The sequence below is a fragment of the Vombatus ursinus genome, unplaced genomic scaffold (genome assembly GCF_900497805.2).
Source record: "Vombatus ursinus unplaced genomic scaffold, bare-nosed wombat genome assembly UNPS02015358.1, whole genome shotgun sequence".
Lineage (NCBI taxonomy): Eukaryota > Metazoa > Chordata > Mammalia > Diprotodontia > Vombatidae > Vombatus > Vombatus ursinus.
The window spans coordinates 1,549,680-1,680,671 of NW_020955136.1; the positions used below are offsets into that span (position 1 = coordinate 1,549,680).

Consider the following 130,992-nt stretch of genomic DNA (forward strand, 5'->3'; position numbering starts at 1 on the left):
ACACACACACACACACACACACACACACACACACACACACACACACACACACACACACACACACACCCAGATATAGCATGACCAGAACCCCTGTTAATGATTACTGGATTACATGGTCAGTTCACACTAGATTCAATACGAGATGGAGCCCCTGAAGAAAATCTGAACTTGGGGAAGAGAAAGATGGGGGAAGGGGACAATGCTAACACAGTGATAAAGCATTTGCCGTCAGAAGAAGCAGATCCTTGGACTCTGTCATTTACTACCTCACCTCCCAGGGCCTCAGTTTCTCATCTGTCAAATGAAGAGGTCTCTAAGGTCTCCTCCAGCTCTGGATCTATGATCTTAAGATTTCAACTGTCTCAACGGGCTGATTTTCTTAAAAGACTAAACTAGGTAAGCAGAATCAGAAAAACAATATAAACAATGACTATAACAATTTATTTAGCAAGATAAAACTGAACACTAAGTAATTATAATAACCAAGCTTGGCCCCCGAAGGGATGAGTAAATGCAATTCTCCCATCCACTACAACAGTGGGAAACTATGGGCATGGAATATTGCATATACTGACAAGATTAATAATCAATCAACCAATAAACATTTATTAAGCACCTACTATGTGCCAGGCATTGTGCTAAGGACTGGATATGGCAGTTAGTTCGGGAAAAAAACTGTTTTTTTTTTTCCTTTTTAGACTTGGTTATAACTGATGGCTTACTGGGTAGGGAAAGGGAAGAGACATATTTGGAAATGATATGATGTAAAAACAAAAAGCAGAAATAAAAATAACATTTTTTCCCTAAAAGAAAGATCCTAGCCCTAACCTCACACACACCCAGCTGGCTGCAATGTCTTATTGATTCTAACTCCCCATTTCTTCATCTGACCTCTTCTGCCTACTCACACTGCCACCATCCCAGTGTAGGCCCTCATCAGCCCTCATCTGGACTACTGCAATGTTCTCCTAATCAGCCTCCCTGCCTCAAGTCTCTTCTCTCCAATCCATCTTCAACTCAGATGCCAAGGGAATATTCTTATAATGCAGGTCAAACCATATTGTTCACCTGCTCAACACATGTCACCATCTCCCTATGGCTTCTAGGACAAAATAGAAACTCCTCTGTTTGACATTTTATGCCCATCATAATCCGGGTTCCACCTATCTTTCCAAGCCGATTTCATCTTACTCATGCACTCTATATTCCAGACAAATGGCCTTATTTGCTATTCCCCATACACGACATTTCATTTCCCACCTCCATATCTTTGTAATACTAGCTGTACTCCCAGTGCCTAGAATGCCATCCCTCCTCACCTCCATCTCTTTGAATCTTTAGTTATTCTTAAAACTCAGCTCCTTCCTCCAGTCTTCCTGATTCTCCTCATTTGTACTTCCTCCAACCCCCCACCTTCATACCTCCTCCTAAAAAAAAATGTGGCTAGATAGATAGCTATAGCTATAGCTATAGATATGTATATAGATATAAAATTTCCTTATGTGTAATGCAGAATAAAAGTTCTCACAGGGAGAAGCTGCTTCATTTTTTTGGGGGGGGGGCTAGGTAATAGGGTTAAATGACTTGCCCAGGGTCACACAGCTAGTAAGTGTTATGTGTCTGAGGCTGGATTTGAACTCAGGTCTTCCTGAATCCAGGGCCAGTGCTCTATCTACTGCGCCACCTAGCTGCCCCATGCTTCATTTTTTTAATGTCTGTATCACCAGCACAGTGTCTCACACATACTAGACTTTTAATAAATGCTTGTTTCATTGAGAATTTTAAAAATGAATGGTGGTGAACTCATGACTGAGTGAATTTTCAAGTCACGTGCAAGAGCTGACTCATTTTGAAAGCACAGGGAAAGTAATGGGTTTTGTCGAGAAACAGACATGTAATTGCCATTTATAAAGCATTTTAAGGCTTGGAAAATTCTTGGCATTCATTATCTCCTTCATGATATTAACTGTGTGAGGCTGGTGCTATAGGTACTCCTTATTCCTCTTTTACAGATGAGGAAACTGAAGCATAGCAAGGTTCAGTGACTTGTCCAAGGTCATATGGTACCTTAGTGTCAGTCACAGGATTCAAACTCAGGTCTATCCTGATTCTTATGAGGAGCAACATGGTACACTGGAAAAAGAGCTAGATTTGGAGTTAAAGGCTCTGAGTTCAAAATACTCTGGTTTGAATTCCAGTTCTGTTACTTAGAAGCGGTATAGTGGATAGAGCACCAGGCCAGGAATCAGGAAGACCTGAGTTCAAATCTGGCCTCTGACACTTGGGCAAGTCACTTAAACTCTGTTTGCCTCAGTTTCCTCAACTATAAGCTGGAGATAATAACAGCACCTACCTCCCAGGGTTGTTGTGAGGATCAAATGAGTCAATATTTGTAAAAAGCGCTTAGCTCAGTACCTGGCACACAGTAAGTGTTTAAAATTGCTTATTCCCTACTACATGTGCGACCTTGAGTAAGTCACTCTATTTCTCTGGCCTTGGTGGATTCCTTCACAAACAGAGGCGGTTGGGTTAGATGACCTCAGAAGATTCCTTTCAATTCTAGATCCAGGATCCATTGTATCAATCTGTCTATCAACCAACAAGCATTTGTTGCCTATAATGTGCCACATACTGTGCTAGGTGCTGAGATAAGAATATAGATGCAAAAAATGAAATAGTTCCTGCCCTCAAGGAGCTTACATTCTATCAGAGGAGATAAGATGTACGTATACAAGTGTAAGTCCAGAATAAATAAGATAGTTAAATGCAAGACAGGGAGAGAGGAATAAGGAAAGGTCCATGTAGAAGACAGTGCTTGAGCTGTGTTGTAAAGGATTCTGTGAGGTGGAGGTTAAGCAAGGAAACCACTCCAGGCATAAAGGATGGCCAATGAAAAGGCATGAAGACAGAAGATGGAGTGCCATGAGCGAGGAATAGAGAGAAGGCTAATTTGGCTGGACTACAGAAAGCATGAAGGGGAGTAATATACAATGAGGCAGAGAGATAGGCAGGGGATTGGTTGTGAAGGGCTTCAAAAGCCAACCAGCTGATTTTATATTTGATCCTAAAGCCATTGAGGTTATTGAGTAGGGCATGACATGGTCAAATGTGTACTTAAGGAAAATCACTTTGTTTTTGGTGAGGCAATTGGGGTTAAGTGACTTGCCCAGGGTCACACAGCTAGTAAGTGTCAAGTGTCTGATTTGAACTCAGGTCCTCCTGGCTCTAAGGCTGGAGCTCTACTCACTGCGCCACCTAGCTGCCTCAAGGAAAATCACTTTGGCAACTGAATGGAAGGATTAGAGGGGGAGAGACTTGAGGCAGGGAGATCAATTAAAAGATTAGAGCAATAGTCTAAGCCAGGTGTGAGGCCATCACTAAGGTGTAAGTGAAGATAAGAAGTCAGATGGGAGACCTATAGCAGAGGTTGAAATGGTGTAACTTGGCAACTGACTGCCTATATGGGGGAGATAGAATGAAAAGTTGAGGATAATATCAAAGTTATAAACACTGGTTGTTGTCCTTCATATTCAAAGAGGACCAAAATGGCATCACTACATTGGGGTTAATGTACAGTGTGTCCATGGCTTATTAGACCAACAGGAGCTCAGAAGGTTCTAGCCCAGGCCAGGCACAAATAGTCTATGGGAACATTTGGAATGGACATGGCTCTAAATTTGCACATCTTGTGTTTCTTTTGAGCTCCTGCGATTCTGCTTTGCCCATAGGGCAAGCACCTTCTTTGATGTGGGCATACTATGCTGGGCAGTCCTGTGCCCAGTGTCTCACTTCTCACAATCGATTCCAAAGTTCTTCAGAGAGACATTGAGAGTGCCCTTGCATCACTTCTTCTAACCTCTGTGCGAGCGCTTGCCTTGTGTGAGTTCTCTGGAAAATAGTCTTTTAGGCAACCAGGTGTTTGAAACTCAAACAACATGGCCAGCCCATCAGAGTTGTACTCTCTGCAGGAGAGTTTGAAAGCTTGGAAGTCGCAGCTTGAGAAAGGACTTCAGTTTCTGGTACCTTATCTTGCCAGGTGATCTTCAAAATCTTCCAGCTCAAATGGAAGTTATTCAGTTTCCTGGCATAGCACTGGTAGACTGTCCAGGTTTTACAGACATACAATAATGAGGTCAACGCAATGGCTCTGTAGACCCTCAGTTTGGTAGGCAGTCTGATACATCTTCTCTTCCACAATTTCCTTCAGAGCCTCCTAAACACTGAGCATGGGAGACTAAAAGAATGGTGGGGGGCAACTAGGTGGCATAGTGGATAGAGAACCAGCCCTGGAGTCAGGAGGACCTGAATTCAAATCTGACCTCAGACACTTACTAGCTGTGTGACCCTGGGCAAGTCACTTAACCCCATTGCCTCCAAAACCAAAAAATAAAGAAGAAGAAGAAGAAATTTAGGGGCAGCTAGGTAGTACAGTGGATAGAGCACTGGCCTTGGAATCAGGAGGACCTGAGTTCAAATCTGACCTCAGACACTTGACACTTACTAGCAACGTGACCCTGGGCAAGTCACTTAACCCCATTGCCTAGGAAAAAAAAAAAAAAGGAATCGTGGTAGCCTCTATGCACTTCAAGAAGCAAGTCAGGTTTAGAATTTATCATCTCAAATCTTGATGAGGGGTCATAGTAAATCTTATCAAGGAAACAGTGCCAACATTAGCAGACATATAGAGATATACACACATCTAAATGCTTAAAGTTATACATCTTATAACAATATCAGCATGTGTTATGATGAACTGGTATTCTAAAACCAAGTTTTCTAAAGAACGCCAGGTTGGGTGGTGTTCTTCGAAGCCTAAGGGCTGATTCCATTGCCCACTCCCTCACCAGCCCCCTCTATGTGTTGCCTGTGACATACAGAATCTAAGTGGTTTCCCTACAGTGCCATCTTGTGGCTTTGCGTTAGAAGACATGTAAAGTATCTGAAATTCTATAATGGAAGAATGTGACAGACCCACAAATGAACCAGGAGGCTGCTGGTTCAAAAGAATGTGTTCAGTTTGAATCATCGCCAAAGGCCAGATAATGAACAAAAAAGAAAGAGTCTTGGAAAATGTAATGTGCATTTGTGTCATCTCCCACTGTGGGGAGAATTTTGAGTGCACTTTGCTTTTCTGTGGATTTAATGATCTCTATGCAAATATTCTCAGATCTATATTATCGAGTCCTAACTTCTCTCCTGAGCTAGTCTCCTATCATCACATGCCTCCTGGACATCTCAAATTCAAGGTCTAAAACAGAATTCTTCAAATATTTTCTTCAAACTTTTCTTTCTCCCCAACTGCCCTATTACTGTTAGGGGTACACACACCCAGATGTGCCATGTTGGTGTCATTCTTGACTTCTCATTCTCATTCATTCGATGCATGCAATCCATTGTCAAATCCTGTCATTTCGGGGGGTAGCTAGCTGGCACAGTGGATAGAGCACCAGCCCTAGAGTCAGGAGGACCTGAGTTCAAATCCGGCCTCAGACCAGACACTTGACACTTACTAGCTGTGTGACCCTGAGCAAGTCACTTAACCCCGATCACCTCACCAAAAAAAAAAAAAAAAAAAATCAAAAATCCTGTCATTTCTACCTTCACAACAACTCTCTTCCCTCACAGTCATGACCATACATCAGGCCCTCAACACCTGGTAGCCCTGCCTGAAGCCTCTCTCCCTTCCAATTTATCCTCCACATAGCTACAAAGATGATTTTTCTATTTTTTGAATGCTTATGTTAGACCTCCCAGCTCACTAAGTTCCAGCAGCTCCCAATTTCCCCAGGATCAAGTACAAACTCCTCTGGCATTGAGAACCTTCAGAAACCAGCCCTTTCCTACTTTTCCAGTCTTTCTTCCATCCATTTGATGATCCAACTCCATTGGCCTACTTGCTGCACTTCACCTAGTACCCTCCATCTCTCACCTCCATGCCTTTGCACTGGCTATCCTCCATGCCTAGAATGGTCTGTCTCATAACCTCTGGCTTCATTTAAGACTCAGCTCAAATTTTAGAGGCCTTTTCTGATCTTTCCCTCACCCTTCCCCACTACAGTCTTCCCTGCTGAGGTTACTTTTGTGAAAAATGATTTTTTCTAAATTATATGTATGTATATAGATAGATAGATAGATAGATAGATAGAGGGCACAGGGTGAGGTGAAGATGAAGGGGTCATATCTGGAGAATAAAATTAACGGATGAGAGAGGATTATACTGGGAGAAGGAGAAAGGGAGAGGTAGAATGGGGTAAATTATCTCACATAAAACAGATAAGAAAAGGCTTTTATAGTGGAGGAGAAGTGGGGGAAGGTGAGAGGGAATGAGTGAATCTTATTCTCATCAGATTTGGCTTAAGGAGAGAATACCACACTCAACTGGGTATGGAAATCTATCTTACCCTACAGGAAAATAAGGGTGGAAGGGGACAAGAAAGTAGGGGGATGATAGTGGGGAGGGCAGATGGGGGGAGGGGGTAATCAGAAGCAAACACTTCTGAGGAGGGACAGGGTCAAAAGAGAGAATAGAATAAATGGGGGGTGGGATAGGATGAAGGGAAATATACTTAGTTTTTCACAACATGACTACTATGGAAGTGTTTTGCATGACTACACATGTATAACCTGTATCAAGTTGCTTGCCTTTTCAATGAGGGTGGGTGGGGAGGGAGGAAGGGAGAAAATTTGGAACCCAAAGTTTTAAAAACACATGTTAAAAAAAATTGTTTTCACATGCAGCTGGGAAATAAGAAATACAGGAAATGGGGTATAGAAATCTATCCTGCCCTACAGGAAAATAGAAGGGAAAGGGGATGAGAGAAGGGGAGGAGAGATAGAAGGGAGGGTAGATTAGGGGATGGGGTATTCAGAATGCATGTCATTTGGGGTGGGGGGAGGGGCAAGATGGGGAGAAAATTTGGAACTCAAAATCTTGTGGAAGTGAATGTTGAAAAAGGAAAAGAAAAAGAAAAAAGGAAAAGAAAAATGATTTTTTAAAGTAATCATTATCTTGGAGTTTTTCCCATGTGAGAAATGAAAGAGTTAAGTTTCCACATAAGTATATAAGAAATCAGCACAGACAGGCTAACTTCTCCATGGTGGGGGGAGGAGTGATAACACAATTCTAGGCACATAATGTATGTTAAAGGTGGGGCATATAAGGAAGATTGTAACCCAGAAGGATTAGGACCAGTCCTGATCCAGAAGGGAGGAGTTTGGCAATTACTAACTATAAAGATTGCCCTGGCTTCTTTTACACACACAATTCTCCCCTTCCAAGGAGGTGCACCCTCTTCTCCTGAGAATCAAAAGGACGCACTTCAACCTCTTTAATAAAAAGTCTTTGAGAGACACCAGTCTTCGGAACTGAGTCTGAGGTCATCTTTCACAAAAATTGTTATACAATTTGGGTGCTCGGCCCGAGATCGAAGCGACCAACGAGAAAGGTGAGATCTAAGTGGGCTAGGAAGAGCGCGCCCGTCGATTTTAGGGGTCCCAGTACTTAGATTTCATTTTCCTTGGGGCTCGTGAAATCCTGAAGATGGCAGCTGTTGCTGCAGAGAGAGGCTGAACTGCAGCAAAAAAAAAAAAAAGGAAAACGGCTGAGGATCACTCAAGTCAATATATATTGAACAAAGGTAGGAAGAAATTAGCAGCAAAATTCTGCCTTTGTTGATGTGGGAATCCCTTATCTCTGGGAGTCATTTTGTCTGGGTTAACTAAGTATTAGTTAATAGACCTGACTTAGAGATGGGAGGGAAGAATTCAAAGGAAAAGGCGCCAGGGAAGGCACTCGGGGAACCCCTTCCAGAGATACTCCAAAGTAGTCTGCTGGGGACAACGCTAGCTAGCAAATTGAAGTAGTGGGACTATCCAGGAACAACTTTTCCTACTGAAGGAAAAGGAGAGGAAAAACCTCGGGACCCATTCAAAGGGGACCCTGGGACAAAATGAGTTTCTTTTGACCAGTCAGAGTTAGGATTCGAATTGTGCGCACGTGCTGTCTATCTGTCTGTCTGTGGCTGTTTTGTGTCTGTCAGAGAAATTTTTGAGTAACTTTTGAGATCTGAGATTGGAGAAGGAACAGTGGGAAAGAGCTCTCGTCTCAGGCTTTCATCGGGAGATTGAGGTTAGAATCAAAAAGGCAGGGAGAGAATCTCTCAGAAGTTAGTGGAAGGTGCAGCAAGCAGCCTTTACTGAGAACATCTTGGAGCATGCCGCCCAAGATGGCTAGGGCCAAAAGAGAAAAAAAGGGGGGGGGGGCGAGAAGTATTTGAATTCAGGTTTAATGGGGTCCCAAGACTAAGAATTTGAGTTGTTGTCTTTGTGTCCCTCCCACCAATATATTTGGTATCAGGGCAATGTGTTTAGAGTTGGAAAAAAAATAAGGGTTTTTCTGTCTTTTAATGTGATAAGATTTCAGTGAATTGTTTAGAATGCATAGTAAAGTTGTTGGGAAGAGAGAAGGGGGAGAGGGAGAGTACTATTCAATTCTTATCTCCCTTCAGATTTGCAAAGGAAAGCTGCCTAGTCTTGGTGAGTGTAATTTGGATGGGGGTCTTAAGTTCCCCACCCTTGGACGGTTGTTCTGTATACCTTTAGATGGTTTAAGTACGTTGAGGTGTGAGGAAGTGGTCTATTTTAAGTAGAAGGATTGAAAAATGAAAATTTTGTAGCTTGATTTGAAAGCCAATAAAGTTATAGAGGGTTACACCCTGTTCAAATTGCTGAAGCCTGAGATTTTCTGGAGGGTGGCTCTATCTGATAAGCTTCTAAGAATAAGAGGGGACTTTTTCTTTGTTCCCTTAAGGAAGTAGGAAAGACAGAGAGAGAGAATTATTTAGAGCAGGAATTGTCACCACGTGTCTTTTTAAGGGAATATATAAATTTGTGGAGAATATTTCCTTTTAAAGGGCCAAGAGTATAAGATTTAAAACAAAAATGTTTTTAAATGTTTATCATTAGCGATTATAAATTCGGATCTGATTGGATTTAAGTTTACTGTTCTATAAAGAAAAAAAATAATAATGGTTGTTATGGGACAAAAAAAGATCAATGGCATATGTTAGATGTGGCATTACTATTAGTTAATGCAATTGTTAAAAGTACTAAGAGTAATAAGAGCGATCATTTCTATATGTGATAATCTGAAAATGCAATTGATGTTATCTGAAGTTTATTGTTTAAGTTATTACTGTATTTCTAAATTGTATTGTATTTCTAAAACTCTTAGATTGTAAAATTTGAGGGACCATTGTGAGGTAGAAATGGTGTTAAAGTAACTCTTGACCTAGAATGGGTCTTTTAGTGATAAAAATGAGATAATTTGAAACTGTTAAATACCTAGTGAGGTATATTTGGTTATAAGCAATAATGATATTGATATTTAATATGATAGCAGATTTTCATTTGAAATCTTGACTATTATAAAAATACATGGTGGTTTAAAGTTACAGTTCCAACATATTGATCATGAGATGAATGATTCTCTGTGCAAAGTGATTTGGAAGTGCATTCATCTAAAGTGATAATGGGTTGTTTCAAAGTTTATTACAATTGTGGAAATAATTTTATAATGTATACCCTGTGGTACAAACTTATTTTATTGTGAAAAACTTATTGATATGTATTGATTTGGAATTAATGAAATATTCTCTCATATATCAGGGCCTCAATTAGAAATTTAAAAAAAAAATTTTTTTTTAACCCAGGCCTTCTTTAGGCTAAAGACTGGGTTTGTTGGGGGATGGGTCATATGGGCCTGGCTCTTAAGGCAAGGACTAGTGGTCCTGGGGAAATCTAGACCTCCATCCACCAAATTCCCTGATTGGGAGTGTCATTGAGATTGAATCTGGATGTGGCCCGAGGCTATCAGACCAGTAAAAAGACAATGATGGGCTAGCATAGATAATAGAAGAAGGAAAAAAAAGCCAGTCTATTGGGATGGGAGTGGCCCCAGGTGACTGTTGGACCTAGTGAAGGAGGCCAGAAAGAAAGATTTTTAATTGGTTCTATTTCAAGTTTTTAATATACTGCTTACATATTTCTGAATTTAAGTTTAAAATTGTTAACTAAGCTATTTGGAGTTATTGTTTAAGTCAAGCACTGGTAAAAATATTTTATATGTGTGTGTGTGTAAAGAAACTATGTAACTATGCAAAGAAAGAGATTTTGTAAAATATCATAATTCTTATCAATCCTGTGCAGGGGTTATGGAACTCTTACTGAATAAGTGCCTTATTACAGACATCTTTTGACTAAAGAATTTAGGTAACTAGGAATTTTATAGTAATTAAGAAATTGTAAGCTGTTTTTAAGAAAAAGAGATACTTTTATGAAGAAAATGTTTTCATGAAATCTTTGATATTCTTTTAGAGGGCCTACTAACTTTCTATTTGTAAGAAAATTACGTCCAAACCTACTATGAACTTAGAGTTTCACTACTGGGTTTGTTGTGTCCTTGGATTGGACTTAACTGGGTGCTCTTAGAGAACTAGTCTCAATGGAAGCAGCATCAGAGATCTAAGGCTAATGGTTAATACTAAAGCATATAAGCTGTAAGTAGAAAAGATTTTACTATTTTGATCTGAATTCATTCCATGGCCTAGCAAGAGTTAAAGTTACTGTTTGAACTTATCATACGCATAGGATTCAAGCTCTGAAAGTGTCTCATTCTTTCGGATTAAGAATGGTTAGAGAAGGATAAATAAGCTTGAGAAACAGAAAGGCAAATCTATTTAGAGCAGCAACTTATGATCTTAATGGAAGTTTAATTTTACTCAGGATGTTATTAGGAACCAGAACATGTGTAGGAAGTGATGCAAACTACTTAGAGCTCACTTCGGAGATGTTCCCTAATTAATGTGAAACTATAGTCACACCTGAAACCCTGATGAGGACAATTTGCTATCCAAGATCTTGGGGACTGTTAATGAACTGTTGTTCTGAGTCTAATTCCAGGTATGATTAATAAGGGACTGATTTAGCTACTGACCCATGACGTCAGCAATCTGCAAAGAGATTTGTGAGCTGCATCTATGAGCTGCAAGAGGGTGTTCTCATGGGAAGGTCGGGAGAATGACTTTTCTGCATGGCTGAGGTAGGATTCTCCTGACTCAATTTCCCCACTATGACACCTGGCAGACTTTAAGCCTGGCTCAACGCAGTTGGTCATTATATATATAACTTCTGCCTGGAATTGACATGAATCTAGGGAAGCATTGTTACCTTACTTTAGTTATGTCCCTGTTCTTTCATGGCAAATTCCTGTAAGTTTTGTAAGCATAAATATCAAATCTATTAAAATAATAGATTGATGCAGGAACATCTGAGGTTATTATAGTAAGATACAAGTATAAGATTGAGTTGTTTGGCTTAGAATTTCAGAATTAAGTATTTAGTCTTGACATCTGTTACTAGTATATTCCTGTACAAGTCAGGATCCTTTAATTTCTCATAATGGTTATGATGAGGTCTGGACATTTGGGGGTACTGGGACCCCAAGATCACAACACAAGGGCCTGGCTTGAAGAAGTTCAGCTCAGGTCTTTCAGCCAGGGGGAAGTTTGTTGGAGATAGACCATATAGGCCAGTTGAGTGAAGTATAAGGATTTTCTGGGGCCCATAGACAGATGGGAGCCAGATTCTTTCTGGGGCAAGGGGCAAAGGTCTAGGCTTGGGCCCATACCCCATCATTAGGGGATAATTAAGCCAGGAGATTGTGGAACTAGGATATTATTCTGTTACTTAGTTAATACTTAATATTAAAGTTGTTTCAGTTTGTTACAATTAATGTTAAAAGAAGAATAGCTTATGACTTATCTTGTAAATGCCTTGAAAGAAGCATCCATTTTAATTAAAGATTATTTATTTGGACATGACCAGAAGTTGGGATTGTTTTAGTATTTGATATGTACTGGCTTTAAATTAACTACTATGTATTGAAGTCTGTTATGAATTCCTTAGTGGAATCTCATCCTGATGGGGGAATATGAATAGGAATGAATTCTGAATTAATGCAAGGTATAAAACCAGAAGTAATTCAGAGTGTTAAGGCTAGGTTCTAATTTTTCTAATTTGAGTTTCTTAAAATAAGACAATAGGCCAAGGTTCCAATTTTCACCTTGTAATAGTGGAGACAAGGGGGTTGAGTTAACTTTCATCATTTGCCCTGGTTATTGGCAAGGTAATTTAAAATTTGTGCTAAGATCAATCTTGTAGGAGAGTGGACACAAGAAGGAGGATCTCTGCAGGAGGAGAGTCTGCTGGACACTGTTTAAACAGTACTGAGATCAGAGGACTTCACCAGATGATGTCCAGAGTGTCGGACAGCTGTATGAGAAGAGACTCCTGAAGTTTTAAATGGACAACTTATCGTTACTTTTGGGTCTCTGTAACTGTACTTAATAAGGGGACTGCCCCCTTTATAATTTGTCAGTGCGTCAGTCAATTCCTCCCTTCCCATATTGTTTTAAGTCCCCAAAATCCCTTGATGAAATGTTGCCCAGGAGTACAGCCCCAGATAGAACCATCACTAAGGCACTGCAAGGTTTAACCACTTTAGCTGAGGAGTTGGCAGAGAACTCTGGGATAGATAACTGATTAAAGGGATAGTTAGAATCCTGGTTTGGCAAATGGAAAAGAATGGCTGTATCCATTCAGGAGTATTAACTGCTGTAGGATGTGGTATAGTTCCATGCACTAGGGGAGTGGTACCCCAATTGATAAAGATTATCCCAGTAGGACCCACAGCGGGAGTTCAGAAGGCAGGCTCTGGCAATATAAGGATGATGATACCTTATGTATCAATGAGACTTTCCCCAGTGATGGAGAATGCAAAATCAAGTTAAGGAGATTAGAGGATAAAGAAATTGGGAAGGTGTGGAAACCAAATCTTTACTTTAAAAAAAAAAAAGGTAGGAACTGTGAGAAATGAAAGAGTTAAGTTTCCACATAAGTATATAAGAAATCAGCACAGACAGGCTAACTTCTCCATGGGGGGGGGGGGGGGTATAGGAGTGATAACACAATTCTAGGCACATAATGTATATTAAAGGTGGGGCATATAAGGAAGATTGTAACCCAGAAGGATTAGGACCAGTCCTGATCCAGAAGGGAGGAGTTAGGCACTTACTAACTATAAAGATTGCCCTGGCTTCTTTTCCGCTCACAATTCTCCCCTTCCAAGGAGGTGTACCCGCTTCTCGTGAGAATCAAAAGGACGCACTTCAACCTCTTTAATAAAAAGTCTTTGAGAGACACCAGTCTTCGGAACTGAGTCTGGGGTCATCTTTCTAACACCCATCCTCCTCCTTCCAAAGTTCCCTTTCTTCTTCAGAAGGACATTATTGATAATGAGGTTACATTGAGTCTCCTTATCCTGGTCAACTCCACAACCCAAGCTACTTCCTTACCCAGAAACCCACCCAGGCCCAACACTAATCTAATGGGTGGATTCCTGCTCATTGTGCTGCTCAGACAGGTCTGGGAAAATGTTGATTCTCCCTATTGTCAAGACAGGTGATATGGAAACTGATATCTCGCTCACCAAAATTTAGGCGACCTCATTTGTCTTTCTTAAACAAACTTGATGAGGTGGACACTTTCCATCTACTTTGAATATATTCTCTATGTACCTTTAGTGATGTATGTCTTGTTTTCTCCATTAAAAGTGTAAACTTCTTGAAGGAAGGAATTGTTTTTATTTTATTTTCATTTGGTTTGTTTTTTGCCACTCTCTGTATTTCTAATGCTTAGCACAGTGCCTGGCCCATAGTAAGAGTTTAATAAATGCTTGTTGACTGAATGACCAACTGAACAGTGAACAGAAATGATATCTGAAATGGTTTTATCTTTCAGGGCCCTATTCTAAGGCAGGGATTATTTTGCAACAAGAGCTTATGGCAGCTATGATATCCTAAAATAGGTACTTCATGTCCCATTTCAAAAGAAGAAGTATGAGTAACAAAGATAACACAGAGATAGCATTTACATTCAACTAGGCTGTGGAAAAATCCATCTACATAGATGGCTTAGGAGGCAAAGAGTGAGAAGAGAAAGACCCCCATGGCTCACAGGCTACTGAGCTGAAGACCTGTTGTCTGAGGGCCACTTTTGAACAACACTACTAGCAAAGCCCTGTCTTACATTCAGCATCTTGCTTCACATGGAGCTGGAGAATGTCATTGTCATGGCCCTACATCCCAAGGAGAAATGGAGGGGGGATACTTTCAGCTCAACAACATAGAATACCTATTTGTTTGCATTTATCACTGAGATCACAGACGGCTAAGAAACTGAAATCTGGGATGAATTTCTGGAGAATTTTTCTTTGCCCCAAAGAGAGCACATTTTTGTCATCTCTAAATGATGACTTCCTAACAGGCATGAGAAAAGGAGGCATCATGGTATGGCTCAGTAGTTAACCTGAAACTGCAATACTAAATTAGGAGAAAGAGTTGGACGGCTATGCACTAGCAGTCTAGCTTTGACAAACGAACTGTGTGCGAGATCATTTACTGGGTGGTAGTCCACAGAAAGGCTTTGGAGTAAAATAACAAGAGAGAATGTCAGCACTAGAAGCGAACTTAGACAAAGCATACTAGTGAATTGCATGCTGGACTTGTAGTATTAGAAAGACCTGGGTTCCAACTTTGCTTCTGCTGTGTGACCCTGCTGAAGTTACTTCAACTTCCTGAGCCTTAGTTTCCTTATCTGAAGAATGGAACTAATAACTGCAGCTAATTCACAAGGCTTTTGGGAGAATCAAATCATGAAAAGGGCGTGCCAGCCTTTAAGAGTTCCATACATAGGAGCTGTTATTAGGTGGTGTTGGGGCACAGTAGAAAGAACGTGGAGGGGCAGCTAGGTGGCGTAGTGAATAGAGCGCTGGCCCTGGAGTCAGGAGGATCTGAGTTCAAATCCAGCCTCAGACACTTGACACTTACTAGCTGTGTAACCCTGGGAAAGTCACTTAACCTCATTGCTCAGTCAAAAAAAAAAAAAAGACTTAGGACAAGTGCTGCCTTTGGAGGCAGCTAGGTGGCACAGTGGATAGAGTTCCTGCCTTGGAGTCAGGAGGATCTGAGTTCAAATCTGGCCTCAGACACTTGATACTTACTAGCTGTGTGACCCTGGGCAAGTCACTTAACCCCGACTGCCTCACCAAAAAGCAGAAAAAAACAAACACTGGATCTGTAGTCAAAGGCAGGGGCGGGGAGGTATTCAGGACCTGCCTCTACCACTGTAGTTCCTTAGGTGAGTCATATCTCCTCTCCAGGCCTAAGTTTCCTTCTCTGAAAAATGAGGGCATTGGTTTAGGTGACTGCTAAGGTCCTTTTCTTCTCAAGATCTGTATCTGTGAGAAATCCAGGCCTTACTCCTTTGTTTTAGAAATGTGGAACCTGAGGCCCAAAAAGATACAGGCATTTTCCCAAGGCCAAATAGCTAGTTAAAAGAAGAACTTATACAAGAAGCTCAATCAGTGGTTGATTTAATTTCCAGTTCAGTGTCTTTCCTACTACACCAAAAATTAGGACAAAAGTGATCTTCCAGTCAGGAAACTTGAGCCTGATGTCCTCTTGGGTCTCTTAACTTTGAGCAAGGCCCCTCCTAAGAGAAAGGAAGTTTAAAAACAAGTATTTAATCAGTTGGGCTCCAGGAGTCTTTATCTTTCACTAAGAAAGGGAATAGAGGGGAAGAAGGGGGAGAAAATACTGCTGATGAAATAAATCCATGTAGCTTTTGGAATGTGAAGCTCAAAGAGAAATGCCCACTAAAGAAGACAGGCAACAAAGGGGATTTGTCTCTAGGGGGCATTTTCCTTGAGGTATGTTATGAATAACTTCTTACTTTCTTTAGGGAAAGCTCCCACCACCTCCCATTCCCAGCAAGCCTCACTCTTCCCCTATTCACAGTCCTTTGTACAAAGATTACACAACAGGAGCTTCAAATGTAGTCATAACTCAGTCTATCTACATCTATTGTTCTATTACTTTCCAAAGAACTTCCCTTAACTAGAAAGGAGGCAGAGATCCTTGTTCCCCACAGGACTGACAGAAAGCTGTGACTCCAAATGACCTGAAGCCTGATCACGTGGGTAGTTCTGACTTAAGGGCTCAACTCAAAGCACAGCCTCATTTCTCACCCTTGTCCTTCTCTTGGAAATGCCATGGATATCTACAATTACTGTTGTCGCTTTGTTGTACAAATGTAGCAGTGGGTAACGGGCTAGCGCTTTCTTCCTAGATACATGCCTTCAGTTAGGTTGTGTCGCCACCAGGCAACAGAAGCGATGCCTCAGTGATGACTTTCGAGTCTGGACGGCCTGGCTTCAGCCGAAGGTGTGTGCAATGTCTGTTGAGTACTGGGCTCTCATCTCACTGCAGGTGACAGGCAGTGTATTGGAGAGGAAAGAAGGTAGATCTTGGAGTCAGAAAAAACCTGGGTTCAAGTTTTCCTTCTGACTGACCTCTCAGTATCCCAGGAAGTTCTCTAAGATTATTAGATTACTAAGCTCAATCCATTGGAAGGGTTCCCCACATGGATGAAATCACAGGTGCAGAACCGTGTGTGTACACACACATACATGTATGCATTTGTGTGTATATGTAAACACATACATATACAAGTTAACATCATAGATGCATGATATATGCATAATATATAAAACACATGTGTGATGTGTTTTCTGGAGCACCAACAATGGCTTTCTCTAAAGTCAGAGCTCTACCATTAATTAGCGTTTAGTTTGAGTGGTTTACGCCAGATACAGGCCTGGGTAAAAATGCAAATACTCCTGGGAGAGGTAATACATTAAGCCCTATTACTCATTTATACTGTAGTGTGAATGAATTCATCAGATGCTTTCCTAAGAGCAGGTTTGCCTTTAATCATTTTTGTGTATCATGGACCCCTTTGGCAGCATGGTGAAACTATCTATAGATCCTTCTCAGAATAACGTTTTTAAATGCATGAAATAAAATACATAAGAGAAGTAAGGAAGGAAGGAAGGAAGGGAGGGAGGGAGGAAGGAAGGAAGGAAAGAAGGAAGGAAGGAAGGAAAGAAGGAAGGAAGGAGAGAAGTGAGGGAAGGGAGGAAGGAAGCAAGGAAGGAAGTGAGAAAGGAATTTATAATTTTCATATTAATCGACATGATATGTGTAATAAATATACTAATAATTTCGTTTTCTCAAGAGCTCCCTTTCTGGCTCATGGGTCAGAACTCATAATGCAGCTTAAACTGATCAATCAAAACTCTCACAATGCTCACAATCACTGGACCTTAAGTGAAGTGAATCAAAGATTGTAGAACCTGTTTCCATCACAGAAACTGTGGTTCTTTACTTTAGGGGAGGTGGTCACAACCCCTAAAGATGACTCCAGAATTGTTGTATTGTGGGATTTGTGGGTTTCTACTGGGAAACCACTAAATGATTGTTTGTAATCCACCTTCCCCAGTTATGATTTAAATATATAACCTGTGCTTTTACTTCAGCTAAAAAGAACATTCCTCACTCTGAAACTGATTAATTAAACTACTTGATTACTGGCACTCCCACCCCTGGGCCTGCTTTGTGTGGCTCCAAGCATTCTCAGGTTGGAGACTGGCTCAGTAAAAATCCTGTTAACAAAAGCAAAGAAGGAGGAAGCATTTTTTAAATGCCTATTATGTACTCAGCACTGTGCTAAACACTTTACAAATCTTATCTCATTTAATCTTCACAATATCCCTGGGAGGTAAGTGCTACTATTATCCCCACTGTAACATGTAAGAAAAAGTAAGTAGAAGTTAAGTGACTTTCTCAAAAGATCACACAGCTGGTAAGTGTCTAAGGTTTGATTTGAACTTGTGTCCTCCTGACTACAGGCCCAACACTCTAACCATTGCACTACTTAGCTGCCAAAGGATTAGAAAAGAAACTAAAGTTATCAAAATATTAAAAACAAACAAAAAAAAAGAAAAAAAAATAGTTCAAAGAGCCCAGGTTAAGCAGCCTTGCTTTAGAAAGGGAAGAGACCTTGGGGGCACTGAGCATCGTATCCAAAGGAGGAGAGGAAAGAAAAAGGAGAGGCCATCCCTAAAGATGCATTTCTGAGAAATTACAAGCAAAAATTTTGCAAATTAGAGTAGGCGAATCCTATGGTGAATTGTTTTTCTTAATCTACCCTGCACAACCTCCTGCGTGATACAGGAGTCCCAACTGGTTCCTTCCAGCCTATGGGGATGGATCACAACATCAAAGATGTAGAGCTAGAAATGATCTTTTTTTTTTTAAGGCAATTGAGGTTAAGTGACTTGCCCAGGGTCACACAGCTAGTAAGTGTCAAGTGTTTGGTCTGAGGCCGGATTTGAACTCAGGTCCTCCTGACTTCAGGGCCAGTGCTTGATTCACTGCACCACCTAGCTGCCCCTAGAAATGATCTTAAAAGTCATCTGGTTCAAGTTTCTCATTTTACAGATAAACCAACCAAATCCCAGACAGGACATATAATTTGCCCAAGGTCACATAGATATTAAACAGCAAAGTCAGAATTTTAACTCAGGCCTTGTGGCTCCTGGTCCAGCTCTTTACGTTGCACTATGCTGCCATCTGTGTTCCAGGTGAACTCACTACTTCACAAGGCAATCCATTCCATTCCTAGACTACTAGGATTATTCAGATTTGCTCCTCATTTTTTGGTCTGAAACCTGAAACCCCATTCTCCTGTGAATGATCTCCTGTAAAGCCAAAGGTCATCTATGATAAGCATCTGAGACTTGCAAATTGAAGGCTAGTATTTTTCAACTGGCTTTGTGTATGTGGACACATAGCAGTATCTTCCATTTACTTTTCACCCTGTCTCCATAAAACAATGTACAAGATGATACCATATTTGAAACCATTAGTTCTCCCAGACAAGCAAGCTAATCTACAGAACTGTGAACACTAAGAAAACAGATTTATCATGCACAATGAAGGAACAATGAATCCAGTGAAACCCTTGTGTTTCTAGAAAGTACTGCCTGGCCCCTTTGGAGCCAAAGAACTAATTCATTCTGTAGCTTTTAATTCTCAAAAAGCAAATACATTTGACACACTGCTCTCCAAAATAAGCCAATCCAGTCTCAGTCTCCTTGAATGCTGACCAGTAAGGAGTCACAAACAAACACAGGATCATACAGTTAGAGCTCAAAGGGGCCTAAGAGGTCACTTTGTCCAGCTCCCTTCTTTAACAGATGAGGAAACTGAAGCCCACAGAACCCAAGTATCATAAGCAGGATGTGAACTCAAATCTTCCAGGACTCCAGGTCCAGGGCCCTATCCATCACACCATGCTGTTCTTAAACAAATGCTTGGGTCAAGCCACAATTCCTAGCAAAACACCTCTAAAAACGGTTTTCAGTTCGAAGGCAATGTTGCCCTGGATCCTGGATGGGCTGCCTGGTGATCTCAGGTCTTTCAGATCTCTCTGGTCTGTAGTTAAGGCCTGTGCTGCCCTCAAGGTCTTACCCTCCCATCAAAGACTGGTACACTACTTCTTGGCATTTCAATGAATATCAATGATAATATCTGATTGCCCAAGTCCCTGCCCATTGATTTGCAGACAGTGTGCCCAATGCTACACATAAAAGAGCTATGGAGAATACTGCTGAGACCAGGAAAAACTGTCTAGTAAGCTCCCTTCTCCCTTAGGGTAACGGTAGATTGTTTGCTCTAGAAAGCTCTCATCTCCCTGTTGCTCCTAGGGTTTATAAAGGCAATCTCCTAACCAACACAATCAGAGGAAGTTAAAAATGTCTTGTGGAACTGCACATATTTTTAAAAAGAAGCTACCAGAAAAGACAGAACCCCCTACACAGCTCTAGAGAAAGATAATAGACAATGAAATGTGGTTGCTAATTTGGGTTACTTTGATGGAGGGGAGAGCTACAGCAAGGCTCCTCCTTCCTCTAGCCCCACAGCAGAGGAAAGGGACGTATTCATAAAATAACCCAAACAGCAAAAGCGCACCCACTATTTGCCCGCCAAAATTCTGCACTATGTCATCTTCTTGTAAGGGATTCCTTAGTTGTGTTTTAGATTTATTCAGCTAGACAATTCAAGAGTCATAAATTATATATTTAAATGAAGCAAAAGCCCCTCATTTGTTTTTATTAAAGATGTGAGACTGCATAAGACAAAAAAAATGAAAAAAATTAACTTCTTCCTCTAAGATGTTCAACTGCATTTGGGTTGGCATGCTCCTCTTGCTTGTACAATTCAAGAATCTGAAGCCTCTTAATAATGTATGTATCTCCCTATAAAAAAAAGAAAGGTTGAATTCCAAATGTCAGTTTAGAAAGAGTACCACTATGTTCAAAGTAAATGAACAGGTGCTGTATCTCCCTTTTCGGTATTTTCAGCCTTATAGTGACAGTCCTCTGGCTAAGATCTCACTACCACAAATACCATTACAAAGAAGAGTTCCATATAACAAAAACTATCTCCATGCCTCAGGGTTTTGTTGCAGTTAGTTAAAAAAAAAACCTACTGCAAGGAAACTCAGAGCTTCTTTGTATGTTGTTTGCATGGGGGCGGTGGGAGGGACAAGAATCTTCAAATCTAAAAGCTATAAGGGCCCTGAGAGATCAGCTAGTCTGACCCTGTCACTTTACAGAAGACAGAACAGAGACCTGGTGAAGGAGGGGTAGTGATGTCCCTCAGGCACACAGAGAGTAAAGCTTCTCAGCTGGGCCTGGTCTTTGGAATCCCTGCCTAATGTCTTAAAGGAAAATCACTTGAACTCCTAAATTACTCATCAAAACACATGGGCAGGGGCAGCTAGGTGGTGCAGTGAATCGAGCACTGGCCCTGAAGTCAGGAGGACCTGAGTTCAAATTCGGCTTCAAAACAAACATTTGACACTAGCTGTGTGACCCTGGGCAAGTCACTTAACCCTGATTGCCTTAAAAAATAATTTTTTTTTAAAAAAAAAAAGGGCAGCTAGGTGGCTCAGTGGATAGAGCACCGGCCCTGGATTCAGGAGGACCTGAGTTCAAATCCGACCTCAGATACATAACACTTACTAGCTGGGTGACCCTGGGCAAATCACTTCACCCTATTGTCTAGCCAAAAAAAAAAAAACAAAACCAACAACACATGGGTGCTTGTTCCTCGTGTACTCGGGCACACACACACATATATACATACACACACACACACACACACACACACACACACATATCTCCTCACACCCTCTAACCCCTAAACTATGGGGACAGCATGAGAAAGTGGTAAAAGCCCTGGATATGGGGCCAGAAGCTGTGAGTTTGGATACTGGCTCTGCCACTCACTACTTGGGTGACCCTTGGGCAAGTTCGGGCTGGTTTCAGAATCTGGAAAGAAGGGGGATGCTGGACTAGATGACCTGTAGGGACCCTTCCAACTCTACATCTGCAACCCTATGGTCCTGTCTACCAACACACAGAATTAGAAGGGAAAACAAGTGGGGCAGTGCTTAGATTGTTTCTCCTATGGGGTTCAAAGAATTTTTTTTCCTCCTCCTACTCCTCTCCAAAGGAGAGTTGTTTCATCCCTTGATCCAGCAGACTGACAATGTGCTTTCTAACAATGTATTTACTTAACAAAATGCCATTCCTACAAAACAAAACAGAGTTTCCCTTGCCTGTGCCAAAACACAAACTATAAATGAACTTTAAAAAATACAACACACTATTTCCTACTCTTTGCAAATTAAACTTAATTTGATCTGAATGCACTGAGGTTTTTTGCATTTAAAAATTGACATTAAAGAACACAATATTACTCAGAGCCGGATACCTTTTTAGTTCTATCTAATTTCTTTCCATTTTACTGTATTGATTGTCAATGATTTCCCCCCACTTTAAGCAATCTACTCATCTAATATTTGCTAACCATAACCCAATTGTACATATGTTAACCTAATTGTGTACTGAGGCACATTTGTCCTTTAAGAGCATTCTCCTTCAGGTGAAATGATACTGGACCACTAAAACAAACACATAGATACTGCTATATATCCAAAAACCAAGGTACATCTAGGGGGAAAATCTCACTTCACAATTCAGAGAATCCTAAAGTATCAGAGCTGGAGAAAATCTCAGAGAAGGGAAAGTGTGGCCCACCCTACTTTAAAATAAGGCAAAGATTAAACTTCAAAGATATTAAAGTAAACCAAAAAGAATAAGGCTGTGGGCCCAGGGGGGATAAGGGACTTCATCACATTTAAGCTTCCTTGATTCCTAGCTCCTTACTCTTTCTACCATATCATGTTGCCTTCCTTAAAGTGTACAGTTTTCACCCCATACAACTATTTCCTTTCATTCTCTTATTGGTCATAAATATCCTCTAAGGAGAAGGGTAGGTTCAGATTCTTAAGATCTGGCCCACTTGCATTAGTGATACAAATGCTTAGATTCCTTAAGTCCAGCCAATATGGCAGATTCTTTAAATCTCACCCATTCCCATTCGATGTTCCTGATAAACCCTGTCTTTGGCTGAAAAAAAAAGAAAAGAAAAGAAAAGAGTAAGCTAGGAAAATCAGAGTAGGTCATTGGAGAGATCACGAAATCTCTGGATTTGAGTTGGAGGGGACCTCAGAGGTCATCTAGTGCCACTCCCTCATTCTAAAGATGAGCACCATGAGGCACAGATGGGGTCAGGTCCCTCACCAGAGTCACCTGGCTAACAGGTAATGGAGGTGTGATTTGAATCCACACATTACTGTGCTCATCCATTATCCTTTCCACTGGACTAAGAGAAGCCCCCCATTTTGCAGAATATGAAAATAAGTAACTTGTCCATAATCACACAAAGGTTGTGAGTAGCAGAGGCAGGATTCAAATCCAGGTTCTCTGCCTCTACCATATCATGCCAGTGATTGTCTGCTTGCTGCTCAGAGAAAGTGCTGAGTGAGCATAATTCAGCTTCCCTCCCACCTGCTTCCACAATGCCATACGACCCTGAGGTCAGAACTCAGAGGGGATCTTAGGGTCACTGTTCTCTAAGGGTCAGGGTCAGGCCAGGCCAGGGCAGAAATTGTCTTTTGTTGCCCCCTTGTGCTTGATTCCCTGGACAGCTGTACCACTAATACCTGGAGCAGGACTTGCTTCCAGGGAAAGTGAGCAAGGCTGCCTCTGCCCCTGCCTGCAATCCCATGAGCTCTTTTTTGCCTTTGCTAACATTCCCAGGTTGCCAATGGCCCCAGTGAGCAAGGCCAAGTGGCCACTTCCCTTCGAGTCTCTGCATTTCAGAAGGCAACAATCAGGGACTCCAGCCCATCATTTCTTTTTTAAGGTGATCAGTGATGAAATGATTACCCTTTCTATTCTTTTTCTTCTTCTTCGCCTTTCTCTTTTCATCTTCCTGGATTAAGCTCTCGGTCATTTCATCGATGTTTTCCAGGGTGTCACTGTGATTAAGCAGGATCTTGGTGACCTCCAAGTTGCCTCGTAATTTGTTAGTGAGCTTGCTGCAACAATAAAACCCCAGGTGAGACTCTTATCTCACAACAAACAGCACACTCCCAGCAGTTCTTCCTGCATCTCCTTTTCTACATGTCCACCTGATTCTTGTAAATCCTCTTTCAGATGCCATGGGGGATGTGATGAGTCATCTAGGCAAACCTGACTGAAGTGCCTAGCAGGGGAGCCAGGCATGGTGCTAGATGCCCTGGCCCTAAGGAGTTCTCATTCTACTACTCCACCACAATGGTTGTACTGAATGGAATGGAATTGTACCTACCGATTCATTTATTCAGTTGCTATTGAGTCATTCTGAGTGCCTAGCAGGTGGGGAACCTGCAGCCTCGAGACCACATGTGGTCCTCTAGGTCTTCAAGTGCAGCCCTTTGAATCCGAATTTCACAGAACAAATCCTTTTATTAAGGGGATTTGTTCCGTGAAGTTTGGATTTAGTCAAAGGGCTGCACTTGAGGACCTAGAGGGCCACTTGTGGCCTGAGGCTGCAGGTTTCCCACCCCTGGCATAAATAGGTCCTACAGAGTTTACAAAGGTGAACACAGTCCCTGACCTCAAGAAACTTACATTCTAAAGGGCCTTGGGGAGAGGTGGGGCACAGGGAAACAACACATTTAGAGATAAATCAATTCAAAATATATATAAATATAAAGCAGTTGGGAGGATTGGTGGGAAATCAGGAAATATAGGAGGGGCCACATGTAAGAGGTGCCACTTGAGATGGGCCCTGAAGGAAGCTAAGAGGCAGAAGTAAGGAAGGAGTGTATTCTAGACACTGTGGAGTGCTTGGACAAAAGTGCAGAGGCAGGAGATAATATGTTGTATACAGGAAAGGAATCCACAGGCTGGTATCTCTGAAACTAAGAATAGGAATTCAATGTAAAAAGACTGGGCAGGGCTTTAGATGCCAAACAAAAGACTTTGGATTTGATCCTAGAGGCAATGGGGAGTCACTGAAGCTTCTTGGATAGGGCTGTGACACACTCAGCCCTACAGTTTGTGAAGGATGAACTACAGAGGGGAGAAACTGAGGAAAGTAAAATCTCTCCTGAAACAAACTCATAATGATTACAACTGTCATCACCAGCCCTTATGGAAAAGCTAGGCTGCAATTCTGACGATTCTTCAAAGCCCAGCATCTCTAGGAAGCGTCCCTTCTCTGAGCACCTCAGCCAACTCATTTTCTAACACAACTGCATGACCTTTGTACAGGACTAGAAAGTCCCCCAAGTACTTCCATTTCTCGGCTTTAACTCATTTGGCACATAGCATATGCTACCTTTTAGCAGATGGTCTTGATTTACCCATAAAGAAGCATAGGATAGAGAATGAGGAAGGTGATGGACAGTCCTAATATCCCGTGCCTGGAATGACCACACCTAGAACACTGTGTTTGGACTGAAGCACCCCATTTTAGGAAGGACAGAGACAAACGGCAGGGAAGGGGTGAGTCAACAGAAGTGAAATCAGGATAATGAAGGATCTAGATAGGCTTGCTCTGGAGAAAAGAAGACAGAAGGTTCCAGAGAAGAGGGATTACATTTGTTCTGCCTGGCCCAGGAGAAATGGGTAAAAGTTACAGAGTGGCAGATTTTGGTTCAAGAGAAAGAAACATTTCCTAACAATGGGAACTACCCCAAAGTGAAGGGGCAGCCTCAGGAAGAATGGTTTTCCAGCAGAAAGTGCATGAGCACTTGTCAGAGATGCTAGATGGGCTAGCCCACAGATGAGATGGGCTGGCCCTGTGGGGCAGGCAGAGAGCATGTCTTCTTTCCCTCTCTCTCCACCCCTCTCAGTGGCCATGCCAATAGGTATCTGCTGACTGGCTACTTGGCAAACCAAAGACCTGGAAGTTTTAGGTGCAACAAGCATATGCACCCAAGAAAAAAAAATGGAAAAGTGGCCATGGCAGAGGTCAAGGAAAAACACAGAAAAGGAGAGAGGGAAAAAGAAAACCGTTTAACCTAGTGAAGGACAATGAGTGAAGGACTTACAGATCAGGTGAAAAAAAAATAACCCCGGCACTCAATGCCCAGCAACATGGAGAAGCCACTTTTCACAGGACAGACTCAGACTGCAGAAAGTGAAAGGCAGGCGCTCGTGTGCAAGCTCATGTGCTTGCACGTGTATGTGTGTGGGGGTATGGAGGGTATGTGGAGGGTGTGGGGAGGTGGGGGAGAGGACCTTCCCGGCCATCTCATTCAACCCCCTCTCTTTAGAGAGGAAGAAATTGAGGCTCAGAGAGATAACGTGCCTTACTGAAGGTCACACAGCACATAAGGCAGCCAGCCCTGATCCCCAATCCAGTGCTTTGGTTTTCCTCCAAATTCCTTCAGTGTAGAAGAGCCACCAGGATACCCTGGATAAAGAAAGAACCCTGAGAAACAGGATTCCTGGCAAATCATCATAGGAGCATCTCGAGATCTAAAAGAAGCCATGAGGGGATGGCCTGGCAAAACAAAATGCTTTTGCTCTCTGGCCTCTTTATGTTGCAGGGAAATTGAATGCACTTTAAAAGGACATGTACCAATGTCTTTTTTCAGCACTGAGACTTTCAGGCAGCATGCTGGTCACCACTAGCTTTCCTGTCCCAAGGAGCTGCAGTTGTCCTGCACACAGACGAAGAGCTTTCTGAATGCTAATGTTTGATGACAAAACTCTGAGATGACTGGCAGCATGTGATGGCAGAGACCACCAGAAATGGATTCCTTGTTAGCAGCATCACTAGCTGTCGTTTTTTCCAGCACCTCACAAAACACTTCATATTCATCTTTTCATTTGACACTCACAACAACTCGGCAAAGTACTTAGTGCAGGAATGAATATTCCCATTGGAAGCAACTGAGGCTCAGAGTAGGAAAGCAACTTCTCCAGAGTGATACAGCTAGTAAGTATCAGAATCAGGATTTGAACTCAGCTCTTCCTGACTCCAAGTCCCACCCTCTGTCCCCTATGCTATGCTGCCTCTTCTTTACGTGACTAGTTGCCACAAAATGACCTTGTTATTAATTCGGTTCCAAAGTTCACAGAAAATACTGCAGAGGATGTGGTATTTTTACACATTTTATACACAGGACATTAAACAGACACTTAGTAGAGGTAGTTTGCAATAAGGATAAGGATTCTAGTGAGCAATTGTAAAGCACTAAATTTACAAAGTGCATTGATAAAGGGTCAAGATGATCTCATTATTCGGGCCTGGTATCCAGTGAGAGAGAGAGAATTGAGGGAGAATTGGGACGCTTTACTCTTAGAGAACGGATGTCCCACCCAAACACCCTGCAGGGCTGGGTTAACGGTTCAGTCCAACTCTGCCAACAGGGGCATTCCAGCTGAGTCTCCTCCAAGAAGAGAATGGTGAATTACTTTCCAAGGAGGCACGATCCCCCTAGTCTCTGTCATTCAGAAACCCTAATCAATTGCCTTGTTTTAAGGGCTCTACAGTCAACTGAAACAGCAGTAGTCACTGGCCAAGGCTCAGAGGGAGCAAGGACCAGGTTTTCACTGGTCATTCATAAATACTGCAGATAGGCAAAAGCTGGGGGATGCTAGGCAGCTGAAAGAAGACATCTGATCAAGAAACAAGTAGTCCCACCAATACATGCCAGTGCGACCAAGCTGATACCAGCAGAGGGCAATGAGATCACTACCTGCAAAGACTCAGAAAGAGGCAGATGGCTGAAGTCACGGGAGCCGATGAGTCTGCTGAGGGAGAAAACGTAGAGGAAAGGGTGGGCTGAGGACAGAACCTGGAGGCACACCCACACTTTGGGAGCAGGTAGAAGAAGAAAACCCAGTAAAAGAAGTAGAAAAGGAGCAGCCAGACAGGCTCCACCACAAGGGTGCAGTATCATGGAAGCCAAGGAATTAGAGAAGATAAGGTGGTGAAAAGCCAAGAAAAATGATGACCAAGAAGAGACCATTAGATTCAGTAATTAGGGAGTCACTAGGTTAGCCAGAGAAAGAACACATTCAGTATGAATAGGGTGATAGAAACCAGAATAGGAGATGTTGGGGAGGATACAGAAGTAATACAAGTAATGATAACAACAACAACAATAATCACTACCATTTATACAGTGCTTTAAGGTTTGCAAAGCACTTTATAAATATTATATTATCAGAGCCTCACAACAACCCTTGGAAGATAGGTGCTATTATCATCCCCATTTTACAGTTGAGGAAACTGAGTCAGGCAGATATTAAATGATTTGTCCAGGGTCACACAGATAACGGGTATCTGAGGTAAGATTCAAACTCTGGTCTTCCTGACTCCAAGTCACTTTATGGCTACATTTTAGTGCTTTAATTATTTCTATCCTCAGAACAAAGTTGTAAAGTAGGTAGTATAAATATTATTTTTCTCTCTACAGATGAATAAACTGAGGCTCAGACAAGTGAATAACTCGCCCAAGGTCACACAGCTAACAAGTATTAAAAGTCAAGACTTGAAGCAAGATCCATTCCCTCCAAATCCAGTGCTAGAACCTGGATTTGGACCCAGGTCTTCTGACTCTGGTCTTAGCGCCCTCTCTAATAATAGACCTTCTACCATACTCGAATATCCTGCGCTGTTCTCAGGAGCCTCATGATGGAACCATCTCATATGGGAAACTGACCTTTACTTCAGTAATTGAGGCGAGAATTTCACACTATAACATGAACTGTTATCACCAGGCTCCAATGTACTCAGATTGTGATCAAAATGTTCCTTTACAATATTTCTCTAAAAGTAGCACTGTGTTGAGAATTGGGAGGATTTTCTTTTCTTTCCCTGAAAGCTAGACTTAGAAAAACAACTAGGCCTGGAAACTGGAAACCTTTCAGCAGGTGGCGAATGACCAGATCCAGGGTTTCCAAAGAACATCTCTGGTCATATTACAGAGTTCAGTGAAACACACAAACACGAAGAACTTTGTGTCCTATCCCCAAATGCAAAGGATAATGATTTTTAGGCCACTTTTATGACTCCTTTCTATCAATGTCTTTTAACCCTCTCTCTCTCTTTGCCTTCTCATACTCTAAGAAGATAGGCCCTCTGTGAGCAAGGCTATCTGAATACCAGAATCTACAAATTATAATACAGAAACTCACACCATATTATATATCTCAGAGGGGACATTTTTCATAGATCATCACTAGACAAGTGCCATTACTGTCCAGGTTTTGGGGGGTGGGGGTGGGCATTCATGCTAATTCTGCTAATTCTTTCCAAGTCCAACAGATCATGCACAATCTTAAAAACCAGTGCTCTGTACTGCTTGAAAGGAAAAGGACAGGTTTGTCATCTCCAGACTTAGTACTGATTTCTCCACTTAGTGCAAATTTAGTAATTCAGTCTCCTGGGAAGAAAACAGAATTCTGGAAATGCATTTCCTTAAGTATATCCAGTTCACAGTCGCACCATTTGCATTTAAAAAGCATCTCCTAAAGCCCCTCAGTCACAAGTAGTATCTTATCAGTGTATACAAACAGAGCCCATAGACTTGGTACCAAGAGTCGCACTTTATCTAAGAACAGATAAATGTTGAAAAGGAGTTGGCCCCCAAGACAATCAGTGGGGCGGCTCCCTCTTCCTTCCCATGACCAGCTGGCTTTCTCTGCTTTCTGCCTGCTAGGGGAATGGAGAGCTGGACCTCGATGGGCTAGCTAGCTTGCAAGTACTTCCTGACCCCAGTTAGTGGACAATGAAGAGAGACTCGGGATCAATTTGAGGATGCTTTTTTAGACCATAAGATTAAGACAATGGCATCTAATTTACACAGGCTCCATTTTTCTACATTTGCAAACAGTCCATATTGGCACAATTTCCCTGAGAAAAGAGCATCAAGTGTGAACACAAGGCAGAGGTAAAATAACAGACGACTTAGGCAGCAAAGCTCTGCCGGGATATGACAGTTAAAGGGATTGATTGCACTGAGGAAGCCCCCACACAGATATGCTTAAATATACACCTCACCTACTCTCATGGCAAGACTCTTCCCACTTCTTCCTCAACTGCTCTTAAAAATCCTCCCTAGGCCTCAGGGCTCAGTTCTAGTCTTACTTCTTCTAAGAAACTTCCTTAGGCCACCACAAGCCACCTGAATCCCTTCCTTCCATCCAAACTGGGAGGAGTAGCATTTTGCTGTCTCTACCTCACATTTGAGCACTCAATCATCTCCCATTACCCGGTGTATTACAACGTGCCTCAGACCTGTAATAAATCCTTTGGAAACAGAGTTAATATGCGTTCTACAAATGCAGATATCGTGTTGGGCTAGGAAAGACACTTAAAAGTGATGAAATAGAAGAGCTTTTTAAAAAGAGCATGCTTATTACACAAACATCATGGAAACACTACTTTCAGGGATATCAAAAAATGCCTACAGGTCACCTTCCCTTTTGAAAGAAAAGAACTGAGGCACACAAGTGCTTTGGAGCCCACAAGTGACTCTGCCTGACAGAAAGAGATCCTCTCATACCGGAAGACTAAGAAATTAAAGAATATACCTGCATGCTTGCGTACCTTTTTTGGCAAATGATGCAGCAACAGATTGGAATGCAGCCCAGTAAAATCAAGCAAACAATTCCAATGATGAAGAAGCGAAGGGTCAGCCGAATATCTGTTGGGCAAAGGACAGAGCCTGTTAACACCTTTGTGACCTGAGCGAGGCAACGATGGGCCATCTTTCATCAAATCTTTAGAGAAAACCATCAGCTAATCAAGCTGAAGGAGGAGACATCCTTGTTTCATGACAAAGGATAACATATGTGCCGGTGGAGTAGTGCAAAGTGGCTTGCTGGTATACAGCTCAAGGCTGCCCTGTAAACATGTGGCTCACCAAAACGGCAAGCTTTTTTTTTTAAAAATGAGGTTATTTTTTGTCAACAGATTGTGATCCATTGTAGGCATTCCCTCCTAGGGCTACACGTCTGCTTTCTTTTTGGACATATGCTATACATCCCAGGGCACTCAAGTAGCTAATTCATCTCTGAACAGTTAACTTGGTAAAGTAATGGCCTCTTAAATGTTGACTTCCAAACTATACCCCATTAAATTAATCGAGGAATCAAGTAGCTGCAGCTGACTACAAATATTCCGACTTTCATTCTTTTTGAAGCACGTTCTAAAAGAGCTGGGGAATTGTCACTCCCAGCACAACTTTTTTCTTTTTACAAAAAGCCTAATATCTTTTCCCATAAAATATAAAAAGCATACTGATAAATGAATAATAAATACCATGTGACAGTGTTAAACTTGCAATCCTATAGTTACGACAAAGGTACAGTTTCCATTATTAATGCTACATGGTCAACAAAGAATTGGGACGTGAAGAGTGACCGTGAACTTTTCAAAGAAATGATTTCTCATGGGACTTGTGGCATTAAATCCTCAAGTATTGGGAACTGGTCCCATGCCCTCACTATTCTGAGGAAATGTCCAAGAAGCTTGACCAAAACTAGCATGTTGCGGTGGAAAGAACAGTGGCCTTGGCACAAAGAGAGCCTGCGTTTGTGACCCTTGGCAAGTTGCTTCACCTCTCTGAGGTGAGCCTCCTCATCTATAAAATGGGTATAATGACATTTCACAGGGTGACTGTGGGATCAAATCAGAAATGTATTTTGCAAACCTTAAAACACCATATAAATGTTAGGTATCATTATTATTATTACTAAAAAATATGCAATTTTAAAATTGCTTTTTTAAGACTTCTTCCAGTTTTATGGGTGGGAGCACTCCCCTTCCCACTGGCAGAACGTGGCCTCTCTCTAATTTAGCAGATAGGTTTTGAGAGGTGCTGTGGCCGACAAATTCATCACCCAAAATGACTCTGGGGTTGAGCGTCTCTGCACTTGGTCAGCCCAATCCTTAGCCAGGAGACGCAGTTTGGTGACAGGCCCACGATAACAACAACAACAAGAAAAACCAATATTTAGCGAGTGCTTTCAGTTTGGCAAAGTGCACAATGGAAGGAGCACTGAATGTAGAGTTTGGGGACAAGGCTCTCTAGGTGACCTTGGGCAAGTCATTTCCCTTTCCTGGGCCTCAGTTTTCTCAACTGTAAAATCTATGATCTTACTTAATAATTCAAAAGCTACTTGAAGACAAAGACTGTTTCCTTTAGAGTTTTGTCTCCCAGCACTGTCACCCCAGTGCCTTGCACATAGGCGTTGAATAACTGTTGAATTAAATTAATAATAATAATAACTGACATTTCTGTAGCATTTTAAAGTTTACAAAGTGTTTTACATGCATTCTCTCATTTGAACCTCACAACAATTTTGTGAGATAGATACTATTATTATCTCCATTTTAAAAGTAAGGACGTTGAGGATCAGAGAGGTTAAGTGAGTAGCCCAGTATCACACAGCTACCAAGTGTCACAAGTAGGATTTGAATCCAGGTCTCTCCTGACTTCAAGTCCAGTACTACCCAGTATGCCATGTTTTCTCAGAACAGAATTTATAATATATAGGTTGGTAGGGCTTCCCAAAGCCTTGCTCCTCTGGCATATCACATGCAGTGAGGCATCAGAAGAGAACTTTAGTGGAAAAATTTTAAAACCGAAAAATACCTCCTTTCTCCCCCCCACCCCCCGCCAAAAAAAACCCAACAAAAACCAGTCTGTGTGGAAATATCTAAGTCAACCGTCCCATATAATGGTGATCGAGGCTTGACTCAAAGACATGGAACATGTGCAATGTAAATGCATGTAAAAATGGTAATTTCCTAGAAGGCAAAAATGATTCTATTCCCAAAAACCTAAAAAGCTTGAAGCTTGAGATAAAATTATGGGAAAATCCAAAGCAAGAGAAAGGGATTGCTACTACTTCTGGTCAGCCACAGACCCAAAGAAAAGTTGCACCAGTAATGGTGGCTGGGAAGCCAGCTCAGAAAAATCATCCCCTTACTCTCAAGTATGCGCTGAGGGCATTTCTGGGGACAAAAGATTTAGAACTGAAAGGAGCCTTGGAGATCATTGAGCCCAACCCTCCTCATTTTACAGGAGAACTGAGGCTCGAAGAAAGAAAGTGACTTGGCCAAAGTCACTTGGGCAGTAAGTGGAAGCACCAGGATTTGAATCCGGTCCTCAGAGTCCAAATCCGGCATTCTTTCCATTTCACCACCCAGCCTCCACCAGGTGTCTGGATACATCAGGCTTTGCCAAGGCTATGGAGCTACTCTCTTCCCTCCAAGTGTGGAATAGAGAGTCACTCAGTCATTCTTGGGCCCTCTCTGGAAAAAGCAGGATGGTTGAGGCTAACAGTTTAGCTACACGGGCCACAGCATGGTATCTATATCTAGAGATTTTTTTCAAGAGAGATAAATAACTTCCTCAGAAAAAAAAAGAACAGCTTCCAAATCTAATCAGTAAGTAAGTGCTTCACTTAATTAGGTTACTTTTTGATTGCTTTAACTCTGTGAGGTGGAAAAAAGAGGAACAAAAAAAGGAACAGAAATTGGTGCAAATCATTAGTTTCAACCCAATGTTTCCTGACTCATTTGAACATCATTCTTGACCTTTTGCCATATCCTGATTCAGGGGATCCAATGGAGAATAGACATCTAGTACAAGTAGAAATTGTCTCAAGCCTGGAGGTTGCATGCATTTCTACTGAAGATTCCCTCACAAGATAAAGTACCACCCCAAGTGCCATGCAGATGGGAGTGAGGGGAGGAAGAAAGATTGAGAGGGACAGCAAGAGAGACAGAGAAAGAGAGACGTGATTTCTTTCCAAATCAGAGGCCCTTGTTTTACGAACTCATTGCATTTGAAAAATCTCACACACTATTCTTATCGTTACCACTTAATCCACCCAAAATACTGAAGAGAATTCTACTTCACTTGCTTTTGGACCAGTTCCCAGTTTGTACATTAAGAAGAGATTAATAAAAATGGAATGTGCCTGAGACTTGAGGGGAGATTGTACAAAATTCTGACTGGGGGCCCAGAATTTAAACTTTGATCATGTAGATAATTTCTGCATTTTTCTCAGCTAGATCCATGCCAACCATCTAAAGATAAGCTTACCGTCTACGAAAGGAGCGTAGCATGTTATCTTATTGTTTTCTTCAAGGGAATAGCAGCAGCTGAATTTCAAACACATGGTTTGATTAAGATTCTTATTTCCATGACATGCCTTGATATTCTGTCCTTCCCTTGGCCGGCAAGCTTTTAGAGACAGAAATTCAAGAGAGATTTTTAGCCACAGTCATTAATACCTCATCCCATTCCTACACCCCATTTGAGTAACTATTATGATCCAAACGTCTCCCAGAGCCAACAACAAATAGAAAGGAAAGTAAGTTCATCTCGCCCGATGAAAGAAAATAGCAAAATGACTGTTGAAATAATAGTCAAACTAAAAATTAAAAGCAGGCCATCTGAGGTCAGATGTCTGCTACTAGATGAACTTACAGAAGATGCATGAGGTATCAACAGATCAAGGATGGAGTCACCTTCCAAAGACATGCCCTGAATGGTGCAGGCCATATTCACATGTCTTTAGGAATAACCCAGGTTAGAGATCCCTATTTGGATTCATCGGTGGGAAGAGTACCCAGACTCAGAGGAAGAAGGCAATCTGCAAACGTGGCATGCCAAAGAGGAGCTAAAGGTAGACCACAAAGACCACAGCCTTTCCAAACCTGGAGATTGACATCTGCCCAAAGGGAAGAAGAAGAGGGTTTTCTCAAAATTGCCTTTCAGGTCAAGGATGCTATACCTCAACTTGATCATTTTTTAACCCCCAAGAGACTGACAAAGAGACTATTAAAAGGGAGGCGGCAGCAGCTGGGGGAAGAGTGTTCATTGTTCATTCTAACCCAACACTTTGACACAGCTTTAAACTTTGTAAAATGCCTTTACGTATACTGTCAATTGTGGAGGGAGAGATTATAATACATTTATGTAAGCTTTAAAATATGAGGAGCTTGGTACACGTGTTATCTCATTTGATTCTTGGATACACTTGGTTGATCTAGGACAGCAAATGGCATTTTAAACCATCTGATCATCAAAATTTTCTTAAGATTTGACTCACACCAGATTCTATGCTTTCCTTGAGATGGAACAGCTGGATTTTATTATATGTCAGCGTTAGGCCAGAGAACCAAATTTGGGGTTCCAGTTTACAGTGGCTGTTTCTGCACACTTCAGAAACACCAATCTCTTGTGAAAATCCTGCGATCAAAGCTGTTTCTGATGCAGGCAGGGCAAAGCATGTACCTGCCAGAGGACAATTTACCTGACCGTGGGATAGCCATGGGCATGCAAAGTGGCTACCTCGCAGAGCCTGCAAGGCTAAATCATCACAAGACCCCAGTTATTACTATCTCTGGCACTGAGCTGCTCACTACAGGAAAAAACCAGTTTGATTTTGGCATATGCCACACACCACCCTCTAACTAGGTGATATCGTGGACATTTTGTAGACTAGGAAACAGGGACACAGATACATGAAATAGATCAGGCCAAGGTCACAGACTGGGGCAGTGTTTAAATCTGGAATAGAAACAAAGCAATTGATGGAATGCTCTGTTAACATACTAATGGCTTCCAATTATTTTAGGCATATCTTTGCATAATTTTAAATAACTGATTTATCTTTGTAATTCATGTGGCAGCATGTATGGTGCTTCTCCTTGAAGAGACACCAAATGTGTTCTAACAGAGGAAATGTCTCACTGTGGTTAATCATTCTCAGGGGGCAGTTGCAGGCCTGAGAAACACATTATGTACAGTATTACAGAGAAATGCTAGGAGATGAAATCTGACCTTTAAAAAAAAAAAGATCAGCAAGACAGATGGAAAAAACATCTGGTCTAGTCCATAACATCAGGGCTTCCCAACACCTGGCTAAATGCCACAGAAGGCTCATATTTCGCAAAACCTGGGACAACTGACTGAATCTCAGGCTCTGTTCCAAAGGTCAATCATTGGGGAATGGCTTAGAGTTGCTGCCAGACAGCTACAGAAGGGCAGATTTAATTCAATTCAACAATTCGATAAACATTTTTAACTGCTTGCTATGTGCTAGGCACAGGCAGGATAGCAGAGTCCAAGTGCTTTAGGACACTTACTCCTTGGGTAGAAGAACTGGGTTATATCGTCCTGCGGTCCTCCTAATATTGTTTTAGATTCTTCAAAAGAGTTATCATTCCTTCTCAAAATATGTCCAAACGCCATTGCAAAACCTGAAAGCACTCAAGAATTCGGTTATTTGGACCCAATATATTCAAGCGTGTATTACTTTTAGTGACATTTTAATAGTAACTACTTTTCTTCATGAGGACATCAAAAGTAGTATTAAGAGAGATACCAGATTTCAAAAGTTTGTTTAAATACACCTTACTCTAGTCAGTAGGGAGCTATCTGTAAAACTGAGTAGCAAAGTATTATGACAGTTAAACATATTTCCAAATAACAGGACAGAAGGCCAAATTCACTGTTGCTCTTATATTTAAATAATTTATAATGATAAAATTTTAAGAGGGAAGGCTGATATAACAATACTGACAGTTGTACATACAGCACTTGAAGGTGTGTAAAGTACTTTATATCTACTTTCTTATTTGGGCTTCCAAACAGCTCTGGGAGGATCACTCTCTCTATTTTAAGAGGAGGAAACTGAGGCCCAGAAAAGTTAAGTGACTTGCCCACAGTCAGACAACTAGTAAGTGTCAAGGCAGGATAACTAAGGTAAAGTTGCAAGTCACAAATGATACTTCTCTTATTTATCAAAGTGACAACTTAGAGACAGGAGGATCGGAGGTTTTTGAGTTATGGGTTTGAGCTGGTGGCATTATCAAGCCCAACTGAGCCACTAATTTTTCAGAGAAAGAAACTTGGGCCTAGGGGATGAAGGGACAGGCTCAAAGTCATGCAGCTATGAAGTCGTAGAACAGAAATCTGAATCCAAGCCCCTCGCTTCTAAATCCAGGGGGTTCCCCACTTTTCCATGTTGCTGGTCATCTATTAGCTATAGTAAATCCACATCAGAAGTACTCTTGGCAGAAAGATCTGCCTCCTCTTTCACTGAGGAAAACCCAGGCCATTCAGTCAACTGGAGCACACTTCTCTTCCCTCCTCCCCATCAAAAAGCATGTTTCCACATCCATTCTGCCAGTCTCAGAGGAAGGCATGTTCTTCCTCCTTTACAAGACTAACCCCCTTGCTCTGTGCTCTCAACCTTTGCCTGCTCCATGCTTGCTCACTCTTCTACTTTCTTTCATTTTCTTTTTCTCCACTGCTTGTCTACTGTGTCTTCACACACAGACAAGTTCCACTGATGGCAGACAAAGTCAAGACTGACAGCCTAACAGTGAGGGAGGGACCAGAACGACAACAAAAGGTGGATCAACCTTAGAATGTACAAAGCGCAGGAGTCTGGGGGCCACGGCATAGGGAAACCAATTTTACATACTCCAGAAGGCCCAGAGAGGGTCACTTTTTAACAGGATGTCATCCTCTCAGGACCTGGGGATTGGGGTGGGGGGAGAGGGAGCTGGATGTAAAGCCCAATACAATAATAATGCTCATGTGAATTAGCAAACAAAAAAATATTATGTTCTATATATCCTGTTTAAGAAGACAAGAGAGTTAATAATACATTTGAACAATTCCATTATTTAAAAAAATAGACTACTGACAGTCCACCGTTTCCTAACTCAGATCATAGTACAGATTGGCAAAGTATCTAACTGCCTTACTAAGGACAATTCCAATTCCCCAAACCACAGCTCAGATGCTCTTAATGACTCTGGGGCTGGGACTAGAAGCTGGAGAGGAAGGATCATGGGACAGAAGCAGCACGACACCAAGATGAGGAGGAATAAGGTTTATTTATGCCTGTACGTTTTAGGAAGTAATTATCTTTGGCAGTCATGTATTTTTTGTTGTTCAGTCATGTTGGACTCTGTGACCCCATTTGGGGTTTTCTCGGCAAAGATACAAGAGTGGTTTGCCATTTCCTTCTCTAGCTCATTTTACAGATGAGGAAACTGAGGCAAACAGGGTGAAGTGACTTGCCCAGAGTCACACAGCTAATAAGTGTCTAAGGCTGGATTTAAACTCAGGAAGATGAGTCTTCCTGACTCCAGCCCTCCCCCCAACCCCACCCTGGTACTCTATCCTAACTGTCAGTCATGTATTATGAATCAGTAAAAATCTATTATGGACTGAGGATGGTTCACTGATCTAGTCCAACACTATTATTTTACTGGAAAATTAAGGAAACTAAAGCCAAGAAGAGGGGAGTGTTTTAACCAAGGTCACACAACTAGTTAGCAGCAGAGCCCAATACAACACTTAGTTCATTTGATACTTGGAAAGCTTCGGGAAATGGTACTCATTCCACAAAAACTATTCAAAAATCACTATCTTCCCCATTCATACTATGTGTAATTCTCATCCCAGCATTCCATAATTAGCCCATGCAAGCTCCACTTAACATTTTCAATGCTTTCTCCTTGATCTTTCAGTGTCTCAGGCAGGGGTGCCAATGTACCACTCAGGTTGACAGCCTGTTTGTTGCCTTTCAGTCTCAGGACAACACTAGCTCACCTCTTTTTTCAGTTATTGCTATCCTTAAGAATGCCTTTTAAACTACTTATTCCAAGCGAGTTATTGTTGGCAGCGCTATAGCCCATTTACATCTTTCTATTGCTTTGTGGATCACTTGTCATTTTCACAATTTTCCGTCTTTGGAGACTATATAAAATACCTTAAATCAAATACTTCAAAGAGATTGCCAATTTTAGCAGCAATCACATTAGGATCACTGAAAACAATACCCTCACTCTCCTCTTCCTACTCCATTACAGCCCCAGCTCATTATTTATGTGCAGCAAATATCTGCCCAAAAAACAGAGATTGTGGGCTATTCAGAGTTGCTGCTTGTCCATCACATAATGTGATGGTCACCTTATTAAACAGTGGCCCACCCATGGCCTTCTGGAGTATGTAGAATTGGTTTCCTCTAACCTCATTGGCCCCAGACTCTCGTACTTTGTAAATTCAAAGGTCAGTCTACCTTTCTGTTGTTGCTCTACTCCCTCCGTCACTGTTCAGCTATCCGTTTTCACAGAAAGTGAAAACGGACATTTTCATTGGCTTCAGTTTTCCAGCATGAATGGCTATACTGGCCTCTTTCACATTGCTAAGGAGGATGTATAGGGTTCTGGACCTTAATGCCATTAGTACAGTATTATCTGCCAACAGAAGCATTTGGAGTACTTTACCATCAATACGGAATCTTTTTATTTGAGAAGGGAGACATCTTGAATGATCTTGGAAAATACTTTGGGTAAATTTCTTCCTGTTTAGTAGCTGTGGCAGCAGCAGCTCACATTTAGGTACCTCTTGAAGGTTTGCAAAGCATTTGACATATATGACCTCCTTTTAATCTCACAACAGCTCTGTGAAGTGGGTGCTATCTTTATCCCCATTTTACAGATTACAGGAGCACAGATTTAAAGCTGGAAGGGTCACCTAGTCCAACTCCTTCATTTTATGGGTGGACTGATGCAAAGAGAGACTAAGTGACTTGTCACACAGCTAGTATGTGTCTGGGGCAGGACTGGAACCCAGGTCCTCCTGACTTCAAGTTCAGAATTCTTTCTACTGCAATTCACTTGATGCCACAGGATTACAGATTTACCACTCGAAGGGATTTCAAACGGAAATAACAGAGAAGATCAGTGACTTGCCCATAGCCACACAGATAGGAGGTGGAAGAGGCAGGATTCCAGTCTAGGTCCTGTGACTCTAGATGGTGCTCTCTGCATTGCTTCATTTTTCCATTGTCTTAAAGAAAGACTGCATTCTGTTCTACACCAAGCCTCCTACACTTAGATAGAGCCATGATCTCATTGGGTGGAGGCACTTTGTCAGTGGAGATTATATCTCCTTGATGCCTCCTTGACCCCAGTGATTATTGCCTAATACTTTAATTAAATAGCCAGTTATTAAGTGCCTCCCATATTCAAGGACCTGCTCTGGAAATACAAAAATGAAACCAAAACAGTCCTTGCTCCTTCAAGAAGGAGGAGTTGGATGCATGTTAGGTTTAAAACGGGGGGGGCAGTTGGTCAGAGTAGTATTTTATATTAATAAAAGTCAGTCAGTAAGTATTTATTAAGCACCTACTATGTACCAGGCACTGTGCTAAGTGCTAGGCATACAAGGAAAGGCAAAAGACAGGCCCTGCCCTCAAGGAGCTTACAATCTAATGGGAGAGACAACATGCAAATAACAACGTACAAATAAGCTATATATAAGATAAACTGGAAATAATTAACAGATAAAAGGGACTAGAATTAAGACAGATTGGGAAAGGCTTCCTGTAGAAGACAGGATTTTAACAGGGTCCTGAAGAAGCCAGGAAGGAGATGAGGAAGACGGCTATTCAAAGCATGGATAAAGCCAGAGAAAATAATTGGAGCTGAGAGATGGAGTGTCTGTTTGAGGAACAGCAAGGAGGCCAGTATCAATGGATTTAAGAGTACATGGCAATAGGGAGAGTCAGGTGGACATAAGGTTTAGGAAAACTGGAAAGGTGGGGGGGCTGGGGCTTGAGCAAGGTTATGAAGTGCTATGAATGACAGAGGATTATATATTTGATCCTGGAGATATTAGAGAGCCACTGGAGTTTACTAAGTAGGGGGTGAGGGGGCAGGGTGTGATATGGTTAGATTAGCATTTTAGGAAAATCACTTTGGCAGCTGAAGAGAGGATGGACTAATGTTTGTTCTAACTTTTTTTTTTTTAGTTGCATGACCAATTTGTTGATCTTCTCTTTCTCTCTTCTATTGATGTGTTTAGAAATATAAATTTTTCTCTAAGTACTACTTTGGATGCATTCCACAATTTTTGCTGCTCTGCCTGGTTTCAGCTCCATTGAATAGGATGCCCCTGTGCTAGATACCCCTGGTATCCTCCCATTCTGCTTCCCTGACTCCTTTTGTGTGTTGTCTCCCCCCATTAGACAGTAAGCTCCTTCAGGGTAGGGCCTATATTTTATTAATTGTATCTCCAGCACTTAACCCACTGCCTGGCATATAGTAGGAGCTTAGTAAATATTACTGGATTATTAGATTGTCTCATTGCTGTTATCATATCTAATAAAATTGTCAACAGTGTCTATAATTCTTTGATATACTCATTCTTTAGGATTAAGTAATTTAGTTTCCAATTAATTTTTCATCTATGCTTCAAAGGCCCTTTATTGAATGTAATTTTTATTGCAGTATGGTCAGGAAATGATGTATCTAACATTTCTGCCTTTCTGCATCCGCCTGGAAAGCTTTTGTGCTCTAATATAGGGTTAATTTTTGTGAAGGTCCCATGCATGGATGAGAAATAGGTATACTCCTTTCTATTACCATTCAATATTCACCAGAGATCTACCATATCTAACTTCTCTAAAATTCTATTCATATCCTTAACTTTTTATTGATTTATCTAAATCTGAAAGGGGTAAATTGAGGCCCCCCCACTAGTATAGTTTTATTATCTATTTCTTTTTACTTTTTTAAAAATTAATTTTAGTTTTCAACAATAACTTCCATACGCTTATGAGTTTTAAATTTTTGTCTCTCTCCCTCCCCCTTTCCCTCTCCAAGACAGCATGCAATCTGATATAGGTTATACATATACATTCCTATTATACATATTTTCACATTAGTTATGTTCTAAGGCAGAATTAGAACCAACAGTAGGAACCACAAGAAGGAGGAAACAAAACAAAACATAAGGAAAAAAAGAGTAAATAGTATGCTTCGATCTACATTCAAACTCCATAGTTCTTTCTGTGGATGTGGATAGCATTTTCCGTCATGACACTTTTGGAGATGTCTCAGATCCTTGCATTGCTGAGAAGGGCTAAGTCTCTCAAAGTTAGTCATCACACAACGTGGTTGTTACCGTGTACAATGTTCTCCTGGTTCTGCTCACTTCACTCAGTATCAGTTCATGTAAGTCTTTCCAGGTTTTTCTGAAGTCAGCCTGCTCATCATTTCTTATAGCACAACAGTATTCCATTACATTCATATACCACAACTTGTTCAGCCATTCCCCAGTTGATGGGCATGCCCTCAATTTCCAATTCTTTGCCACCACAGAAAGAGCTGCTATAAATATTTTTGTACATGTGGGTCCTTTTCCCATTTTTATGACCTCTTTGGGATACAGACCTAGAAGTATTATTGCTGGGTCACAGGGTATATGTACCTTTTTATAGCCCTTTGGGCATAGTTTTAAATTACTCTTCAAAATGTTTGGATCAGTTCACAACTCCATGTTGTGAAGAAATCAGGGATTATGGGCATGAAACATTGCTTATACTGTCAGACTCAGTTGATATGTGGGTTAATTTTGCTGAATTCCTTTTTTTTCTCGTTTGTTTTTATTTGTTCCAAGGGATGGCTTGCTAGGTAAGAAAGGGAGGAAGGATATATTAAGAAACGAAGGTGATGCAAAAACAAAATAGAATAATAAATTTTATTTTATTTTTAAGAGAACATTGGCAACCTTGGAGAGACAAGTTTCAGTAGAGTGTCAGGTTCGGAATCCAAATTAGAAAGGGTTGAGAAGTGGGAGGTAGGGAAGTGAAAAGTAGATAACTTTTTCTAAGAGTTTAACTATGAAAGAGAGAAGAAATAAAGGCTAGCGGGACTATTTTTGACGGGACAGAGAGACCTGGGCATTTTGTCAGCAGTGGAGAAAGAGCCTGCAGACAGGAAGAGTATGAAGATGCCAAAAAGGGAAAGATCAAAGTGGCATACTTACGGAGAGAGTGGGAGGAGGGATCATAAGATCATAGATCCAGAGCTGCAAGTGACCTCAGAAATCATCTAGTCATAAACATTTACAGACGAGGAAACCCAGACTCACAAAGGTTAAGTGACAGACACAGCCAGGATTCTAACTCGAGTCCCAGAACTCCAAGATCAGTGCTTCAAATTCAGTATTCTATTGCATCTCAAAGGGAACGTGAGTGAGTGAGATCATTCAAGGTGCTAGCCTTGACAAGTAGGAGGGCCACCTGTTCTTCAGAGACCGGAACAAAAGGAGAGAATGTGAAACTGTGTAGAGAGGTTTCAGGGTATGCAAGTAGGAGAGAAGAGGGCACACATGGCAGATAACTTCAATTCTCTCACAAGAATATTATCCAAGGCCCTCTGCAGAAGAGGGGTGGATGGTGGAGGAGCATCAGGCCACAGGAGGTTTGGAACATTCCCTGTGGGGAATGTAGCATTCAATAAGGGAACAATAAAAAAAATTGTCATGCAGCAATAAGGGTCTAGTTAAGATTAAATGACTCAAATTTCTCGCAGACTTAGGCAGCACAATTCTGCGACTTCCACTCAGTCAATAAGCATTTATTAAGTGACTATCCTATGCCAAGCACTATGCTAAGTAAGGGCTTCCACCACTGGCATTAAGCAGCACAAGGAGTGGCAGGGAAGACAGAGAGATGGTAGGCCAGGTTTAAGAGTTGGTAATGTGTGAATGGTGATAGGATAAGGAGACAAGAGATTCAAGAGTAGAGGACAGTGTGTCCTTGTTGAGTCCATCAACCATAGGACCTGCACTAGGAAAGGAAGAAAGTGAGGCCAAAGTAAGAATGGATGGACTGAGAGAAAAGGGAGGAGTTGAGGGCCTGGAGTTAACGGTGAAGATGAAGACTAGGCTTAGGACAGAGCTCTTGACCTTTTTTGTACCATAGACCCCTGTGCCTGTCTGGACCCCTTTTCAAGGATTATGTTTTTAAATTCACAAAATAAAATAGGTATGTATATGTATATATTAATAACAAGTTCATGGACCCCAGGTTAAGAATCTCTGGTTTAGGAAGAATGAGACAGAGGAAGAAATGGAAGGCTAAAAGATTTTGATCAGAAAGGAATTTCAGAATTCGGGATCATAGAGGTGGTATGGTTATGAGTAATGAATGTTATCAATGGTATCAAACTCAAATAGAACATCCAGGCTGGACACTGACTTAGAAAATTACAAATTAACATTATCAATGTTGCGCTGTATCTTTATTTATTTTGTTAAACATTTCCCTACGGCATTTTAATCTGGTTCAGCGTCACCTTTGAGTTTTCATCTCTGATCTGAAGTATGGACTTCTCTGCAGGTGACTGACATGAAAGGAAGCACCAATGAGATAGTTCGGGTGAGAGAGACTGATAAAGCAAACCTCAAACGAAGAGAGGTTGCTAAGAGATGGTGACAGAGGAGTACAAGAACATTGAGTGACTCTTCCTCCTGGACCAATATGTATTCAAGCAGCAAGGGTGCTGACAGAGGAGAATGAGAAAAGCAGTGGGCAAACATTCAAGGGTGGTAATTGATCAAATTTATAAAGCACTTTAAGGTTTGCAAAGAGCTTTACATACATTTCCTCATTTGATTTTCACACTCTTGTGAGATGGTGGCAAAGTGGATAGACTTGGAGTCAGGAAGACCTCAGTGCAAGTCTTACTTCAGACACTTAACTAGCTATGTGATCCTGCACAAATCACATAAACCACTCTTAGCCTGTTTCCTCCTCTGAAAAATGGAGCTAATAACTGAATCTACTTTACAGTGTTGTTTTGAGGTTCAAATGAGATTCTATATGAAAAGTGCAAACCCTAAAAGTGCCATATAAATGCTGGCTATTATGATTCTTCCCATTTCATAGAGAACTAAGGCTCAGGATAAGTCACAACTATCCAAAGCAGAATTCAAACTCAGCTATTCCTGACTCCAAGTCTAGTATTCCCTGTGCCTGGCACATACTAAACGCTTAATAAGTGATCTATCCATTTGACCACAGAGCCTCTGAGCTGTGCTCAAAAGAAAGTCAAGTTTCCCAGAGTTCACCATTCTCATCAGAAGAACAGAATGTGGCCATGACCACAACAACATAATGAAAAACAAACACTAGAAAGACAGGAATTCTGATCAATGCAATGACCAATCTTTATTCCAGAGGATGGACAAGGAAACACAAACAGTGGACCATAGGTGCAAAATGAGACATATATTGTCAGGCATCACCAGTGTGTTGGCTTGCTTCACTTAACTGGTATTTTGTTACAAGGGAGGCCTCTATTGGAAGAGCAGTATTGGGAGAAAAAGGAATCAGGGTGGAAAAGCAACAATAAAATAGTTTTTAAAAAGTATGAGATGGAAGAGGTCTTGGATAAAGGGGCATTCATTAAGAAAAGAATAAGGGGATTTCCAGAGGGGCAGGGTAGAGGATAAAGTCTGGAGTGGGCAGAAGAGGTTGGGAAAATGCCTAGCTAGATAGGGATGAAAATTTAGGGAGGGCCTAGGAGAAAGGAATTTTCTCAGCAGTAACTGAATCAATTCAGTCCAGTAAAATATTTATTAAGTTGCCTATTTTTTGTGAGAAATAGACACTAGGGAAACCAAGGCAAAAAATTATGAGTTAGGGGAGCAGGAGGTAGGATTTTGCTAACTACCAGACATGTGCTCTTTGGTTAGTCAGGGGAAGGTCCATGGCCATGGAGACTGGAAAGGTCCTACGGTGAAGTAAGGTAACATCAGGGATTTGAGGCTTGGGAAGCCATTTTACTCTTCCATCCTTCTCATCAGAATCCTTTTGGTGCTGGGGCCAAGAGAGCTGATGGTCATGGTCCCTTGAGGGGCCTATGGAACAGGCCTCTAGTCCCTGGGAGCAACCTCTTTAATCTTCCATCCCTCACGAGGACTAGGCCAAGCCAAGCTAGTGAGGACAGACATGTCATAGGAGAGAAAATACTTCCTCTCTCCTGGCCATTTGCCTGGGTCTATATGATGACAGAGGGCAGAAAAGGAGCCATTATGTTACGTGTGAAGGCCTTTCATTTCTATGAATGAAATGGGATGTTTCTGTAAACCCTTCAAATACTCAGAAGCAAGCTATTTTAGGATCTTAGAATACAGGATTGTCCAACCCCTTCATTTGATAAATAAGGCAACTGGGGCCCAAAGGGGTTAAGTGTCTTGCCTGGGGTCACACTCAAGTCCTCCGGATAGCAAATTCAGTGCTCTTTCCACAGCACCAATTCACTTTTATAGTCACTCCATACGGCTTCTCTTCTCCACACTAATGGACTTCCTGTTTCCTATCCAGACAGGGATGAAATTCTTAATCTAGAGAGAGAGCCAGAATGGAAGTTACGAAGATTACCTTAGATACTTTCTAGCTGTGTGACCCTGGACAAGTCACTTTACCTTTCTCAGCCTCACTTTCCTCATCTGTAACATGGGGATCATAATAGCACCTACCTCCCAGGGTTGTTCTGAGGATAAGATGGGATGATAATATGTAAAGTGCTTTCCAAATCTAAAAGTACTCTATAAAGATTAGCTACTACTAGCTATCCCTATGCAAATGGAGGGCCTCTCTTTCCTTGATTGAAATGTTTTGGAGACATCTTGACAACCAATTCCCAAGTACCAATTGTGTTGCCTTTAGCATGCCTCCCTCTATATGTATTCTATCAGGTCCATGGGCTTTTCCCAGAATCACTGTGAATACAGACCACTTAAGACAAAGTGCCATTTTTTACTTTCACATGTAACCCATTGAATAAAGAGCCCAAATTTGGTGGTTTCGCTGTCATCTAGATTAGTGGTGTTAAAATCAAATAGAAATGTAGGCCATTGAACCATATATCATGAGTATCTCTCTAGATGGCATATTGACTTAAAAGCCACATATTAACATTATCTATGTCCTACTGTATTTTTGTTCAATATTTCCCAATTACAACTTAATTTGGCCCACAACAGCCACGTGTGTGACGTCTTGGATCTAGATACTTTTAGAAAGGTGAAGTTCTGTTCCGTCTCATTTCTACTTGTTGACCTTCCAGCTTCATCTATAAAAAAAATGCTCTGGAATTAGATTAAATTTAATTAAATCTGGCTGAGCCCAAGCTTTCTATAGGATTACTTTCTCTTCCATTGCTGTTTGTTGATCTTGTGAAATGATAAAGTTTATAATATTCCAATATCCTCCCACATAAATGTCCGAAAATGAACTCGTACTCTGAACTGGTGGTGCTTTGGTTGACAACTTTTCTTTTTTCTGGCTGAGGTATGCCTAATTTTCACTGATACCTCATCATGGTGACCACTTGAAGGCTACGCCAGCAAAAGATAAGCTTTAGCAGTCCTCCCGAGAAGGAATGACTTCAAATAACAATAGCCAGCTCTTATATAGTGCTTTAAGGTTTGCAAAGTGCTTTACATATATGTAGTAACTCATTTGATCCAGTCAAATAAAATCTCAGAAACAAATTGAGTCTACTTTCTAAAGACCAGCCTAAGAATTGAGAGGCCCATGGCCAGCAGACTAGCTTCTAAGTTATGAATTATTCTGCCATGACAACATAATAAATACACATGATGTGCCTCTTTTCTTCAAAGTTTTTAATATATACATTACACCTAAACCCAAGTCTAAATCCAATAATCCCCACCCACAAAGGCTTTGGGGGCAGCAGAAGTAAGGAGATTTGCTGCTCTGAGAAACTGGGGGTTTCAGTTCTGTTATGGTCATAGTTTTACCCTCATCCCCCTCCCCCACTGACTTGTTTCTGGCCAAGCTCAGCTTAAATTGGTTTGGGGTGTGGGGCCAGACCGAGTGGACCCTTGGGGAGAGAGAAATTCTGATATTCACTTGTACCAGGAAGACTGCGAGGAAAAGGGAAAGCAAAATAAGGAAGGTCTTGGGGTCTATGGTCATCCTCTTTAATTATGCAGAGGGTTGAGGGAAGCACTTCCCTTTGGCCAGGGGCCTATCGGTGCTGCACGTGTGCATTCCCGTCCCCACCCCCACCCCCCAGAAGGCTGGCTAGGTTCTCTGTTTACTTTGCTACCATTTTTAACCATTTACCCTTCTTGGACCTCAGTTTTCCTCCTCTCTTAAATAAGGGGATTGGCCTAGATGATTTCTCAAGCCTTCCAGCTCCAAAGCGCTACAGGATTCTAAAAGCTGAACGCGGTAATCAGAATCAGAGAAATTACATACTACCGGCTGACATATGTAATACAGACTGCTCCAAGGTCTTAAAGCTTCCTTCTCAGGGAAAACTTGGTAAACTCGAAGGCGAATGGAGGAAGGCCGATCAGGAAAAAGGTGACACCGTGGGCCTTAGGGCCAAAAGCTTGACCCCTGTCTATCTGTTTCGGCATCACCCATGGGCGATTTGCGAGCAAGGCAGGAGAGGGGTGCCCTCAAGCTACGGGAAGCTGGCCATCGAGGCAAGCCCTTTGCTTTTGTCTGGGCCTAGGGCACCCACCTAGATCACAGCTGGAGCAGACCATCCACAGGGCACAACTGCCTACGACGTGGATGAGGAGATGCATCTGGAAGGCCACGAGGCAGGGACTGCCCACGGAGCACAACATCCCCGAGCGGACACGCGCCCGCCTTTCGCCCTCACGAAGCCACCCACGAAGAGCAGTGCGACAGTTGTGCCCACTCGATGCACGAGCCAACCCGATCTGCCTCAGCACTGACGGACAACAAACCCAGTTGCTTGGAAGCTGTAGAGCTCCGCGGCTGTCACGGTTCCACCTCTGCATGATACCATCGAGTGAATTCCCTCCCTCTGTACTCCCCATCCCCTTCTTTCGGCAGCAAAACCGTTAATGTGCACAGAACTTCCGGGGGTGGGACGATATTATGCGTTTGCGCCTTAAACCCGTAAACACAAAAACTTGATTCCTCCGCAGAGGAGACTTAGGAACGCTAGTTAGGAGTGGGCCAGTTCCTTTAGGGGGAGATACATGCAGTTGCTTAAGCATCCAATGGGGTTGACGTGTAAGAAAAAAGTTCCACCAAGAGATAGATATTGCCCAGTCCTCAGAATTCCCATTCTGGATAGATTAAGAGTTTTGATCTCGAATCCACTAATTTTCCAATGTGTACACACACACACACACACACGAATAGACATGTGAATAAAATCTATTATACACACGCATGAAGACATGTGAATGAAATCTATTACATATATATTTTTACACACTTAAAAATGATTCTGAGAAGGGGTCCATAGGCATCACCAGACTGCCTAAGGGGTCCAGAACCCAACCAAGGTTCAGAACCTCTGGCCTGTAAATAGAGCACTGCTGTGAAAACGGGTTCAAATTTTGCCTCTGGCACTTAGTAGCTGTATGATGCTGAGGTCTATTTTCTTCCTTTTTAACAATAGTTATAATGGGGTGGTGGCTTGAAGGACTAAATGAGATAATGCATGTCAAGCAAGCACACTTGTTTGAATGTAAGCTCCCTGAGAGTATATCCTTTATACTTGTACACAGTATCTGGCAACGCCTGGCATGAGACTGGTACTGGTTGTTGACTAATACGACATTAGAACTGACTTTAGCCCAAGCCAAACATTATAAAGATCTGTTCTGTATATGTAAGAAATGAACTTGGAAGATACATGAAGATGCACACTATGGTCAGCTAGAATGTATTTGGTAGAAAAGAGCATTAGCTTTGGAGTCTAAAGCACTGGCTTTGAACCCAACTCTGTGTAGTTTTTTTCTCCAAGATCTCTTTCATCATTAAATCCTATGAATCCAAGCACAAAATGAATAAACCTACCTTTTAGAAAACTATCTAGAATTCAGTTGCCTGTCTCTAAGATAAAGGAGTTAGGGGACACATTTGCAGGAGCTAGGGGAGCGATCTCAAAATCCAAACTCTTAGGGAGTTAAGGAACAACTTTTTGTCATCCAAGTTTTACTAACTGGAGAGTAATTAACATGGAGATTCTTTCAGAGAGATGTAGAAAGTTGCTAATAGTAAAGAGTATTTCTCCTGTTCCTACCTGCCACTGGGCAGAAAACATCTCTTATGGTCAACTTGAAACTTAGAAAACTGGGGTTTAAGTGTAGTGGGTTTAATCCTAACTCCACCTTTCACTACCTTTGTAATATCAACTAAGTACCTACCTCTTAGCCTGTTTTCCTCGACTGTAAATGAGAGGGCTGAACTAGATCAATCATTAGTGCCCCAAATCAAGAAATGATTACATGAGAAAAATGAGAAATATAAGGGAGAGGGATGAGGAGAGGAGGAAAACACTTTAGTTTCCCATAGATGATCAAAGTGGGCCACAATTCAAAGGCAGATTCAATTCTAAAGGACAGCACAAAGTGTTACAGCTCCGCTCAGATGAAATCAATTTTATGATTGGTTTACAACAGGGATGTTGCTTAGTTGACATGCAAATAAGCATTCTGTGGAAATCAAAAATTTTTTTGATAGCAATAGACTGGAAAGAAATTATCATTACTAAACCATGTTTGCATGCATTCTAAGGGGAAAAATACATAGATCTGCCCCATCTAAGATCAGTACACTAACAGCCATACAGGATACAACAGAAAAGAAAACCATTACATCAGCACATTAATGAAAAGTTTACATAAAATGGATTCATAAATGAATCACAACCAAGCCTGGTCCATTTTTAATCTCAAGGACGTATATGGTCTTAGTCATAGGTTCATCTCTCCCTACACCTCGGGCACATAAAATTATGGAGTTGGCTAAACTCTCCAGAGAACATTTAGTCCAATGCTTTCATTTCGCAGATGAGGAAATTGAGCCAGGAAAGGTTAAATGACATGTAAGTCACACCAGTCAGGAGAGGGAAGATTTGATTAAATTCTGGGGCTTCATAAGACATTTTGCACTGTACTACATTTGGTGCTCAAGAAAAGCAAACCAATTTTCGTATCAGGCGAAGATAATAAAGTAGGAAGGTAAATTTATCACAACAAAATTATAACTTTAAAACCAAATGTAAAGGGTTTTTGGATAATCACATGTTTTAGATTATCCACACTTTTGTTTCACTCCATCATTATGGATTATTGGAAAACTGACTCAACTGTTTCATCAATAACATCAGTGTTGTTGACTATTTTCATCAGCATACAATCACTCAGAAAGCTTCATGCATAAAAAATTAACTTGGAATATCACTAAAAATACAAATGAAGGACCAGGAGTAGTGTTTTAACTCAATTTTCATTAATTCATGGGGAACCAAAAAAAAAAACCCCAAATATAACTAAATATAACTTAAAAAAATAAGTCAATACCACTCTTCAACCAGTCCTACTCTGAGATGCTTCAAGGTCTCAAGGTGACAGTTCTCAATGGTTTTATTAGAAGAATGTAAGCTCTGGGAGGGCCTAAGCCAAAAAAGCTTTGAGCTTGGCTTGACAGAAGGCCACCTACCATCTGCCACCTGTGGCTCACCATGAGAAAGTGGATGAGAAGCATTTACTGCACATAAAAACATACAGTAAACAACCACTTATTCAGAAGGTTTAGGAATGAATTTATTTAATTTATTTAACAGAATACTGCTAAGACTTAATTATATACACAATAAATGGATTAATAATACACTTGAGACTTCTAACCATGCTGAAAATGATTTAACTTTGTTGATCTTACAACTACCATAGCGGAAAGACTATTTTTCTTCGAACTCAAAACCATACCGCCTGGTACAGTGCCCAACACACAAAAGGTGTGTTGAAAATATTTGTCTTGATTTGATCTTTTTGGGTGTTTTAACTTAGTGAAAAATAGGACTCTTCCCTTTGTACAATTATAGATAATAGAGCTAGAGGGAACTTTAGAATCCAACCTCCTTATTTCACAGATGAAGAAACAAAGAGCAAAATGGGTGAAATGGCTTATATGAGGTCACACAGTGACAGAGCCAAGCTCTTGTGGCTGCCAGAGCAATGGTCTTTCCAAGTCATCAGGATGCCTGTTTGGAGAATATTTTAAATCCCATTTAGATTGTGAACTCCTCAAGTGCTAGGCTATTTCTTAATTGTCAAAAAGCAATATACTGTCCCCAGGAGGCCCTCAGTATTACTAACAGCCAAGTTGTGGAAATTCGATTGTTTTTTGAATACATGGAAGCTATGAAATAAAACTTTCTCAGTTCATCTATCAAAAGGAAAATTATAAAATTGGGAATGATGGTCCTATAATAAAGAACAGTGGAATTCAAGACTGACTTTAATCTAGTGGAAAAATTAGCAACATGCCAGTTTTTATAACATGATTTTCAACCCTTAGATGAGAATTTCTGTTTTCCTGTTTTGCAGCACAAGTATATTCTTTTAAATATTAAAATATTCATAAGATATGTGGATATAAAATATATATTATATATAAGATGTACATAGATATAAGATATATGTTCTAATATGCATATCAGAAATAGTGCTCGGGATTTCTCCTAGTTTTTCTGGATATTCATTTTCTTCCCTCCTATACTAACAGTAAACAAAAGTTGAAATCCTTAATAAAACTATACAGTATGCTATTTAGCAGCTTCCAGTTGTCAAAGCTTAATATTTTTAATCACCCAAGTAATAAAAAAAGAATTTTAATACTACTCTCTAACACTAAGATCCTAAAACTTTTTTCTACCAAACATATCTCCCTTAGAATTTTTCACAGAAGTTGTACTGGAGATATACTGGAGATGTAACTATAGGGCACCAAAAAATTAGAAATACTTAGATCATAACAAAGATATACATAACCATATTTAGATTTTTTCCTCCAGTAAGTTGTGGTAGGTATTTTCATGACCTCCACTCTTTCACTAAAGATCCATGATCTCCAATGACATAGTTCTTAAGAGATCTGATTGTTGGAATGGGAGAGATGTGTAGGCTATGACCACGAGACTGAAATCAGACTAAGGTTGAAAGCTAATACATACTATTATACCATATTCTATTGAACTGACCTAGACACATCATTAAATAAGAGGAAAAAGAAGTTTTGTAGCGAGCAACGTATGTTTGTATTGATTACATTTTAATGGCAAATGATCCTAACTGCAGTAGAGGGTTTGGGTTAAACAAGGTAGAGGAAGACTATTTGCCTGTTTAGTGAAAATACTGCTTGTCAGTTACTTGGGATAACACTCAGCTAAGTCATTTTAAATGGATGGGAATCATGCCAAATTGTGATAGTACCAAACCATCTTTTTTGACTATTGACCATGCCTTACTCCCCTCCGAAGCATTTTAATCCTTTTTAAGAGTTAACAGATATCTGAGGAGGTAGGCAGATTCTATGTTGTATAACCTAAACAAGTTTCAAACAAGTAAACACTAGAAAGTAAAACATACAAAAGATGGTGTTTCTTGGTTCAACATCTATGCAAACTGGATTTCTACTAAATTTTTCGTTCCTTTTAGGTTCAAATAATGAGCTGCAGAACCAGATGCTCTGCCCATCTTCTTTGCACAAAGACTTCACTTTTCAGGACTGAGATGTGTAGGACAGAAATGATCTGAAATTCTTGCCAACAGACCAAGATAGCAACTGGTCTCATTACAAAGCCACTAATGGCAATGTCAACAAAATTCTTATTTTCTTTTTGCCTTGTAAACAAGTATCATGATAGACCAGTTGTTCTTGATGTAGACATGGCCACAATGTTGCTTATGGTCATAATGCCTCAACAACATACTGAAACTTTTTCACCACTAGAAATAGTGTAAAAAAAATGAAATTTTCACTTTTGCCTTTTAAGGACACGCAAAGACACTATCCCACACACAAATAATTTTCTAATAATTCTCCCACCAAAACTGAGAATTTGAACATATGTTCAAAATTAAGATTTAAAACCAAAAATCAAGCATCTGTCAGACTTATTTTTGCTTTGTTCTAAACAAGATTTTTTAATAAAACTTTTAAGATTTACAATTCCCATATTTTTAAAATTATTAAATAAGCCTTAAAAAAAAGTCAGGATTTTGAACTAAAAGACAAACATTTAACTTTTGCACACAAGTATTGTAAAAATTAGTCTTGGCCCCAACGCCATCTGAAAACAATGATCTGGGATAAACCAAATTACATTTTAGTAATCAGTCCTTTACATTTAAGCTAGTTAGTGCCTTGCTAAACTCTCAGCCTCTGAATATAAAAAATATACACATAGTGCATGTTTTAACACAATGTGTCTTGTACCATTTTGTCAGTGATTTCTCATGTTCCTGAACACAATGCCAAATTCTTAGAAATTGGTAGATTAAGTGATGGCTTCCTATGACCTGTGAAATAAGCAATGGTTAAGAGGTAAGTGTTGTGACAGAATATACTTTTTAATAGATTTCTTTTCCTTTAGTCGAACTTGTTTCAAAGCAATCATTTGTAAGGATTGCATCAACATCAGTTAGCAGAGGAAGACCAAACTTTATTGAAACTGCTTGCATACAAAATATATTGCACTATAACCAAACAAATGTCAACATAAAATCCAATCTGTTGCAGCTACTATGTACAGAGAATATTGCCCAAGAGCAGTTACATTACAAGGTCAGTCTACCTTGGTTAATTATCTACAGTATTTTAACCAAACAGCTTACAGATGATGTGTGCAAGGTACCAGGTTTTTGTTTTTTGTTTTTTTTTTTCTCAAATGCTATACATTCCCAAAATAAATAACTAAAAATCAACAATAATGTTTGGCAAGATTTTAAAGACATTTTAATATTTGTTAAACCATGTGCAGTTTCTTGCGATTTTTATATGCTTACTTGTATGCAAGGAAAAGTAACAGTGAAAAGAAAAGCAAAGATAAATGAAACTCACAAAATACATCAGAGGCAGGTTTGGTTTGTACAGTTCTGTACATAATCAGTGGCACCCCTACTGGAGTAACTTTTTAAGAAAAATAGAAAATTTTAAAATGAAGTTCCTTAACACAGTTTTCCCCAGTAAAGTCATTCATGATCCCAAAGAGGGGAAAAAAAAAAAAAAAGCAAAAATTCACCTGCCCACCCCCCACCCCCATTCCCTAATTGTCTATTACTTGTTATCAAATTCTAGAATGCCTTCTGATTCTTCTTTCAAATCAGGCCTGGAACTTCGAATTTAACAATTTAACCTGCCTCCAATGTTACAAAGTTGGATACCTGTGCTTCACATATCAATCACAAAGGACATCACCTTCCTACCTCCCCTGAGATAAGCTTGAAATTAAAATTATGAAAAACAATTCTATAATTTGTGACAAGATGAAATTACGACTATTTACTCAATATAGTTATCTGGCCAAAGAGGCATGATCTGCTAGTTTGTAACCAGGAAGATTTGTTCCCAAAGAAATTTTTCTCTTTCAAAATGGAAAGACAGTGATTTCTTGTCCCATGTGTAAAGAAAAATTACACTTCTCTCAACACTATGTTAATCTTCAGTGCAAAAAACAAAAATAAAATAAAAACAAAACACAAACCCCTATTCTTTATACTGCCTAACCTGATGTTTAAGTAAGGAAAAAAAGAATGGAAAGCATGCATTCTTCTATAAAGTACTAAATGTCTGGACAGGGTTTGCTACATATATTTTACATTTAGTGTTTCCAACTTCTCTTCCCTGATTTCTGCTTCCAAATAAAATATTCCTACCTGCCAAGATATAAAAAAGGCACAGATCATACAACTTTTTTTTTTTTTTTTGCTAATGAAAATGACAATTGTTACATCATACATTTCAAGGTCCACTAAGATACTGAAAAAGTGGACCAAAACGTGAACTGACACAGGACATGAAACGACAGAGCATTTCATAAGGACTTTGAAGTTTGATTGAAAACAGAAGCCTAATTTGATTATCACAAACACTATTTATTCAGAAAAAAGAATAAATTTAGCAGTGATTGACCCAATGCAGTAAAAGTCCAAACGAACAGAAAGTATACTAGTGCACAGCTCGATATTTTTAGAAAACAAAAAAAAAACTTTTTGAAGTACACAGTATGTACTTGAAAGCATATTTTAGAAGTCCAAGATATTCTTAAGTAAATATTTGTATAACTTCTTATCCTGAAAACAGTTGCTTACAGCCAATATTAAAAAAAAAAATCAAACAAACAAAAAAGGCTAACAGAACTTTTGTCTTCATTTCATGCCCTGCGCCATCTTGCCTACTATTTTGTCTTTGGCCTAACAAAGTTTCTCTAATGTGGAATAAGAATTACTGAAACAGTATAGGAAATATGACTCGAGAACTATGCAGTTTAGGGTACTCCATTCACCAGCGGTTGCTGCCCATCCACGCTGTCTGATTTTTCTTTCTTCTGATTACGCTCTTTACCCGTGCGCAGCCGACTACCTTCGCTTGACGTATTCTGTAATGTTTTAGTGTGGACACTTCTTTCATTATTGTAGTCAATTCTGATCTAAAACGAGTCACATTTGTTATGTAATGCATATCCCAACATAATTCCCAATTTGCCTGCCAAGGAGACTAAGCCTGAAATGTAAATACTATGTATTAAAGGAAAGTGATAATGGAGACAAAAGAAATAGATTATAATTGGGACTCTGCTTCCTAAAGTGTAGTCACTTTAGACTTTGAGTAGCACTAAACCCCAAGGGTTTGTTTGACCCATCTTGGGTAAATTTTTTCATTTGTAAGCTTAAGGACCAAATTCTGGTGACCCCGCTACGGCACTCTACCCCCTAACCATGAGATCCAAATGAAACATCCATCTGCTTTTACTCTCATATTACAAAACAAATTCTACTAGATTTTCGACACTCAAATTTTTCATATCATTTACTTGTGGAGGTTTAAGTTGTTAACCAAAATCCCTCTTCCAGCTATTTTCTTTTCATATGAGAACAGTAGCCAGTGCCCAAGTGAAACACGCTGGTAGAACTAATTCTGACAAGGTTGAATGAATGCTGTGGAAGAATAGCAGAGTGAAGAACATCAGTGGTAGCATAGCTCAGTTCTTAGAGAGAGAAAAGAAGAGGAAACAAGAAATGGCAGTCCCACTCTTGGGCTCCAGAGCACCTTTTCAGGCCTAGAGCTAAAGAGGTCTCTAAAGACAGACAGGAAGCTAGCACCCAGCTCAGTGACAGCCTATGTAGCTAGAAACCATGGGAGGCTTAGGAATATAAAACAATGTGATTTCTCTGTCATGGTGAAAGTGGCTACTGGTAGAAAAAAAATCTCTTTCCCTGCTTTTCATTTCCCAAGTTTCTTTTTCCTTTCTTTCCTTCTGATCAGTGAGCACCTACAACTTTGCCCTCCACTTACTTAACTAAGCACTAGTAAAACCTGTTAGAGCTCCCTTGAGAATAGAGCTTGTCACATCCCAGAGAGAGGTAAAGACCACAGAAACATCAAATATACTCCAAAAAGGCATGCTTCTGGAGCATATTAATTCTCAAATGATAAGGTAAATTATGCCAGTGGAAGCGCCACTCTGTTGCATTTTTAATTCATATCTTTTTGACCCAGTTGTGCAAAAATATATGAAATTTTTGTAGGATGAGACAAGCGCTAGACTACAATTAAGTATTACAGGGGAATATGAAATAACAAATCATTTCAGTCAGTGGCAAACAGTCAATTATGAAACCATGTACAACCAATATGCCTGTTTTCATTCCTACTGCTGTATCTTTCTCCTCTAAATGGAAGTGAAATAAATATGATTACTATTCTTTTAAATACAAACTTTTTGGCTTCAATGTCTTTGATCTCTACAACTCTACAATATTAACAATGATCAAGAGAAGCAGGGATTGGAATGACTCTTGAAAAGGATGGAAAATCTACTTCAGTGGAAGAAATTTCATTTATCATCTATTTTTGCTATATCAGTAAAAAAAAATTAGATTTAAAGGTAATGCTTAACGATTACTGAAGCCCATTTGAAAATTTGAGTACTTGAAGAACAAGAAGGAAATTCTAATAATGAAGATTTGCAAACGGCCGATTGTTATATATTTGGTTATCAAGAGTCTATTTCTTTATTATTAAGCTACAGAAGTACTGTGGGCTGTCAAGTCTTTATCTAAGTATCTGTAATTTCTCTGCAAAAATTCTCACATTTTTCTATCCTTGTCAAAAAGGAATAAAAATGCAATTATAGTGTCGAAAAGAATTATACTAGCTCAGGTGTGAACTAAAATTTATGCTCTTTGGATGTATTTCTCATGTAATGTGAGATAGGTACACTTTCATAAAATCTCTTACAACTTAATTTAAAAATTAAGCATAAATAAAAATAAGCTACACCAATTACCTGAAGCGATCCATCTGCCGTTCTTCCTTTAGCATCTCGTGTGTTCCGCTGACGATTATCTGTTCGAGACTGATCATCATTTCCTACGACGAATTTTTTAAAAGTTTCAGTGGTGAAGTTGATTCAGAAATGAATATTCAAAGCTTTTAAAAAAAAACACTCCCACTTTGTAATCTGAAGTTAAATTATCTGCACATCCCATTACATTATAATTGCTAAAAAAAAAAAAACAAAAAACAACCAAACAAAAAAAACAAACCTTAAAGTAAAAGAACAACCTATTGGGCTACCAAGAGACTGTGCCAGGTGCAAGAGGTAGGTTTAAGAGATGAACTACGAAATATTAGCAATCGGCAGTTCAAATCCCTTTTTACCTCACCTTAAGCTAAGCAGGAGAATAAACAGGACTACCCCACAACTTTCCTCCCAACCCTTCAAGCTATAGGAAAAAAATATAATTTACTTTTAAATAGCAACTTTTCGAGGTCCCCCAACAGTGTAAACTACTTCTAATAGATGCCCCTGACATCTAAACAAAAATCTGTGCTCATCCTTAAGCACTGTTTATGACTGTACCCAAGAGCAGAAGGGATGAAGAAACCATGGGCAATAGGTGAAGGAACAAAACTACACTCCAAAGGGGTTAATACAAAACGCAACTCATTCTGATTTTATTTTAATTGCTAAAATGTATATAGCACTTACTCTGTGCCAGGCACTGTGCTATGTGCTTCATAAAGATTATCTCATTTGATACTCACAACAACCCTAGGAGGTAGGTGCTGTTACTATTATCCCCATTTTACAGATGAGGAAACTGAAGCAAACAGAGGTGAAGTTACTTGCCCATGGTCACAAAGCTAGTAAGTGTCTGAAGCGGACTTGAACTCAGTTCTTCCTTACTCCAGGCCTGGCGCCACCTAGCTCTCTCATTTCACCTTAATTACACTTAGTACCTTGGAAAAGAGTAAAAATAACCTCAAAAGAAAAAGCATTGTTAATTCCTGCCATAATTCTACAGGAGTCAGTACAGAAAGCTAGTAACTACAATATAACCATGATACAAACGAATGGCTAATGGTTTTTTTTTCTACATTTCACAGTAGCCAATAACCAGAATAAATAGCATTTAGATAATATCTTACATTTCATTAAGAGTTTTTCTCTCCAGCATTACTCTTTCTTCTTTCAAAAACAAAACAAAATAAAACATTACCTTCAAAACCGCCATGACCTCTTAGTAATATCATTACCTTTAAAACCGCCACGACCTCTTCCTCCTTGTCCTCGGGCGCCACCTCCGCGTCTTCGTCCGTCTCCTCTACGTAAGTAGTTGTCCCTTTCGTCCTCTGCTGGGGCCAAAGACCAATCACTGAGTTCATCTCGGTGGTCAGATTCTGTTTCAGAAGCATTTGATGCTTCAGAATTAGTTCCTATCAAGAGTTAAAAGCCATATACAATTGTTCATTTTTAAAAAACACTATCAAATTAACAACCTTGGAGAAAAATTCCAAATATCAATTGAATGCCTTTCTCCTCTTGATAAGTCAGTTACAGAGTAGACAGAATCTCTTTTCTGTTTACTTTGTACTAAGTTTTTTCAACCGAGTGTTACTCAGGAGCTTCATGAAACATAAGGGTTTGGGTTTATAGACAGTGTTAGTTCTTATTCTTATAAAAAACAATTGATCAATCCTCTTCAACTATTTTCTTTGTGATGCAAAGCACAGTAATATTTTCAAACCTGAGGGGTTCTACATTCAACCACCTGAGATCACTGTAGGAAAAAAATGGTCTTTAACAGCTAAACAAATAATAACTTGAATAATAAATACCTTGGGAACAAAACGGGATTAGGTGAAATATCGGTCACCTTAACACGAGGTCAGGGAATGAAGAGAAACTAATGGTGCCACCTCAAGGCTTTTGGCGGTGATACCAGGGCCTGGTCCCATCTAAGGTGAAGACTGTTTACCCGTGATTCATTCCACTTTGTCATATTCTGTGTGGGCACGCCTTAAGCATAATTTTTTTCTACTCACCTTTTACACAAATTTTTTCATCTCTTTTTACTCTGAAGCATAGTCATAGGCAATACCTTGGAATAATCAAGGAGTGGGGAAGTTCACAAGAGACCTTTTCATTCCTGAGCAGAAGACTGTCTTGAGAGAGGTGAGAGCACACTCCAGAGGCGAAAGGGCCCGGAAGCCACAACCTTCCTCACTTGAGGGCCTTGGTAAAGTATGGTAGAGAGGGAATTCAAGTCCTACGATGGCTATCTACATTACTTCTACGTTGGTAGCATTTTTTGACAAAAAAGTATGCCATTAGAAGCCATCTTTTTCATTAATACTGTTCTACAATAACAAATGCAACCTGCCTGGATCAGTTTGGCGGAGAGGAGGAAGGAAGGAGCCAACCATAGTCAGCAAGCTATGCTGAAACACATTAAAAGCAGCCAGCTGAGTCAATTTGCTAGTAGCAATGCGTAGTAATGCTCTTAGGCCCCCAGAAGAAGAGGCAGTCAGAAGAGGAAAGGATGCCTCCCCTCCCACCCCCAGCATACTCCCACCTGTCTATAGCTCCAGCTATCATACCCAGTGCCAGCCTTCAAACTCAATGCCTGCTATTCCACCATTACAGCTTCAATCCTTTGGGTCTTAAAGGCTTTTCCATCTTCAACAGTACCCTTTTAAAATGTCAGTTATTATTAAAATGCAAATAAGTAAATATGAAGGGTTAAATTTTAAGCAGTTATTAGCTAACACCAAAGCTATCAGTTAATACCTTAGCAGGGATTACTCTACAAGCAAAGGAGAGTGATAACAGGAGCATGAAACGGGCATAGCTGGGGGAAGCCAAGAAAGAATAAAGGGGTTAAGTTAGGGGAATAAGAAAGGCATAAAAGTGAAATATGACTTCCTTAATTTGGCTTAGGGACAATCACATTGAAACTACCTTGCTAGAACCTGCAGCACATAGCTTATAGGCTGCTGACTCACTAAAGGAAACATTAAGTGTGAATCTGTGATCCATCCTATGACCACGTACGACCAGCACATACTTGTCAAAACAAGATCCTTGGCAACCAAAGTGCAAATTCTATTTAGATGATACATAAAAATGAGAAGTGATACAGACATAAAAATGGCCTTGAGGTCAAGAAAACTGGAGGTCAAATCCTGCCCCAGACACATACAACTGCATGACAATGACAGAATAACTGACCGAGGTAACTCTCTAAAGCTGTAAGTTACAGACAATGCTTCCACAGGCGCTGATGGAGGAACTCTTCATATCAATGAAATAACAGGTCAAGATGAAAACAAAAATCCCCCCAAATAAGAGAATCTGTTACAAGTTCACAGACATCTGAGAGCTTTAAAATACCCATTCCTTATACTCACTCTACGGGCTAAATGTGTTCTATCAGACTTGTAATAGTTATGTTTTGTGAGATATGGTTATCCAAAATCATGTAATCATGGGGAGTGAGACAGAGAATATCCACTACATGTCAATGATGGGCAGCTCTAAGACTATGAGGAGAAATGGTTACTCAGCAATATTCTTCATCTTATACCTGAAGCATATCCAGGACCACGTCTACCATGTCCTCTATTTCTGTAAGGCCTACTACCTCGGCCTAGTCCTGGGCCATCGTCGGTCACATAGCCTTTATCCTTATCTGCACGATTCGGGGGTGGTCTAGAACTCGCTCCAATCTGTCGCAACTGCTCATCAATTTGCAGCCTCTCCAAACGCAGTTGGTCTACCTCCTGTATAAAATACACAAAATAATAGTTAAAAAATAACCACTATATTTAGCATTTTTTTCTTTTCTTCTGATTAAAAGGTATACTAGCAAAATTCTCATTTCAGCTCCAAATTTACTATCGATATTATTATAAAGCAAGAGTCAGGATAAAGGATATTTTGACTGACAAACAACTTACAACCACAAAGATTATCAATTTTTGCAGAATCAGAATACAACAAAACCAATTTTGATGGCAGAATGCTACAGATTCTTTTCTCATCATTTAGACTCTTTATCATCCTCCACTAGCTTAAGATCATCATGATGTTTTTGAAATCATTATACTGATCAGGCAAGTCAAGGCACAATTTTAACTAATTTTTAACCTTTGCTCTCCCAATCTCAACATCTCACTTATCAAAAAACAGCAGGGCCAGATCCAGTCACAAACAGTTACAGAGGTGAATGCCTGGAATGAATTATGTCTCTATCATCTGAGGACTATGTTCAGAGCAGATTCATTACCCAGAGGGTTAGCTCTCAGATGAGGATTTTTTTGGTTTGGGTTTTTGTTTTGTTTTAAAAGAAACACAACAACTCATCAAACCACCTACTAAGGCAGGAACAAAATATACTTTCTATCAGTAAAGGGTATAATGCACACACATGAAATCCTTAAAGCACTGAAGTATGTAGAAAGTTCACAATATCCAGCACTCTAATATGCTTGCAGTATGGGTCGGCAATGAACCATGTCTCTATCATCTGAGAAATATGCTCAATGCTGTTAATTATTGACAAATATTGGATATTCTCTGCCCTACACCCCATAATCACATGATTTTGGATAATCATATCCCACAAAACATAACTATTTACAGTAAAAGACTGATAGAACCATTTAGCCCATGAAGTAAGTATAAAAGAATGGGTATTTACAATCTCAATATTTACTTCTCAGTACTGTATAAAACACATGAACTTGTTGGAAATATTTTATCTTTTTCCCTGTTCTGTAAGCAGAAAATTTTAATTATTAAAAATAAAGTCAACTTTTAATAAGATAGCTCAATAAATACTACAGTAGAAAAAATTATGCTTTTTAATGAAAAATCTTATTTACTACAAATGATGATTTGATTATAATTTTCACACGCATATGACCTGTAGAGCAGCTAAGTTAAAAATGTCATGTGAAATGATTAATTTGCTATTTATGTGTTTTACCGTGTCAAAATGACCCTAGTTTTTTGAAGGCAAATCCACTGGAGTATTATCTACCAAGATGAAAAATATAAAATTTGAGCTTGCTCAATTCCTTCATTGTACAACTAAGACAAAAAGAAGGCCCCCCCCCCAAAAAAGAAAAATGACTTGCCTGAGATTATACAGTAGAAAAGTTAGGGTTTGAACCCAGGTTCATTTAGGGCAAATCTAGAGTTTATGTAACATGGCGTATGGGCCAGCAATGGACTATGTCTCTAACATCTGAGGAATATGTTCAGAGCAGATTCATCAACCAGAGGGTGAACCCCTCAGATGAGGGGGTTGTTTTGGTTTTGTTTAAAAAAAGCCACACACATAACTCATCAAAACATCTAAGGCAGGAACAAAATGTAATTTCTATCAGTAAAGAGTATAATGCATACACATGAAGTCCTTGAAGGAGTGAAGTTTGTGGAAGGTTTGCAAACTCATCTCTAAATGGCACAATTTCACAGAACTGCAAAATACTTGGGCCATAAAGGACCTCCCAGATCAGCTGTTCAACCTTTCATTGTAAAGACGAGAAAACTGAGAGGCCCCAAAATAAAATCACTTCTCTAGTCAAATAGCAAGAGCTGGGAGGAGAACCCACAATTCCAGACTTGTAGTACTCTAACATCAAGCTACCGCCAAATCTCTGCAGTCTAGGTTCTAATTCTGAACAGTCAACACTGATACAAATTAGTCACCAACAAAGCAAGGGTCTATGATTATGTCTCTGTGAAACTCCCTCTACCAAGGCAGACTGAACCGTAACTTAAAGTTTTAGACAATAATGCAAATTAGATTAACAATAAAAACACTAAAAATAACTTAAAATATTTATCTACATAAAGTACAAATGTCTTCTATTTTGTGTAAGAGAAAGCGTGGAGATTACACTAACATGTACATGCTTTAAAAACAAGGGCTTTACCATTCACCTATCAGTCAAGAGGTGAGGGTACTGTGGATGTGGAACATTGAATGCATAGTCACTGCATCAGATTTTGCTTTATTGTTTTTCTCTGTAATAAAGGAGGGATCACTTGGTGGTTGGGAGGGTATATCTGGCAGTAAGCGTGAAAACACACCAAAAAACTTTTAAAAGGCTGATATTAAATAAATCATACTGAGATTGCTTTGAACAATAGAAACAGTGATTTTGGAGGCCAAACTGATACAAAACCGTAAGATTTAGCCTTAAAAAACCACCAAGGTAAAAAAAAGAACCCCTCTCCCTCCACAAAAACGGATGGTAAATTGAGGTTTGCCTAAATCAAACAGAAGGGGTTACAGAGATAGTCAAAATCAAGCAAAGAGTTCTCAGGAGAAATATGATGGGATACAAGTGGACATTTCCTAATCCCTAGAACTCCTGAATAAGAAATTTCCACATTTAAGCAAGAAAGGTTCTGAATTTTCAAACTGTTCCTGTGCTTACCTTTAAATAATTAAGATGATAATCCAGAAGAACTGTTGCATTGGTGATGCTGTCCTTGGTTCCAACAAAGACAAATGGTACCATTCCCTGAAAAACAAATTGCAGTAATAAAAGCATCTGTAAAGCTACAAGTTTCAAGCCTGATCAGTCCAATCCACACAAATGATGACTATACATCCATATTCAAACAGTATTCCTTCTATTTTATATAGTGAGGTGAATTATGATAAATCAAAATAAGTACCTAGCCCTCATGAAGTTATAAGCCTGTACTTTTAAAAAACTAACAAATTGAATAAGGTCTGTATATTGGTTTAAAATATACACACACACACACATACACATAAACTACAAAAGATATGCTATACAAATTAAAATTATACAAGCATTAAGTGGATTTTCATTAATGAACCTTTGAAAAGGACTTGAAAACTACAATATATTCCTCATCTAGCTCATTTTCACTTTTGATATTAACAATAAAATTTAGTTCAAATTTAGAGATTGTTTGAGACCTCACCTGATCAATCCCCTCCCCAGCACCTAGTGTCACTCATGCACCCCACGATTATGTATTTACCTGGATGCGCACATATTAGGCACCTTATGGGCAGAGGCTATTTCATGTTTGCCCTTGTCTTTGTGTCCCCATTTCTTAGCACAGTGCCTGGCACATAGGGTGCTTAATAAATGATGTCCTTAATAATGGGATAGCCATTTTGACAGAGTATAAAACACAGTGCTCACAAAGTTTATATTTCTGTTTTTAAGGTTATCAAAGAAAGTTTAATTGTATGATGTCAGACCCTTCACATAAAGATAGATCCTGAGAAATCATAGCTCTCTAAAAAAATATTTCTGGTCAATCCGCAGAAATCGGTAAAAAAAAATCACAAAACACCTTCCTATTTTATCATTGACATCTTTTTCTCTTAAACTTGAAGTTTAAAAAGATATAACAAAGAGAGACAGAATGGCAATTATGTAAAATAGCTAGCAAATATGTAGCACCATGCAAGTTATGTAGTTCTTAATACAGAAATCCAAAAGACTACTGAAAATGACAAGGAATGGAAAGATGGGAGGGTATTGTTAACGCTGATTTCAATCCTGTGACACCATAGAGAAAATAAAGGGTGCTGTGAATGGAGATCAAACTCCCTCAGCTGTTATGGTCCCCAGGTCCCATCCTAGTGACAGTGACAGCAAAGACACGTGCCTGCAGCTAATCTCACCTGCTGACCTCAAGATTACTGGAAAGACTAACACAAGGACCCTAAAGACTTTTAAATTTCTGTTGCCCATGACAGGTAACTCCAAAGCAGGAAATCAGGAAGCATTTCTGCCTCACTGTCTGATATTCATGGCTGAAACTATTACTAGAAAACCCAGGGGCACTTATAAGTACAGGAGCTACACAATGAACAGTTAGAGAAAAACCGTCAGGAAAATCAGTATCTTTTTCAGTTCTACAAAACTAATATTCCTCTTCTTTATCAGCATCATTTCTGTCTCATATTCAACAAAACTGTACAAAAATAGACATTTACATTATTTCCAAAATGCCATCTAAAAAATGCAATAACATTCTCTGGGGCAAGAGATAACAAATGTAACTAAAACCATAGTCTACAAATACGGTTTATGGCCTGGATCAAAGAACTGAAAAGCACTAAGCAAAGGAAGTGTAAAGGCTCCCAAAATTAAGACTCCCAAAGTGAGATACAGTGAAGGCAGCAAACATCATTCTGTCATCATCAAATATTTTCCCGTCCTCTTTGATCACAGAAGAAGCTACATCCCTCAATCTGACCCCATTGTGTCCATACCCTCCCACATCCTCCAGGTGTTAGGTTTAGAACTCGGTATTCTTATCTATAAAATGAATGGGTGGACTAAATGATTTGAGGTCCCTTCTAGCTTTAAACCCCTTATTAATAAAGTTTCATAATTTTAAAGTGTTTTTCAGCTGAAAGCACTTTCCCTCAGTAACTTGGCCTAGGTGAATTATATCCTAGTGCTCTGAAAGAACTTGCAATGTGATTGCTAAATCATTGTCTATGATCTCTGAGGAGTTGAGGTGAATGGGAGAAGTGCCACTGAATCAGAAACAAGTAAACGTTGGTCTAATTTTCCAAAAAGGAAAGGAGTTGGATATTTCAAGCTATAGGTTGAGTTTAATATCAATTCCTGATAAAAGTTAGCCTATTAAAAAAGGAATGGTTTATGAACACTTGAAAAGGGTCACTAAGAACCAGCATGGTCCATGAAGGAAAAAGTCATGGCAGACTAAGTTCATTTCCTTTAGGATAAAGTGGAATGCCATGAACCTAGAAGAAAAAAGCGCTTGCCAAAATCTCTCATAACATCTTCATGAACAGGATGGAGAAATTTGGACCGGATAATAATATAGTTAGATTGATTCAGAAATAAATAATAAGTGTCAACTTGAAGCAGCGTCTCTAAAGCCGTACCGTAAGTCTCTGTTCTGGGTACTGTTAAGGTCAACATTTTTATCAATAATTTGGATAAGATCACATTTTCAGTTGACACAAAACTGACACAGCTAGCAAGCTATCCAAAAGAAATAGCTACAAAAAATCTGAAAGGTTTATGAGATGAAAAGCTAACAAAATAAAATTTCTGAGGGATAAAAATGCCAAGTGTTTGCATTGGATCAATAAACTCAAATTGCACAAGTACAGAATATAGGAGACATGGTAAGGAAGACCATCTGAAAAAAGACCAAGGAGCCCAGAGTGGTGATGCACTCTTGTAGTCCTTGCTGTTAGAAAAGCTGGTGGATTGGTTGAGTTCAGTAGTTCTGAGCTGCAGTAAGGATAAAGCTCATCAGGTGTCCATCCATGCCCATACCAATGTGCTGAGGCCCTGGGAGCAGAAGTCAAGCAGGCTATGTATGAAAACCAGGGCAGGTTTAAGCTTCCATACCGACTAATATTAGATCCAGGCCCATGAGTATCTGCTGTACTTCCAGCCTGGGTGAGAGAAGAAAATCCAGTCTCCCCCCAAAAAACAACAACAATAACAACAACAACAACAACAAAAACAAAACCCCAGGGGTTATGGCTGACCTTAAGCTTGACATAAATGAGAAGTGTAATGACATAGCTAAAAGAGCCAATGAGACTTGGAATTACTAGATAGAGCTCAGAGCCAATGAAGTGTTAGTGCCCCTGTGCTCTGACTCAGTAAGACCAAGTGTGAAGCACTGACTCCACCTCTGAGTGCCATAGAAGCTGGACTGAATCTAGAAGAGGATGATCACAATGGTGACTGGTTGAAAGAATGGAGGATGTTCAACCTCAAGAAAAGATGACTTAGGGGAGGAAGGAGAGTCTTCAAATATCTGCAGGAGTATCCATTAGACCTCTTGTGCTTGGCATTGAAAGACCAGAGTAGGACCAATGGGTAGTAATGACAAAGACAAAATTTCAAGCTCATGTGAAACTTCCTCCCTAATTATTTATCCCAAAATGTTATGTGCTGCCTCAAAGAGTAGAGTTTTCCCCAAAGAGGAGGTTTTTCAAGCAGAAACTGGACAACTACTTATAAGAAATGTTGTAGAAGGAATTTAAGATTGCGTAAGAGTTGCATTAGGACTCTGAGGTCCTTTCAAATCCAAATACGCTATGATTCTAAAAAAGGAGTATTTTCTAGAAATTACCCATCCTACTAGGATGACATTGAGCTCATGATTTAAGATTTATAAAGTACTTTATTTATCTGATTTTATCCTCACAACAGCCCTGTGAAACTAGTACTACATGTATTATCCCTATTTCACAGATAAGGAAACCAAGGTTTAATGTACCATAGACTCTCACAGTTCCTTTAAAACTCAGCTCCAACACTATCTCCTACACGAAGTCTTTCTTATCCATCAGCAGCCTCTACCCCCCAACTATCAGTGCCCTCCTTAACCACCTTGTATTAATTTTTATTATACTTATTGTGTACAAGCTGTGTCTATTAGAATATAAGCCCTCTGAGAGCAGAGACTGCTTCTTCGGCAGGCATGTAGGAGCTACTGCAGAAGGGTACGGTCACACAGCTAGTGTAAGAAGCCAGATTCAAGAGCAGGGTTCTCCAGTCTCCAGGTTCATTCCATCGCACCTCGTTGATTAACTTAGTAATGATATTAAGGGGTCTCCCAAAATATTATCAAAAATCAAGAAGCAGAATGTGTAAATAAATAAAAAAAATATATCATAGAAATTTGGTAACTGGGCCATCTTACGAAAGTATGCTTCAAGGAAGTAACAATATGAAGACAAATTAACACAGAATGATAGTGGATTGTTTGCAAGTCTAGAAGAGAGAAGCAGCATAGTGTGGTGAACAGAGCCCTGAACTTGGAGTTACGGAAAATCTGGGTTAGAATCCTGCCTCTAACACTCACCATCTGTGAAACCCACTTCCTCACTTCTATAATAGGAATAATAATAATACCACATCTCACAAGGGTGTGGTAAAAACCATATGAGATATATGTAAAGTGTTTTGCAAACATTAAAGCTAGCTGTTATTTTTATTATTCCTTAAATGGGAAGAAAATGGGCATTAAAACATCCATGGTAGTTATATTTCTCACTCTAAATGAATAAATCAGCATTCCAGCTTGTATATTCATCACTTGTTAAGTTTTGGTTAGTGTAAATCAATTCTCTGGGCCCAATCAGCCCTGGATAAAAAAGCTGGACTTCAGAGTATGTTAGAACTGGGACAATCACCTGGTCCAATCTACTTAACTGAGAAAATGAGGAAAATGAATTGCAGACAGGCTAATTGTTGTGCCCAAGAGAGCAAATATCAGTGACTCTCCATTATGATACTGGTTTTCATCCACAAGCCCAACAAAAGCCTTCCAAGTAAAAAAGTCTATAGATGGTGTTTTCCCAAGTTATACATGATCAAAGTGCTTCTCTCCCAACAAGGAAAGGTCTTCCTCTCTGAAACAGTAACAATCACTATCTTACTACTACCATCATTCCAGTCCTAAGGATATGAGAGCCAAAATAAGCCTTTCTCAAATCTACAATAGGAACCTTCTACAACAGGAACCTTCTTCCTTCCCGTAAAGGCCTTCAATATTCACAAAGCAATAAACAGCTAATGTCAGAGAAAGGAATCTCCCTTTTTATCAGTCAGTTCCTCTGACAATCACAGTACTTTAAGGAATACCAAACATCCCCTCTACTTGTTGGGGTATGTACTTTTGGTACCTTTCCCCTCAAGGCTCACCAAATAACTGAACAAGTAAATAATCAAACTTCTCAAAAGGTTTCTAGCTCTGTACAGTTTCCGGTTAAAACATATTCCTCTCTTGTGCACACACAAATTTATTTACTATCCTCTCTTGGAAGCTGCAAAGGATGATGACAATTGCCATTTATACAATAAACATATAGTTTACATTATATAATGTGTGTGTGTTGTTTATACAGCAGATTATATCTATCATCTCACTTGAGCCTAAGGTAGACAGCATTAGTTGTATTATCTGTATTTTACAAGCAGGGAACAGGCAAGCCTAAAGTCTTCTCTCTACCGCTTCTTGACAAATTTCCCCCAAAAAGTACAGTCCTATGCTTTCAATCCCTCAAGCATATATACTAATTGTACTCCCTTTCCAAATGCACTCAATTTTTAGCTTATTTTTTATTTAATTTTACTTCATTTAACAAAAAAAAAAATCTATTCTCTACCATCTTCCTACCTTTTTTCTTACTGAAAAAAAAATGAAAAACTCTTGCAACAAATATACACAAGAGTTAAGCAAAACAAATCGGTCAAGTTAAAAAAAAAATGCCTCAATCTGCACCCTGAGTTTATTCTCTCTCTGCCAGGTAGCAGAAGTGGGTTAACAAGTTTTATCATGAATCTTTTGGAACTGTGGTCAATCAGTGCATTGATCAGAGTTCTCAAGTATTTCAAAGTTGTCTTTAAAATTCTGTTATTGTATAAAGTGTTCCCTATTTTTTTAAAGACAATTTTTTTTGGAATTCTCCTCTTTGCAGTTACCCAACCATCCGCATACATTCCATTAGAGAACTATCCTTACCATTGGCATTCTCCTGATTCAGTCTCTCCCCACAAACACCAGCCCTCTCTCCAATCAATGGGAATCAACCCCTCCACTGAAGGATTCCCTCCTGCGACATATACACATATTTCATGTTCATTTAGGCAACAATCCAAGGGATTTCTTTCCTCAGACGTTAGCTTTGATGGTATGCCTCACCAAAAACACCCCTGCCTACTCTCATTCTCTACTGTACCCCAACTCCAAACATCATCTGTCCCTGCTTGTTTATTCATTCATTATTGGTCTCATTCAGTATTATACTGTGCTTTTTTTAAACTGACTTTTTAAATAATAAAGATGACCCAACAGAATGGACAAAAGAAAGGCTGCAAGGAAGAAAGGAAGGAAGAAAATATATTTAAAAAAATAATCTGGCTTCTATATCCAAAGTAATTCAAATTTAAACCTGTATTAGCAAATCTTTATTAAATGAAGTCAACACTAGAAATAAATAAAAAGGTTCCTAATATTTTAGGGGAGAGATCAGGAATCAATCTAGAATTAAAAAAATTCTCTTAGATGATTCCAACAAACCATCTCACAATCTTCAAAAGATATTTAATCATATGTTTTATGATTTACCCTAAAATGTGATTGCCTAAAGAATAAAAGTATTACAAAAGTCTAAATTCAAAGAAAAAAAATTAGTTTCCTATGCTAGCTTCTAATGGAATATTTCCAAAAATAAAATTATAAATTTCTCACAGTTAAGTATCCCAAGGGAATAAAAGTCAAAGCTTCAAATGTTTTAATTCTTCTTAAGAACAACAACCAAAAAAATAAAGAGCCATATCTATTGTGAGAAGCACAATAAAATATGTCCTCCCCAGCTTGTGGCTGTCCTTCATAAACCCTTGTGGTCCAGCGCATATACAACATACACATATGGTATACGCACGCACACACACTTGCATTCGGACCAAAAAAGGGAAACAACAACAACAACAAAAAAATGTTAAATGTAGTTTCAACAAGGGTGATTGATTTCCTACCTGCCAAGACTTGATTTCAGGTTTCTGCGATTCCCCTGCTACAATTGATGAAACCACTAACACCTAAAGCAGTGTAAGGAATGCAAGTGTTAGTGATATCATTAACTATAACAAACGATACACAGAATCCTGAACTCAAGACTTTTTATTTTCATTTCCAGTTGTTTGTTTTTTTTAAATATACACGGTTGAATTTTTTAAAAAGGCAGCCCAAGTATTTCAAAACCTAAACGAGTCTGTAAACTGTGGTGAGAAGGTACTTACTGGCACACCTAAAATTCCCAGCTTGTTTGGAGATCAATAAAAAGCATGTTTTATCTTACTATGGTTGCAAAATATTAAGCGAGCATTATGACAATTTATCCTCAAAAGAAAAACTTGCCCATTAAGCTCAACCCAGCAGCCTATGTTCGCAGCATAAGATTTGTCACTGTGAATCAACTGTGAAGTAGCTATTATTTTCTAGTTTGTGAAACTTCATAAGCTGGTGATCAGATGGGAAACATATGACATGAAGAGCAGGAGGGCCCACCAGACAGGACTGTAAGCCTCTTTCCATCAAAGTTCATCTAACTGAAATAGTAATTGTGAATTGTAACTTAAATGGAAGGGATTTTTTTCCTTCTTTAAAGTTTAATTCAAAGTGACAAATATTTCTTACCCTTTGGACTTTTGTACTGCTGGACTGAGAAAAATGAGTGTAGTTTTCCTTTAAATCTAAGTATTTCTTTTCTTCTGAGGAATTAGATCCAACCCTTGAATTATTGGAAGGTAGGGGATTTTGTGGTATAATTTCCTTGGCAAAGAAAATAAAAAAATAAGAGAGAGAAAAAGCACCAACATTTAAGACCTTATTGAAATCTAACATCACAACAATGGCTTAGTTTTTTTAAATGAACAACAGTTTTTTAGCATGCATCATTATAAATTAATGTGAAAGCAGAAAATGATTTAGCTATATAAATCATAAACATTATTTTAACAATCAAGATGAAATATCATAACTAACTTTACCTTGAAATATTTTTTTTGCAATAAAACATAGCTTCAATACTTAAGAAGTTAGGTACTTGTTAATTCCTTAAGTAAAAACTCTGTTACATATATTAATTCAAAGAAAACCAACATGCTTTTCAGTAAGAAAACATGATTGCAAAATGTTAAGTGAAAATGAAATTAAGGGCTGTAAAATGTAACTTAAGGAGCTACAGTAAAGAAACTAATATGCCAAATGTAAATTTAAAGCACAAGATACTATTAAAAATACTAAGCAAAATACGGTAAAAGTCAGAAAAAGTAAAAAATTTCACATCTTTTTTTTTCTTTGCAGTCAAGAAAATAATTTTAATCAGGAACACTAAATGCACATTAGGTCTATGCAACTTCACAGTGGCCTTATAAGATAACTATTAAAAACTAAAATATGTAAGCAAAACATTACCTCTTCTTGTGGAATATTTTTATCATTTTCAGCCTCAATTCTCACTCTTACAACACCTGACTTGTCCACAATCTCTTGAATCAGTTTTCCATTTTTTCCTATTACTTTGCCTATGGGGATAATAAAGAATGAATCATAACGAGTTAAGAAACATTCTGCATTCAATTATTTAGTTATGTCCACAGCTTATTTGTTGCATTAACTGCAAAAGAATCCTGACTCAATAAAGTAATTTTACATGAAAAAGAGTGAGCCTTATTCATTCCTTGGGCCTGAACCAGTTGCTCAGCTCAATCAACACTTGCTGAATAGATTATTAAGATTCACAAAAATGGGAAAATTCGTTTCAGAGTGAGTATTTGCCATGCTGTGTGTTGTTGTCTAACATTCCTTCTGCATAAGTAATTCTACAAAAGGGAAAGTACAAAAAGGGGCCATTGGATAATACATACAAAATTTGATTTCTGAATATTTTTGCTATGTAAATTTAAATTATTTGCCTGTGGTAAATTTTTTAAATTTACACTATAAATTTTAAAATAAAGAGTCAAACACTTAAATAATGGCTTGAAGAATTTGCCACAGAACTCAGTTATAAAGGACCTGAGAGGCCAACTGGTCTAGCCTGTACTTGACCAAGAACTTGTTCTTTACCATCCCCAACAAGGAGTCATCCAACCTGGGCATCTCACTTCTCCACAAGGAAGCCCATTCAACTTTCTTACTCTGGTTGGTTGGAAGTTTTCTCTTATATCAAGCATTCCAATGTTGACCCATTACCTCTACTTCAGAACACAGAGTTAAATCTCCATTAATTGGTTATCACCACAAATCTGTGATTTCACAAGGTGTGGGAACTCCCTCCATCAATATTACAAAGCAAGCCTGCACTGAGAGTTTATGTGACTTGACCTGAATCATACAAGCTTCAGTGTCAGAGGTGGTGTGAGAACTCAGGTCTTTCTTCATTCCAAGTCCAACTTGGAGTTGGAGTTGTATCAATCCAGATAGCAATCTGTCCTTCTATGGTTACTTCCAAGTTATTATGTCAACATGTTAAAGATAACACAGTAGTTTACAGGTATAAGTACTAGACCTGTGATTTCATTGATGATGACGATGATGATGGTGGTGGCAACAATAACAGACAGCATTTATAAAGTATCTTATCATATACTAAGTGCTTTACAAATATTATCATATCAGATCCTCACAACAGCGCCCTGGGAGGTAGGTGCTGTTGTTATCACCATTTTACAGATGAGGAAACTGAGGCTAAGAGAGGTTAATGACTTGCCCAGGGTTACACAGCTAGTAAGTGTCTCAGGCTGGATCTGAACTCAGGTTTTCTTCACACCAAGCCCAGTGTGAATCTATCCACTAATCTATCCAGCACTCTATACACTCTCGATCCCTACTGGCAAAGGTAACTAACTTCCAGGTATGGAAGTTCCCTCTAACTATTCCATTTCAGCACCTTCTCAGCAACTTGTAATTTTAGAGGGCTACCTAGAGCAATGACAGGGTAAGTGACTTGCCCAGGGTCACACAGTCAGTGTATGTCAGAGGCAGGCCTCAAAGTCAGCTCTCTGCTCCATTCACTATACGAGAGGAGTATTAAACATGTTAAATATGTCTCCCAGAACACTCCTCAGTGTAGCCCAAACCACATTAAAACGTCACTGGGAAATAAATTGGCAAAATAAATAAAAATGCAATAAAACAGAGATAACATTACATTTTGAAACTAAATCAACCTGTAGCCCACAGAGATCCTTATGTATGGATAAGTGGCCCCCATTTCTATCTGACCCAGCACTAACCCATGCTACCTCTCTCAGCAGAACCATGTAGCGGAAAGAACACTGAATTTGGAGTCAGAAGACCCAGGTTCAAATCCTGACTGTGCCAATTTAGGTGACTGTCATCTTGGGGACATAGTTTATAGACAAATAGAAATTTACTGTGAAGTCCTCAAGTAAGCAAATAGCCCATTAAAATGGTATTGAAATGTATTATTCACTAATACTTGTTTAAATGCCAAAGCCATATTTGAGCAATTAACAGATTATAGATTAACATTTTATTCTTCCTCCTTTTCATAACAGTTCATCATATATTTACTTGAGAAATTAGTATTTTCATTGCTGCCACTGTGGATTAGTTTCATGGTGTATAATGAAGGAACTACTCTTTTTTAAAAAATTGTTAGCAATATTATCTAAGTTTAAAAGTTTTCACAGATCACTTATGGATAACATCATAATCCTGAATGTATTCAATTGCTTCCCCCAAACCCTAAATGCTCCCTAAAGAGTAGGGATTATGAAAACCTCCACACCCAAGGAGCTAAAGGTAGCCATATTATCCACCTTACAGGGTGAGAACAATTTCAACCTGGAAGATATATTCTGTTTCTCCTATTCTAATTAAGAGTCTCTAAAAATAGACAATCACCTTCTTGCTCTGTGAATCAGCCCTGGGTCACTTATTCTTCCCTTCCATATAACACACCCCACACTGGCACTAATCCCTCAGCATGATTCCGACTCTCCTTCCCTTCAAATATCCAACTCCTCCCTTGACTTACAAGGGTGTGGTTTTTTCTTAATCTACAAACACTTAACCTTTTCTCACAGTTTGCTCCCTACTGATGTCACTGGTAACTTCTAAAGTTATTTATATTTACAATTAAATTTTAAAATGAATCAATTTCAGTAAAAAGAAGAAAAAGGCAACTTTGGTAATGTTTTCTATTAAAATCTTGGGTTATTTGTGAACACCAAGTAGCATGTGATATTCACTAAAGCTAATGAAAGAAATCAATTGTTCAAGAGTATAAATGGGGACACACCCCCTGCCCCGAAGCATGAGTCAAATTTCAAGAAACATATAAGATATTTATTAAATCTTCCATAAGACATTTGATCACTTAATCATAAACCATTCTGTCAGACTTAGAAAGAAAACTGGTCACATCACAACCCCCCTCCCATCCCGATTTGTCTGCCAATTGTAACATAAAGAATACTTTATAATGATTGCTAACATTCATGAAGCAAACCAAAGCTTTTAACAAAGAACCATTGCACTTGAAAACTGAAAACTATCAAGTTCATTTTACTCAGCAGGTGTCTCCAGATAAACTATTCATCTGGCCCTCTCTATTCTCCTTATAAGAACACAGGAAAAACTTCTAGTTAAGGAAGATCATGGGTACCAGTTTTGGGTATGAGATTATTTCTATATCCTTATAATGACACTACTTTGCTGATGGGGATACAAGTTTTTTAATATGAATCATGTATAAAGGACACATATATAACATAATCTCTTAAAAATATGTCACTGTTTTGGCGCAATAAATTCTGTACTACAATGTTTTCATCTCTCTTTCTTTTTTTTGAAAGTTAGATGTAGTCCTAACTGCTGGTTGGGAAGTACATCATGGGACCCTAGTCCTTCAAGATGAAGAATCACTTCAAACTGAAAGAGGTTCCTTTGTGGAACTATTCAAACAAAGTCCTGGGAATGATTATTTTACTTTATTATCAGTTTAGATCTGGTCCTGAATCTAGCCTCTTTTAAAGCTCCAAAGCTAAATGACACTTTTTTTTACCCAATGAAAGACAAAATAAAGCCCCACGATATCAACACATTTTAAAAATCTTATCTTATAAAACTCTGTAAGCTGCCAAGAAGGTGCCAATTGGCCTTGAAGAGGGAGTTTCCTCACCCAGGAGTTCCCTTTGCCAATGAAATCACAGGCCAGCCTTCTCCTGGTCCTCTCTTACTCCAACTACACACTGGCATCAAACAGAGCTCTGACAGAAAGGCTAATTAGTATTTGCGCTTGGGTACTAGTTTTCTAGAACTATCAAGACATCTGCAAATCATCTCCCAATTTGTACTTGCTTGCAAACATACCTAACATTTACTTGACATAAATATTATAAACATATATATTTACTTGACACAAATATAATACACCTTAGACTGCTTCTAAGCTGTAAAAATAGTGTAGTAATTTAACAAAAGTGCTGGAAAACCAATTCTTATATACTTTTAAGTTCATTAAAACACAACTCTACCCATATAATTCAATACTCAAATGGACCTGTGATATCCATTCCAATGGAGGACATACAGATCTCAAAGAATCCATACCTGCCAATGGTTGATTTGAGTAAATCTGGCATGGTACTTACTGGCATAATACTTAATAATGGTCATACTACTAGGACATACCTACTAGGTTCCTTGGAACTTGGATTATATCTTCCGCAAATTCAAGATAACCTCTGGCTTTTTTCACTGCATCCTGATCCTAAGATATAGAAGTAAACATAAAGTTTCAAGACATTAAACAGATAAAATGCAGATTTTCATTTTAAAAATAAAAAAGTAGACTACTGTTTATTTACCTCTCCGTAAATATGAAATGTACAAGTATCTTCATCTAAATCAATAGCAGTGACTCCAGGTACTTTTCTAGCTTGCTGAATATTAGCACCATGAGTGCCAATTGCTAGGCCCATCAAATCCTCACGGACAATAAACTGCTCATGAAATCTTGAGGCAAGCTGTCTTGAACTCTGAAAAGAAATGCAAGGGCAGTTAATCTGGTTTTAAAATTTTTAAAAATCTTGTATTTATACCAGCCCTAATTTAAACAAGTATGCAAAATCTAAAGCACCATTCTGCTTGAAAAGGAATCCAAATTGTGATTAAGAATTTTTATCAAAATGAACAATATCACCCATAGCACTAATATGTGTTTAGATTACTAAATGATCTTTTCTCTTAGATGCATTACTACAAGCAGGGAAAGAAAATTGACAAATTTAAAGGCTGTCTTTTTTTTTTTAACTTTATCTGCAATTCTGCCATAATTAACAACAAAATTAAGGTTAAAGTCTTTTAAAGATCAATAAGAAAATTAAGTCAAGTTGGAAAGCCAACTCATAGGAAATAGTGGGCCTCTTTACAATTAATTACAAAAATTTATCACAATTCTAGCATATTACTAAAGGAAAATTAAGCATATCTGGTATTTTTTTTTAAAGTGAACTATCTGAAAGCTTATAAAACTCTCTTAGAGAAGAGAAGAAAAACAGACTCATGTCCACCTTTAACTGCTGGACACAAAAGATAACAAGTAGAAAATGAAATAATCACTTGAGCACAAATTAACAATTAAAGTATCCATTTTTCATTATACCAGAAGATATTTAATTTCTACAGGTATCAAAGAAGCTCAAATTACACAAAAATATCTTAACATCCCAGAACTTCTTGAAGTGGGAAGAGCCTCAAAAAAAGAAACAAGTAAAAAATGAATAAGAAACTTGCTGAAGGTCAGTAATGGAGCCCAGACAATACCCCAGGGTTCTTACTCCCAGTTCAGTGTTCTTTCTGCCAACAAAGGGTAGAATTGGAAACATGTCATTTCAGAAGATGTTTACATTTTTAAACTCACAGAAACATGGTATAGTTTTCCTCCATTACTCAAACTACAACTACTCTGACCTAAATGTTACACGACAACATTTTTTAAAACCCATAAAATTAGTCAAACAAGGAAATCAGGTTGAAATAAGATCAAAGTCAACTAGCTAAAGAGTTTCCAGAGGGTTAAGAAAAATATAACAAAATTATATGTACATGTTGACCGAGATAATCAACTACTCTTCTGTTTCTTTTTCTGCAATTCTCAATCAGGACACAAAAGGTTAAGAAAGAGTCTTGGAAGGAATCAGCCCCTCTCATTCAATGGGGTCTCACCTCACAGTGCCTCACCTGTCTTTTTCACTGGTTTTTCATTTGCATAGCATTCCCCCAACCACCATCAAATGAAATGATTAATAATCAGAAATCCAAAAATTCAATAGTGATTGATTTCACCTGACATAAAAGCCTATACAAATTCACTCAGAATCTATAAAAATGCAGACGGCAGTACTATCACTAAAAATACAGTAATACATGTCAATACAAATTACTGAAGGAACAATTAAATAAAATTTACTTTTAACAAATGAAATAGTAAATTAGGAAAACATTCTACGGCAGAAGTCTAATAAGCAACAATTGACTAAATGCAGGTTTAAATAGAAATAAAAAACAAATAATCAAAGGAATATACTTAGATACATAGCTCATTCAATTGGTATAAAAAGCCTAACCTGGTATCTCAAAAGACATGCAAACTCCAACCTATTTATCTTTTTAACACTGCTTCAATTTTCCTAGGCAAAAACACTTGATGTAAACAAATCAAAGTACTCATATTAAAGATCAACATCTGACTCTCTCTACATGTATCTTCAGCATTTCTAGGACCACTCACTCAGATGACAGAAGAAGAAGCAACTTACCTCCAGTTGTTTACTAGCTTCTTCGTTTCTCAGTATCAGAGACAACTTAGTTCGAAGACTCCGAAAGTGCATATCAATCAGCATATTTGCCCTCTTTGTTGTTACATCGCTGATGGACTAAGATTAAAATCCATAAAATCGTTACTAAAATAAATGCTCTGAATGAAAAGAAACTAAAAATGGAAAAAGGTAAACCCACTTACCAAGATGATAAGTTGATAATTTTCAGAATCATATGTTACAGAAAAAGCTCCAACTGCTTTTTTGAAGTCCTTATGTGATGATTCTTTGGCACACCTAGTAATAAAAATACCACCTATTATACTGCTAAGTTGCTTTCGAAAGCTAGCAACCATTGGTATACATTATAAACACATTAATGTATGGATTTCTGATACTTGCCTTGAAGTAAATATCAAGACTGAAGGCTGCAATTACATTTCTATTTAAAACTCAGTGTATTTCACAAGAGCCCAGAATCCTGAGCTAGAAGTGACTTCAGAGGCCAATCAGACCAATCCATCCCTGAATAATGATCCCCTCCGTAACATCTGCAAGCCTCTCCTCCAGTCTTTACTTCAAGACCTCTAAATGTACTTTCTCTTCTAAGGTTACTTCGCTCTCTTCTGGAAATATTTTCTACAGACCGATTTTTAATCATGTTGTCTCCCACATTAGAACGTAATCTTCTTCAGGGCAGGCGCTGTTTCTATTTTTCTTTTTGTTTCCTCAGCAATTAGCACAGTACCTGACACAAAGGGGATGCTTTAAAATGCCTACTGATCTACCACCATTTCAGCTCATTCCACTTCTGGAAAGCTCTCAACTGCCAACAAATTCTGTCTCACATTCAACCAAAAATCTGCTTCTACACTCCCAGCCACTGCTCCTAGTTGTGAGGCTAAGCATGAGTTTTATCCTCTATATATGACAGCCCTTCCAAAACTTGAAAATGGATAACAAGTCCATGACCATTTCTTCTCTTGGCTAAGCCGAGCATCCCCAGTTCCCTCAGCTAATCTTGATTTGGCATGACCTTGAGGTCCTTTACAACCCAGCTGCCCTTCTCTAGACACTTCAGCTTATCAATGGCCTTCTGAAAACATTAACACTCAGATCCTCCACATACTGCCTGAGCAAGACAAAGTAGAGGAAGAATATTTAATCCTCAAAAGGAGTTTTCACTTGCCAAGGTAGTTTCTATGGGGTAGGAGAAGGGGGAGGAGAAAACAACCATGCCTAATAAGAGCTGCCTAGTTAGTTCCACCGCAACCAATCTAGTTCATCTAAGTGGATGTGATGCAGATACATTAATCATGCAGCTCTATGGCCAGAATAGCTGGTTTTGTTATAACCTTTGCTGTTTCACTGCTACTGACAACAGATTTTTTTGCATTAATGAGACCAAAATCAGAAGTCTATTCAGGATGGAGTAAGCAGGAAAGGAAAAAAACGTTACTCAAGTTATTTCATATTATACAGGCAAAAAAAAAACCCCAAAAAACAAAAAACCTGGTTCTTTGAATTTTCCCATCAGTTTATTTTACTTTTTTAAGACAAAATTCAGATCCCTCAGTGAGATTCCCTTAGGTGAAATTTTGAGAGACATTTGGATGCACACCTCTCCATTTTAAATCAGTTCAGAAATTCTTAATTTGGAGGTATTTGCTTGGTCTTAAGGTGGTTCTATGCCAACAATGGGCAGAACCAAGCTCTAGCCATCTGTGAAAGCTCTTAAGATAAGGCAACAGATACTGAACCACAGAATGTGCAAATTGTTTTGCCTTAAGCTACTCTACAGGGGGAAAAAAACGACTAGCACTAGGGAGCACCTTCCGCTTTCCTCAATTATGTTTCTTGATACTAGGAAACATAATTCTGTGATTGCCTTCCTTGAAAATCTTAGTCTTTTTGTTTAAATGCATGAAAGAAATGGAAAATTCACACTCTGACTTATTTCTTGTGGGAGGGAAGGGGGAATATGAAGAAAATAAATACACGAAACGCTACTTCCATGCACAAAGGCTATTTACAGCCTGTCATACAGTGACTTGCACAGAGCACATACTCAAATATATTTGCTCAATAAATCTTAGTTCAGAAATTACACATGAAAATTTTCTTCAACAGCAATTTGTTTCTAGGTTTCCAATTTCCCACTACACCGACTGAGATATTCTCTAGCCAATATAGTGATTCAACCTTATCTAGTGAATGTCTCTCTACTCTGTAACGCCACCACTGAGTACTAATTCTGAAATATGACAATTTTTGAAAGACACAAACTTTTAGTTCATTAGAGAAAATGAACACATTTTCATTCCCTATTACTGACCACATATTCTGTGATTAATTTTAAAAACAAATTGCACTTTAATTCCTAGTCTCATATAGACAAATTATTTTCCCATCCATTAAAATAGTTCAAGATTTACTTATTTATGAGAACATCAAAAACTAAAGAATAAAATAACCAGTTTATTTACTATTAATATAAAAGGTTGACTTTTCAGGGGATCAGAGAATTAGTAGCTGGTATGGACCTTAGAGATGTCAGTCCAATCCTCCCATAGAACTGGTGAGGAAAATGACTCAAAGAGACTAGGCCACTTGCACTATGTTCCACTTCTACAGTTTTCTTTAATTTTGGAGTGCTCAAGGTTGATTTTAATACTGCTAATAATTTATTCAAACAACAGGATTATAAAGTAATATTCCAAATTTCAAATTCAGTAGCTTCAGGTATTTATGTGAGAGAAGCAAACAGTATATGGAAGAATAACACTTCCTTCTAGATGTCATCATAATCAAACCTGATGGCAAATCATTCAATTTCCCAATTTTCTGACAATATTACCAGCTGATATCAAATGAATTCATAAACTATCTTTGTGATCTTTTTTGCAAAGAAGTAGAAAATTCATGCTGAATCCCACTCAATCCCACTGTTTCAAGTAATTTTATGTGTTTTTTACTTATCATTTGAAACAAATTTATATATACACGTGTCTGTGTGTATAAAACATACATAGTATGTATGTATGTATGTATGTATGGCATTTTCTGGACTTGATAGCTTCACACTTACATTTGCCGTAAGTCCTCTGGCACTTCCAGTTTGATCTTATGGAAAGTGTCTTTTGTCGCAGGTTTGTTGGGATTCACAGATCTTAAACGCTCAATTGTGACAATTTCATTGTAAGTGGCATCACAAGCTGCATATTCTATTACATAAAACTGAAAAAAAAAAGTAACAACAATCATCCCTAGTCATCATTTTAAAAACAGGAGACATTTGTTATGCCTATTCAGATCAAGACACTGAAAAGAAAGTCTTTGAGTGGGGGAAAAAAAAATCATATTGAGTTTAAATTTTTTTTTAAAACAAACCAAGCATTTAAAACACTAAAAACACGTAAATCAAAAATACTTTGCAATTAGTTAGTTCTGTGAGAATCAAGAAACAAATATACATCAAAGCTGAAAAATGCATTTTGCCAACCTAAGGTCTCCCTACCTCGCCCTTGATCATGCGTACTTTAGCCAACCACCAGCAGCACGGCTCTTTTTCATTGGCCCTGGAGTAAACCTACATGTAAAGATAAACAGAAGACATTCTAATTAATATCACTTTAAAATCTAAATAAAGACTTCAAAATCAAAGAAAACATGAGTGAGCACTCAATGTTTCAAATTTATTAGATTAATAGCCAACACGGTAGTATGCACAGTATAAATCTTAAATAAATATTTCTTTGATTAAATGTAAGCTCTCTAGAGGAAGGGGCTGTCTCCTCTAATTCTTTGAATCCTTCTAAGGCACTCAATAACATACAAGAACTTCCTAAATGCTCAACAAACATTGATTAGCCACATAAAAATCTGTATATAAGTGAGGATGTTTTTCTTGACATGCTAACACAAATATTTTAAAAATATAAACAACAATCCACAATGTCTTATATTATTACTCGACATAGATCTGAAATCCAAGTATTAGCATATACCTACACTCGGGCTAATGGCCAGAAGCACAGACAGGCCAACAGCATGACCTGCTGCTGGCTGTCAATTGCACATCCTTTGGATGCCACAGTTGCTCTTATAGACTAAGACAATACTGTCAAATATTTTGTTTTCTGAACCAGTCATTCAGCAGGCCAATGTGATACCAACTAGGGCTAACTGGCTTTGGAAAAGGAAAAAAAAATATTCTAGACATACTCTAAACTCCAAGCAAAACATCTTGTAGATAGAGTGGGTAAAAATCAAAATTAGGCCAGGATGTGTCTTGGCTACAGATTGACTAGCACTGGGAATAAAAAATCCATCACTGTTTGTTACAACACAAATTTATGGGCTACTGGGAATAAGTCAGCAGCAGCATTTTTCTATGGAAGAGAAAGCAGACTGTCACATATACTAAAAAGTAAAATCACCAAAGTTATCCACTTCTAACTCCCCTATCCTCCAAAATTCATATACCAACATGAAGTGACCAAGGGACTTGCCTGTGGCCACACAGTGAATAAGTGACAGAAAAAGGACTGTAACCCAAGTCTCCGGACAACCAGTTCAGTTCTTTTTCCATCACAACACACCTTAAGAGTTGTTTGAAGTGTAACTAAGGCACCAGTGATGTCTAGATGATGATATATTTTAAGTTCTATGAGAATACACAGGAAACGGGAATTTTTTCAAGAGCCAAACAAAAGCATGCCTCACAAGAGAAAATACAAACATACTCCAGTTGAGGGTTTTAAATGCAAAACCAGTACTAAAATCTTTTGATTATCCTGTGAATGTACATTAGGTTACACATAATTAAAATCATCTCACACATCTAAAGCCCCAGGCACTCACCCACCCATCCATTCTACTTTTCCTCCCCAACTGAAAATGGTTTAGGTGGTAGGGTAGGTAGAACCACACCAGTAACATCACCTACCTCTCTAAGCAGAGGCCATAAGGATACTTACTTGAAAAAGAGGATAAATACCTAATACCAATTTGCCTCAAATGTGCAGATGCTTTCCAACTATGTTCACTCATTTAACATTTACTACAGTTCAGAAGTATGTGATGGACAGCAATGAAGGTGCCACAAAAATGAGTAAGAAAGGATCCTTTCTCCCACAGGGCTTCAAGAATCTCAGAATGCCAGAGTTGGAAGAGACTGCATCTAGATGAGCCCACATCTGAAAAACAATCCCTTCTCCAGCATTCCTAGCCAGTGGCTATCCAGGGCTCTGTGCCTGAAGACCTACCTCTGGTAAAGAAAAATCAACCGACCATCTCCCAAGGTAGCCATTTCACTTTCAGATAGCTCTAAGTATTGCAAAGGGTTTTCCCCCCCCTGACATCAAGCTAAATTTTCCTCTTCACAATTTCCACCCACTCTAAGCCAAAAAACACAAGGGTAATCCCTCTTCCACATGGCATCCCTCCAAAAACTTGGAGGGCAGCTATTCTCACATGGCATAACTTTGAAACCCATCACCATCCTGGTAGCCCTCCTCCAGAGGCTCTCCAGGTTATGGCTATCCATCTTAAAATGTGGCACTCATATCTAAATTATTACATCCTTTGTGGATGAGCACTTTGGAAGCAAAGGTATTTTTAAAATGTAATAAAGTGAATGCCTCACATGGCATTCCATTTGGACTTTTCTCTTGGCTCTGAAAAATCTGCCTTGCGTTAGGCCTTCCTTCAGAAGTGATCTGACCAGGGCAGACTACAACAGGCCTATCACCCCCATTGTTCTACAGGCTGCGCTTCTCTTAGAGCAGGCCAAAACAGCACTATATTTCTTGCCTATCAGCTCCCCCTGAAGTCACAGTCAGTGTAATGTGGAGGGTGAGGGAAAGGACAAATATATTCGTAACTATAACATAAGCTAGAACTTAAAGGCCAAGAAGAAAGTACCAAACAGATAGAAATTGCAAGGGGGAGATCAACCAATCAACAAGTATTTACTAAGTACCTACACTGTGTTAGGCACTGTGAATACAATTATATGACCACAAATATGACCAGTTTAGCGATTTATTGTAGTTGATTTTTTTCCCAAGAGTTCGAGATTCTGAAGTGGATATTTCAGAGCACAGGTTGTGCCTTGGAAATAATGGGGCTTTCTCAACACTATATATGTCACACTTCTGTAAACTGAATAATTGCAAATGCACTAATGGAGCTTACTATTTAAAGAATCCTATAGTAATTTACGTTTAGTCCAGAATCTTTGTGTAAAATTAACATATCATTTTATAGAACTGATATTCATATACCAAATTTGCTTAAAGTGGTAATAGAAAGGTAAAATAAGCTATCACTTTAACAAAATGATTCTTTTCACCATATATAAAAAGCCACAAGGGACCAAGGTAAGTTTGCTCAAGTGCTACCATTTCCCAGGGATGTCTGGGGGAAGCTTTCAAAGCCTAATGGTGTTTTGTAGCTTCAAAACTAGTTCGTGACTCAGGTCTTCTAACCCACATACTGCTAGAGGTTGAGGAAAGGAGAAAATAGAGCTTCCTGGGGCAGGGCCAGGGAGCCAACAGTAACAGAAGACTGAGCATTCCAGACACTGCTCACACACAAAATTTTAGAGATCAGTACTTTTCTCTAAAATGTCACCATGAACTGGGAAAAAATACATAACCATTGAAGTATACCATTTAAAAGAGAATTTAAAGGAAAGAAATCAAAATTCAACAAGCCACAGATCTCAAATACATTCCACTTCTCTTATACGTAAGTGAGAGCAGGGAACTTACCTCAACCTCATCACTTTCATTGATATCTTTATTATAACCTGTAGGAGGTGGGAATCTCACATCATGGAATGGAATCTGTCTCTCCGGCTGCCAACTGCAAAAAAGAAAAAAAATCCATTCATTCAAATGTTTTTCTTGTTTAAATCAAATAGTGAGCATTTCCCACTGTGCATGTAATTTTCTAAGAAAAATAAGCAATATTTGGTTAAATGTAACCCTCCAATCTTTTTCTAGTATGAAAGCAAGTGTTTTTAAGATGATCAATTTTATGCTAGAAGGGTAATAGACACTCCAATGAAGAAGGCATGCAGCACAGTAGCCTTTTAGTTCCAACTACGGTGTTTTCCTAATCACAACAAAGCAGCATGGCAATTTTTTTTAAAATAATTTTTTCCAATGATTTCATCCCCTCAAAGTTCTAAACTAAGGACAAAGCACGAATTTCCTCCAGAATTTGAATTAAAGAAGTTAGTAAATATCAGTACAAGTGTTAGTAATAGCAGACACACTTTTGACCTTCCAAAGAACCTTAACCACATTCCAACAAGGACAGAAACAAGTGCTAAATGTCCTAACCAAGCAAACAGGGGCAGCTGGCACATTAGCAACTTAAAACTCACTTTTCCCCCTTAATTTTTAGGTCCCACGAGGTCAAGCCTTGCCATGGATTCCTAGCTGCTGTTCAGTACAACGTTCTAGCATGCACTGTGCTGGTGAGGTTGTATCAGTCACAGAAATCCGATGAAGAGAGCCTATAGGAGTTAGGTAAGTGGCGTGTTTTTGGTTTTTGGTTTGTTTTTTAAAACAATGAGTGATTTTGCAAAGTTTATAATTTTTTTAATTCCAAAAAGTATAAAGCATTAAAAAATAAACTTTGCAAAAACAACATACGGATTCCACTGGGAAAGCTGCCAAATCTAAGTCTGGGTGTTGATGCTAAGCAATGCTAGTATTTTTCCCCTCAAGTAGAGACATTATAATGAATTAGGGATCAGTAAGCCAACAGATAATTTGCAATAAAACCCCATTAACTCAGAACTTCTTGTAACTTGGTCATGGCCACAGCTAAAGAAAAGCTTACCTTTATACCATCTATGAAGAAGAGACTATATGTGTCTGAAGGCTAACCCACTAATTTCTGCAACTAGGATTAGCATTTATTCTAAATTAATGAGGTTTTATTGCAAATTCAACACGCTAATGCTTTGCATCTTTTGTAACTGTGTTGCTTCCAAAAGGATAAAATACTGATTTTTAAAATTGATGAGCTTACGTGGATATGACTGATATGAAATTTGCTAGGATGGAAGGTAAAGCTAAGACTTTATCTAAAGAAAATATTACTAGACATCTAAAACACACTAGTATTAGGCTATTTCTTCAGGCTAGAGAGGTAAAAATAGAACATAATAGAGCCTAAAAATCAAATTTCTTTTTGTAAAACTAATTTTTATAGAAAAGGTATGTTAAAGATAAGGAAGAGAACACTTCAGCAGAAACCTACTCAATGATGACAGTATGGTGAAGCTCTACACAAGAAATCACAACCATGTCAAGGACCCCAATTTAAAGTATAAAAAATTGGCTGTCATTTCAAGCTAATAGGATGATCCTTGAAGACAGACATACTACTCTCTGTAGACATAGTAGCTGCAGAAGATAATGAGCCTGATGACTCAAGCTAAAGATGGTATAATTTTAACATTACGTAGTGGTGACTGGGAAAAAGGAAAAAGAATTGACATAACCTACTGCAATGATGACATTCACTAGATAGACATTTTTGAATTAACAATAATAAATGAGTTTTTGGTCAGTATATAATAATGATTATTTTAGACTGAGTGACTGAGAATAAGAGAAGACAATTCAAGAATAGTCAGTTAAAAAAAGCCTCATGTAGGACAAATACAGGTAGGATTTTGTTTAGTAGGGGGACAGACAAGTAAGACCAATCTAAAAAAAATTACTCACCTAGGGATCTAGGACACCTTTATAAAGGGTTAAAATGTCATATGCAGAAGTTTTCCCATCTATTACCAATATTAGTAGAAACAGAATCAAGTTCCAAAGCTTTTCATACAATCCACATTAAGCAGACTTGATAGAGACACCATTAGGCTAACACTGGACTATGCAACTTCTGATATGCACACCACTGAGGAGCAATCCAACTGCCTGCTGCAGCTGTAGTACCCCCTTGCCATCCACACCTCCTTTCTCAAGTTCTCCCCAGGAAATGCCACAGGCCTTCCCAAAGCACCTAAAGATGATGCTTTTCCCTGCTCGTGGCACAAAGAGCTAAAGGTGTGCCAACTCCTGGTCTGGTACAGTTAGTTTTCCAGATGCAAGACTAGATTCAATATGCTATTTTCTCACTCCATTTATGTAAACTATAACATATCCTCACTGCTCAAAGATTCAGTAGGTAACATAATTCATAGTGAAATACTTTTCCTGAGATTTAAATATGCTAATGGCTGTCATAAAAACATACTTTACTACTAAAACAAAAATCAAACTTAGTTTTTTCCCCCCAACTTCCCAACTTCAACACTAATAACTTAAAACAATCACAGCTCATGAGACTACAGATGGGAGTATTTCCCTGTCTAACAGTAGAAAGTAGTCACTAACACATTATGATATAATTATCAATCCAAGAATAAAAGCACATCCTAGCTAATCTAAAACTGTGAATTAACTGGCATAGGGAATAAACTCCTAATGAATTAAATAATAAATAAATAAACTACCTCTGCCAATGTAGATCCCCAAATATTCTGCATCTTATGGTCTTCTGAGAGCTTTCAGGCTCACAGGGACATTAAATGACTTGTCCAGGATCATAAAAACAGTCTGACACAGGTCAGACTTGAACCTGGCTATTCCTAACTTCATGGCAGACTCTCTAGAAATCTACTAAGAGATGCTTCCATTCAAGGATTTATAAGACAACCAAGCACTTTGTTTGGGGGCTGCCAAATTTTACAAGTGTTTTTCTTCTCATTCTTATTTTTTTCTTAACAATGACTCTAAAAATTCTCCTCCAGACGCTCAATGGAACATAATAACAATTTAAATGTTTCTTAGATATTTGATTTTTTTTAAAGTTCCCAGAATTTTTATAATCCCTTCTGGATATATCTATTTAGTCCAAACCCCCTCATCTCATATTTTGAGAAAAATCAATCAACAAGTATTTATTAAGCACATATTATGTGTCAGGATCTGGGCTAGGTGTTGGGGAATTCAAATACAATTAAACAATCCTTGCTCACAAGAAACTTACATATGGGAGAGGCAACAAGTATGTATACATAAATAAAATCATATAAAATGAATAGATAAAAAATAATTAAATATACGGTAATTTGAGAGAAAGTATTAACACGAGAGTGGATCAGGAAAGGCATCACGTAGAAGGAGGAGCTTGAGCTTGAAGGAAGAGAAGGCTTCCATGAGGCAGAGGTGAGGAACAAGTGAATTCCAGGCATGAGGAACAACCAACAAAAGGCACGGAGACCAGGAATGGAACGTGAGAAAATTGACAATAGACAAGTAAGATGATGCATTCAAGGTCATACAGGCAGTCAGAAGTAGGATTGGAACTTGAGATTTCCCAAAAGTCTTGTGTCTTCCCTCTACCCAGCATGTCAGAGATCTCTGCCTCCTTATGTTGCTCTAAAACTACAAGTCCTAGACTAAGGTATCTAATAAGAAGCATGCTCACTTTATTGTAGAGAAAGTAACATATAGCACTGAAATATCCACATCAATTCATCAACAATCATTAATAAGTGTGCCTCCTTTGTACTAGGCACCAAGCTAAGTGTTAGGGAAACAAAGACACAAGTGAAATTGTACCTATCCTCAAAGGGCTTACATTCTGCTGGGGGAAGGGAAGGGGATACAACATATGCATAGATAAATAAATACAGGATATTTACAAAGTGATTGGGGGGAGGGAGGGCTGTAGCAAACAACTAACAATTAGAAGAATCAGGAAAAACCTCTAATCCTCGAAGTAAATAAGGGTTCTGAGAAGTGGAAGCTAGATAGAACATTCTAGACATGGAAAACAGCCTGCCGAAGGCATGAAAGTGAGAGGTAGGCTATCCTGGAAAGGAAAAATAAATGGAACGGGACAAAGTGAACAGAACATGGAGTGTATGATGGAAAGGCATGTATAATCAAGCCTGGAGGTAATGCTTGAGCCAAATTACCAAGGGCTTTATATTTCAAAGATTTTACCCTAAAGACAAGAGTGAGCAACAGTTTCTTAAGAAGGGGAATATACTAATTTTATGTGAAAAATAGAGGTATTAAGGGGCCAAATCATTTCAAGGGACTGAATAGTTAAATGTGCTCATGCAACTTTTGGCCAATATCATAAATATATATTCCTTAAAAGGCATACAAATTATTTTTTTTTGTTTTTAAGAAACGAATACATTTGTAATAGATGGAAAATCAATTTACCTTATTGTTGTTAGGCACAAAACCAAAAAAAAAAAAAAAAAAAAAAAAAACCCCAAAACCATTAAGACAACACATTTAAATCTCAAAGTTCCTAGAATGTACAAAATCTAGTTCAGGAAACTTATTAAACCTGATTCCAATTATGATACTTCTAAAACTTAAAATATATAAGAACCTTTGGAAATGTACTAAAAAGATAATTCTATGAGTTCAAAACTTCAGCACTGAAACATCATTCTATTTTCTTTTTAATAAACTGCTAATTCTTAACCAGGTCAAAAAACTCATGAAAACCTTTTCTGACTCATATTGCAGTATCCCACAGTGATATGCTTGGTATATAACAACTTTTCTTTTTGAAATTAAAAAAATAATAATTATTAACATAAGCAACACATTTTTAGGCAGTCAAAAATTACTGTATGACCATTTAAAGAAAGCTTTTATACAACCTTGGTCTCATATTAAATTACATAAACTTTTAAAATATTTCAAATTTTTATAAGCAATATTTCAAGTATACTCAGGATCTAACTCTTTAAAAACTTGACTGTAAATCACGCCTCCAAGGACTTACTTGTTTTCAAATGCAACCGTTATTGAATCTTCATGTACATCTTTTACAAATGCCTGTTTAAAAAGAAAAGAAAAACACAATAATTAACTTAAAGTCCAACTAAGTTCTACTCCTATGTTTCCTCATGATATGAAAATAAAACCGGGTTGTAATGCAGTGGTAAAGGGAGCACTCAAACAGCTTAAATTATGGATTTATGTAAAGTAATTTTAACTTAGTTCCTAAATTTATAGGTCACACCATATTTTTTATAATCTTTAAAATTATGTCAAAGAATATTTAAAACATTTTGGCTTCAAACTAAAATTTGTCATTCTAAAAGCTGAAAACTTGTAAGACTAGAAATAATGAAAAGCAGTCGATTTCCTCTAGGCTTGTATGAATTTATATTAATAGTTCAGATCTGCTACAGTCTATTGCATGTTCCTTATCTCTCAAATAAGCAAGAAGTTGATTAAACAGTTTTAAAACTCTAAACACTAAAATGCATTATGTGATTTTAATAAAGTATTTGCCTTAGTGATCACACAGTAAGTTATATTCTAATATAACAAACTGGGTTTAATCTCCTAATCTCATCAGCCCTTGGGTGGGGCTTATAAGTATATAAGCCTAAAGAAGTAACTCTTCAAACTTTCAAAAATGATAATACAAACAAAAAGCATTTAATAAATTATCACCACCATCAGTGTGTTAATCTTTATGCTGTCTATAATTTTGGTAAGCTACAAAATTGAATTTTACTTCATCAGTTACTTAAAAGGAGAATTTACAAAGACGCCAGGAGGGGACATGATAGCAAGAAAATGGGTTTGGACCCACACTTTACTCTTTAACATCACAATATACTCTAACTATCTAAATATTTTAAAAGCAAGTTATAAAAGAAAAAAAAAATTAGATGGAAACAGGAATATATTTGCCTTATCTGTGGAGAGGGATATTTTGATCATTCAAATAAAAAGAAATCATTAGACAAAAATTCATTTAATAAGGGATAAAATTATTTTGTACAACAAAAAGCACCATTTTTTTTAAATTAAAAGAAAGCCAATTAAAAAGAATATCAAATAAAAGTCTGAAATACAGAACCTTAAATTTGAACAAATTATAAAATTCAATGCTGTGGGGTTGTGGGGAACCAGGAGCTCTAAAAGACATCGTTGGCAAGATTCACTTCTGACCAACAATGATCTAAGCAAGAGTTTTTCTTTACTCTTTTACCGTCCTGGACTCCTTTGGCAGCCTGGTGAAGCCTACGGACCCCCCTTCTCAGAACAGTATTTTTAAATACATAAAATAAGATACACAAGATTACAAAGGAAACAAATTCTACTGAAATCCATTCATGAAAATATTGTAAAAACAAGTTCACAAACCCCAGGTTAAGAATGCCTGGTTATGGACAACTTGAAAAGGAAAATGCAAACTTAACAGCAAGCTAAAAAGATGCTTAAACTGCATAACAATCAGAGAAATGAAATTACACCAACCTCTTAAGACACCTTACTTTTTATCCACCAGGGTGGAAATTTAATTTGACAAGCACTTATTAAGTACCTATTAAGGACAAATGCACTTAAGTCCTGAGAATTGTAAAGAAGAAAAGAATGTAAGCGTTGGAAAGAACCTTGATAGTAACCCCTAGGTACACAAAAAGGATCCCCACTGTAATAAAATCTAACAAGTGGCCATCCCAGCCTACTTCCTAAACTGCAAATCTGATCATGTCATGAGCGTGCATCCACACACACACACACACACACACACACACACACACACACACACACACCCCTCAATAAACTCCAGGGGCTTCCCAAGACCTCCGGGATTAAATATGAAATCCTTTGCTTGGCGTTCAAAGCCCTTCATAACTTAGCCCCACCCACCCAGTCCTATCTTTCCAGTCTCCCAATTACTGCCCAACAGTGCTCTCTGATTCAGGGAATCCACGCTGTTCCTGGAATAAGTCTACCCCTCGGTTCCCAGCAGTTTCTCTGGCTGCCTTTCATGCCTGGAATGCTGTCTATCTCCTCCTGCTATCCAACAACAGACCTTCTAGGCTTTCTTCAAGTCCTAACTAAAATCCCACCTTCTACAGAAGTCTTTCCCAATTTCCCCCAAAACCTCTTAATTCTAGAGCCCTGCTCCCTTAATGACTTTCTGTTTAGCTGGTATATAACTTGTTAGTACATACTTGTTTGTTTCTTGTCTCTCCTATTAGATTGTGAGCTCCTTAAGGGCAGGTGCTAGCTTTTGCCCTTTTTTATATCCCCAGCTCTTAGCACAGTGCTTGTCACATAGCAGGCAGTAGGCACTTAATAAATGTTTATGAACTGACTGCTTTAAGACCAACAATGAAGGGAACCTACCACCTCCAGAAGCAGCCCATTCCACTTTTGAACAGCTGTAATTATTAGGAAGTTCTTCCTGCCATCAAACCAAAAGTGCCTTTCCAACTTCCACCCACTGCTCCTAGTTCTGAGGCCAAATAGAATCCCTCCTCCACAAAACAGCCCTTCAAGTCCTGGAAGGTTTCTATCAGGTTCCCTTGGAGCCTTCTTCTCCAAGACAAACAATTCAAATAAAATAGTTCCTACACTCAAGGAGTTTGTAGTTTGAGGAGATACAACACGTGCACAAGTAAGAAATACAAAAATGTACAACGTGTAACTGGGGGGAGGGGGAAGAGACGCTTAAACACTGCTGGGGAAATGCTTCAATGTAGGTAGCAGCACTTGAGCTAATCCCTGAAGAGCTAGGAATTCCAAGAAATGGAAGTAAATAAAGAGCACATTCTAGGCATGAAGGGCAGCCTGTGCAACAGTCCTGACATAGGCAATGGATGTAATGCCATTTACAGGGAATAACAAGTAGGCCAGTTTGGCTGAAAGAGAATGTATATTCTGGGAGTAATGTAAAATTAAGCCTGGAAAGATAGACTGGAGCCAGATTGGGATGTGCTTTAAAAACCAAACAGAAATCTGCATTTTCTCTTAGAAGAAATAGGGAGCCACCAAAGCTTTTCTTGAGCAGCAAAATGAAGTGGTCAGACCTGTGCTCTGGCACCTGTTTGCCTGCCACTGCCTACACTGAAGCCTTTCCTCAACATCAGTTAAGCTTCTTCTCCCACAAACTACATGGCACACATTTTAATATTTCTTACCTGTGTGCACGATGTATGTTTCTGACCTTAGGAATATCAATTTCTGTGCTATGTCAAAAAACCACAGGAGAGAAGAAAGCCTGAAAGCAGGGAGACTGATTAGAAAACTCTAGCAATGTGGGAGATGAGGATTTGAATCAGGCTTGTGGTCATCAGGGTGGATAGAGATGTTATAGGGTAGAATGAACAAGGCTGGGTAATGGATTGGACTGGAAGTGGGGAGGAAGGGGAGAGTTCAGAATGACTCTAAGGTTGCAAGCTGGGAGAACTAGAAAGATGATCATTAAGAACGAGCAAGAATAAACCTAGATTAATTTCCCAGCAAATACTTTAAGATTATATTTCAGAACTTTGACAGGAATGCTTATTAGCAAACAGAGTAATATCAAAAAGCCAAAATAGCTTTTTAAAAAGAGTAACTCTCAAAAGAACTTGTAAAAAATATTTTTTAAAAATTTGATTAAAATTAAACTCTGGATTATTCAAAGTAGTTGTAAAAAAATGTGCCACAAATTACTGAAAACTATGTATAGGCAGAAGAAATTATGCAGCTGTACAGAAAGGTCTTTAAATATCATGTAATCAAACAAAAGATAAAGGAATGAATAAAACCTTAAAATAATCTGGTGAGCCATTTAAGGTCATGCTCCTTTTTTTTTGGCTTGTTTTTTTAAGTAATTGCGGTTAAGTGACTTGCCCAGGGTCACACAGCTAATAAGTGTTATGTGTCTGAGGTCAGTTTTGAACTCAGGTCCTTTTGAATCCAGGGCCACTGCTCTATCCACTGCACCACCTAGCTGCCCCCTCATGCTCCTTCTTACTTGAAATGTTTTTAGTTATTTTTTTTTAACCTTTGAAGAATAATGTGGGAAAAAGACAATCCAGTAACATGGATAAGGAAAACTGAATAGTTCACCTCTGAATAAGAGAGTTGGCCATATAATGAGATTGAGAACATAACTGAATACCCAGAAATTACTCATTTGACAATTCAACTTTAATAAGCAAATCATATCTTGACCTTTCTACTATATTTCTCCCCAAAATGTTAAGAGATATACAAATAGGGAGACCCTTCTGTGCCAAATAAAGAGAGCCTGATATTTCTAAACCACCAATCATGGGTGCTGATAACAGATGATGGGCATTTATAGGTGTGTCAGGCTTCCACCAGAAGTTCAATACTAGTTCAAGGGCCTACAATGAACTATTAATCACTTTTGAGCTAAGGTCAATGGCGAAGTGAAAAAGAGCAGTACTCCGGCTAAAGTCCCTACAGCCTCCTTCACAACAATGCTAGACACCACTGAAGTAAAAAATTGTAATGAAAAGAGTTCCTGGAAAGAAGCCTCCTTGCCATTATAATTTAGATTTACGATACAAGTGTGTACACTTAAAACAATCTAATCGCAAAGTACATTGCAGATAACTTCTGAGCTCATCATTTCTCTGATTTGAATGAACAGACATTCTTCAAACCCATGTAAAAGTTGAGCATGTACAGAAAACACCTCCTTGCCTTCTGTGCAGAAGTGGAGGACCTGCAAATGTCGGACTTCTTGGATGTGTAGGTTAGTTTTCCCATACTGTGTTTTTCCTTCTCTGTTTTATTCTTTATTTTAAGGGATGGAGGGACACATGAGGGAAATGTGACAAATAAAAAACAACAAAAAAATCAATAAAAATTATTCTAAAAAATAGAAACCATTTGTAATATATAGTCCAATTTAGGAGACTATAATAGTAAGATAAGTCTTTTCTATGACCCTCTTGGGGACATGTACAACACTTACCTCAGTTCAAGATTGAGTGATATAAACTTGGCACTGGTAAGGGCAAATTCAACCCTGTACAGCTTAATTTTAACTCCACCTCCATGGATAGTCACGGGGAATTTAAAATTGCTTTAGCTAAAGAGAACAGATGGAAGATACCATGCACTTCGATTCACTCTGCACTCCTTTGCAGTATAACTTCATTTGCTTCAACAGCAAAAGCTTGCAGTGGCTTCAAAGGCCAACTGAGTACCTACTAGAAAAAGGCATGTTGGTTTTCCATTTGGTAGGCATTCGTGTTACTCAGACTATCATGAAGAGGAAGACAACAGTAAAAAAAAAATTTTGAAAGTAATGGGACATTTACAAACTGATCTCTCCCCAACCTAATTTTTTATATTTTTCATATTTTTCATTGAAGAGAGGACTTGAAATCAAGATCTGGATTTAAATACTGCCTCACACATACTATGTGATCCACAGGCAAGTCAGTGTCCTGAAAAACTCTCCAGGACTAAAAGGTCACAGAGGATGTGTCAATCTACATTAGTGGAAGGAATTTCCACAACATAAAATTCCCAAATGGATGAAATCATGGTCTGGGAAAATAATGATAACAATAATGGAGATAGAGAGTGGTTTGAACAAAGCGGGGAACATGTACTATGTAGAATTATTTAGGGTGGATATGAATTCCCTTCTGGTCACTCACTAGTCTAACTTCTGCCAACGTATCCTTCCACCATAACCCAGTGCCAGCTAGCTCACTTCCTGAGCTAGTGACTTTTTATACTCGGTATGAAGCTTTTTAGTTGAAATATCATTCTATATTTAAAATCTAAAAATCTATCCAAGTAAACCTAGCATTTCTAAAGGCAGTATCAAAGGCTATGTATGATTCCTAGGAAAAAGAAATAGAAAGCTTTTTCCAAGTAGAGAATCTTCTTAAACAAGAGAAAAATCTCCAGAAAATTGAACTTACAAGTCAATCAGGAGGAAAAAAGGAGAATTCAAAAGACACATACTATCTAATTAAAGGTCAGGAAAATAAAACAAAACTCTAGGTTAGCTCTGAACATTTTTTTATCACTATTACAAACAAATTTCAAATAACTCAATTTGTATAAAGTTTGTTCTTATAATCAAATTAGTTACAAACCTTAACAGGAAATCATGGAACCACGCTTTTTTTTTTTAAAGCAACAGTTTGACAGAGTCAAAACCATTATCAACTATTATCATTACCAACAATACTGAAACAATGGCAATCTTACTATGGAAAAAATTCCATCATTAATCAGTGTGATTTACTTATGATGAATGACAATGACAATTTAGCAACAGAAGTCTACCAGAGATGACCCATCTATATATGGAAGCATTCATTTAAAAATGAATTTGAAATGGAGACTTAAAAATAACACCTTCAACGAAACAATTTCAGAGACAATAATTTTGTGGAAGACAATGATAATGATGAGACAACATACCAAAAGTTCTAGGACACAGCCTAAAGAGTCCTCAGAGGACAAACTATATCCCTGAGAACATACATGAACAAAACAGAAAAAAAGGATTAATGAACTAAATATGCAATAAAAAGTTAGAAAGCCAACAAATAAACCCAAAATAAGTACATAAGAAGAAATCTCAAAAATTAGAGAAAAGGATAAATTGGAAAACAAAGACTACAGAACTAATAAAACTAAATGTTGATTCTCTGAAGATTAATGAAATTATTAAACCTTTGGCCAAACTGATTAAAAACAGAGGTAGGAAAGTCAAACAAAATTAAAAATGGACAAAGTGGAGCTTGGAGAAATTAAAAGAATTGTAAGAACCTACAATACAGTTGTAGGTAAGCAGAATCAAAAACTTAAAAGAAAAATAGGGCTACCTACAAGAATATAAAATATTCAAGAGAACTTAAAAAATCCTATTTCAGAAAAGGAAACTGAACTAATTATTAAAGAATGCCCAAGAGAGGGGAATCTTGGTCCAGATTTACAGAATTCTATTTTCTCAAAATTGATAAAGCACTCCAAATTCCTTTCCCCACACAAATATAGTGTTATTAACTAAACCAGGGAAGGATAAGGCCAAGAAAAAGAACTACAGATCAATAGTATTAATGAGCATCAATTCAAAAATCTCTAATAAAATGCTAACAAAAATTATTCACTATGATCAGGTGTTGTCTCATCCATTGTCTTCCACAAAATTATTGTCTCTGAAATTGTTTCGTTGAAGATGTTATTTTTAAGTCTCCATTTCAAATTCATTTTTAAATGAATGCTTCCATATATAGATAGGTCATCTCTGGTAGACTTCTGTTGCTAAATTGTCATTGTCATTAACATCAAGGATGCAAGGATAAACATTAAGAAAACAAGCAACATAACGAATCATGTTTAAAAAAAATCCCCATTTCTTTCCAAGATGATCTTGTATTAATATTCAATCTATGTTCAAAGAAATTCAGAAAACTATTATTCAATTCATAAATCTAAATGCAATTCTCCAGAGCCATAAGAAGTTATAAGTATCACAAGAACTGCAGCTAAGATTTTAATTAAAAAAAAAATACTACACGACATTCAGTCAAGTTTTTGTTTTTTGTTTTCTTAACTCACTCATGGACAATATGTGAGAGTATATGTCCTATATAGCAAATAGCACTGTAAGAGCTGATTGTTCTACCTCAGCATTGTTAAAAGAAAGCATTTTACAAATCTTAAAGTACTTTAAAAATGTGAATTATTCCACACTAATAATTTTTTAAAGCAAGGAAGACAGCTACTTAACAAAAAGAGCTATTAGAAATTTAAATACACTACAAACAGGAACTAGAGGTAGCATGGCATAGTAGAGATAGAGAGCCAGCCAGCCTCAGAATGGGGAAGACCTAGGTTCAAGTTCCATCTCAGACATATACTGACTGTGTGACCTTGAGCAACAAATTTCACCTCTCAGTGTCCCCCAGCAACTCCCTAAGAGCATGAGGTACATAAAGATGGTGAAGATCTGCATTGTAGAAGGATGCTCCTCCTTACACCACTGAAATGACAGGTAAATTTAAAAAAAGGACATAGGAACCTAAGAGATGATGGTGTATAAGGAGAGGGGGAGAGCAGGCATGAGTGGAAAATGTTGAGGACTGGTCTGGTTAAGAATAAGGATATTAGCACTAGAATAAAGGCTTATTTCTAAGGGATAGCGCCAACAAGAAGATGGTCTGAAATGATGACAGCAATGTTCAACGTTTTTTTTTTTTATCCTCAGCACCTAGCACAGTGCCTGGCACATCAGCCAGTATTTAATATTTACTGATTGACTGCACTGGATAGACAAATGTACAATAGCCATAATATGACAGCAAAAGGCTAATGATTTATTAAAGTCTCAAAGTCAAGTGAGGTCATAATTATGTTCTCGACATGTTTGTTCACTTTTTAAAATGTCAAAACGTTTTCAAAGACTAGTAGTAATATTCAGTGTAATAAATCAATCAGCTTCAGAAATTTGGGTGCATTTTAGATCCCACTGGTTACCATCAAGAAATACTGGCCCCTGTGCCTGGCACATAGTAGGTGCTTTAAGAATGTTTGTTGATAGTGGAAAGACAAGGGAAAAAAGGAAAACTCTGGATAAGCAATGCTTTCTACCTCAGAATTTATACGGTAAACACCCTCAAAGAATAGAATATGGTTCCAGCACACCATGGTCAATATGTAAATATGTAATAACTAACATGCAAGATGCATGACTATCTTAACAAATGAAAGTAAAAAGAAAATACAGTTGGTAGGACATGAAGGACTGTTTGGATTTTACACTGCCATTTATTTATAAGCTTGAGATAATCAATTGGTGATAGCATCTCCGCCTATATATCCTTAGTGACAGAAGCAAAAATAGCAACCCTAAATATGCTCTAAAAACGATGTCAAATTAAATTTAGTTTAGAAGCCATCGAGATCAAAAAGTTAATTGCTTTTTTGTTAAAACTCTAAAATATAACCTTTAAAGGCTCTCCTCCATCAAGATGTGTTTCATTCATGTTAAGATCATATAAGATTCCCAATAAATAATTATTACATAATCATTAACTCTAATTATCAACTTCAAACTAAGAATAAAACACGTACATGTATGCTTACAAAAGGTGTTTCTCGATGTGATAAAAAATACCTTCCCAAGGTCAAATCAGAAGAGGGATTCTCTAGAAACTGTAAAGCCCAGGTTTTTCTTCATCAGTATCAAGCCCTGATACACTGCAGTGACTCCTTAAAGAGATGTACATTATATGCCAAAGACATTGACCTACCAATCCATACAGGAAAAACAAAATGTCTGGAAAGCACCTATTGTTCAGATAATGACATATAGGTGGATGGCAGGTCAATCAAGTGAGTATATATACTTTAGGTAGATGATACAAAGGGACAACCAGCTGGGCCCAGAAATGAACAGGAAGAAAAGAACTAGATGGAACCCAGTAGAGAAATCACAGTCATTTTAATGATCCCAGGCTGTTAAGCAAAGCAAAAACCCACCTTTTATACACATATGCTCTACCAGCAATGGGTCCATCTTTGGGGACACCACAATTTCTAAGTTCACCTTTTGGCTCAGTCAAAGGGCAATAAAAAGGTGCATGGTGGGCCTCCACACACAACCGGCAGGCTGCAAATCTCCTCAGTAAAGCCTGCCCTACATTAAAAAGTAATTGGAAAAAACAAAAATAAATAAAAATACAATGGAGCATACATGATGTTCACATGTGGTATTCTAAGTCAACATGTAGCTGCATGGATTCTTCTGTATGTCACTGTGGTAGGACATCTCCAATGAATGGCATACCACCAAGGAAATATAGGACTAGTAAATGAGGGTATTTGACACAAATATTGACAGTTTGAGTGCTCCAGTGGCAGCCTTAAAAAGCAAGAATACTGAGATCAGGGGTTCTTTACCTTTCTAGAGTTTGGATAACCCTAGTCCCCACCCCCAGCCCTCATCATCCTTAGCAGTTTGATAAAGCCTAGGGACCCCTTCTCAGAATATTTTTTATTTACAAAACAAACTACACAGACTACAAAGGAAGCCAATTATGTTGAAATACAATTATCAAAAATATTTTTTAAACAGGTTCATAGACTTCAGGTTAAGAACCCCTGAAGAAAAGGACAGTTACACAAAGAGTAGTTCTAATGTGGAAGAATAGGGAGAAAAAGACTTCAATAGGTGATGATCTGTTCTAATTGAGCGAAAGCCAGCAATTATGAGATCACAAGTCCATGAAAGTATTGAACTCAAGCAACTGCGGCTAAACTCTTTTTATCTTATATAAAGTAGGCTATCCCAGTAGAGCTGATTATCTTAAAAACATCAGAGATTACATGCAATTTTTAAGTAAACATCTTTTTAGCAAGTTCATTTTTTTATGTATTTAAGTTCATGAGTATAATTATGCTTTGGGGTCATATTTTTTTTCCCCAGGAAAACACATCTCTAATAATAATTGATAATAGAAGAGGACTTGATCAAATATACAAAAGTAATCTAATAAACAGTACACACCAATAGATTGCCTTCTATTTCAAAAAAGGTTGGTATTATGGTTATTTTAATGATAATTAAATAATAAGATAAGAATTCACCGGCGCAACTAGGTGACGAAGTGGATAAAGCACTGGCCCTGAAGTCAAGAGGAGCCGAGTTCAAATCCGGTCTCAGACCAAACACTTGACAAGTACTAGCTGTGTGACCTTGGGCAAGTCACTTGAACCCGACTGCCTCACTAAAAAAAATTCACCTGCAAAACTTTTTGTATTTATTTATAAGGCTATATTAATACTACCAATATTAGAAAGGAAAAAGTTAAGGAATTTAAGTCTTTGTAGATAGAGAAAACGTCAAAGTCTAGTTCAGAAAGAGAAAAAGAACTAGGTTAGTAGCATCAGATGAATTCTGAATGTATTTTGCATATTAATTTTAAAATAGCACACTAAATTGTGTCACCAAATCCTAAATTTTACTCTAACAGTAAGCCCAACGGAGATCAGTGGTCATCAATTAAGTACAATTAGGAGAATTGGACTTTTTTATTTCTAGGTAGAGAATTTTACCATCTTTTTTCCCCCTCTGTCCAGCCTGTGAAAAAGGTACTAGTGAGCAATGAAATAATCAAAAGAGAAGTACCAAGGAAGATGCCAAAATGCTAAATCCATTGAAAATAAGATGCTAGAGTATTCAGTAGTGCACTGTTTCACAGCCCTATCAACCTATCACAAAAACTCAATGAGTCACATCAAGTTAAGTTTCCTCATTCATAGCTCTAACTCCTTCCCTAATGAGTCTACAGTATTAATTCATACTCTCCTTTGCTCTTCCCCTGTGTATTTTCCTTTCTCCCTAGATATTAGAATCCAAAGTGAACAAAAGGCAATCTGTGACACCTTAGATTTACTTGTAGTAATCACTGCTACACATATAATACTGGCTTCAGAAATGACACATTTTCCTGGTCCTCTCTCCTCTCTAAATTCTCTCTTCTCTTTTCTTTATTGTCCAAGTTACCTGCACCCTCTCTGAACTTTCTAATAATACTTTAATCTCGACATCACTTAAATAGAATATAAGTGATATCTGTGTATATGTTGTTTCCCCCTAGTAGAATGCAAGTTCCTTGAGGGCAGGAACTTTTATTTACTTATGTATCCATCTCTAATATATGACATAAGGACTTGCATTTTGTCTGAATTGCTAATTATCTAATCTTTCTCTTTCACATTTAAGACGGTGAAATTTATGATTTGAAACTAACAACCATTTACCATTAAACCACATTTGCACACAGGAGAAGAACTCAATAATTTCCCCCAAAACGTTTGGTTTTGATGTACACACATATAAGTCTCCAGATCGGGTCCATTTCAGCTTCTCAACACAATGCCACACCTTAATCTTTATCACCACTCAGAACTACTACTCTACTCTTAAAATCTCTAGCTCTGGAATTTCCCCCTTTTTGATTACAAATTTATGCTCTTCTACCTACCAACCTTATGGGCTTTGCAAACAAAAGGCACTAATTAAAAGCCTGCTGATTGATTACTTGCTACAAATAAGGAAAACAAGTTAGAAGTTTATTTTGTCACTAGGCTGACTGCCTGGAGAAAGCCTACATAGAAAAATTCTACAGATCCTCCTGAAGAATGGGGATGGGCAGACAACTTCCCCAATAAACTACTTATAGTGAATAGAAACTCAGCCTTTGGGTCAGGAAGATCTGGGTTCAAATCCCACCTTAGATACATACCAGTTACGTGATCCTGGACATAAGTCATTTAACCTCTCAGTGCTCTAGGCAACTCTCTAAGATTCTAATTTGCAGAGAAGGTACCAACCTGAATTAGCAGGAGTTTCTCACCTCTGAGTTCCCTATACCAATAAAATCACGGGTACAGTCTCTATCCTCATCCCCACACTGAATATGCATCATGCTTTGTAATTCCTTCTCAACAGTAACACACTGTCTTCCTGTCCTTGTCATGTGGCTCCCTCCATAATAGCTCTACCCCCACTCACTCACTGGATAAAAAGTCTCTGCTTCCAGTGGACCCTGACAAGTAAGTAGTAGCAAAAACTGTGGACAGGTAGGAATTGGTTAAGAATTCCAGGGAGGTTTCAAAAGGAGGGAACCTGATCTTAACCTTAAAATAAGGAGAAGCATGATGCCACATACACAGAAGATGAATAATAAATGTCTCAATTGAATTGAATCGAATCCTAAAGTGCAAAGATAAGGACAAAGTGTGTTCCATGCATAAGGTATGGCTTGTGCTAATGCATAGGTCAGATTGGAGGAACAGCAAATAGTTCAGTTTTGCACGGAGTACATGCAGCAATGTTAGAAAGAGCTAGAAAGGGTAGGTGAGGTTAGCACCAGCTTGCAGAGGGGTCTTATGTGTCAAGCTACCAAGTTTATATTTTACCCTAGGCTTTTAAGAATAGGGTGATAATAGGGTCAGATGCATGCTTTAGGAAGATTATTTCAACTGTTATGTGGAGAATCTATTGTTGCAGGGAGAGCCTACAGACAGGAAAACCAATTAAGAAACTATTAAGAGAGGGTGGACATCAACTAGTAGCCAAGGATGACATTAGAGCTTAATTCAGAAAGTAGCAAATTTATTTAAAGGCAACTTTGGTTAAGGAACATCCCCTTAGATGATGCTAGCTACCATCTTGGCTGCTTTGGGCGAATAGGGACTAACCTATTTGGAAGACAGTATTTTTCCTAGTCAAGGCAAATACTGCATGATAACAGGGAATGAGGAATTATCCCTTAGCGCATTAAAAACAACCCATTATTATAGCTTGGGAAAGTAGGAAGGAACTAGATTTTTAATCTAGTAAAGACATAAGGGAGGGCCATGATAATTGTGTTCAAGTATATAGAAGGCTATCATACAAAAGAGGTGTCAGATTTGCTCTTTTTAGGGTTTAGAGAACAGTTAAATCAAGGGTTTGAAGTTGGAGAAAGATGGATTAAGACTTGATAAAAAGGGAAAAAAATTCCTAACATTTAGGCCTATCTAAAAGTGAAATGAGGCTGTTCTGGGAGGTACAAGTTTCCTCTCACTAGGATCTTTAAACAAAGACTGGAAGCCCACTTCTTTAGATAAGCTACAGACAGGATTGTTGTTCGAGCCTGGGCTAAAGTAGATAGATGGTCTCTGAGTTGCCTGCCATAAAAATTCTTTCTGTTAACATGCTCTTCATCTATCTCCTTCCTACTTCTAGCAGAATGGCTCCCTCCAAACTAGTCATTTTTCAATTTACCTTGTTTCACAGGTACTCAAGTAATGATTTCCAAGTTACATCAAAGAAGAAAAAATTGGGGGAAAGAAAAATCAACAAAGGTATTAATATTCAAAAAAGCAACCAAGAGGTCATTAATTGCCACCAACCCAAGTATTTACTTTCTAATCTGTACAAGATCCCTTGGTATATGCAGAGAACATCATTCAATGATCTACTACTAAGTGAGGCAGAAAACAGGGAAGCGGACAAATAAAACAGAAAAGACACATACTTGCTGAAAGTATTTGCCACTGTCAAGAGTATGTCCTGTTCAAAATCCAGATTGAAAAGGCATTCCCTATAGATAATGAGGTGATTAAGACACTTATTTAGAGATGACATTGTGCTGATTGCATCAAGTCCCAAAACACTGCAGAGTCTCCTCAATGAGATCTGCAACCACTTGATAGAGATCAGCCTAGCAACCCCCACAGGAGAAGCCAAGTGGATGGAAATTTTATATAGCTCAGATTATGGCATGCAGTTAGACGGCCAATTGAGTTAGTAAATGTATCTTCAACAGATACTACATATGGACAATGAGCAGCACTCATAACTGAAAATGAAGAAGAGAAATAGCTGCATCTCATTCTTGTTGTGATGCAAAAAGTTCTAAATCATGAAACACTTCAATTTCTGAAAAATCAGAACTCCAAGTCAAACAGTAATAGAAACACACACAGTGGGAAAACATACACTACAACAAATTATCTATGATGACTTGCACACAAAAGTGTAAAAGTTGTATTATCTTTGAAATGTTATGTCCCAAAAGAGAGTCTGGTAAAGTAGCAAGTGATAGTAGAGTGCTGCACTCAGACATGTGCTGGAGCCAGCTCAGATAGCTGATTGTTAAATTTTCTATGTGAGCATTTACACTCAGGAATAGGTAAATGCTACAAACCAGCGCTTGATTTATTGTTTTGCTGACTGTCTAGACTTAAAGTGATGGAGAAAACGTTAATAATGCAGATTAAACTTAAAAGTGTGCTGTGTGTTCATTTTTCCCCGAGCTGGTTGTTAAAACATTAACCAGCACACTGCTGGCTGCACTGGTATACATAAAATATTCAAAGATCCAGAGGAAGGCCTCTAGCATGTTTGAAGATTCATGGAAGAGTATGGACAAAAATCGCTTAAGATAAGAAAGCACAGATGGACTGTACTGGTTGAAGGAAAACCCATATCAGCGAGATCACATTTTTATTAAAGTGTGGCAGGTTTTGCAAAAAGTAGTTAAAAAAAATCAATATTCCTTGTATGTGCAAACACTAATATGCACCCCCCCAAAAAAGATATGAGGGTATAAGTCCACTTTATCAAGATTATAGGTTATACTACAAGGCGATCAATGATAGAAGGGTCCCATATACACCAAAATATATGCAGAACTTTTTTGTAGGCACAAAGAACTGGAGGATGGGTAAAGTAGATGCTGATCAACTGGGGAACAGATAAACAAACTGTGGAATATTAATGTAATAGAATATTACTACACTGTATGAAACAATAAACATGAAGAACACAGAAGCATAATGAAACATATATAAACAGAAGAAAATTGAAATAAAGAAAATTAGGAAAACAATATACACAACTAAAACAACAAATGAAACTGAATGCTTTGAAATTATAAATGATCATGGTTGGCCCCAAAAAAGAGATATGAGAAGGCACCTTCCTTTCTTCATTTCAGAGGTAGGGGACCACAAGTATGAAACCCTCCCTGCATATAATATTAGACTTGGTCAGTGTGTTGGCTAATTTTGTTAAACTGCCTTTTTTTTCATTCTTTGCTATAAGGGAAGGCTCTCTGAGGGAGAAGGATCTACTTGGAAATGACAGTAATATAAAAGCAAAAGATATCAATATAAGCTTTAAAAGCACAAAGAGGTTATAGGTATTAAAATACAAATAAAAAAGAGGATTGCTTCTGTATAAGATATTGAATCCTGAGATTCAGAATCCTAATGAATCTGGATTAAGATGTAAAGAGAGAAATTTGAGGATGATGATAAATTTCCATTACAAGGCAGAGACAGAATATGAAATCAAGAAAGAACTCATATTGTCATTGAGGAGAAAATATATCCAAGTATATACACTATGTGATTCCTAGATAGAGAGAGATATATTCTTTTTGGATTTGAAAAAAGGGGCAAAGAAGAGGAAAGGATGAAAATAGAAATGATTGTAATACTGAAGCTGATCAGCCCAAGGAACTGAAGCATGATGTTAATGAAGTAAATGTGCCAAATGTGAACTGCCCCCTCCCCAGGGGAAAAAGCCTCTTTCATGGTTATACCATGTACCCCACCCCTATTTCTAGTGAGCTGTCTCACACAAAGGAGGGGCTAGACACAAGAGAAACTTTGATCACCTTAATGCAAACCAATAGCCAAGCCTGGAAAAAAAAATTTCAAAGAGCAACAATACTATTCCACCATTATCATTAGGGCATCTTCATTTCCTAAAAACAACATATTTAACGCTATAATTATTTATTCTAGAAAACAAAGTATCATGTAATATCCTTGATAAGAGACTAATGGAATGGAACTGGAATGCCAGTATTACAAAAACTAAGCAGTATAACAAAGGATGACCTTATTTTGATAATTGTATTTCAATATAATTGGTTTTCTTTGTAAACCCGTGCTTTATTTTATGGATTTAAATATATTATTCTGAGAAAAGGAAGTTTTCACCATATAGTCAAAAGAAATCTTGTGTTATCAAAAAAGATGAAGAACCCCAAGGTAAGAGGATAAGGACAGAAAATAATAGTCCATAGTTTGATGTTGTTCCCTAAGGAACATCAATTTTGGCTTTCTTTATAGCAACCCTTTGAGATAGGGTAATGAAAGTATTTTTATTAACCTCATTTTATAGATAAGGAAATGGAGGAGAGGTAAAGTAGCCTGTTGTATTCACATAGCTAATAGCAGAAATAGGTCTTGCACCCACATCTCTAGACTACAAACTGAGTATTCTCCCTCTCTCTCTCATATGAAATCACTATAAAGTAAAGGCATTTCACGAAATACATAAAAACAAGCCTCACTGTTCTATATAGTCATATCTTGAGCATGTATTAAAACACTTTTCAAGAGGATGAACAACTGATAAGGGGAGAATACAATAAATACAAAAGAATTTCTGACCACAGTTCATTCCCTGGCACATTGTTACTTAGTGTTTTGTTTTGTTCTGAAACGAACTCAGTTTTCCACTGCATATTCCAAGGCACACAAAGCAAACCCAAGTCGTCCCTGGACCACCCTCAGCCCTACAGCCTCCTATGGAAAATTTATTATGAAAGATTTTTAAACTATCTAGTACCACCATCATTATGAATGTCTAATTTAACAACTGCATGCTACTACAAATTTTGGCAGCACTGCTAGGGTGAAGATGTCTAGATATGCTTACACTTTTTTTCCAAAGCCTAAAAAGATTACAGCAATAAGCCTTCAGATAAAAAATTAAAGGAATGTCAGTATGATGTGAGTAGTGAGATAAGCAATGGACTGAGAATCAGTAAACATAGTCTTTCTTCCTACCTCTACCAGGAACAAATTGGATGACACTGTAGAAGTCATTTTCATAAATCTAACAGTCTGTGATTCTAAAAGAAAATGTCCAGGATAAAGTTCGTATAGTTCAAATTCTATCTCCTAGGTAAGAAGTAGAAATGGTTTAAGTGGCACTAAACAACCAAGTGCTTCATCAATACTTCCAAAGTGCCACAAAGCAAAAGATCCCCTAAACTAAATGCAATTATTCCCTCTGATAAGCAAAGTAGGATATGTTCACTGGAATTTAATCAGTTGATACCTTATTAAGTCTGGGACAGTTATCTTAGTTCAATAGATGCTACTGATGCTACGGTAGTGGGCTCTATCATTTTCAGGGCAATTACCTTCATAAAAGAAATATTACTTCAGAGATCCAGTTTATATCTGTAACCCTGGTCTTACAAGGTATGAGGACACAAGGAAAGCTGTAAGAGTAGGCTTGATTCGGTGTAACTCACTGGCACTACTGCAAAAAATGATCCAAGATGCATGCCCTGATGTTGGTCAATAGAATTATCTTCATCATATGAAGGGCAGCATTATTTTAATTATGCTAATGAAGTTAAAGATGATGTCCTAAATTTTGTTAGAATTAGGTAATGTATTTTTTCTACTTAATGAAGAAAAGATCACCCTGTTAGACTTTTAGTAGAAAACATTATTAGTATGTTAAGTAGTTTTTGTTAGAATTCATCACTAGTTTCTAATGTGATGTAGATTTTTTAAAATCCTATAAGTATCTTAATAAGTTTTTCCCCTGAGAGTCTAAGTAACTTAGTAAATTTTCACTTATACACCAAATGAAAAGCCTCTCTTCCAATAATCTAAAAATAATCTCCATTATCAAATACACAGTAGAGCACCACTGAACTTGACTATAATAGCCAAACAATTATCAGACGTCGGATTTTTAGATATAGTTCAAAGAATTCTACTCTTTATCCAAAGTACTCTGGGTGTATGTATCCCAAGTCACAGATTAAAGAGGCAGCATGGTGTGGTATAAAGAGTGCTAGACAGGGTCAGGAGAAACCTGTTCGAGAATTTCTGCCTTGTTACCAGCATGATGCCACTGGACAAGTCACTTAATCTCTCTGGTCCTAAAGAAACGCTCATCAAATGTTCTTCGAACTCCCTATGTCACAGAGGTGTTCTGAGGAAACTGGTCAAGAAGCCCTAAAACGTTATCTATACATGAGTTGCTGTTATTATTAAACAAGGAACAGGAAAAATTAAAGTGTAAAAGTTTGATTATGTGGATGAGATTTAATCCATTCAAGCTCTTTTCAACACCCTTTAAAAGAAAAGTTCTTAATCTAGGTCTGTGAACTTGTTTCTTTTCATTTTAATTGTTATTTTAATAGAATTGATTTTCTTTGTAATCCTGTATGTTTTATTTAATGCATTTAAAAACATTATTCTGAAAATAATTTATAGATTTCATCAGACTGCCAAAGAGGTCCAAAACACACAAAAAGTTAAGAACTCTGGTAGTTTGGATAGGAAGCACTTGGTTGGGGGGGGGGGGGGGGGGGGGTGGTGCATGCAGAAATACTACTTGACAATTATGCATTTTGGTAGCTCATTTCAGGGATTTTCTTAAGTACAGGGCAGAATATTTTTATACTATAAATAAGTTAGGATTAAATGGCATCAAACCAATGTGGTATTTTTTTCCTAGAGAAAAGAATACTCAAGCATAAAAGTGAAAAGAATACCCAGGTATAAAATAGCTCTCATCACTACTAAATCTAACTTTTAACATGCTTTAGAAGGAAGGTTAAAGAAAACCAAAGATGCACGTCTTATAGATTTTCTGGGTTCATAAAGCAGAGCTAGTCATTCAGAATCTCTTTAGTAATTCCTACAGAAAGTATAAAATTGACTGTTACCTGCAAAAACTACATTTAGTTTTGAACTACAATCAGATGTTCAATAGATTTCAAAAATTTCCTTAGAAATATGGGGTGGTTTTGGTTATTAAAATTTGAATTCAAACATCACACTGAAATATTGTCTCATTTGCTATTTTTCAAAGGATCTTTTCTTTCACATTTTCCTAAGATAGGGACTCCTATATAAACACATTTCCCAGGACTAGTTCATTTTAAATTAGTTTTTTAATCTTCCTTTTTCTCATCCTTTGCCTTTTTTCTTTTTTTCTACCTCTCCTCAAATAGTTGGGAAACAGTTCACCAAATTTTTTTTCCTAATGAAACACAGCAATATTATGGTTAACATAGACATCTCAATTTTTTTTTCCCTATCATTTGCCTACTTTTCTCCATTAACACCAATCATTTGAGATTTAAAGTGAAACTCAAAAAAGGAACACAGAAATGTTTCTATTGTATATTGTAGCTCTTCTTCCCTCTGAACCTGATATGGCCTTCTTTCCTCCCTTAAAACTAATGCTGATTTAAAAAAATCATTAACGAGACATTGTCCAATGCATTTTATTTCGATTATAAATTTCAAAAGCAGGTGACACATTTCTGAAAAAGTTCAACAGACTCTTTTTGATCGAGTTGTCAATACCTGTGATGTATGCCACCTCTGGCAAACTGATGTTCCCTACTACACTGCACTGAGAGGCAAAGGGGAAACAAGGATACTCCTGATTCACTAGGATATGCACGCTTCTAAAATCCTACTATATACAGCTGTTCTATACAAAGGAGGAAAAGTTATAGAATATAGAAATGTAATACATACTACCGTTTGTCTTAATAACATCAAATATGAAACCACCAGCAAGAGGGACTACTTATAAAAGTAAATGCCAAATTGCTGTTTCCTAATATGTTTTGCCTTGTTGGGAGTATTCAATACATTTTAGTTATGAAATATGTTTATCCTCAACATCTCTATAAAATCCATATTTTATAAGTATAACTTCTCAAATTTTAAAGTAATTACATCACTTTTGAATAACCAAAAGTGTCTTCATCCTGTACGGTTATGAAACTTGTTTGAAAATTAAAAGGATTGTTTTTTCCGTGCTTGGGTGCTTACTTTCAGACTGTAAAATCAAAAAGTATAATTTGAACTAAAGAGGGATTTAAACTTTTGAGAATTAGTTCCAAAAAATGATACAGCATTAAACTGGCAATGAGAATTCACAGAATACTAGGTCAAGTGGCAGTAAGCATCAGTGACTTTGTTTAAATGCATTACTGAAAAAAAATCAAAGGATTATTTTTAAACTTCCTATTTTGCTTTTAAAATTTAAGTATCAGTCAACCTGTAAGACATTTTGGGTTTGTTTTTTGTTTTTTTTTTTACATGATAAAGGCAATAATGTTTATTTTAAAATCCCAGGGGAGAATTTTTAGTACCTTCATAAATAGCCACAGATTTTGCAATCCATAAACAAAGTATTTTGAAACATTTATGATCCCAGAAATTACTTAAGCTTATGTTCCATAAATTTAGGTCTTGGGGCAAAACAAAGAAGTAGAGTTGCTAATGTCTTCTGAAGATGAACCATGCATGTATTTTCCCCGAGCATCCCAATACTTCAGAGAACGCATGATTTTTTCTGAACAAACTAATGATTTTTAAAAGAAGGATCCAACCCAACGCAGTTCGAGCAGCATTTATTAAGTGCCTAATACGCACGTGGCACCGTAGCTACGAAGACTAAAAAAATTAACCACTTCTTTTTAAAATGTTCTGCCTAGATCTCTTTGTGGAACCTCACTGAGAATGTGAGGTTCTGAAAAGCACAAAGAGAGAGGTAGAAACAACAATAATAACGATTTCTTACTAGCAAGAGCGCTCACTCCAACTCTTTGCTCTTCCCAGCCCCGTACCAGGAACCAGGGAAGCTACCTCCGGTTCCCACCCAGCAGGGCAAAGAGCAGCCCCGAAAAGTGGCCGCTAGTCCCCTTTGCACCGAGGCCCAGGCCCGACCGACTCACCGAGCCCCCTCAGTGCCCGCCGCCCGCTCCGCCAAAGCCACGCACCACGAGCGCGGCTGCCCCGCCGATGGGAACCCGGTGGTGCTGGGGAGGGGGGGAGGCGGCATTTCAGAGAAACGGATCGGACCGACAGACGGACCGGCGGAGGGACAGAGAAAGAGAGTGGAGGGGAGGGGAGGGGAGGAGAGGAAGAGGAGGGAGCGGCACTCTCGCCTCGCCCCCCGATCCCCGGCTCCCCCAGCTTCCCGCTCGTCCTTGCCCGGGGCTTCCCCTCTAGCAGTGGGGAATAAATCGGTACGAGGGACAAAAACCTTCCGAGCCGTTCCCACGGGTGCCCGGGGCCTCCGGGAGGCGCGGGGACCGCGCGGCGGCCAGGCCCCGGGCCCCTCCTCCCGCCCTCCCTCAGCCCGTCGGTCCCTCCCCAAAGCATCGGGCAGCCCGCGCCGGGGCCCCGGGAGCCCAGGACACCCAGGGAGGGAGCCCCGTGGCCCCGGAGGGAACAGCGGCCAAAGACTGGGGCCTTTCGCGAACACCAGTACCTTGTAGAAAGCGCCATTGGAGCCCCGGACTTCCACCACCAGTTCCTCCATCTTCCCGTCGCCCCTTCTAGAACTGGAGCCCGCCACCGGGAGCCGGAGGGGGAGGGGAAGGGACAGGAGGAGGCGGGGGAGCGAGAAGGAAGGCCCCACTGCCACTGGGGACTGCCGCTGGTGCCGCTGCCGCCTCACGGCCGGCCCAGCAGAACCCGCGCGCGCCGGGCAGCCGAGCAGCCAGGCCGGGAGGCAGCAGGCGGGCGGGCGGGCAGGCGGCGCCGTCACTGTGGGCGCCTCCCGGGCTTCGCTGAGGCTCCCCCTCCCCCTTGCGCTCGCTCGCTCGCACGTTCGCTAGCTCGCTCGCTCTCTCCCTTCTCCTTCTCTCAGCTCCTCACCGGAAATGAAATGAAACCGAAAGGGACCCGAGCGGGCAGACAGAGCCGTGGGCTTGTCCCGCTCCGAATGTAAACACTGAAATCCCGTCACGTGACCCAGGCCGCGCCCTCGCCGCCCTCCCTCCGCCCCCGCCCCCGCCCCCGCCCCCCTCTCCCGGCGGGGCCTCTCACTCGAGCTTTTCACACCCTTCGCTCTCTTTTTCCCTCCCTCCCTCTCTCTCTCTCTTTTTTCCTCTTTCTCCCCCTCTCTCCCTTGCTCTTGATTTCTCCCTACACGTATTGGTAGGCTGAGCTCAGACTAAAAGGCAACAGCAAACACGCGGCAGCCCAAGGGAAGGGAGGGAAAATGGAAAGAAGGGGCGTGCGCACCGGTCGCGGAGGGGCAACTAGGGGCTGAGGCTGCCTCTCCGCTCCGCGCGGGCGGGGGCGCGGAGGGCGGAGGGCTGGTCGGGGCGGTGGGAAAACCACTGCCGGGGAGGGGAGGAGGGACGGGTCGAACCAATCAGCGGGGACCTTGAGCCTGCGACGTGGGCCTGCGGCTCACTCTCTGGGCTCTATGTGTGTGTATGTATTTGGAGGGACTCCCAGTTGGGCTAAGGGAGCGGGCTGCCGGAATTTGAAAGGGGGAAAAGGGAAGAAAAAAAAAAAAAAAAAAGCTTGCACGGGTCCCTCTCCATTGGAGGAATCTTTGACCGTTAGAGCCGTCTGGAGTAACGGACTTCCCCGGGGCCCGCTCCCTATCCAAGGTGGTGGCGGGGCGGGGCGGGGCCGAGGCTCCAGGCCGGCTTCCTAGAGCCACAATCAATCTTGGCTGCTCTCCTGGGAGAGGAATTGCACATTTGTCTCTGGCTCTGTGTTCCTTCCTTCCAAGTCCTCGTGTGTGTGTGTGTGTGTGTGTGTGTGTGTTTTCCACCCAGTGCTGAGTTAAGCACACTAACATATGTGACCTACTGAATAAATTACAGTTTAGGATAATAAAAATGTTTGGTGATTTCTCATCAAGTCGACCAGTATTTATTGAAGCCCCTTTCACTCAATGCTGACTTAGGCACACTAAGGGCCAGCTTCTACGGAATAAATTACAGTTTAGGATGCTTATTTCTCCTCTATGCAAGTCAACCCATATTTATTGAACACCTTTTCACCCAGTGCTGAGTTAAGCATACTAACTTATATGACTAACTGAATAAATTACAGTTTAGTGTGTTTAAAATATTTAGTAATTTCTCATGGAGACGACCAGTATTTATTGACTTCCTTTTCACCCAGTGCTGAGTTAGGCAAACTAACTTACATATTCTACTGAATAACTCACAGTTCGGGATGCTTAAAATATTTGGCAATTTCTCATCCATTCAAGTCGACCAGTATTTATTGAGTGTCTACTGAGTGCCCGGCCCTGTACTGGCTACTGGAGGGATGTAAGAGAACTGTAACACAGGACCCCTGTTCTTGAGTTTTCCATCCAGGGGAGGCAGCAAAGCTAACACACAACAAACAATGAATATGTTATTCACTTGAACAAACATTTATCAAGTGCATACTATGTGCAAGGCCCATATACATAGTGCAGAACACAAAGTACTATAGGAATTCAGGGTAGAGGGAGAACAACATGGGCTGCTGTCGTTGGGAAACACTACATAGAGGTCAGATGCCTGAATTTCAACTTGGAGGGAGTTGTAAAATATGGCATTGTCTCACCCTATCCAAGTCTTTGCATCTTGTGTAATTCTTGTCCATATCTTTCTGTAAATGCTCAATAAGAGATCTACCCCCAAACAATAGAGATCTTCCTCTGGTTTTTCAATGTTTCCTGGATGCTGATCCAATGCTGGGGCTGTATATCTGTTTTTCTTCACTCTCACTACAGAATTGGCCCACATCCTTTTCTGATCCTACTTGTCCTGCATCATATCTTGTACAATGCTTTTTACACACAAATCCTCATTGGAAATATGCTGCAGCCTAGTTATACCCACCCACTGTGTGGTTTTCCTCATCTGTAAAGTGAGGCAATTGAAGGAGACAGCCTCTAGGGTCCTCTCCAGTTCTAAATCTATGAGGTTGTAGCTTTGGCCAAATAGCTTGGCCAGAAGAATGCTTCTGCAATACTTCAACAAACTGTGATTTCACAGATCACAACCCTTCTATGACTAAAGAGATGATCCGCAAGATTTCCCGTAGCTGAAAACCTTATTACTCGAAAGCCAAACCAATACTGAGCTTCTCAGAGCTTAGCTAGGTTGATCGAACGTCGAGACAAAATAGTTAGGAGTCCCTTGCCTGCCCAGATTTAAAGCCTTTGGGGCTTGGTAGGACCAGAGTGACCTTCCCCCATTGATACACCACAGTGAGGCATGTGACTGGGACTTCAGTGTTGTATGATGAGCTTTCAAAGATGGACTTTTTCAGAAGTGAGCCACCAAGAAGAATCCTTCAAAGTGCTGCCTGTCTAATTGCGTATCACAATTCGGGCAATATGCAGTTTTAACCAATACTGAAAAGACAGCATGGTGGAGTCCAGCCACCCTGGGTTTAAGTCTTGCTTTCCACTTACTAGTTGTGCAACCATGGACAAAATAACTTAACCTCTCACTCAGTGTCCCAGACACCTCTCTAAGACTAGAGGTTACAGAGGAGTTGCAAATCTTCACTGGTTGAGGGAGTTCTGAAAATTACCCTCCCTCCCCACCTCTCAAATTAAAAGCATGTCTGAAAGAGATATTAATATAAAACAGCCCTCGGTCTTCTGAAATGGAGTCAACATAAAATATCATATAATAAATTAAATAATATAAAATAAATTAGATTTATTTTATTAAGTAAATTACCCAATAAGTTTATTTATTGTGTAAGTAAACGATCCTATGAGATGATATGTGAATACGTAAATGGGATGTCTCAAGGAATCATCTTAAAGAGACAACTTATTTTAAGGAAAATCAACTATGATCTATTGAACCACCTATAAAAATGAATACAATATGGGTGAGCAACAAACCGTAATGATTCAATTCATATTCAAGCAAACATTTATTAAGTACCAATTGAGTGCAAAATACCAGCCATTAAGAAAAATTCAAAGCCCACGTGGATCATTTAGTGCTGTTGAGGCATGTGACACATGCACAGCTAACTAGGAAAACTGATTTCAGGTTCCCCCCACCCCATGGGAAGTTTTTCAGCAGAGGATAGATGACCACTTTGCAGTTAGTCTATGGGGACCAGATGACTACATAGCTACTCAAGTCCCTTCCTACTCTGACATTCTGTGAAAACAATGTCTGATAAGTATTGAGGGAGGAAACATGGTACTTTGGAAAAAAAAAAACAAAACACTGAGCTTGGAATGAGAAGGCCTATTATCTCTACTGCTTAATAGCTATATGACTTTGGACAAGTCATTGACCATCACTGGGCCTCAAATTCCTTGTCTGTATAATGATTACCTATAAGTTTCCTTCTAGCTTTGACATTCTGTTATTCTGTGAAGTTCGTTAAAGAGATGCCAAGCAAGGGGTTTTATAAAATTAGAGGAAATGGTCATTATCAAGTAGGGAATGAGAAAAGGCCTCATTACCGATGTGACAATAATAATAACAGATATTTCTATAACACTTTAAAGTTTGTCAAGCACTTTACATATATTTTCTCACTTGATCCTCACAATGACCCTTTAAGGTAGGTGCTATTATTCTACCCATTTTGCCTTCGAGGAAAATGAAGCAGAGATAAAGTGACTTGCCCATGGTTATAGAGCTAGTAAATGTCTGAGGCAGGTTTGGACCCTAGGCCTTCCCAATAAGAAGGCCGATATTATCGCCCATACACCTGTGCCATGGTGCCTCTCAGTATTTCAATTGGTCTATAAAGGAGGCGTCATTCAAACTTATATCCTATGCCTTAGATGAAGGCAAAAATGGCATTCTTATCAAATTGGCAGATGACACCAAGCTAGGAAGGATGTCTGACATGTTGGCTGACAGCACCCAATGAAGACTTCAGGTAAAATGAGAGATCAGAACTAATAAAATTCAACTGAACTGCTGATTACAACGAGTAAAATATGGGCAAATAGCAAACTATGATGAATCTATTAATTCTAATTCAAACAAACACTTATTAAACACCAATTGAGTGCAGAACACTAGGCATTAGGGAAGACTTAAAACTCTCTCTGTTAGAGACAACTGTAAAGCCTTCCATTTGGCTTTTAAAAACCTCACCTCTGGGGCAGCTAGGTGGCACAGTGGATAGAGCACTGGCCCTGAAGTCAGGAGGACCTGAATTCGAATCTGGCCTCAGACCAAACACTTGACACTTACTAGCTGTGTGACCCTTGGGCAAGTCACTTAACCCCAATTGCCTAAAAAAATAAAAACATCACCTCTGTGATAATGGTTCATATTTATGTAGAGATTTAAGGTTTGCAAAGCACCTCCCTAAAAATGCCCCCTGTTGAGGGACAGCTAGGTGGTACAGTGGATAGAAGCCCTGAAGTCAAGAGGACTCGAGTTCAAATCTGACCTCAGACCAAATACTTGACGCTTACTAGCTGTGTGACCTTGGGCAAGTCACTTAACACCAATTGCCTAAAAAAAATGCCCCCTGTTAAATAGATAATGCAAATATTATTATGCTCCTTTTATAAAGGAAGAAATTGAGGTCTTTTTAGATTAAGTGACATGCCCATTGCCACGTTGCTAGTAAATAATTCTACTGACTGCAGGCCCAGCATTCTTTAAACCATCTTACCTCTCCAAGTATAAGATGAGGTGAGGGAGGAGAGAGGGTGAGGCTAGACAACTGTTCATATGGAAAAGAGCTTGGGGGTTCAGTGGACTGAAAATTCATTATGAGTCAACAGGTAACATGGCAGCCAAAAAACTGATGCAATCTTCGGCTACGTTAAGAGACAGACATAATGTCCAGGAGAAGGAAGGGGATAGTCTTGCTGCACTCGGCCCTGCTCAGATCACATCTGGATTACTGTGTGCATTCTCGGCACCACATTTTAAGGACAAAGATTGAAAAGCTGGAACATGTCCAGAGGAGGGTGACTAGGATGGGAAAGAGATTGGATACCTTGGAATAAGAGGATCTGTCTCAGAAAGTGAAAAAGTTAGTTCACAGAAAAGTATTTGAAGGGCTGTTTTGGGGAAAAGAGATTGTTTCAAAAAACTTGTTACTCTTTGGCCACAGAGGGAACAATAAAACCGGACCAATTCATCTGTAAAAGTTGCAGAGAGACAGATTTTTGGCTCAATCTGAAGATAAACTTTCTGATGATTAAAGTTATCAAGAAACAAAATGGATTCCCTCCGGGGCATTCCAGTCTTCCCCTCACTAGAATTTGGAGGAGCACTTTTTAGGGCTATTGTTGAAGGGATGTGTAGATATGTATATGTGGCCCTCGGGTGGCACTGTGAGCTCCCGCTGCACCCCCAGAGAGGAGGCAGGCTTTTCTATTTTGTGCTGGCACACTCTAGAAATTGGGGAAAATCTCTAAGACAGGGCATGGTTAGGGCTGGTCCCTTAAGAAAAGCATTCATTGTACAAAGTAAACATAAAATAAGGTAGCTATTCTTCTATCACAAAAGAAATGTTTAAAACACAAAAGATTTGTAAGTGCTCATTAACAAATACTTAAAATGTAAAACAACGTGATCACTCCTAACAAATACTTAAACCAGGAAACAATATCCATCACTCCTACTATACTTTTTTGTGAGGCAATCAGGGTTAAGTAACTTGCCCAGGGTCACACAGCTGTTAGTGACACATAGTTAGTGTCAAGTGTTTGAGGCTGGATTTGAACTCAGATCCTCCTGACACCAGGGTCTGTGTTCTATCCACTGCACTGCCACCTAGTTGCCCCATCTGTTATACTTTTCAAGGAGGTAAAGACAACTTCATGTGATTGCAAAAAAAAAAAAAAAGGGTATTTCACCACCTCAGATCTGTACTGTCCAAACAACAGATAAGGTCAAGATCTCTCGGGCATCTAGGATGTGGATCGGGCTTTCTTAGTTCTTTTAGTTGTAGCATCCTTCAGGCTAATTGTCCCTTGAGAAATGGTGTAGTTACAAGAATCACTTCCCACTGGGTAGACAGCATCAACTCAGTAATTCTTCAACTGAAGAGGTAGCTGCCAAGTCTGGAAACATCCCTCTCTCATTATTGCCATGGGGTCAACTGGATTCAGTGAAAAAACAAAAAACAAAGCAAAAAAGGCATCCAGGGACTTGAGGTCCAGTCTTAGGTTTTCCTAGGCAAGCACACGTTCTTAGAGGTAGGTAGGTTGTATAAGATTTAGAATATGGGACTTGGAGTCAGGAAACCCTGAATTCAAATCCAACCTTATATTCTTAATAGTTTTGTGATCTTGAATAGGTTACTTAATCACTTTTAGAGTTACTTTTCTCATCTGTAAAATGGGGATAATCATAGCCCCTATAACATAAGAGTGTTGTGAGAATGAAATGAGATAATATCTGAAAAGTGCTTTGTAAACTTTAAAGTGTTATATCAATGTTAACGAGGCAGCTAGGTGGCTCAGTGGATAGAAAGTTGAGCCTGGAATCAGGAAAACCTGAGTACAAATTCAGCCTCAGACACATAATAGCTATGTGACCCTGGGCAAGTCACTTAACCTCTTTTGCCTTAATCCACTGGAGAAGGAAATGGCAAACCACTCCAGTATCTTTGCCAAGAAAACACAGACAATATTGGCATGATATGTTTCATGGGGTCACGAAGAATCAGATGCTACTGAAGGATTGAACAAAATCAGTGTTTTTATTATTATTATTACCACCTCAGGAGCTCATAGCTGCCATTGCCACTCCTTGCTCTCTGGAGGTCTAAGGCAGAGTGCCAAGTGACTCGCTCAAAAGAGAGGAATAGATTTTGTGTCCCTTTCTGTAGCCTAGTGAGTGGGCAGCTCTTCCTGGCTCAGTAGCCAATCATCTTTGACACAGCTCCACAGTTATGGGGGCCAATCACAAGCCACTGGTCCTGCATTGGTGCCCCTTTAACAAGGACTCAGAGCTTATGTGCAGATCCATGGGAAATTCGCCAGTCCAATCCATCCTTGCTATAAATAAATTTTCTTTATTATTTTGAACTTAGCAAATACCAATAAATATAATCATTTCAGCATACAAAGAAGAACAAAAGGAGAATTTTATATGAAACCATGTACTTCCACTACATAGTTTAGTTTTTAAGTGCATAATAAACATGGTAGCAACAAAACTACCCTTCTTGTCTCTGTCCCTTTCCGAACCTCCTTCTACTTTCTTCTGTGTATTTTTGTTGTTTCATTAAGTGCCTCTCCTTTCTTTTCTTCTCCCTTTTTTTGTATCACTGTTACTGTCCACAAACTTTTAGCATCCCTAATAGAAGCCCTGTTTTATAACAAATAAGCATTGTCAAGCAAAACAAATCAATACATTGGCTATGTCTGAAAATGTATACCTCACATCTAGTCCATCACGTTTCTGCCAAGAGGGAGGAAGTATGATTCATCATCAGCCTTTTAAAGTCAGACTTCTAAAGGCTTTTGATGTTGTTTTTCTTTATGTTATGGTTATTGTGTAAATTGATCTCCTGCGTTTACTCCATTCTGCAGCAACTAATAAAAATCTGCCCAGGTTTCTCTGAATCTGTCTCTTTTTGTAATTTTTTATGGTGCTACTATATTCAATTTTATTAATATATTAACATTTGGTCAGCCATTTCCCATTTTAAGGGTACCCGCTTGGTTTCTAACTCTTCCCTATTGAACATAGGGGTCTTTTCCCTCTGTCTTTGACCTCTTTGAGGCATATATGCCTAAGAGTGTTATAGCTAGGTCAAAGAATACATACAATTTAGTGACTTTGAGGTTATAGTTTCTCAAAGCTTTATGGAATAGTTGGACAAATTCACAGTTCCACCAACTGTGCCTGTCCTCCAAGCTCCTCCAAAAGTTTCCATTATTCTCCCTTTTGTCACTTTTGCCAATTTATAGGCATGAGGTAGAATTGCAGTTGTTTAAATTTGCATTTTTCTAAGTATTATTGATCTAGAAGAGTTTTTATATGGTTATTAATATCACTCATTTCTTCTTTTGAAAAATCACTTATATATATGTATATGTATCATTTAACCATTTATCTCTCAGGAAATGGAATTTATTCATATATATAATATATATGTATCAATTCCCTATGTGTATTGATTAGTAGACCTTTAGAGAGATAGTGTGATATAGTGAATAGAGAACCAGACTCAAAACCTAGGTTCAAGTCCCACATCTGACACATATTTGTTGTGTGACCCTTGACAACTGCCTTTACCCTTTTAGTGTTCTACAGTATTCTTTAAGGTTATAGGTTTCAGAGAAGGTACCACTCTAGAAATTATGTATAATAATGGAATTATAGGTCCAGCCCCTATCAAAACTTTTTATCGGAGATTTGCTACAAAAGTTGCTTTTGTTTTTGTTTTGTTTTGGAGTTTGGGTGTTTTTAAATTTTGTTTTGCTTTGGTTGGTTTGTTTTTTGCAGTTAACTATATTGAAAGTATCCCTTTCCAGATAAGTATTAGCCTGAATAGCAACAGTTATTTGAAAGAGTGAACAAAGCAAGCATTGCTATTGACAATGGAATATCCACTGAGTTCATGCAAAGACATAACTACTTTGATCCAAGTGCTATAAATGTGGGGAAACAGGTCATTCTTTGGTAATCCCTGTCCTAAATCTATGGTTGGAAAATGTAAACCACCAAAAAGAAAAGAAAAGGAAAGAAAATTATTGAACCAGAAGAAGAAATTGAAGACATAGGAGAAAGACCCTCAAGAGATGAAAGTCCAGAGTTGGGTAGCCCTCAATATCAGATGATTCAAGATGCTCAAGAATAAAGAAAAATACATATTTCAGTGTTGAGGAAGAACCTAATTACTGAAACTGATTTATTATGTACTTATCACTGAAACATAAACATCTTATGGCATAGTTTAATTGGGCTTAGGGCTGTCATAGGACTTTTGAATATAAAGAAAATTTGACTCAACAGTATTACAACTCTGAAACTAAGATTACAAAGTTTACTTTCACAGAAAACCAAAAAAAAAATTTAGTAGTGTCATGTTTCTCAATTTATTTTGAAAGAGTGATAAAAGTCCAAATTTGCTACTAAAACTATTACTCCAGTAACCAGTTGCATTCAGTAATAGGAATAAGAAAAACCAAATTGCTAAATACTGTCACACTGCTACTGCAGACATGTATGAAAGATCTAAAATTTTAGGAAGTTTCCAATATGTTAAAGCTTTATTCATGTTTCACAGGTCAACATAAGCACTTCTTAAGTCTAATTTGTTTTTGAAACCAAAAGTTTCATAAACAGCTGTAAAAATTGAGCGACTCCATTGTGTTTAGAAATATACTTTACTAAAGTTTCCAAGGGAACTTTGGGGGAAAAAAAAGAATAGCAGGATTTGGGTGGGAGGGATTTGCTATGTATTCTTTCTTAAGTCATGCTCATTTAAAAAATTTTTAAAATGATTCCTACCTAAAGCCACTCTCCTCACCCTCAAAAGAAAACAGTGACCACCAACAGTGAAGTGCTGTGATATTGTAGGTAAGTATTCAGCAACTGAATCAGACAATCGGTGAAGCAACCAACAAGCATTTATTAAGTGCTTGCTGTTTGCCAAGCACTGTGCTAAATACAGGGACGTAAGTACAAAGAATGAAATATTGCTACTTGAAAGGAGCTCACATTGTGAGAGGGAAGACAAAACCATACTTGAGTATCTACAAAATAAATACAAATATATGCAGAATAAATAGTTCGATACAATACAACAGAGTTTGAGAGGAAGTACATTAGTAGCAGAGGAGATCAGGAAAGGCTCTATGTGGAAGGTGGTATTTAAGCCTCATCTTGAAGAAGAGACAGATTCTGGGAGGCAGGAGGAAGTGGATTTCAGGCATGGAAGACAGCAACTGCAAATGTATAGAAATGGGAGATGGGGTGTTATATGGGAGGGGCATAAAGAAGTAATTTACTGAGGTCAAGTAAGAACAGTAGAAATAAATCAATTCTCCCCAAATGTCTTACTCATTTTACTGATATCCCTTGCTCACATATATACATGCATATATGCACCTATACATGTGTGTTATATAACTGTATAAATAATATATGTACATGTTTCCCTGTATATATTGCATATACATATAATATACTTAGTATAATATTGTATGATATACTATATTATAATGTATACTTAATATTATAATATGTAAGTCTATAAGCTCCTTGAGGGCAAGGATTATGTCATTTTTCTCTTTACATCTTTAGCACCAAGCACAGTACCTGGCACATAGGAGGTACTAAATAAATGTTTGTGTATTGATTGACTGATATGATGGGAAAGCACTGGGTGTGTTTGGGAGACAGAGTGTGGCTGAGTTTTGGGGGACTCTGTAGTACATTGAAGGGAGTGGTATAGAATAGGGATAAAAAGGTATATAAGAAAGGTAAGAAATGGCACCAAACTCTGAAGAGTCTTTAATAGAAAGGAAGGAGCATGAACTTCAGGCAATAGGGACCTTCTGAAGATTTTTGAGCTGTCCTCTTTAAAAAACTGCTACAATCTGGCTTCAACATACGTTTTATGGCAAAATGGGAAAGGGGCCATTGTGTAGTAGTTTGGAAAAGGAGATACTTGGGTTTGAATCTCACTTCTGATTTGTATTAACTATGCAACTTAATCTCTTATGGACTTGTTACTTAATCTGTCTGAGCCTTATTTTCCTCATCTGTAAAATGAAAAAATCGTATCTGTAGTACTCACCTAATAGAGTTATCATGAGGATGAGATGAAATAACGTGTTTAAAGTGTTTTGCAAACTTTAAAGTGCTATACGAATGGTGGAGTATCGCTTGCATAAGAAGATCCCTCCTTAAACAAAGTTCCTAAGTACATTTTAGGGACCCCTTATTTCTTTCTTTGGTTCATCTGACCTTCCAATGTGGGATCTACAAACACTAGCATATGGTATACCCCCAAAGGGTGGCCACCATTTCTCCCTTACAAGCATTTTGGCTTTCAGGGCATCAAACATAGAATAAGTTTTATTCAACACAGTAAAGGAGACACAAAGAACTTATACCAATATGCATACACAGTCAAGAAACCCTTTTTCCTTTTGTGTTGGGACTTTCACATTCCCAAAGTGACATATAGAGTCCTTCAGATTTGTAACACAGCCCTAAATGCTGCACATTTCCAATGAGGAAAAAGAGTTCAGTGTCAGGGAGGTAGGAGAAACTTTTCTTTCTTCTGGGTTACCCATCTTTAGGGACCTGGCAAGCCCAAAGAACTAACAGTGTTACCCTTGATAAGGTCCCTCTGACAAGAGGCAACATTCCACTTTTCTCCTACAGGTAGGAACCTGTGCCTTTTTGCTTTTCAGCTGCCCTTTCCTCTGGTCATTTCTCCATGACCCTGAAATGCAGGCTTCTCTTCCCCACTAATGTACCATACTGATGCTGCTGTTAGCCATTTTGACAGGTGTTTTTTGTCACTTTGCTGTTTACTGCTTTTTCTGCAGATGCTCCCCATGCTGCCATGGCTCCTGGTTGCTTACCCCCTATGGCTTTTTGCCCTTTCTCATAAGTTGTTGCTGCTCTCCACTGTTTATTCTCTTCCCTAATAGATGATAAGGGCTCTTGAGCAGCTGGACCTTGGGGGATTACACTGATCTGTTTTATACTCCTGCAGTATAAAATAGCCAGGACCAAAAAGCTTTAAGGCCACTTGAACCTCTGCTTTCAGGAATGGCCCCTCAGAAATGCCTCTCAGACATTCCAAACTTTTTTGCTCTTTCCTACCTCTCCCCCCCCTACACAAAGAACCTCTTAAGCCAGCTGCGGAAACCTTTTCACTCACCCTGCTGAAGCCAAAGTCCTGTTTTTCCACTTCAAGCAGTTAGGACAAATTGGTCCCACGTGTCTCACTCCCCACCCTTCCAGGCAAGATGCTTCCTGCTTGTTCAGCATCTCTTACTGTGTGGAGCGTAAAGCTTGGAGATGTTCTTCCCTCACTCCTTCTTCCCACTTATCTTCTCCTTTCCTATTTTCTTTGTTGGCAGCTGAGCCAAGCCAAGCATATTATCCTGGGACCTCACTAGACCTTGAGGAAACCCTAAAACAGACCAGAGCTGGTGGCTACGCTTAGTAGTAGGTGCCTCTGACATATAAGGGCAGCGGGAGCCAGGGTCCCAGTCATCATGTCAAAGATTTATGTCTCTGCTATGTCCACTAGTGTTGTTGCTGTTGTTGCTGTTACTTTTCCAGACTTAGTTCACACTGGGCAAGCTAGGTGGCACAGTGGATAGAGCATGGGCCTTGAAATCAGGAAGGCTCATCTTCAACGAGTTCACATCTGGTCTCAGACACTTACTAGCGATGTGATCTTGGGCAAGTCCCTTCACCCTGTTTGCCTTGGTTTCTTCATCTATAAAATGAGTTTGATTTGTATTTAAATTTAAACGTAAAAAAATTTGCAATAAATAAATAAAATGAAACCCTTATCTCCCATCAAGGTCCAGCTCAGGTTCAACACAAAGAGATGAAACAGACAAACCTTCTAAGTGGAGGCAACCCTTTGTTCAGATTCTATGCATACCACTTTATGATTTGGTGTCCCAAGTGGACTTGTCAACCAGGAAGGAGTGCTCTGATTAGGTAATCCTGTAACTCATTATCAAGCCATATCTAGCTCCCACTTTCAATCCACTGACATTCTGGTACCAGCCACTTGAGAATCTGGCTGGTATAAATACTTTTTGTGCAATCTGATTACCCCCGGGTGAACTAATAAAATTGAGTTCCTGAATCTTCAAACTAAGTACCAGACCCTAGACCCTCTACAATGTCACAAGTGCCAAAATTCTTTGGGATACCACCTGAACAGCCAGCCAGCTTCCATCTTTCTCTTTAATACTGCTTTAAAAAAATTAAAGTTTCTGTACCATGCTATGGGACAGATATGCATTCATTTGTGTGATGGAAAGGAACAGCTGTTGCCCTGCTCTGTAACTGCATTATTCCGGTGTTTTGGATCTCGTAGAAACCCAGTGTTACTGCCTTCCCAAAACAGGTGTTGGCAAAGATATTTATGTGTCTACCTTGTTGAACAACTGCATGGTGTGTTTAGTCCTGGCTCTCGGGTAAGGCGATGAGGCTGTGCTAGTGGGCGGGGAGAGAAATGCCTTGGGGCCAGCTTATTAGCAAGAATCCATTCAGCTGGATTGGAATTTTACCCTACAGGTAATCAACAAAAGTGATTGACTGTAGAGGCTTTTAACCTTTTTTTGTGTCTTCTTTGGAAGTCTGGTGAAATCGACAGACCCTTCTCAGAATAATATTTTAAAATTCACAAAATAAAATATATTTGATCACAAAGGAAACCAATTGTATCAAAAGTTATCAAAAACATTTTTTGTTTTAAAAAAAATAAGCAAAATAAGGCTGGGAATTTAACAGCAACAACAATAATAATACTAGCCAAGGTATCAGAAACATACATTTTTGATACTATGGCAAGGGCCCCTTTTCCCCTTGCACTGGTATGACACAGTCACCAACTAAAAAATAAGTCAGACCCCAGGTTAAGAACACCAAGACCACTGGCCCAGAGGCAACCTGGTGAAACATGAACGTGGGATAGTGGCTTTTGCTCCTCCAGTCTGCTCTTGTCCTACAGACTCATCTGCCTACCTGTCTCTTAGTATATGTACACTCTATTTTCAGTCATAGGGGCAGTGCCCCTCCCATATGCCCTGCCAGAATCAGCAGGAGTAGTATGCAGTCTTCCTTCTCTCTGTCTCTGCCAAGTGGTGCCCAAAACCTTGGACAGGTGTCCCCTTCAAGGCTACTGGAAACCTGAAGCTCTTTTAGGTATCTCAGTAAAACTCTGGACAACATGGGGAAAGGCATCCCAACTGCAGTAACACTGGGAATTCAGGAGTACAGACCCAGGTTATTCCAGATAGGTCGATTCAACAGAAGGGAAAGAGGTGAAACTGAGGTCTGTAGGGTCATTGGATGGGAAGGCCAACATATTCTGGGAAAAAGGTCTTCCTCTGTAACATTTAAACATTTAGCATTCATTAAACAAGAGTTAACTATGGGCCTGGTGCTTCGCTACGTTCTGGGGATACAAAGACAGAAATGAAACAGTCTCCACCCTCTGATAGCTTCTATTTTATTGGGGGAGGAGAGTGGATCTGACAGATGCAAATAAAAAAAAATTAACAACACTAACAACTGGGAGAATTAGGAAAGGCCTCTTCTAAGGATGTGGCACTTGGGCTGATCCTTGAAGGGAACTAGGGATTTCAAGAGGCAAAGGTTAAGAGAGAGAGCATTCCAGCTATCGGGGGAGGGGAGGAGTGGAAGCCTGTGTAATGGTACATGAGATGGGAGATGGATTGCCATGTTAAGGGTATAACCAGTAGGGCAGTTTGGCCAGAAACTAGAATATGAGAGGGGAAGGAATGTGCAATTAGCCAGGAATGATAAGTTGAAACCAGATTGTGAAAGGCTTTAAATGTCAATCAGAAGAGTCTGCATTTGCTTCTTAAGCAAAGCAACATGGTTAGACCTTTGCTTTAGAAATATCATCTTGACAGTTGTGTGGAGGATGGATTGAAGAGGAGAGAGACCATCTCAGGGGTTCTTAACCTTTTGTGGGTCTCAGATTCCTTGGGCAGTCTGGTAAAGCCTAAGGAGCCCTTCTAAGGATTGTTTTTAAATGCATGAAATAAAATATATAGACTAATGAAAGAAACTAAGGGTTAGTGAAAATAAAGATGCAATTTTTTCCTAAGTTCATAGAGCTCCCCAAGATCTAACTGCAGACCCCTTGGACATCTGTAGACTTCCAATTTAAGAAGGTTAAGGGAGGGAAGGTTAAGGCAGGGAAACCAATGAGGAAACTATGTAAGTAGTCCAGATGACAGATGATGAGGGCCTAGATTAGGGTGGTTGCAGTTTTCAGGGAGAGACATGATAGAGACATAAGGGACAGACTTGGTAGCTGATTAAATATGGAGGCTAAGGGAGAGTGAAGAGTCAAGAATGACTTGGAGGTTGTAAACCTAGGTGACTGCAAGCCGGGCAGTACCCTCAGCAGAAATAAGAAATTTAGGGAAAAGGATGGCAGGGGCTGGGGGAGATAAGAAGTTCTGTTTTGGACATGTTGAGTTTGAAAAGCTTGTGGGAAATTCAGATGGATATGTCCAGTAGGCCATTGGAGATACAAAACTGTACCTTAGTGAAGAGACAGACAGAGACAGAGACAGAGAGACAGACATAGAGAGACAAAGAGAGACAGCAAGGGGATGGCTGAGTATGTAGGTATGTAGATTAAGGAGTCATCTGATGAGATCATCAAGAGAGTATGTAGAAAAAGAAGTGTGGGGAAATTTTTTTAAATAAAATTTTATTGATAACTTTTGTTTTTACGTTGCTTAAATTTTCCCCTCTATTTTTCTTTCTCCTCACTCCTGGAAAGCCATCCCATTTAATAAAAAAAATTTCTTTAAAAAAAAGAAAAAGAAGAGGAGATAAAGCAATCAGCAAAAAGAATACATTGATAAAATATGAAAATGCAGTGATCAAACTCTGTGGCCCTTTCACCTCTGTAAAGGAATCTAGATGGGGGGGAGGGAGAAGATGTCTTCTCATATCTTTTCTTTTGGGAGATGCTTGTCAGGAAAACTAAGAGAGAAGATAATTTCTAGGCCTCGGAGTGGACAACAGCATCTAATGCTACAGAGAGTGCAAGAAGGATGAAGACTGAACAGAGGCTATTGGATTTGACAATGAAGAGATCATTGGTGACCTTGGAAAAAGCAGTTCAGTGATGAGGCCAAAAGCAAGATCTCAAGGGGCTGAGGAGTGGGAAGAGAGGAAGTCCAGGTAACAAGTACAGACAGCTTTTTCCAGGCATTTGGCAGTGAATGAGAAGAAAGCTTTAAAGTAAGTCTGAGGGAATTGCAGAGTCAAGTGAAGGATTTTTAAGGGTGGAGGAAATCTGGGCATGCTATAAGCAGTGGAGAAGGAGACAGAAGATAAAGAGAGATTGAAGGTTGTAATAAGAGAGGGGATGAATGATAGGGCAATTTTCTAGAGATGACTGAAGGAGATGAGGCCAAGACTATAAGTGGAGGGGTTGGCCTTGGCAAGAAGATGAACCATTTCTCCCTCAAAGACTGGAGCAAAAGAGGAAGTAGTGGGAGATAACGTCAAGGGATTTGAGGTATAGAATTGGGGAGGAGACTGACTGGTAGCCTGAATTTTCTTAGGAAAATATGAGGCAAAGTCCTCTGCCAAAAGGGAGGGGGTCAGAGATAATATAGATGGCTTGAGAAGAGAAGTTTTGCAATGTATATGGGAGGGGAAGGATGAGGAAGGGAGTAAATCAGAGAATAGTAAAAAAAAAAAAAAGTTGCCCTGCAGCAGTGAGGACCCAACTGAGATTAGATAACATGAATTTTTAGTACTCCAGTCACCAGAGTTATGTGACTTTCTCTAGTGGTATTCAGCAGTTCCTGGGTAAGAGAAGAGAAGGTGGATGCTAGGAATGATCTTGAGTTGAAATAGGGTAGGTGGCAACAGAATAAAGAGGTAGAATATTCAAAGGTAAAGTGACTGGAGGTTATGATGAGTGCAAACAAATTTCAGAGTCAAATGCTACTGCAAGATGAAGGAGAAGGAAAAGGACTGAAAATTAAGAGGTTACTATTAAATTTGAGGAGGACAATACAATGGAGATAGAATCCAGATCACAAGGAGTTGAGTGAGGATGTGGTAAGGAAGTGGCGATATAAACAACTTTTCCCAGAACTTTGACAAAAAAGGGGGCAGAGAGAAATGCACTAATAGCTAGTTTGGATAGAAGATCTTCTTCTTCTTCTTCATTGGGAAAACCTAAACTAATTTGTGTAGCGGATATGCAATGCAATTTTGTGGGCTCAACATCACATAGTGCTGCAAAAGCATTATCTTCACAAAAGAGTATCTTCATATCAAGGAATGAGAGGTAAGAGAAACAACACTGATTTGTTTGAGGAAGTGTTCTAATGGGAAATAACAACAATTTTGAGATGTCAGTTATATCCTAAAGAAAATAAAGTGTTTAAAATGGAAAATACTTCAGTGGGCCCTGCAATGACAAAAATAAAGAATTTCAGGTTGAGCTAATACTCAAGTTCACAAAATATCCCAAAACTAAATATATCTACGCATATGTGTGTATACATATATGTGCACACACATTTGCGCAAACATGCATAAACACAAAGATCTGTGTAGGTATATAACATGTATGTATAAATGTATGTATATGCACAAGTGCATACATGTATATATATATATAAATACCTCTTTGAGTGCATACACATGTGTATACATAAATATTTATACATGTATATATAAACATATTAGCTGTAGGCACACATATATACAAATATGTTTATATATACTCATGCGTGTATACATATATATGTATAGAGACAAATTTATAAACACACAAAGAGATATGTATACGCATAAGTATATATACACACATATATATAATATACATATATTTGGGTATATGTGTGTATATATATATGTGTCCATATAAATATGTATGTGCACAAAATACACAAAATACACTCATACATAGATTTACATATAGATATATTTAGTTTGGGGCTTTTTTGTGACCATGAGTATTGGGTCAACTTAAAATTTTATCATTGCATGACGCACTGAAGTGTTTTCCATTTTAAAAGTTTTATTTATATATATATATGTTTTATAAACACATATATACAGATACATGCATATATACATACGTGTGTGTGTGTGTGTGTGTGTGTGTGTGTGTGTGTGTGTGTGTGTG

At 38.8% G+C, this 130,992-nt stretch overlaps 1 protein-coding gene across 8 annotated transcripts; it reads right to left on the bottom strand.

The window, feature by feature from the left end:
* Window positions 1-54,995: 54,995 nt before the first annotated feature.
* Window positions 54,996-112,849, bottom strand: FMR1 (fragile X mental retardation 1). Of its 8 annotated transcripts, none has more exons than XM_027847197.1 (17): window positions 112,646-112,849; window positions 90,794-90,846; window positions 85,735-85,828; window positions 82,476-82,547; window positions 82,047-82,195; window positions 79,162-79,255; window positions 78,959-79,075; window positions 77,006-77,176; window positions 76,830-76,908; window positions 72,582-72,691; window positions 71,802-71,936; window positions 71,141-71,203; window positions 64,043-64,129; window positions 61,177-61,372; window positions 58,847-58,942; window positions 57,594-57,676; window positions 54,996-55,733 (listed from the first exon to the last, which is right to left on the bottom strand). In XM_027847197.1, exons 1-17 carry the CDS (start codon window positions 112,694-112,696, stop codon window positions 55,572-55,574), a joined length of 1,812 nt encoding a protein of 603 aa, XP_027702998.1. In that variant the 5' UTR covers window positions 112,697-112,849; the 3' UTR covers window positions 54,996-55,571. The 8 variants fall into 8 exon arrangements, with proteins under 8 accessions (XP_027702998.1, XP_027702999.1, XP_027702994.1 ...); XM_027847198.1 differs by having other exon boundaries at window positions 54,996-55,682; window positions 58,847-58,990; XM_027847193.1 differs by having other exon boundaries at window positions 58,847-58,990.
* Window positions 112,850-130,992: the final 18,143 nt, after the last annotated feature.

Excerpts from the sequence above, each read along its gene's own strand:
- FMR1 (XM_027847192.1), bottom strand. The coding sequence starts at position 112,696 with ATGGAGGAACTGGTGGTGGAAGTCCGGGGCTCCAATGGCGCTTTCTAC. Across the intron at positions 71,937-72,581 it reads AAAATATTCCACAAGAAGAG|GAAATTATACCACAAAATCC; the intron begins GTAATGTTTTGC and ends TTCTTTGCCAAG. Across the intron at positions 57,677-58,846 it reads AGGTCGTGGCGGTTTTAAAG|GAAATGATGATCAGTCTCGA; the intron begins GTAATGATATTA and ends AATTCGTCGTAG.